This window comes from Cydia strobilella, chromosome 2, assembly GCF_947568885.1.
Source record: "Cydia strobilella chromosome 2, ilCydStro3.1, whole genome shotgun sequence".
NCBI lineage: Eukaryota > Metazoa > Arthropoda > Insecta > Lepidoptera > Tortricidae > Cydia > Cydia strobilella.
The window spans coordinates 19,042,831-19,178,873 of record NC_086042.1 but is presented as its reverse complement, the minus strand read 5'-3'; the positions used below and the strand labels follow the sequence as shown (position 1 = coordinate 19,178,873).

Sequence of the window (136,043 nt, the reverse complement as noted above, 5' to 3'; positions counted from 1 at the left end):
GAAATACTATCAGAAAAGTAGGTTAGGTTAGAACTGCGACCCTTACAAAAACGAAATGCTACTAGAAAAGAGGGTGGTTTTACCTCCTTTTCTACATAATTAGGCAAAAGATGCTGTCTTTTTCATTTCATTGTCTGGAATCTAAGAGTGCACCATCAACAATAAGTGAACTTTCAGCGGCCCCCATTGAAGTCGGTTTTTTTTTCTTAAAAATTATTTATTTATTTATTAAGAAACAAACAGTCTTATAAAATAGACCTAAAGGGGCCCACTGACTATCAGTCCGCCGGACGATATCGGCCTGTCAGTTGTTCGGGACTGTCAAATTTTTGATCTAACTGACAGGCCGATATCGTCCGGCGGCGGCGGACTGATAGTCAGTGGGCCCCTTAAAACTTATTACTATGTACAATGACATGCATATTGTACATATAGTCCGACAAGAAATTGTAGAAAATTATCAAGGACGCCCTTCCTACGTTATAAGTGTTATAACATAACTGTCACATTTTGACGTAAAATGCTTAAACATGGCAACAATTTAGCACGGTTTTTTTTTTTAGTTAAATTTTATTCAATTTCTACTATTTCATGCCGCACCACATGTGTGACGAGATATATGAAATGTTAAATTTAGAATCGGGTATTTTTATCTCAAAGAAGAATAAGCTAATTTCTTAAACAATCTCAATGAGCTGCTAAATATGTCCACGTTTTGGCACTTCATTGTACAACCTACATGTTCGTTTAATGTATGAGTGCTGCGCATGTTTAGTTCTGCTGCTTTTGATGCAAAATAACATTTTATTTCGACAACTACGTTCTGTTCTGCGGGGTACGCGTAAATCTATATTTTGCAAAAGTTCAGGGGCATCTACCAAATTATTGAAAATTTTGAATAAGAAAACTAAATCGGTACAGGAGCGTCTTAAGGAAAGAGATTGAAGTTTGTATCTGGCTAAGGCGGAAGCGTAACTTTTGTAATTTCTACCTGTTCGGAATTCAAAAATGTTCATAAAGATGAATATTTTTTGTAATCTCTATTCTGTTTCTGTGTACATCATGACAGGGGTTCCATACTACAGAAGCAAATTCTAAGCGACTTCTGACATAGCTATTATAAAGTAACTTATACGTCAGGGGTCTTCGAAAGGGTTTTGCAACGCGAAGAATAAAGCATAACTGTTTATATGCTTTATTTAGGATATTATCGATATAAAGATTAAAGGTTAATTTTGTATCCATTATTACACCCAGATCACGTATATTATCCCTCCGAGTTAAAGTACTTCCACATAACGTATAATTGTGTAATATGGGCTGTTTTTATCGTGTAAATGTGATTACGGAACATTTGTCATTATTTAAAAAGAGGTTATTTTGAGCGCAGTAATCCTCAAATCTTTTCAGATCGTCTTGCAAATCGAAACAGTCAGTGTGCGTTTTAATAACTCTGTATATTTTGGTATCATCTGCATAAAGAAGGGTTCTAGAGTTGGACAAACACTCCGTAATATAATTTATGTACAGGATGAATAACAACGGTCCCAAATGCGATCCCTGTGGGACGCCAGACGTGGTCTGTTTGAAGACAGATGAAAAACCTCCCAGTACTACAGCTTGTGATCTGTTCTCTACGTATGATTTAACCCACCGGAAAAGGTCACCACGCATACTAAGGTTCCATAGTTTTAATAAGAGCGTATTATAAGAAATTTTATCAAACGCCTATGCGAAATCTGTATACATTGCATCGACCTGATATTTATTGTCCATGGCATGACGTATAACCTCGCTAAAAGACAAAGATTACTTTTGACGCTTCGACCTTTGCTCATCATCATCATCATTTGCTCATCATTTGCTTTTATCATGCTGGTTTGGATTGATATGCCGACGAACGGCATAAGAAAGCTGATCGGTTACAATTTTTTCTAAGATTTTGCCAAATTGACACAATTTAGAAATAGGTCTATAATTTTCGATATTCTGACTGGTACGGTCCCTTGGGTACGGTGTTACTGTTATCTAAGCTGTTTTCCAGATTTGTGGAAAGTGTCCTTCATTAATAGATTGCCTGAAAATCCAAGTGATAGGAAGTACTAATGTGTCCGCCCATTTGCTTATTAATAGTGGGTGTATTCTATCAGGACCAGCGCCCTTGTTTACATTTACTAACTTTAAATATTTAAGAATTAACTCATTTGTTAAATTAATTGTATTAATGTTAAAAACCGGTTTTAATGGGGGTTCTAGACAATCGACATCCAGAGACGGTAAGGAAGATATTTCAAAGACAGATTGAAAATGATCGCTGAACTAAGTTACAAATACTTTCCCCGTCCGAAACTGAGACACCTTTGTAAAACATAGTCTGTGGTATATTTATTTGAAATTGTAGACTTCACAAAATTCCAGAAAAACTTGGAAGAAAATTCGATTCTATTTTCGCTAAATTCGATGTACTTTTTAGGGTTCCGTACCCAAAGGGTTAAGGTAAGTAGGGTCCCGCCCTATTACTACGACTCCGCTGTCCGTCTGTCTGTCACCAGGCTCTCGTGAACCGTGATAGCTAGACAGTTAACATTTTCACAGATGATGTATTTCTGATGCCGCTATAACAACAAATACTAAAAAGTACGGAACCCTCGGTGGGCGAGTCCGACTCGCACTTGGCCGGTTTTTTTATAACAATCTTTTTCAACTGCATCAGCTCTTTTTTTCTTAATATTTTAAACGTTTCTTAATCTAAAGGATTGCTTAACCATTTCCATAGTTTATGGAGTTTTCTTTTAATATTTTCTTCAAGGGTCTGCTATGCTATGCCATACCGGGGTTGCGCGCGAAGTGTTTGAAGCAAGACGGGGTACATGTTTATCCATTAAATTATATAATAAGGTGTAAAATTTTGTTACACAAGCATCCACCCTTAAAGTGCATTCCAATCTGTATTTGACAAATGATTATTCATATCATCAAAGTTAGCTAAGTGAAACTAGTAAACAAGGGTATTTCCTATCACTTGGATTTTCAGGCAATCTATTAATGAAGGACACTTTCCACAAATCTGGAAAACAGCTTGGATAACAGTAACACCGATACCCAAGGGTAATACCAGTCAGAATATCGAAAATTATAGACCTATTTCTAAATTGTGTCAATTTGGCAAAATCTTAGAAAAGATTGTAACCGATCAGCTTTCTTATGCCGTTCGTCGGCATATCAATCCAAACCAGCATGATAAAAGCAAATGATGATGATGATGAGCAAAGGTCGAAGCGTCAAAAGTAATCTTTGTCTTTTAGCGAGGTTATACGTCATGCCATGGACAATCAATATCAGGTCGATGCAGTGTATACAGATTTCGCATAGGCGTTTGATAATAGTTATTTGTTATACAAGGGTGCAAAGTTGTATTTTACCCGCGAGTGTGGAATTGAAACAAGAGCAAGCGAAAGGATTCTATAGTTGAACCACGAGCGAAGCGAGTGGTTCTAAAATAGAATCCTGAGCGTAGCGAGTGTTTTAACACACGAGAAGTAAAATACATTTGCACCCGTGTATAACACAAAACTTTTCCCCTTACTATAGCGAGGAAAGTGCAACATCCACAGGCGTTAGATCATCTTCATCACTGGAATCACTCATTTTTTTACGATAATACGATATTATAACAGAAAACTCGGGAAGTTGTGTCGGGAATTTTTTTTGTTGACAATGTTGATATTTCTGACGATGCGTTTTGAAATTGCATCGACTCAACTTGTGCATTTAGAATTACATTCAACATCATTTAAAAAAACAAATGTTTCTTATGGAATTTAAGGTTTATGACTTAAAATCATTAATAAAACTAAATTTGGTATTTTTTATTAAATTCTCGAACCATTTATTTAATGATAATTAATATCGAACGAACCATTATTATGACGTTTTACGTTTTGTTATCTGTCAAAAGCTACTTAAACACGCTCCATCCAAGGTCAAATTACTTTCCCCACTAGTGGATAAAATGCGTTTTTGCCCGCTTGTTTTAAAGGATAAAAGACGGCTTTCCGAGCTAGTGAGGGGAAAAATTACTTATAATACGCTCTTATTAAAACTATGGAACCTTAGTATGCATGGTGACCTTTTCCGGTGGGTTAAATCATACGTAGAGAACAGATCACAAGCTGTAGTACTGGGAGGTTTTTCATCTGTCTTCAAACAGACCACGTCTGGCGTCCCACAGGGATCGCATTTGGGACCGTTGTTATTCATCCTGTACATAAATTATATTACGGAGTGTTTGTCCAACTCTAGAACCCTTCTTTATGCAGATGATACCAAAATATACAGAGTTATTAAAACGCACACTGACTGTTTCGATTTGCAAGACGATCTGAAAAGATTTGAGGATTACTGCGCTCAAAATAACCTCTTTTTAAATAATGACAAATGTTCCGTAATCACATTTACACGATAAAAACAGCCCATATTACACAATTATACGTTATGTGGAAGTACTTTAACTCGGAGGGATAATATACGTGATCTGGGTGTAATAATGGATACAAAATTAACCTTTAATCTTTATATCGATAATATCCTAAATAAAGCATATAAACAGTTATGCTTTATTCTTCGCGTTGCAAAACCCTTTCGAAGACCCCTGACGTATAAGTTACTTTATAATAGCTATGTCAGAAGTCGCTTAGAATTTGCTTCTGTAGTATGGAACCCCTGTCATGATGTACACAGAAACAGAATAGAGATTACAAAAAATATTCACTTTTAACTTAACACCGCCGTTTAACTTAACACTTGCACAGGCTGGGCTATCAACATCGCTGCCAACTTAGCTTGGTCTGACATTAAAAGCTTGTAGAAAGTAAAAATGTTTATTCCTACAAACTGCAATAATTAGTTTTTTTTTGATAGGCACAGAAAAAGGGTGGTTAGTAAAAATGATGCATAATGTTGTTCAACTGGTCGGCTTCATAAGCGGCGATTTATTTACCGTTCGCGCCAGGCTCGAGACCCATAAGCTGAGCCATGCGTTTTAGCAAAAAACGGTTTGTATGGTGGCCCGGCGTATTGTGTACGCTCGGCGGTCCTTGGCCATGAATGGGTTAATTTACTGCTATCTATCGACACACGATTAAAACTAAAAATATAACACTTTAAACCCTCGCGTTTTGTACACATAATTAAATATAAAAATTTTTATATACAGGATGGCTAAAAAATAAGTGCATTCCCCGTGACAGAGCATTGTACTTAAATACACGACCAAGTCGCCAGAGAATAAATCGTGACTAAATAATATTTCCCATGTTACTCCAACATACATCTCTAATAGGGGGGATGGGGTGAATCACTTCTTGAACTCTAAGAGACCACATGAAAGATAATACCGCCGCTCGGATGCATTGTTTAGTTGTTCACTGTCCTAGTGTGTCCGATAAGCTTACACCTGGTCGGTCATTATTGTTGTTTTGGTAAACGCCATTATCTTAATATTAGTAACAATAGAGCACTTAAAATGTATTATAGTACTTCTTTCTAATCTGCCGTAGAAACCACGAAGATGTTTTGAAAATTTGTAAATATTTGTCACACACTGTTACGATAAAAACAATACCTATTAGTTAGTGGCGACGTTTTAACCGCCTTGTTTTATATTGAAACGAAAAACAAGAATCCTAACATGATTATTAGTGGTAAGATACAATACAACGATCACCAAATATTATGACATAAAAGTACAGTATTTCAGTATTTATACTATATTGGATTGATAGTAAACCAAACTTGAATATTTAAGACCCTGTTTTCTTTTAAAAAAACGTGTTTATAATTTTTTGTCCTAATATACCTTATAGAAATGGTTGTTAGCTTATATGATACTTACGTTATTACGTCAAATTACGTTTCGTTTATTTTTAAAACAGAATTTATTCATGACTCACATGTGAGTCACTGGCCCTGCGGAACTGTTTGAGAATGACCCATACGCTAGGTCGCTGGCCCTGAATGGGTTAAGTGTGACTACCAAATTTACTATGAAAGTACCCCTCTATCCTATATATTCTCTTTGACTACACAAACCAAAAGCTGATTAAATTTGTTACATGTTTAATAACGTCAAGTTTTTCGATATCTTGAATAGTTTTCGAGATATCCTCTCTTCAAAGTTTATTTAAGGCTCTCAATTTTATCTTGATTATCTACATCAGTGAAGCTGCTAGGCCGTGTTTGGTATCGTTTTTGTATAAATCGGGGGTGCTGAATTCATTTATGGTATCACATTGACACCATTTCAAAGTAAAAAAAAAATTTTTTAGGGTTTCGTACCCAATGACAGCCCCAAATAAACTTTGAAGAGAGGATATTTCGAAAACATGACTAAATTAAACTTGTAGCAAATTTAATCAGCTTTCGGTTAGTATAAGTAATCATGTCGCTAATACGAAAAGTTTCCAAGATATGTGAAAAACCAAAAAATGGGACCGTCAAACCCCCTTCCCCTGGCTCAAATGCTACGGCCGGGACTTTTGATATGTTCACCTCCTATAATTAGTCCAAAGTTACGAAGTCAAAAATTGTGTTCCAAGCATTTCCCTCTATACCTTCTCGTTGCTTGGCCTAATAGTACGTTTTACAGTACATATGGCCCTTTAAATCTTCGACGTAGTTACGTTATGTGCTTATTATAGCACAGGGGGTCGTAATGGAGCACCAGATGTACTGTAAAGGTATTTTATCTACATCTATATCATAACCTCCCTATATTATATTCAAAACGATAAGCTTACGGCCTATATTAACAAACCTGTATCTGTAGGTGCATTGTAATTTTAACTTTACGTTATCGAATAACGCCACAAAACTTCACATTAACCTTTTGCGCCAATAAAAATTGGCCCTGCATTAATTAACCCATGCTTCATATACCATACTAATGTGCCGTGTAATTTGCTATTTATAACTTCTAAACTTAATATTGGACTAGGAAAGTATAATGAATGCATGAAAATCTCTGTGGCACCATGGCACTATCATATATGCATTGTTATTAAGTCTATTTTATTTCTTCTTTTTAAGCTAATTACCTACAGGATGTAATGAAATAAAATGCCAACTGTGACAGTATACGTTTAATATGTAACGTGACTATGTACACCTGGCGGTTCGGGCGCACCGCCGTCGCGGCATAAACTATTCAGAAAATATAGCAGCCGATGGCGGAGACATCACAATCACAACACAACATGGCAGATCTCCGATCGCGATCACAACGCTGAGTATTCCCGGTTCATCAATTCCTTCCCTTCCTCCCCTCCCTTTCCTTCCCACATAAAACGAGATTCCTAACAACAGGTCAGTCTAAAATTAGAATTGGAATAAAATTCGACAAAATACAACATTCAATCTTATACATATTAATACGTCCATAAAGCTTACTTTTAAATACGTATATCTAAGTACATTAGCTACTTACACTAACACTGACATAAGTAAGCGCGCGGGCGCGGCGCGTCAAGGTGCGTCGACGCGCCGCGTCTGGCGCCGGCGCCCACACGCATCGGACACTTTGTAAAAAAGAAAAATAAAAAAATATAAATTAGTTCGACTTATTTGTTTACTTTCTTCACATTGGCAACTAGACGGGTGCTCGACTATCTGACGAAGTTGACTTCGGTTTAGTTCGATTCAGGGTCGGCGTGGGGGCTAGCTGGCGCACTTGGTCTTGCCGTCGAGCAGCTTGCGCCACAGGTCGAACTGCTCGTGGTAGCGCACCATGTGGATAGCGACGCCGCGCTGCACGGCGCACGGGTGCGGCGCCACCTTCTTGTTGTAGAACTCTGGAGCGTGCACGCGGCGCACGCCGAGCCGCGAGGCCAGCACGCCCGTCACGAACACGTCCTCCAGCCGCAGGTAGCGCGCCGCCGGCGCCGCGCGCAGCAGCCGCGGCACCGCGTCCGCCGTCACTAAGTACGCGGGACCCGTAGCGAAGTCCGGGAACACGCTGCCCGGGTACTGCGCCGGCGGTACGAAATACTTGGAGCGCGGCGCCCGGGCCGGTCGCGAGCGCCGTGCTACTTTGCCCCACACGGTATTGGTGGCGTTCCGTCGTCCGGGCGCTTCCGCGAACAGCAACAGCTTGTTCACGTTAATGAACATGTCGTCGTCCGTCTTGAGCAGCCGCGGCGCGCGCGGGCAATACGTGTCGACCCATTCGAGCATCGACAGCGTCTTAAGCGTCAGGTTCGAGTAGCTGTCGACGGAGCGGCCCTCGATGATGTCGCCGTAAAGCGCGTCCTCCCGGTCCAGGGCCGCGTGGTACTGCGGCGGCGATGCGCCCAGCACGAATCCCAGCGCCACGTCGGTGCGCTGCGAAGCGTGCCCCCACGTGAGCCGCACCGCCTCGCGCGCCGCCGCGTGCGACGGGGCGGACGACACCAAGATCACGAGCCTCAGCCGCGCGCCCAGCGCGGGGCACAGCTCGGGGTGCGGCCGCGTGTGCCCCGCTACGTACAGATCGCGGGTTAGCACCGCGCCCGGCGGGAGCGGGCCCTCGGTTTGGGGTTTCTTCTCCTTTTCGGCGGATGCCTTTTTGCCTTTCACGAGCTCAGTTTTATTGGGCGGAGGTTGAGGCGGTTGCGCTTCGGAAGCCGGCGATTGGTGCGCAGTAGAGTTGGGAGTCGAGTGTACGTGTACGGGCACGGCGGTGCGGTTGAAATGGGGCGGCGCGGCGGGCTGCGGTGCGGGCGGGGGGCGGCGTGCGGGCGCGCCCGGCGGCAGGCGCGCCAGCAGCAGGAGCAGCAGCGCGGCCAGCGCCAGCAGCGCGGCGGCGGGCGCGCGTCGCACGCCCAGCGCGCCCAGCACGCCCATGGTGCACTCCAGGGGCGCGAGTGGGGGCGCGGGGACACCGGCACACCTGAAATAAACACCATAAGTACATGTAACAACTCCGAAGTAAATAATGCACATGAACACAACACATGTAAGTAAGTAAGTTAGTCGCAATAACTCATGGGCGCATTTTCTAAGGTTGACTTGAACAGTTAATTGTCATAGAAATAAATGTAGAATATATATTCTGGGATATATTTTAATATATCCTCGTAAACTGCGGCCGGAGAACAGCGCGAGTACGGACGATGACGCACCTCACTTGTATGTGCCTGTCGAGCCACACTGCCGTATTTTTTGTTGAAAATATATTCTCATATCACGATACGTAGAATGCCGTTAGTTTTGTTGTAAACTAATTGTGACTCAATATATGGCCTCGAATCAGTAGATCTTAAATCTCTTTAGTATTGATCCATATAAAATCAAACTAATAAGCAAGAAAACTTCCAGGACTCTCACAAGATGCTTCTTGAACAAAGGTGAGGATGACTTTTAGGTGTGAGAAAATAGTGGTTATTTTAGGGATAACAATTTGCCGTAATCAGTACGGAGTCGGAGTGCACTGGACTGGATATTGATACGGCGGCACGGCCTCAGATCGGCCTCGGATCGTGTGTCGGCACACTCGACACCGGACCCGCCGGCGGCCTCCGCGCTGCTAATTGCCTAGAGCCCGTTGCTACTCGCGCCGCGCGATAACTAAGGACGCATATCAGGGCTTGACTGACAAATCAGATCTTGCAATCACCTTTATTTGCACCTTTTACACACACCTCGATCACGCAATAAATGCAAACAGTCGTGCTTATTAGATGCTCTTTAATCGAATTATGTAGTCATGTTACAGGGTGGCTAAAAATAAGTGCATTCCCGTTGCCAGGGAGGTTTTGGGATTATACTGAGCAACTTTTACTATGGGACCAACCACGAAATCGCGAAAAAAATATTTACCCTCCCATAGAAAATGGACCAGCCAAAATGTAATATGAAATAGCCAAATTTTAATTTCGCGATTTCTGGGTTGGTCCCATAGTAAAAGTTGCTCAGTATAATCTCAAAACCTCCCTGGCAACGGGAATGCACTTATTTTTTAGCCACCTTGTATATGGTTGATGTCTGAGCTTAGATTATTTGCGAGTGACTGTCTAATTGTCTAATGTAATTGCTAGTTACAAACGGTTAGCAACATTGATAAGCATCAGGGATCTGTTTGCGCGGTGCTTATTTTCGGTAAAATGAAAAGATTGCAGTAAGTACCTACCGGAAACAATGTTGACTCATTTATCTCCATAAATAAACTATAGTTATAATTCCTTACGTAGAATGCTACACGTGGTCGCTGCGCGCTGGCGAATTGCGCAAGAGATGGAGTGTTGCGCGACTACGACTGTACGAGATTCTATACTTATGGCCGATATTTATAAAAAGTCCGAATAGCGCCACGAGGGTTCCGTACCATCACACATATATTTTACAATGTTTGGTTTGTTTGGAATTAAATACGAATATAAGTACCGGCATGCGAATTACATCTACATACTCGTACCTACAACATGTCAATTATTCATATTAAATCTAATACATAGTATAAGAATAAAATTACTGTGACATAGAGACAGACAGACGGACGTGACAAAACTATACCTATAATAAGAGTTTTTGCCATTTCGGCTACGGAACACACGTATACAAAAATCAAATATAAATGTACGAGTTTACAGTACCTATAATACCTAGTACAGTCGAGTTCATAAATATGTATACACTTTTTCACCTTATTGCAATGGATTAAGGTGAAGAAATGTACACATATTTATGAACTCGACTGTACCTACCTAGTTGTACGACAGGACGCACAGTCTTAGTAGCGAAAGTTTCGCGAGATCGGGGGTTTTCCTATTATCTTATCAATGATATGTCCTTGAGTTAAACGCTGGTAGGTACATCGAACTGATCTCTACAGAAGCCTTAATAATACCTACCGTCAGTTAAATTGCCTTGCAAAAGATGATGGGGGAAGAGGTGTCAATATTTAATGGTTATTAAAAACCTAGATTTCTGAGCTCGAAGGAGGAGAGCGTCGCTCGGCGCTAAGTAGAAGTAAGACGCGTTACTCTGTGTAATGTACAAGTGGCCTTAGGTGTGCAGTGGTAATACTAATACCACCATTGCAATTGCGCAGCAGTTTCCCTGCCTCTCAGAGGCCGCAGAGTTAGCCAAATTAAGGCAATAGACCACGCATAGACAATTTGCACTATGATAAAAGTGTAAATTAATGTAGTATTTTAAAGGGACGTCGCAACTCGAGCTCAATGGCGAGGCGTTACAATGCTTGCGTAAGGGAGAATGCGCATATCGCGGCACCTCAGCATTGGGTTGGGTAACGCGTGCTGACGCCGCATGACGTGCCGCGGAAGAAGGCAGATGGTAAGTCACCGGTTTAGCAACCATAGTACTCATAAACGAATTTATATTCATCCGTCGGCGCAGCACAGAGCGCGTGATACAGGCTCATAAGCTCGTAACAACTACCAATATGTACCTAATCAGAATTTACAATTTATAACTGATCCAGCAGCTACTGCCAAGAGTTTTTCTTGTGAATCGCCTTGCTGAATATCCCGCCAAGCTAGAATAATCAAATCTCTTACCAACTCAATTGCGTGTCTGATGTCTATTATATAATACACTAAGCGCCACTAGTGGGCCTATGCGCCACTTGCACCATCCCACTAACCCAGGGTTAACCGGTTAAACCTGAGTTACCACGGTTAAGCCCTAAGGGCCTGTAAATAATGGAGTGGATCTGACCTCTGCCTAAATAACTTTAATATGCGGGTGATAATTATAACAGATATGCAACTGATAAATCAAATACCAAAGCTCCGTGAGCCCGCTGCTGCCGTCGCGCCCTACTTGCATATAATCATCCGATGCTTCGTCAAAATATTGCAAAAACTATTTTAAATTTTAAGTATTTCCTAATTATGTAAAATCGGTGCTATTTATGTTATCATATCAAAATTAATAAGGCGAAAAACAGTAATTTATTCATATTTTACATAGCCTTATCATATTTTCACTGTAAATTTGATAATGGGTCGGTGACGTGTCCCTGAGGGCTGTTATCGACAATCGACAAAGGACTCCATGCCCACGCACGTGACGAGGGTATATCCCTTTCGATGGTGCCCCGGAGTTTCGTAGTGTTATTTTTCCTGTATTTTCCATCTCGGCAGCTTGAACAAGGGGACTCTATTATACTCGTAGTGTCTTTCGCTTCCACGGGCAAATCAGCACTCGCAGCAAAAACTAACTTTGCTCTCTTAGTGCATAATTGTGACTATTTGATTAAGCGATGCTGTTTTACGTTTACTCGGGCCACTCATAATCGTCCGAAGATTCGTATTTCGTGTGAAGGTTTGCAAGAATGTTAAAGGCTTCCAGATATTCATTTACAAATGCGGAGCGCGAGAGTGTTGGATTCACCAATGCATTTGACAGTTGTAAGGGAACCACGAATGTGAGACTATGCGAAGCTACGAAGTTCGGGCTATTTAATGTGCGTCAACAAACCGACATCACTGGGAAACCCATGAATATCAAAAAACATTTACGCATATTTGTAAGTACGAATGTTAATAACGGGAATTTTAGATGAAAGAGATGTAGACGTGATAAGGTTATCGCTAGATTGCAGGGTATTTCCCATTCGTATATGGTAGACTGCCGTATACAACGTGTAGGTATGATTGTACTAGCCGAGAAAATGCGCATCAGAATACATGTACATATATGCGTGTGTCCTGACTGACTGATTCCTTAACGCAGAGCCGAAACTACAAAAGCTAGAAAGGTGGATTATGCACACTAGGTTGCATTTATAAAGTGTACAAGAGATAAGAAGCGATTTTGAAAAATTCAACCCCTTAGGGGATTAAAATAGGGGTTGAACGATTGTATTGTATGGCGTTAAGGTTTTATTTTAAGCTAGGACCTTGAAACTTCGTAAAAAGGTATTTTTTTATAAATGAAAAAAAAAAAAAAAGTTAGTTCAGCGTGTTTGGAAATTCAACCCCTAAGGTGGTTAAAAAGGGGATGAACGTTTGTACGGGGAACAAGTTTTATTTTGAACTAGGAACTTAAAACTTCGTAAAAAGGAATATTTACAAAAAAAAAGTAATTTCGGCGTTTTGGTAATCCATCCCCTAAAGGGAGATGAAAATGAAAAGAATGAATGAATAAGAGGATGAAAATTTGTATGGGTATCAAGTTGTATATTAAGTTAGGAACTTGAAACTTCGTAATAAGACATTTTCATAAAATACGAAAAAAGTAATTTCAGCGTTTTTGAAAAATAATTCCCTAATAGGGTTAATTTAAAAAGGGGTTGAAATTTTGTAACGGAAACGATTTGAGCAGGGACTTGAAATTAGTAGGAACATAAAATATTAGAAAATACGATTTTTTTTTGGTTTTTAGAAAATTCAGTCCCTACGAGTAATAGGGTTAAAAAGGGGCTGAAAGTGTGTTTCGGGAAATTAATTCACGTCGTGTTATTAAACAATTAAAGTCGTGGGCAACAGCTACTAACTCAATAATAAATTATGATTGATTGATTGATAGTTATGTTAAGTTTATGTGGATGAGTAATCGCGTGTTTATTGCCAATTGAAAATGAAAGGCGGGGTCCCGTTACCGCCGTCTACGTTGACCATCGTGGTTTATACTTTTTACAATAATAGCTGTACAAATATATAATAACAGTCAAACTAGTATTGGAGGTATTAGGTATTAATTACATACATAGTTGAGGTCGCGGTCGCGACGTATGTACCTACTATGACCAGTACTATTAGTTATTCTGTGCTGGCACTGAAACGCGCCGCACGGCGCACCAAAGATCTAGATCGGTGCATTTATACATATTCTTGGTAACCCAACATCGGACACGGCACAAACGGTGTATAGATTGGCTTAAGTTAGGCTTAATAAATAGATTATAGTTGTTCTGAAATTATAAGAAGCGGACTTAATAGGGCCGATATGTACAACAGTATAAAGGTCCTGTAAAATAATTTAAAAAAAAAGATCTAGAAGGCAGTGACTAATTGAAGTTTTATAGCCAAGTCTAGATTGTAGATTACACTTTAAGTAGAATCTAAAAAGAGAACATAATTTCGCGCGCGATAGGATATAGGGTGAGCGTTATATGGATCCGATGCGATCATTCGCGCCGTTTACTTGTTTGCCGCCGTCGTGGTTTATGAAAGAAAAAAACTTCATTCCAATCAATCATCAATTATAGTCTCCTGTACCTGTGCGAAGTTTCCGCTTTAAACTCGGCGCCTTCACCTTTATCTCAGTCGTGTATAACACATTTAAATGATTGGGTACCGTCACGCAGGTTTAATCATCACTTCATTAATTCACGGAATCATCCTATAAAGCGAGGTTTTTTAATGATTATTATCTGCCTTTAGAGGTCAGAGGAGTAGAAGGACGTTCATGATTCAAAAGCAGTAAAATTAACTAAGGCGAATTATGAAATAAGAGTAGGTTCCTAAACATAACATATCGCCGTCGAAAGTGCCGCCGTGACCGACTGATTTACACCGTTCGATGTGTTACGTGATCTTCATAACCAGCCTTGAGCCTAATGCGAATGAAACTAATTATTTCATTGAGATTCTTAGAAGACTTTCCTGTGTTAGGTTAGGATTAACTGCAGTTGGAGCTGTACCTAATGGTGACTAGGCAGCTTTAGACTTGTAATAAAATTATCATAAGACAAATAAATTGAAGAAACAACTATTGAAATCCCGTTTGTCATGTAGAAGCAAGAAGCTACTGATTAAGGTGTACATCTGGATCTTTATGGAAGTGAAACGTGGACAATGACCCTATATAAGAGATAGAAAGAGAAATGCATCGCACTTGGCCGGTTTTATTATTGATTACCCCCTATTCAAAATGCATAAACATTCTTTGTTTCTTCCGAATAGTTAAATGATAAAAGTATTATAGTATTTTTCTAAGAAATTATTCCACCCCCTTTCCCCCTTTTTACACCCTTACGGGATGATTTCTGGGACACGTGTAAATGGTCCCGTAATATTGATAAATTTATTTATTTATTAATTAGACTTATTATGAACTTAGTTGATGGAGATATTTTGTGTGAAGAGGTAATATTTTGTCAGGTGAAGTTCATAGCCATAGTGCAGGGACCGGTTCGGTATCCCTTTCGAGGGTTTTGGAAGGGGTATTTCGTAAGGCTTTGCTTACCAAAGCCGTTGCTAACTAAAACTCTCTCATTTGGCTTTTTGCATGCAAACATCCTCTGCCTTCAAAGAGCCCAAAATAATATTTTAAGGGTTTTGTTTCAAAGCAGGAAGAAAATCTTACAAAACAGTACCCCCTGTGACCTTGGGAGGGGAACTTCTCAAGGTCACTAAAACGTTCAAATACCTTGGTCACTGGGTTACCGAGGACCTCAAGGATGACCTCGACATAGAGAGGGAGCGTAGAGCATTGGCCGTGCGCGGAAATATGCTAGCGCGCAGGTTTGCTAGGTGTAATAAAGACGTGAAAAAGACACTGTTTAAGGCATTCTGCCAATCTTTTTATATCTGCAGCCTGTGGGCCAGCTATACGCAGCGAGCGTACAATGCTCTACGAATACAGTACAATAACGTTTTCAGGATGCTGATGGGACTGCCACGTCACTGTAGTGCGTCCGGAATGTTCGAGGAGGCGCACACGGACGACTTTTTTGCGATTATACGCAACAGATCGGCGTCACTTATGCGGAGACTGTGTGGCAGTAACAATAGTATCCTGAAAACGTTGGCAGGTAAGATAGATGCACCATTACTCAAACACTGGAACAGTCTACATGTGGCCGCAACAGATTATGAGAAATGGTGCATCTAGATTCCTAGATTTTATTCTATTTGTTATTGTATTTTATTTTATAATTTATGTGTGTGTTTTGTGAATTGTAATTGTATGTCACTAACCTTAATTCATTTTAAGTTTTGTTGTACTTACTAACACTATATGGATCAAAATGATTCGAATTAAATAATTGAATTGAATTTGTACGCTGCACCTTGGTTCACTCGCAATAGTGAAATCCACGAATACTTAGAAATGCAAACTGTCCTTGAAGAGGCAAAACGCTATATGGATATCTCCAAGGATCGCCTGACCATGCACCCAAATCCACTGACCATCCCATTACTTAAGCCGGACTATGTCGCCTGGCACAAAACTATTCAATAGAATAATAACTAGCCAATGGATACCCAAACAATGGGAAACATCACACATCATCCTATTGCATAAGAAAGGCTCAAAGGAAGACATAGGTAACTACAGGCCTATAAGTCTGATGTCCAACTTGTATAAAATCTTCTCGAAGGTCATACTGGATCGAATAACTAAAAGACTTGATGAAAACCAACCAATCGAACAAGCTGGCTTCAGGAAACATTTTTCAACATTAGACCACATCCACACAGTAAAACAGGTAGTGGAGAAATATAATGAATACAACAAAATTCTATACATGGCATTCATAGACTACAATAAGGCATTCAATAGCATAAGTAGCGAAGCTCGCCCTAGGCGTCATTCATAATAGGGTGGATTGTGTAGATCTGGTGCGTGAGGTGGTAAGACTGTATGCACCTGATGCGCGCGGGCGACTGCGCAGCGTGCGGCTGCTGGCAGCGCCGCCCGCGCGCAGCGGGCTGCTGCGCCAAGCGCCGCTACACACCGCACTCACGCTGCTCAACTCTGTGCTTAACACTCAGCGCCATAGAACAAACGATTTTGTTTTTATGGCAGGCCATGTGGGTTGCCGGCCGCCCCAAAAAAATCGAGTCCTGAAGGCCGCTGTGATATTTAGTAACTTTACCGGCAGGCCAAGTAGGCCGCCGGCGGCCCACATTGATTCTGTTGTAGCAGACCAGTATGATTTTTTAACAACTTTACCCGCAGGCCATGTGGGTCGCCGGCGTACCAAAAGCAGAAATTCATAATCCTAATACATTTTCCTTGACAAGTCAAAGTTTTAACACAGCAGGCCAAAATTTCTATTGGCCAATTTTTTTGAACCCGGCATTCAAAAAATTTTCACGCGACTGGACGGACACGTGCGTAAACCAACACTGTAAATCCGCGTGGATATACTCGTATGCACAGTTTATAGAAAAAAAAAATTGTATTCCCCACCCCAGCTCGTAGCATGTAAAGCCAGTGCACACACACACATAGGGGAAACTGGGGAGGGTTGATCACCCCTTTTGTTTTTAGACTAAATTTCCTTAATTACTTGTAGTACCTATTGAAATTTTTTATAGACCAGAATTAATCTATTCATTAATTGATGTTGTCATTAAATTGATTTTTTTGAAAAAATACAAATGTCTTCGCACGTTCTTAGTTTTATTTTTATGAACTCAAATTTGATTCTAGTAGGTATTTACCCACGTCTAACCTGGGCATTGTAAATTCGTAATATATTGGCACCTTGATAACACAAAACTTAGGGCAACGCCATTAAAGAGACCGTCGATTTTGTTAAATGAAAACAAATGAAATATCTGGTTGAGCTTTAAATGACGGATACACTACATGATTTCGAAAAATATTATTCCGAATTTCAGAATGTCGAATTTCAACATTCCGATTTTTAAATGTTCGACCCATCAAAATTCCGACTGCCGTAATTACGAATGATTAAAATCACGAAGATTTATATTTCCGAAAAGCCGAATTTTGCAAAGTCCGAACCACATAATTCCGATTATAAGAATTCGGATTTTATTAATCACGAATTCCGAATTGCCATTATTCCGAAATTTTATATTCCGAACTACATAATGCCGATTATAGCAATTCCGACAGTGACAAACGCCGAATTTAACATTTCCGATTTTAAAAATCACGTATTCTGAATTTTATTCCGAATTTTATAATTCCGAATTGACGTGATTCACGTGATTCCTATTTTAAATATCCCAATTTTTAAATTTCCGAATAACGATATTCCGAATATATTGTTTAAGTTCGTTTTCTTGAGGGTCGCAGTTCTAACCTAACCCACTTTCCTGGCACAGTTCGTTTTCTTGAGGGTCGCAGTTCTAACCTAACCCACTTTTCTGGCAACAATTCTTTTTCTTGGAGGTCATAGTTCTAACCTAACGTAACCCACTTTTCTAGCAACAGTTCGTTATCTTGAGGGTCGCAGTTCTGCCGAATTTATTTATGCCGAATTTTTATGCCAAAAATATTTTATGCCGAATTTAACCACCGAAAATCGATGCGGCACGACAGGCACGACCTGTAACCATTACTAAAATGTGAGTCTTCATTTGAATATCACGGATTAAATTTTTCCAACCTTACAAAAGTCCGAATTTCTGAATACCGAATTATTTTATTTCCGATCGGACAATGATTTTTCGAAATTTAAGAATTCGGAAAAAAATATTTTCGGAAAAGTGTAAAATCGGAACTTTAAGCTTTCGGTCAAATGACAATCGGATTTTAAGTTTTCGGAAGTAGCACATTCGTAATTTTATTCCATCGTGTTTTTTAAAATCGTAATTTTGTTATTTCGGACCTACAAAAAATCGGGATTATGAAAATCGTGGTTATAAAAATCGGAAAAACATTTTTCAGAATATTTGGGTGTTCCCTCAAATGACACAAATAGAATTGCATTATTTCAAAAAAGAAGGAAAGTTACCTATTATTGACGCCGTACCACGCGTGTGCCTATTCTGCATCTGCATTATACGAGAAGAGGAGTCGCAAGATGAAAGGATGGTAATTCAATTTTTGTGGGATCATTGCGTACCACGTGGCCTGCCGGTAAAGTTTACACTTTGGCCCGCTGGCCGCCCACATGGCCTGCTGATAAAGCAAATTAAAACTGATGAGAAATCATAGTGGCCTGCGGCACTGGAACTTTTGTGGGCCGCCGGCGTACCTCGTCGCCTGCCCGAAAAATCTTTAAAAAAATATAGTGGCCTGCTGCACTCGTATGCTTGTGGGCCGCCGGCGGACGACGTGGCCCGCTGATAAAGTTATTCAAAAATCATAGTGGCCTACTGTACTCGAAAATTTGTGGGCCGCCGGCGGCCCACGTGGCGCTGAGAGTGTTAATGTGGCACCGCACATTGACGTGTTCGCATCCAAGTGGTCACAGCTTATAGAACAATGTAAACGAATATTTGAATCGATGTATTAATTAATGTATTAGGTTAAGTAATATTGGTTAGTATTAAGATTGTAATGTATTGGCGAACGCTGTAATTACAATGTTTTTGAATAATAAACAACAATAAGCCATGAAGCCATGGAGGAAAGTTTGTCAAGTCAAGGTATTCCGGAGATATATACTAACGTCATCAAAACTATATATAAAAACAGCAAAGCAAGAGTTCAACTGGAAAAAATTGGCCCAGAGTTTAGAGTAAAAAGAGGCGTAAGACAAGGAGACCCAATGTCCCCCAAGTTATTTTCTGCAGTCCTTGAAAACATTTTCCGCAAACTAGATTGGAGTCACATGGGTCTGAACATAGATGGCAAGAAACTGAACCACCTTAGATTTGCAGATGACATTGTATTATTTGAAGAAGATCCAAAGAAACTGCAAGATATGATCGAGTCACTATGCAAGGAAAGCAAAAAAGTTGGCTTAACGATGAACACCACAAAAACTAAATTAATAACCAATTCAATAAAAAAAAGAAATTAAAATAATTACGACCTTACTAGATTATGTAGAAGAGTACACATACCTTGGCCAACTGATATCTCCGGTAGACCTCACTAGAAAGAAATAAATACAAGAATTACCAATGGATGGAAAAAATATTGGTCTATGAAGGAAGTCATGAAGTCCACTAATCTCAGCATTACCATAAAAAGAAAAGTATTTAACACATGTATCTTACCCTGCATTACATACGGATGTGAGACATGGGCACTCAACAAAGAGCACCGAGACAGGCTTAAGTACTGCCGGAGGTCAATGGAAAGAAGTATGACGGGAACACGCAGACTAGACAAAGTGAGAAATGAAGACCTGAGACAAAAAACAAAAGTGACCGACATACTCACTAAAATAGATCAGCAGAAGTGGAGATGGACTGGCCACATGTTGAGAGGTAGGCGGGAAAAATGGAGCAAAATAGTAACGGATTGGTATCCAAGAGGTTGTACACGGGGCCAGAGGAGACCTCGAACAAGATGGGAGGATGAACTCAAACTCACAGCGGGTCCGAACTGGAGAAGAGTGGCCCACGACAGACCTCAATGGAAAAAGCTAGAGGAGGCCTTTGCCAAGCGGCACACTGAGCTACGGGACATACTCTAGCTCAGAATAAAAGGGCTAGATAGATAGATAGGTGCTGGATATTTAAGGGAAAGTAGGGCAATGGCCCTTTATGGTATAATCTCCCATAAAGATATGACAACCAAGGAAATTAAAAGACGGATAGCCAGTAGTTGGAAGAAGTACTGGTCAGGTGATGAAATGCACTGACCTCAGTAATAGCACCAAAAAGAAAGTTTTTAACACCTGCATTTTGCCCTGCCTCACCTATGGCTGCGAAACTTGGTCACTCTCAAAACATCATAGAGAAAAGCTCGAGCATTGTCAAAGAGCAATGGAGAGGAATGGGAATCAAACGACAAGACAGACACAGAAATACAACCTTAAGAGCAAAAACGGGCATAACAGATGTACTCTCAAAGATAGATCAACTGAAATGGAGGTGGACTGGGCATATGCTAAGGAACAGACATGAAAAATGGAGTAAGATAGTAACACATGTAGCAGTTGGTATCCTAGAGATGGTAAAAGGAATAGAGGAAGACAGTACAAGAGGTGGGAAGACGACTCAAACTGACAGCTGGTCCAATTGGAGAAGAGTAGTGAATGATAGAAAGCAATGGAAGGAGTTAGAGGAGGCCTTTGCCAGGAGGACACTGAACTTAGAGACATATTATAACAAAAATAGAAAAAAAACTACCTAAGAAAGGAAGAAAAATCTGAGTTCAGGATAAAGGGCTTATATAGATATAGACCAGCGCGTTAAAATCGGTAGCCTAGTCAGTGAGCCAATGCCTGTATCATATGGGGTTCCCCAGGGTAGCATCTTCGGCCCAACGCTGTTCATCGCATATATAAATGATGTTTTGTCTCTCGATCTTCCAAATAGTGAAGTCTTTTGCTACGCAGATGACACTGCTATAGTCTTTCATGGCCACTCTTGGGATCAGGTGAAAGACGTATCAACGCTAGGTCTCCAAAAGCTGTCCCAGTGGCTGGATCAAAATATTTTGACTCTGAATCCAGACAAGACCAAATTCTTGTGCTTCCATAAATCTGCGTCTTCAAGCCCCCCTCCATCAATGGCCAACCTTAAGATCCATGCTATAAATTGTGACGTTTATGCCCCTTCACCCTGCTCATGCCTCTGTGACAGCATTAACAAAGCTAACTCCTTAAGATACTTAGGGATAGAAATAGACGAGAAACTTAATTTTAAAAAGCACATCGCGATAACAGCGGGTAGGGTTCGGAAACTCATTTATACAATGAAATTACTAAGAGCCGCTACAGACGGACAAACACTTAAAATGGTATATCTGGCACTGTGTCAATCTATTTTAGATTATTGCATTCTTGCGTGGGGTGGCTGTGCTAAGTCCACTTTAATAGACTTGGAAAGAGCTCAAAGGGCGGTTCTTAAGGTTTCCTTACGTAGACCCCGACGATATCCTACACATGCTCTTTATAGTGAAGCTCAAGTTTTGACAGTGAGAAAATTATTCATTTTACGTGTTACCATGCTCATGCACAGAGATACTAATCATTCATCTAACCTGACAAATATGTCACAGAAAAGAATATTCCAAGTCCCGAAACCGCGCGTTAAATCTGCCTTTGCTAAACGGTTTAAAGCATTTCTGTTTCCACACATATACAACAAATTACTCAAAACCTGTAATATTAAAGATTGTCGGTTAAGTCAAGCCAAAATGAAAATCCAGGCTCTTCTGGTATCCTGGAGTTATGACGAATGTGAAGAAATTTTAAAAGTTGTAAGGTAATAGTAGTAGATAGTGGCTTCGGTTGGTATCTGATCCCAAGAGAACAAATTCACTCGTAGGGCTATATTTGCTTGCTATGATTTAATGCGTGCGCACACACACACACACACATTATTCACTTACACACACATACATGCACACACACACACTAACCTTTGTATTTACATTTAGATGAAACTTTAAAATACCTACCTGCTATTAACTTGTGCACCTTTTTGCTCACGTAATGTAAATAAATAGATACATAGTGTAATTGGCAATATATGTAAAAAAAAAAAAAGTCAAAATTGATATATTTAAGTACATATCTTTAAACTGGTAACCACGATACAGGCTTTGCCTAGTGTGGAGACCACCGTTAATCTTAGGCTTTAACATCTAAATTTTAAACCTTTGCTGTAAAAAATTATCCTATTGTTGTAACATTAACTGGAAATAAATATTTTTATTATATTATTATTATATTAGATCTGAGCCTGAACCAATCTGATTATAGTCTTGCGACTGAATGCAGATATTAAATAAGAAGAAAATATTAAAAAAAATGGCTTTTTAAGCACTTCATAATACTGGTAGGCTGATATTCGTTCCTTAAGCGCTAACCTCTTTACCTATAAACATTTTATACAATTTCCCATATAATACCTACACTATCCAATACTCTTCCTGTCTATCAAGTACATTTTGCTTCAATACTTAAAAACAAATATAAGAGGATGGATTTTAGATTTAAAATGTGAATCTGTGCATTGGTCTATTGCCTCATAGCTCCCAAACAGAGATGAACTGATTATTTATTTTTTTAAACCGATTTAGTGTTTTTGATTATGTATGATTTAAGAAATTAAAATTTTGTCTTCAGTTACCACGATAGTTACTCATGAAATAAAACTATGAAAACGGATTATATCGTGTATATTGAATTCATATATGAATTAGATAGATATTGAATTTATATACAATTAGATGTATAATATTATAAACTGTAATAGATGTCATATATTAAAGAAACCGGGCAAGTGCGAGTCGGACTCGCGCACCGAGGGTTCCATACTTTTTAGTATTTATTGTTATACAGCATCAGAAATACATCATCTGTGAAAATTTTAACTGTTTAGCTATCACGGTTCATGAGCCTGCATCATTGGTGCCTGGTGACAAACGGACAGACAGACAGCGGAGTCTTAGTAATAGGGTCCCGTTTTTACCCTTTGGGTACGGAACCCTAAAAACGTCCGGATTGTCCGGTGAAAGGTGTTCATAGATGTATTATTTGTTTGTCATCAAGATTGTCTTTACCGCTTTAGTTAGGAGTAAACTGGAGGCAGAGTCCAGAGTGTGGAATCCCCATGAGGTATTTAAAAAAATCTATGGGTACTATCCCTTCCTTTACCCGACAAAATATTTGCTTGGAACTCTGGGTTTTAACTCCCTGGAAGTGAGGCGTAATTATGCACTCATGACCGGGGCGTGCAGAATATTGCGTGGGGACACAGACCGCCCTCAGCTGGTCTCGCAGCTGTTGCGCCTCCGCGTCCCTTCTCTGTCTCAGGCAAAGTTCAATTTTAGACATCGTCATCGCGACTTACTTGCTGCACCTAAAGCGCGCACTGCGGCGTACAGGCAATCACCACGGCTTCGCGCTTTGCACTACATCAACGCACTTCTCAAGTCGGCTCCGGACTGTGACGTTTTTGCCGGTAGTTGGAGGCTAATTTGTGAGGAATGCAAAAACCTTTGTGAGGCAATGGATGACCGTCCGTCCTCAGTTAGTTATTAATATTTCTTTGTATATTGTTTTATTTTGTTTATATACCTCGTTTCTTTGAATTTGTGTAAAAAAAAAATTGTCATACCTAGTCCCAGATTGTATACTGTACCTTGTTTGTATGTATTACTTTCTGTCCTAAATTTCGCAGTGCATTAGTACCTACTGTAATGCTGTGTAATTTTTTTAATCAATAAATAAATAAATAATAATAATAGCCTTTATTTCAGACAAGTGTTTTGTAAGTACAATTTGTTAACATATATGTATATATATATCTAATTTCCATCTGTATGCCTTTTGTAGGCAAAGGCCTCCCCTAACTCTTTCCATTTATCCCTTTCTTTTGTTATTGTAGTCCAGCAACCTCCTGCTGCGCTTTAATAAATTCCTCTATGTAGGGTTTCAGTTCTGGTTTTACTAAAAATCCTGTGCCATATTGGCCCGGTGTTACTCCTTTATACTACATAAGGAAGCTGCCATGATCCTCTATATTTTCTCCTAATCATCTAACTTCACTAAGGCCCATAATGTCCCATTTTATGTTTGATAATGCTAGTTCTAGCTCGTTTAGAATTTCAGGAGTTCGAAGTGTTCTGGTGTTTAATGTACACACGTGTAGAAAGTTGTCTTTACTGGTTTTTTGTTTTGCTTGATTTTCTTTTTTCAGGGTTAGGGGGTATTGGTCATTTTCCCCTCGGGGACCAGCCGGCTTGGGGAATGTTGTTGAATTATAAATTTAATATACACGATATAATCCGTTTTCATACTTTTATTTCTTAAGAAAATAAATTTAGCAATTTCAACAACATAAAAAAATGTTTTGTTTTTCTGAGATTTGATACTCTCTTACATCTAGTTTGATGTGTTGGGTACCGATCAAGGGGTCCAAACTATTATTATACGTGTAGAAACAGGGACACAAATTTAAGTGATACAATTCTACTGCCCGAGTTGTGGTCCCAAATCACACAATTTTCATAACATGGTTGGTCCAAAAGAGATATGTGTGCAAGCCAGTACAGCGATACCATATGAAAACAACTAAATAATTAAATACATCTAAACTACCATTGTTGAGTCATAAATAAAAATAAACCATGAGATTACCAATAAAGAAGGAAGTTTATAGATAACAATGTTGAAGTGTTAACAAATGTTGAATTGTTTGCATAATAATAAGTAGTAACAATGCACCCAGACAGTGGTCTGCAGACAGTCTTAAGAAACCAAATAGTGTTGGTGCTTGTATAATACACAGACAACTCAATAAATATAATAATATAACAAAACCACAATGGGACGTGCACAAGCAACAACTGTGCAAGTTGTGACACAATGACAGATGCAATTCCCACTTAGGCGAAGGATGGAGTGTTATTGAAAACAAAACTGCTTATTTGAATCCAATAAGTATAACACCACTTTAAGGCATCAGCGTTTCTCTGAGTTGTATGAATAAATATACAGCCAACAAGGTAGTTTATTACTTGTCAGACCAATTTTGCACGAACGTTAATATGACAATATTAATATTACTCGTAATTTTCTAAGAATACCTGTTAGGGCACTTTCGAGGGAACGTCAATAAAAGGTGTTTAATGCACTTACCATGCGAGTGCTGAGGTTTAGTTGGTAGCGGAAGAGGTAGTTAAGGCTTTTGGGGTTGACACATGGCAGGTCCGCTGCTCCTCTCACTCACTGCATGAAACTCGGGCTCCGCGGGCGCCCTGACCGCGCACTCTAATACGCCACTCACCCATCGAATCGAATGAATTGACGTGACGTGACAGTTGACTTGACAAACCACAGATAATATAAATATACCATAATTGCGTTTCGTATCTGCACTTAATGTTATTTAATAATATTTAATTTTGTACTATAGTTGGTCAAGCAAATCTTGTCAGTAGAAAAAGGCGGCAAATTAAAAAAATGTAGGCGCAGAGGGATATCGTCCCATAAAAAATTGAATTTCGCGCCTTTTTCTACTGTAAACGTTTGCTTGACCAACTATAGTTACCTAAAGTTTGTCAAAGGACTGCCTCATTTCAAACATAGACAGAGAGAATCATACTATCTTTGTCTTACACTAGTACTAGCGTCCAAAAGAAAGGGATGAGTATGATTTTCTTGGTTGTTACTGACTGACAAATTGGTTTGACCCACTATATATTCGTGATATTTAACTTTTTTCGGTTTTCAGTTTTGTCTTTTATGCTTTTCTTGAAGTAAGATGTGTGAAGAACGTGAAGATTAGGTTTTGCGATTTTCTGAGCGCTTACGAACTTACGAACCTACAGAAAACTGAAAAATCGAACGTCGTTATCTGCCTCTCTATCGCTCGCTATAGGCAAACAAATGGCAAACAAAAATCTTATATTATATACAAACTGGATATTGCGTGCCGAACATTCCTTTGAAGCCAGAAAAAATGACCTTGAATTACGTCACGCCGATCTTGCATCTCTTCTCTCTTTTCTCTCTCTCTTTAGGGTGTCGAGGGCTATCGTTTTTTTGGTCACCAGTTGGCGCCTCTGTTGATGGTGGTCCATAGACCTAGCATTACATAGACCAGCTATACGCGTGCGCCCGTAAGGGATAGACATAGATGACGTCATAAACGTGGGGATACCATATTGGTAAAAATTACCCCAATATTTGATATCACGTTGGGGCGATTACCCTGGAGGCAAAGTTAGCTTGTTTGACGGTATTAAAAAATTGTTAAATAAAATGTCAATGGGCCGTTCTTTTTAGGCGTATAAACAATGAAATACCTCCTATAATTCGCGCAGGTGGTTAAAAACTAAACATGTTTAGTAAATAAAACGTAAAATAAAATATATTATGGGTTTTAATTTAAAGAAATCACAAATCGCAATCACACCAATTAATGTACACCACATTTAATCTTCACAACATTTGTTTATTTATTTTTTGGAATTAGAAGTACGAAAAAACTTCGAGGTCAAAATTACCCATAAAATTATGATATTTTCATCTGGTATCCCTAACATTATTGTTATGCAGCTAAATTAAGAAGAAGTTTAAAAATGGCTGACCTCAGACTCTTACCTACCTACGTAATTTGGGCGGATAATTTTACAAATAATGTTTTGTTATTTTGCGTAAATAATTGTGATATTTTTATTGAAATCGTTTGATTCTACATTGCTTTGAGTGTAACGTAATTTTACGATGTTATTCTCACATATTGCATTAAGAGGAAGGTGTAAAATACCGTACTTACGTGTGAAAGGTTATGATCTCATATTTTTGCTCAGAGCGACTATTACAGCCGATTACAGAACAATTCACCAGTATTTTATCAAAGTTCAAGCATTCAAAACGCTAACCATTACTATATTTCATAAGAGAAAGCACAATTTCATACAAAACAACGATAATTAAACAAGCAACGAACAAACATGACATGTCACGTACTTATTTGTTTGCCACAACCTCGGTTGTGGCAGCGGTGGAAAAGTGAAACTATGACAAGGACAAACAATAACAGCGCTTTCTCTGCTACTCCTACTGAAAGATACATAAGACTATCCCGTTCGGTCATTTTCCCCCACTCCTCATGACCGATCCAGTTATACTAGATTCATGTGGTGGTCCAAAAGACTAAAGAACAGCTGTCAGTCATTGAAGTGACAATTGACATTTCGAACTATGGAAAAGACCACCATCTACACTAGCGCCCCTAGCGGCGAATTCATACGCGTTAGCCCTCATTACTCCTACAATGCTTTACATAGCGCATAACCCAAGTAAATCGACGAAAAACTATTATTTCACGAAAAAAATCCTCTAAATTGGTGAATGACTTCTGACAATTCTGACGTGATTCTGACATATCGGCCATATTTTTTTATTATTAGTGTTGCCATAGTACGCAGGAGGTGCATACCGGTGAAATGAGGATTTTGATTGGGTCCTTTCTTTGTATAATACAAAGAAAACTAAGTAAATTTGATTGCAGAAAGTTTTATAAGAAAAATATAAATTTCTGTGGAAATTAGCTTAAAGTAAATTAATTAGTTGATGCCGGATAATTCGTATTTCTATAAAAATAAGGTTTTTTTATAAATAACCTAGCAATACATCACAGTGTCGAAAAGAGATAGATCATAGGAGCAAAGGTGAATGAACCTGGCTTCAACTCATAGTTCGGCACGCAACATCCAGTTTGTATATAAGATCAAAGATAGATATAACTCCGTAATAGATGGATACAGTCTAAGGAAAAAACGTGCCTCGAAAATCAAGAAAATTTGATTTTCGTTCAGAGGGCGCTACTAGTTTTGGCGTACAGTCGTATAGATGGCGTTGACGGTTTCGTTTGTTATTTAACAATTTTAACGCATATCAGTGAAAGAACATGGGTCAAAATCATAAAAATAATTAATGCAAATAAAAAAAATCATTTATCTATATTTAAATACATTCTATCGTATTTTTATAAATCTTCATTTTTAGTTTTAAAGTGTGTCGACAGATGGCAGTGAATTTACTGGGGTTATAAAATTTACTATGACAGTACCGCTCTAGTATAAGTTACTCTATGATAAAAATCTAATATATCAGCCAAGATGCAACACGGCTATATACAAAAATAACGCGTATATTATGTGTATCCTACTATACAACAGTATGCCTGTCAATTTAAGAAGTCTAAACACAACTGAATTAAGGAAGAAAATGACAAGCTTTCTATTAGAACATTGTTTTTATAGTGTCAAGGAGTATATTGAGCACAATAATGCGAATAATTAATATTACATACTTATAATAATCAAATTCAATATAAATGTTATGGAACGTAGTTATAATCAACCAATGTGATGTATTATATGATATTAGTCCAAGTGAAATATATTAATCGTAATTGTAATTGTTATTGCATGCATTAAAATTAAATTCAATAATAGAATTATTTTCAGTCTAACATATGTGCTAGACTGATAATTAATTGTTATGTAGGGACTATAAAATTTGCGCATCGTTTAATCACGATAGAATACTGTTCAATATACTACAATAACATCCTGTAACTAAAATTAAGTATTCTTGCAAATAAATGATATTGATTGATTGATTGATTGATAAGATTCTTGTACGCAAATGACGCAAGAGCATTCTGCAAACGTCTTTGATTCTGCTGTCATTTCCAGTCTAGGAGGATATAACCAAACGGAGTAGCCATTAACAGGCGTTCCCCTCTGTCGAATAGTCGGCCAATGGTCATACACAATGTATGGACTGACGTTTATCTGACATAGCAGCACGTTGGGACCGACTCTGTTTCTACTGATTATCAACGATCTACCGAAGGTCGTCAGGAACTCTAGGTGCCTGTTATTTGCAGATGATCTCAAGCTCTTCATGCAGATTAGTGAACGGGATGACTGTGCCAGAGGGCTGTTGCAGATTGGAGTGATGCTAAAAACTTGCAATTTAACACATCTAAGTGTAAAACCACTTTTAGAAGGGCTCGTTCACCAGTGTACGCTGCATACCATCTTCGAGACGTTTCGCTTGGAAGAGTCAGTGAAATATCCGATTTGGGACTCAAACTGGATGTGGAGCTGGACTTTCGTACACATATAACACAGATGTATAAAGCCGCTACGAAAACGCTCGGGTTCATAATGAGGGTATCCGCGCAGTTTAAAAAATCAGAGAAAATGATATTGTTGTACAATGCTTACGTCTGCAGTAAGTTAGAGTTTGGCGCCATAGCGTGGGACTTCAGCGAGGAAAAATACCAGTTAATAGTGGAGAGAATCCAAAGATGATTCGCCTGATACCTGTATAAGAGGCAGTATGGATATTCCCTCTCCTGTATCCCTCGCTTTTCGTCTCGGGTATGGTGGGACTTGATACACTGGGGCTAAGGCGGAAACTGTTGTTGTTAGTGCACTACTATGGTGTAATAATAAACAACACTCGGACTCGGCCTGTTCGTTCCGGTGTGGCGTCCCAGTCCCCAGGGCCTGAGCGCGCTGCCCGCGCGGCGCCCGGCGCGCCAGTTCGCGGGGTGCCCCGCGCGCACCCGCCGCGCCACTAACTCGCCCACGGCTCGGGCACTAGAGCTTCTTACTCGTAATGTCTTGTCCATCCGTGCCCCGCAGATCGACATATTCGCGGATAGTGTTGGTAGTTTTGGTAAAGAGCTCTCAGTATTCCTGAGTCAATATCTGACTAAATAATGTTTGACTGCTATTTTGTTATAATGATGATATATATGTATATATGCACCTACATTTTTTAAATTTGCTCTGCACTAATGGGTACGATCTGGCAACAATGGCGAACGCAGCGCCACATTGAATGCAGCGCCACCAGTGGTAAAAAATGCAATTATTTTACGATGCGCCCTGTATGAAGCTAGGTATTTCGACGAATAAATTGCTCCAATTGATCTGCCGCATCTTTTGTAAAGCATATCGTGATATGCCTGGGTTAATCTTAGTCAGATCATTAAATGGCGGCGTTTCATGATATGCCTAGGAATATCACCCCTTCACGGCGATTTCGCAATTTGGTTTGCGGCAAAATGGCGGAAAAGCATCAGCTGATCGAGTTTAATTGTTAGTTTATCTACGGCATCATATGTGATTTAGCTGTTTTTCCATTTTTTTTTGTTGTAAAACCGTAAAATATAGTCGCTTAATACAATATAATTCTAATTTATAATTGATATTTATCTTTCCACTTGAAACCCTTGAAGATTGCACGATAGGTATGGCTAGTTGTCGCTAGTCAGATCACGAAATGCCGGCGTTTCATGTTATTTTACGATGCGCCCGGTATGAAGCTAGGAATATCAACGAATGCAATTGGTATGATCGATCTGCCGCCTCTTTTATTAGGCAGATCGTGATATGCCTGGGTTATTCTTAGTCAGATCGTGAAAGGGCGGCGTTTCATGATATGCCTAGGAATATCTCGATATGCCCGATTTTACTATCTGCCGCCGACATATATAAATAATTAATGATAATCATGATGATTTTAATGTAATTAATTTTATTTATTTAATTTTTCTGTAAATAATTAATTGTGTCTTAATGTGTGTATTTTGTTTTGTATAATAAATGCTACTGTAGTTTTTAATAGCTAGTTTGTAAGCGATTTGGTTTGTGCAACTGTTATGCTTATAAATGTAATAAATAAACAATAGCTATTTTGACGTTTCGTAGGTATACATTTGACGTTCCCCTCCCCTGCAAAAATTGGCAGACTGTTTTGTACAGCAACTTACAGACGTGGCGTCTCCGTTGGTTATATCCTTCTAGTTTCCAGTGGATGGATGATGGATGTCTACGGGTCGACAATGCGCATGTGACACTTCATTAGGCGGGCTATGCTTGTGTCCTACCCATCACATTATTCAAAGAAAATAAACAGTTTTTTATAAGTACGATTTATTTAGGTAGTTGGGCAATTGGATACTTAGTATAACAAGCTTAAAGATAATCCCCAAAATAAGAATAATTAAAATATGTGTTCAATTCTGCCAGATATATATATATGTACAGTTTCAAAATCCTTTAGAGGTTATAGATATAAATGTATGTATAAACACAATGGTTATACCTAGTATGATGAGTTAGGCCTCATTATCACGAGCGCTTTTTCAACGCGCGCAATGGTTAAACGTGTATTTATTCACACTCCCGTGAAACTCAAACATATTAAATTGTTTTAAAGCGGGTCACTCACGGAAGACGGTCCTCGTAAATTGGATCGAAACATGTCGAGCTATTCGAGTTAATAATACGTGAGTGACCCGCTTTAAAATAATTTAATATTTATTCACACGATGGCGGTAGCGCTTTTTATCAAGCGTTGTTGGATTTTCAACTTAATGATAATAATGGTCTTTAAATCGAATTTAGCGTGCGGGCAGATTCAAGCGCTTTTTTAACGCGTTGAAAAAGCACTTGTGTGTATAGGGTCACTTAGGTATTGATATTTCTCAGGCTGTGTTATGTAGAGTCGCAATGAGCCACTAATTCCACTATAGTACCTAGTAAAAGTGTTGTAAATGTGTCAAGCGGCAGTAGTGCTTCGTCTAGTGCAGCTGCGTATACTGCCGCGGACGAAGCGGCGTGCTCTCTACTCCAGACTCGCACGCCTCGGAGTCGTCGTCGTCAGGCGTACTGGCGCCCCACTGTTGATCACAACATAACATGAGTACGAGTATGGTCGCGTTACGATCGGTCAATCAACATAGTTATTATTAGCTTTATTAGCCCCTGCTATTATCAATTCGATTTAACAATCGTCAATAAAGCTAGCTATATATACCACTTGTGCCATTATGAATAGGCTCAAAAACGTAGGTACTTATTCAGAAAAAATGGAGGTGTTTCATAACGAGCAGAGCTATGTTCTATTGTATAGTCCGTCTAAGCTAACTCTACACCAACTCTACCATTATATAAGTCATACCTATGTTGACACTTAATCACTGGCACTGTGAAGTCTGTACAGAGTAAGCTCGTCCCGATTCTAGTAGCTGGCTAACCTGTGGCGATAGCGGGTGTTTTTTGAGCCGGGTGTAGAGAAACATGCCGTAGAGTAGGTTAGCGGCGCCGAGCACGCGCAGCGCCGTGGCGAACCCGCAGCGCCACGCCAGCAGTCCGCCTAGTGCAGGGCCTGTACACCAGCGCACCGTTACCACACGATTCTTATACGATTAAATAGTTGCGAATTGGCAGTCCTCCACGTTTAAACGTGGATGACTGCGAAGGAAATTAGAAAGGAACAAAAATGCGGCGCGCCGCGAGAAACTTGCGACGGAAAATTTGACAATCGCGCTAGTTTTCACGTTTTACTTCAAAAACTCTGAAAGTATAGTTTTGATTAAAATATCGCTGGTCAAATCCCATGGCTATATATAACTAGCTATTTTATACTAAAGTTATACTGCTATGGAATGCAGGGTAACGACATACAATTGAAAATATGGTCTCATCGGAAGATCACCGCTGGAAGTCGCCAGCAACACGCTAAGATGAGGCATGTTGCTGGCGTTCATGACCCTTTATTTTTACTATGTTTTTCTTATAATTTATAATAAGGTAAGATAAGATAAAATGTATTTCATTGAAAAATATATAACCCCTTTATTCATAAAACTTTACGGACCTGATTTAGTTAGTTAAATTATGTTTTATCCCTTTCTTACAAATATATAAGACCTAGGAGGATATAACCAAACGGAGCCGCCACGTCTGTAATTTGCTGTACAAAAAAGTCTGCCAGTTTTTGCGGGGGAGGGGAACGTCAAATGTATACGTAACGTCAAAATAGCCATGTCAGATAAACGTCGGTCCATAAATTGTGTATGACCATTGGCCGACTACTTTTGACAGAGGGGAATGCCTGTTAATGGCTACTCCGTTTGGTTATATCCTCCTAGTATAAGACAGATAAAAACAGATAAAGACAAACGATTCATAGCTAATTCAGGCTTGTAACGCGTTTATGAATAACGCCATAAGTATATATACATACATACATACATACACATATATATATACTAGCTTTTGCCCGCGACTTCGTCTGCGTGGAGTTAGTAATTTGGGTAGCTTATTTTTTATACAATCTGCTTTTTATCGGTTCCCCATACAAATTAAACCCCCCCTTTCACCCCCTTAAAGGATGACTACTGGGATAAAAACTACCCTATGTCCTTCCCCTGGACTCAAACTATCTCTATACCAAATTTCAACTAAATCGGTTCAGCGGTTTAAGCGTGAAGAGGCAACAGACAGACAGACAGACGGACAGACACACTTTCGCATTTATAATATTAATATACTAGCTTTTGCCCGCGACTTCGTCTGCGTGGACTTAGTAACCGCAGCTAGAGTAAGAATAGCGCCTGGAAAAAATTTCATAGCAATCTAAATTTGAGCATATTATGCACACAAATTAGCAGGCACTTCGTTAATTATCTCAATTCCACCCCGCTTTTTACTTTCTAAAGGGATGATTTTCGGGATAAAAACTATCCTATGTCCTTCTCAGGGACTCAACCTATATCTATGCCAAATTTCATCTAAATCGGTTCAGCGGTTTAAGCGTGAAGAGGCAACACACAGACAGACAGACTTTCGCATTTATAATATTAGTATGGAAGTATGGATATATATACCTTGAGACCAAGGTATTGTCTTAGACTTCACTCACACATTTAACACATCAACTGTGTATATCAATGAATATTACGTTTAGGCGTTAATAAAAGCTAATTTAAGCCATAAACTACCTAGAGCATAAGCGGCGCTGGACGCAGCCTGAAGCAGTGCGGCGAGGTGTGGTACCTGCCGCGGAGCGCGCGCCAATAGCGCAGGTACTAGTGCCGCGTCGGCCGCGCCCAGTCCGCCGCCCAGCGCCGCGTGCGGCAGCGCTAGCCACCACACCTGACACCACAAATGTAGGACCACTTCACAAAATAGTTTTAAATGACCTTAAAATTATTTACAATGCATGTGCTCGAAAAGTGCGTTTCCTACGGAGCCATATCATGCGGAAAGTACTACTTTTCCGCACTAGTGCTTTTTGTTTTCAATTTTTTTTTACAGAACATATGGTGCTACTTTCTCGCACTAGTGCGGAAAAGAGCACTTTTCCGCAATAGTGCTTTTTGTTTTAAATTTTTTAATAATTACTTAAACTTATTTGCCATTATATGTTTTTTTATTTACTTGCACAATGCATAGTAAAACATTGTATGATACACGTGCGTAAAGATGATTTTCGACTCGTATTCCTTTATACACTCGCTCGCTTCGCTCGCTCCTGAATAAAATTCCACTTGTCGAAAATCATACACTTTCCGCACTTGTTGCATAATAGTACATTTCGATGCTAGTGCGGAAAGTATGTCATTACTTCAGGAGTACCGAGATATCTTGCCACGAGCCGTAGGCGAGTGGCAAGACTCGGGACGAGTGAAGAATGACATATCCGCACGTGTATCGAACGACGTTTTTTAATACAGTTGCGAATAAATAAGAAAAGCAACAAGTATTAAGGAATGGGATTCGAAACTTTATATATTATTAATTCTGTGACATCATTGACATTGACATTATGAAGAGGTGTTTTTCTAGCTTTTTTTCGACTAAAATAGATTTTTTTATTATTATTGAACCCACTTCAATGAAAGTTTTTTTTTTCAAATGCATGTTCTATAAGACAGAAACAATTGTAAATATTAAAACGTACTATTATTATCTAAATATCGTTATTTACGATTATTTGTGTATCGTATATTTATAAAAACAATATCGAATGTTGCCTTTGGAAACAAAACATTCTTGCAGTAAGAAAATACGCCTCTTCTTTGACAGGCGGTCCGTTCCATTCAGACAACTTATTAAGAACGGTTTTCCAACATTAAAAAATAAACGTGTTATAATACTTATAATGATGAAGAGGTAAGTAATAAAATATGAAATATGCATATTTTTCGTATTCTTACATTAACAGTAGGTTTTTATGTTGATTACGACGTTTAAATAAAACTAATATAAACACTCATCATTAAGTAGTCATGAATTGGAACAATAATAATTAAAAAAAATTGGAAAAGTAAAAAGCACTAGTTCGCGAAAACCAACTTTCCGCACGCTAAACAGCCACGAAAAGTAGCACTTTTTGAGCAACTGTATTAAAAATAGCTATTTCATTTCTCATGCTCTGAAAGAGGGTCATTGTTGTTCTAAAACGTGTGCAGAAAATGATACGTGTCTGCACTAGAGCATTTTACGTTCGAAGTACGATTTTTGACATTTTTTTAACGATAAGTACTTGATATTTGAGTTTAAATGGATTTGTTATACAATTTCCATCTTGATATTTGACTCTCCATTCCATAAATAAGGATACTTTTGCCTAAATTGTTAATTGAAAGTACCCTAGAGAAATACTATAAAAATATATAATTAGTAATGTTTTTAAAAAAACACATGCATTTTACTTTCCTCGTATTCGAAATGAAAAGTAGAGTGTTTAACTCGGGTGAAAGGCATCATTTCTGCCTCGGACTATTGGCGCTCTCACTGCGTTCGAGCGCCAAAATACCTCGGCAGGAATGAGTGCCTTTCATACCTTGGTTAACAATCTACTATTACGATCATAGTGTGTTTCAAAACAATAAATATTACAGTTAGCCCCAATACGTAAAATAACATGTCCGGAAGAGTTCTATTCTGGTCTTCATCAGCAGTTCTATTTCGCCAAATACTTAAGTAGCACTGTTTAATTTTCACTGTTTTGCTTGGTTTTTAGATAAACACAAAAATAAAAATTTGGAGGAGTTCCCACAATTCTTCGTGAAACTATTATATTGGTCCTCCCTCGCTCCCTCGCTACGCATCCTCGCACACCTGTTAGAAAGCCATACCGTGGGCGCGTGCGGGAGCGCGAGCGCTGCGACGCCGACGGCGGCTTGGCCCGCCAGAGCCACGCGTTCGGCGCCAAGCGCGCGCGCTGCTAGCCCTGCGCATGACGTCGCCAGCAAGTAGCCCGCGCTGTCCGGCACGAACACGATGCCTGTCTGCCATCGCTGCACATAACATGCTCGATTTAGCGTATGAATATTAGGCCGCGGACCGGACGCACGCGACCAGTGGTGCGAACATCGCCGCCCGCTGTCGCCAGGATGCCGTCGTCCAGAACAGGTTCATTAAATTCTATACATTTTGATCAATTCAACAAGCTGAGCGAGCCGGTAGACCGAGCAGTCCGGGGCCTCCTTAGGCCCCGGACGTAAGGATACGGAGTTACGTATGAATTGTTCACCATTGGTACAAAAATAGGCTTGTGGAAATTAATGGAGTTCTATGGACGCTACTGATAGCAGCTGTGCTGTGTCCACGGCTCCGTAAGTAAAATTGACCGGCGGGTGGAAGTACGCGTTGGCTCGAGGGAGGCAATGCCACGCGTGGCGAGTAGAGCAGCACGTAGACCTTCCGCTCATTCGACTTATAGCACACGCACCTGTGCGGGTGGAAGCGCGTGCGGGTCCAGGGCGGCAGGGTTGGCTTGAGGGCCGCGACACATTCCGGCACACACCTGCGGGTGGAAGCGCGCGCGGATCCAGGGTGGCAGGGTTGGCTCGAGGGCGGCCATCACGCAGGTGGTGAGCAGCACGCAGCCTGCACACGCCGTCGCCGGCGCCGCGTAGCCCGCGCCTCGGGCGTTGGACCACGCGCCGCCACCGCCGGTCACCTGATGGTCAACATCAGGTTATTTAAACGAAGGCGTTGGCGTCGTCAGCGACCATCGACTTGTCCCATAAGAGGAAGCCCTATAGGTACCTAATAATTTTTAAGAAAAAAAAAACCGACTTCAATGGGGAATGCCGCTGAAAGTTCACTTATTGTTGATGGTGCACTCTTAGATTCCAGACAATGAAATGAAAAAGACAGCATCTTTTGCCTAATTATGCAGAAAAGGAGGTAAATCGACCCACTTTTCTAGTAGGGGTTTTGTAAGGGTCGCAGTTCTAACCTAACCTAACCTACTTTTCTGATAGCATTTCGTTTCCGTAAGGGTCACAGCTCTAACCTAACCTACTTTTCTGATAGCAGTTCTGTTCTGTGAGAATCGCAGTTCAAAAGCCACCCACCCACCTAATCCACTTTTCTAGTAGCATTTCTGGGTCCGGGTCTGGGTCCGGATCCAAGTCCGGGTCCGGGTCCGTGTCCGGCTGTCCGGGTCCAAGTTTGGGTCAGAGTTCGGTCCGGGTCCGGGTCCGAGTTGGGGTCCATGTTCAGACCCGTGTCCGGATCCGAGTCCGGGTCCGAATCCGGGTCCAACTTTGGGTCTGGGTCCATAAGGAAAAGAACAAATCGCCAAACGTGAACTATGTGTCATTGAAGAGGTCCATTCTGATCATCATCAGCAGTTCCACTTCATCAAATGTCACTTTTTTAAATATAAATGCTGGATTTATTGATGAAAATACAAAAATCGCTATATGTTTGCCTTTCACATTTGAGGAGTTCCCTCGATTTCTCATGGATCCCATCATCAGAACTCGAGCTTAACAAAAATGTTTCTTGAAAACCTAACTGGCTTAAGAAACATAACGAAAAGGACAAATCGCCAAACGTGAACTATGCGTCATTGAAGAGTTCCGTTCTGATCATCATCAGCAGTTCCAGTTCATCAAATGTCACTTTTTTAAATGTAAGTGCTTGATTTGTTGATGAAAATACTAAAATCACTATATACTCTTTAACATTTGAGGAGTTCCCTCGATTCCTCATGGATCCTATCATCAGAACTGCTTTTTGACAAAATCTGTATGTATATACTTACAATCAAAAAAAGAATTTACAGTACATATGGTGCTACTTTCTCGCACTAGTGCGTAAAGTGCACTTTTTGTGCATATGTCGAAAGTTTAAAGGGCCATATGTACTGTAAAACGTTGTACGATACACGTGCGAATAGGTAATTCGCAACTCGTGTCGATTTAAAACACTCCCTGCGGTTGTGTTTTAATTTATCGCCACTCGTTTCGATTTTCCTCTTTTCCGCACTTGTATCGTAAATAACTATTTCAAAATCAGTCCAGAAATGACGGAGTTATGGAGTAACAAACATAAAAAAAACACAACCGAATTGAGAACCTCCTCCTTTGAAATCTTGAAGTCGGTTAAAAATTATATCGCGCCATTTGTGCATGACGAAATGAAAAAAAAATACACGATAAAATTACATCAATGCACAGTATAATAGTAGATTGTCACAAGGGAGCAAAATAGGATAGGTATTTACGGCGAGGGCGTACATTAAATACAGAAAGAAAAATAGGATTCTATAATAGAAACCCGAGAGTAGCGAGGGATTCTAAAATAGAATCCTAAATGTAGTAAGGGTGACCAATGTGACCATGTGACACATACTGCTTTTCACATCACTTATGAGGAAATTATAATGTTTCAAAATATTATTTTAGGCAAAAAATGTATGTAAAAAAAAACAAGTCTAGAACAGAAAAGTGCAACTCAGATCCCTCCTAGCAGGGGAGAAAAGTGCCACTTTGATCCCTCCTAGCAGGGAAGTAAAAGCCTTTTTCTGAACAAGTGATGTGAAAAAAATTTGTTTCGCGGCGAAACAAAACAACCTTATTTTAAAGGTCCCTCCAGACTATGTGCGAGAATCGCGGCGCGACTTCGCGGAGAGAACATGTCGCAACGTTGACGTATGACTCCACACTCGCAAGTATCACGGCGATTTCGCAGTTTGGTTCTCGCCAAAATGGCGGAAAAGCAACAGCTAATCGAGCTTAACTGCTAGTTATCTATGGCATAGTACGTGATTTAGCTATTTTTCCATTTTGTTTTGTTGTAAAACCGTAAAATATAGCCGCTTTATATAATATAATTATTATTTATCTTGCCACATATGAGTCAAAATAGTGTGTAATGTGGAGTATTGCCAGTTCGCACTTCTAGCCTCCTTTGAAGCGGGCTAATAAACCGACAAAAAACGGGAAACTAGGCGCGAAGGCGTGAACAATCTGCGAAATCGACGCCACACTTACGTTCGCGGCTTCGCGCCGTGATACGCGCATGAGTGTGGAGGGCCCTTAAGGCAGCAGTGGTGACATTTCTGCAATAATAAGTGTCAGTTGATCAATGGTACCATTGGTACCTGTTAGTGTCAATCATAGTGTAAGTTTACCCTCCTGGTCATCGATCAGCGGGCAATTATCTAAATATTACCTACTGCTCACTTACCCGATTAAATTCCTCTTTTCGTAAATATACGCATTGTAGAGCTGAAACATACGATTTTTTATTTTATAGGTATACCTAACACGGCCTTAACCAGCTACTCCAAATTTGATAAATGGTAGAGTAAAAGTTAGATGACAGGTACCTACATGTTTCGAGTCCGTTTAAATAACAAATAGGATAAATTCATTCATAACTTATTTATAGGTATTAGGTATACAAAAAAAACAGGTTACCTAAGTTAGACAAAAGCAAAGCAGCCAGCAAGAGGAAACTCCAAGCGGCGTCGAGTAGCCCGCCTGTCGGGTAGCCCACCAAAACACCTGCGACAGGAAACATAATACTGCGGGGTCACCATGGTCGCTTTTATATCGCCTGTCGCTTCGTGCGTCACTTTTGCACTTACATACTCGTTAGAACGTGACAGGCATGGTGACAGACGATAAAAATGCGACCATGCTGCCGTCGCTGGAATGGTGTCGACATAATATATCTGGAGGCCTATTCTAATTTAACAATTTGTAACAGTTTTGATTTTGTTATGATACGGCTTGCAGTGCAGTATATCTCACGCGCATCTAATAACACGACTCTATGACGCGCGCGCAAGGGGACCTATGGCAAGGTTGTATAATCCAAACAAGATCAACACCTTAACAAATGATTAATCAGAATCGGCCTCCCGGTCACCGTCACCTTCAAGTTTGTATCAGCAATTTGATACAAATAAGTAGATAACTCGAATGTAACCAATCTATGTTAACAGGGAGCGGACTCAGGCACACCAGTTAGCCCTACCGTTACCCTGTTTGTTTAGACAGGGATAAGAGAGTCTCCATACTAGCGTCTCTCAAAGCCTCAGCGTTTGTGCTGTCGGTGCCGCACGTTGCGTCGAGCAGCAGCTATAGCACTGTCTAGACGTAGGTAATTCGATGCCGACGCTCGGGAGACGCTATTATAATGGGGCCATTCCATCTGATTTCGACAAATGGGGTGCGCCGTGTGATTTTTAATTTAAATAAAATATTTGAGAACTATCCTTGTGGTGCCAGGAAAGATAAGCCACCACCATTAATTTTATTTATCTTTTACTTTCAGAGCAGTGTCCATTCGAAGAAAGAAATCTGGTCAAATTCCTGCTTGGACATAATGTGCTCTATCTTTCTATTTAGAAAAGGTAACCAAATAAATCTTTCTTTATTTGATTAGGTATGAAATGAGTATTTTATATTGTATAACTAAAGTGAGCTAAAGCAACTACAAACAAAATGGTGGCCACCTAAAATGTTCATGCTAACGGTCCATTTTTACGATTTTCAAACATTTTCTGTGGCAACCCTATTGCACATCAAGAGTTACTTTTTTCTAAAATATAATGTCCTTGCCCTTCTTAAACTTAATAAATTTCATCATGGTAGAATAATATCTTCAATTAGAAAAGTAGTTGTGAAAATTGAGAATTTTGAAATATGGTCACCTTTGACCCCCTAAAAACCCATGTGGAGGAAAAAATAAAAATCAGAAATTTTCTGATAATATAGTTTATGTCTTTACAAGCACTAAGTATTTTCACTTATTTTGGAAATATGATTTTTTTAATTGCTAATCTCATGCAATAAGCGTATTTATAGGTATATTTTGACGAATATACTTTAGAAACTCTTCTATTTATGGCAACTGATGAAAAAAACATTGAGCATCAGCCAAAAATTTCAAATTCACTATATTTATTTTAAAAAAATGTAAAATTTACATTATTTGGCAACTTGCTATTTCGAAGTCTTCTGAGGTTGAAAAACGTCGCACTTTCAATTCATTTTTGGAGATGGGGACGAAACTATGATAGGAACGTGTGTTTTTATGGTTCTTATGTCTTTAAATCGATCTAATAGGTACAACTGAGCAGCATCGACATCTGATTATGAGACGAAAAAGAACTTGATTCCGAGAATTTTGTTTGAACAAAAATTGTACTTACATAACTTCAAGAGTTAAAATGTCACTACCTGTGATCCGTTGCAGACTAGCTTTCCTTACCAATCGTGTAATCGTGCCGCACCATCACAGGATGATTTTCCATGTAAGGTGGCAAAAAATTCAATTCTGGTTGTCGAAAACCCCTAAAATACCTATCCAACGATACCTCACACTTTAGGGTTGAAGCGAAAAAAAATTACACTCCCACTTTACGTGTAGTGGAGGTACCCTATTTTTTTTCTTTTTTAGATTTTATTGTAACGACTTTCACGGATTTATTGATTAATATATCCATGCCAAATTGCAGCTTTCTAGCATTAACGATCACGGAGCAAAGCCTCGGACAGACAGACAGATAGACGGACATGGCGAAACTATAAGGATTCCTAGTTGACTACGGAACCCTAAAAAGTCACAATCATTTTCTTCAAAGAGTTTTCACCGGTCCGCTATTAATTAATTATAACGTGGCTCAACATTCCCTGTAGGTAGTGTAAAATCTAGTTTCTACCCACATGAAATGTACAAATTGAAGTGTTTTCAACGTCAGAACGTTTCTTTTTACGCATAACATTTATATAACAACCGTATTCAACAAACAACCCATTTTCATTCATGTATATTACATAAAATACTTTGTATAGGTTTCTGTAAAAGTAGCACCTAAAAAAAATCGTATTTCCTAAATAGGTAAAATAACAGAATAATACTTAGTGTTTGTAATTAACGAAGACATAGACTATATTTTCAGAAAATTTCAGATTTTTATTTTTTCCTCCACATAGGTTTTTTGGGGGTCAAAGTTGACCATTTTTCAAAATTCTCAGTATTCACAACTACTTTACTAATTGAAGATATAATGGTAGAAGAGCCGGCAGTAAAGTTTCGAACCAACGTGATACCGCGATGAGATGCACAATGGTTTCCCATAAAACTGATGCTAAGTCCGAATTTGATAGTCTGCCACGGCGGAACTAGCCGAAAGTACAAAAAAAATAGCCACTTCCGGTGCGAAAAAGGGGGGGTCATTTAACCCATCTGATACTGCAATAAAAGCTGTGGCATCAGTTAGAAATTTACTGGTAGATACAGAAAAGCGAAATCTGCCAGTATGATTCCTGCCGGAAGTGCTTGGCATACGCTCTCAAAGGTGACCATCGGGACCCCTAAATTAACCCATCTGATACCAGCATGAAACCAATTCCAGTCGGTAGATATGAACCTTTTCTTCATGAATATATAAGTCTGCCAGGGCGCTTTCAGCCGAAACACCTTGACATACGAGATTATGTGAGCAACATCCGTGGAACCCGTATTTTGGAATTGTACAGATTACAGACATTTTATTTATTGCAGGCTTATGATTTATTACCTAATGCTTATATTTGTATATTTGTATGCCATTAATAACATATATTTCAAATTTATTAATATACACAATATAATTTGGGCATTAATTTAATACCTGCTTACGGCTTTGTACTTCTTTGTTTGCCTTATAAAGGTGCTAACAAATTAGCTACCGATATCTTTACAGTTGATAGTACTCGGCTCCTGAAGTATATGTAAGTATGAAACATTATAGGTTTTATGATGTTATTTTGAGAAAATTGGAAAACAAATTTGCTTTGTAAAAAAAACTCTGTTAATGAGATAATGAGACCTCATTGAACAGATTCTAAAACCTCTTTTAAATATAAAACTTAACTGGCCACTTCACGCTGATAAATCAAATGACACGTTGACAATGACATTTAAGACAAACAAGCAGTTAAATACATGATGATTATTTTTTAGATAGAATTATAGTTTATTTATTTTGTTCGGTAAATAAAATAAAAATTATGAGAAACTTTCTTAATTTCTATTAAAAGTTAATTGTTCTAGTGTAAAGAACCAACCATCTCGTAAAATTTCTGTAGCTAATTTGTTACCACCTTATATATAAATAATACAATAATTTCAAATTACAATATCCTTTATTTACCAAAATGAACAAAATTATTATTTTTACATACTTATTGTAAACGGGTGTAAAAAGACAGGATTTTCAACGTCAAGGACGATCTTTACCAATAATCCAAATATGAACATTTTAAATCATTTTTAGGGTTCCGTACCCAAAGGGTAAAAACGGGACCCTATTACTAAGACTCCAATAGATTATATTCTGTTTTTTATTCCGTAATCCGTAGACTAAAATGACATTTCATGTGGTACTAAGAAATGTCATGTCTTACATATGAAACGTCATTTTAGTCTACGGAATAAAAAAACAGACCTTAGTTATCTCAATTTGTAGTGTTATAAAACAACACCCTGAATGTTAAACTACGTCAGTTTTGCGTCAACGTCAAGAAATGTAGGGGAGAGGTGGGCATGACGGGATACTTAATGTTTCAAGTCCAATAAAACTGAAAATGCTATTTTTTTAAGTTTTTGTTATTTTTATTTTTATCTTTGGTAATCAGTCTTTCATAATCAACACTTACTAGGAACTGTATGGTAAGATGTATGGGACCAAGTATGGTAAGATGGGGAACCCCTATGGGACAAGATAAGAATGATTCATATAAATATTATATTTAGGGCCTAAACAAAACTTAAATTTTTGGCTTTTGGGTCCATCGTCTGATAACTTCTCACGAACTGTTTTACTTTTATTTCTTAAGTCGTCTGAGAGACAGAAAATGTGTTTACAGCTAACATGTACCCCATCTTCCCTTGTTAATTTTATTGTTTGTTGGGTTAATTTTATTGTTTGTAAAAATTGACATGTAAAAGTGCCCCTGTGGCCTATTTGTTGAATAAATGTTTGATGTTGATGTTGATGTTGAAGAATAAATAAATTCAAATCCGCAATTCTTCATCAGTTTATCACTTTAAAACTATGGCCGTCAAGATGTACTCCATCTTGCCCCATGTGCCTAATGAAATTCGAAAGTTTTTTGTAAAATAAACCGTACTTGAAACCAAACAAGTCCTTAGCTGTTGGCGTGATTGCTGGGCCATAGGAATAAATTAACAGTATATATGTGCTGGTGATAATAAGGAAACAAACGCAAACCAAATAAAACACAAAAACCGGCCAAGTGGGAGTCGGACTCGCGCACGTAAGGTTCCGTACCATAATACCATTACGCAAAAAATGGCAAAAAAGTCACGTTTGTTGTATGGGAACCCCACTTAAATATTTATTTTATTTTGTTTTTAGAATCATTTATTCATCAATTGTGCATTACAGGTAATGAATACAGGTGTTATAAACAATTAGTTATAGTTTGTTATAACGGCAACAGAAATACATCATCTGTGAAAATTTCATCTGTCTAGCTATCACGGTTCATGAGATACAGCCTGGTGACAGACGGACAGACAGACAGACAGACAGAAAGCGGAGTCTTAGTTATAGGGTCCCGTTTTTACCCTTTGGGTACGGAACCCTAAAAATAACAAGGAATATGGCAAAAACAGTTTTTTTGCAAATAAATAATTAACGACACCATTTGTCTAGCCGGTCACTGTGCGAACTGATTGCTATGATGGTGACGCATCGTCATGCGTTAACGGGATTCTGATGGTTGGTCAGTCGTGTCGCCATATAAAGCCGCTACCCCGTCTTACTCGTCTTGCCCCTCTCTCCCCTACATAAGATAGTGATTAGATACACCAAATAGGTGAAAAAACGCCTCAAGCGTAAAAGAAACCACCAAAAATCATTTTATGTCGCATTACAAGCCTGATTTAGCTATGAATACTAATACCCCCTTATTCGTAAAACTTTATGAGCCTGAATTAGTTAAATTATGTTTTATCCTTTTCTTACAAATACATAAGTCAAAATGACAGACAAAGACAAACGATTCATATAGCTAATTCAATGACTATTAATCATATTAATCACATTATTTAATTTATTTTAACTAAATTTATTATAAATATGTGTTATTAATAACGTAATAATATACAAATATAAGCATAGAGTAATAAATTAATAAGCCTGCAGTATTTGAAATGTCCGTAATATGTACAATTCCAAAATACGGGTTATACGTACCACGGATGTTGCGCCACATAATCTCGTATGTCAAGGTGTTTCGGCTGAAAGCGCCCTGGCAGACTTATATATTCCTGAAGAGAAGGTTCATATCTACCGACTGGAATTGGTTTCATGCTGGTATCAGATGGGTTAATTTAGGGGTCCTGATGGTCACCTTTGAGAGCGTATGCCAAGCACTTCCGGCAGGAATCATACTGGCAGATTTCGTTTTTCTGTATCTACCAGTAAATTTCTAACTGATGCCATAGCTTTTATTGCAGTATCAGATGGGTTAAATGACCCCCCCTTTTTCGCACCGGAAGTGGCTATTTTTTTTGTACTTTCGGCTAGTTCCGCCGTGGCAGACTATCAAATTCGGACTTAGCATCAGTTTTATGGGAAACCATTGTGCATCTCATCGCGGTATCACGTTGGTTCGAAACTTTACTGCCGGCTCTCCAACCATAATTCTACGATGATGAAATTTATTTACCAGTATAAACAGGGCAAGAACATTATATTTTAGAAGAAAGTAACTCTTGATGAGCAATAGGGTTGCCACAGAAAATAATTGAAAATCGTAAAAATCTCAGAATAATGACTAAAGCAAAGAAGCCGGGCAAAAATAAAAGCTTGGTAAAAGATATCGTATTCACAACACGTTATTACTTTTTGTCTATGAGTGAGTGAGACAACAATCCGCAAGTTCTTTCGTTTTTTTCAGTATTGTCATAAGATGAACTGAAGGAAATGTCAAATGGTCCTATGTGGTTCTATAATATAATCCAGCCAAATAAAATATAAGTTCGTTATTTCACAGGTAGGTGTCAACTGTAACAACTTGACATAGTCGTATTATTTTAGTTGAAATATTTCGGGATGTTTCAGCGGTCATCTTGGTTTATTTTAATTATATTCTTGCTATTCCTGAAAGATTGTTGGAAAACGTGTTGAGTTTTTATTTGTAATGGTTTGAAGTTCCCTTTGTGATAATGTCTTGTGTGATCGAGGGCTGTAAATCGCATACAGGAAGAAAATAAAATACGCACGAACCGATAACCTTTAATCGGTGAGTTTTGTTCAATTTTGAAAAAATTAATTTATAGGACCTGACCCTAAACATAGAAATCGATATATTGTTTATGTAATTATTACTTGCATTCAAGTCTATATAGATTTTTGCATAAATTTTCGAACTTTTCTGCTAAGTATGAAAGGTTATATTTTTGGCATAGTGATGTATCGACCTCAGATCAATAACCTATCGACATTTACAGCTTTCTTATAGTTTGGCCCAGGACTGTCTCATTTTAATTGATGAGTACAGTCAAGGGCATAAATATATATACATTCCCAAAGTCTCAAAAATATGTGTACGCTCAGACAATAAAATCGTGTTCACATATTTTTAAGCCATTTGTCTGGATCGATATTTTTGCCTTCGACTGTACCTATAGTTTTCTTTGTTCTTACTTACTGACAAATTGTGTTTGCCAGACTATAGTTTAATACTAAAAACCGGTCAAGTGCGGGTCGGACGCGCGCACCAAGGGGACCGTACTTTTTAGTATTTGTTGTTATAGCGGCAACAGAAATACATCATCTGTGAAAATTTCAACTGTCTAGCTATCACGGTTAATGAGATACAGCCTGGTGACAAACAGACGGACAGCGAAGTATTAGTAATAGGGTCCCGTCTTTACCCTTTGGGTACGGAACCCTAATAAAAAAGACATTAATGATCATTGATGAATGTTCCTTTTATTAATATTGTTGGTCACAAAACTCAACTTTTTATTTCAGATTTCCAAAGGACGAGGAATAGGGACGAGGAACTGCAATGTTCTGCCACCAGAGTGCAGCACTAGCTTTTTTAGTGCACCGTATCGTAACTTATTCATACTGTACCTTTAACAGGTTTTTGACAAGTTTTCAGGGGACCTACCGGAAAACTCGAATCCGAAATTTCGTTATCTAGCTGCCTCTTTATTGCTCGAATACGCAAGAGTGACAGAGATGTTAGATAACGAAAGTTCGATTTTCTTGTTTCGCGATAGACCCTCAGATTGTGATAGTGGCGCCATCTACGCCGAGTTTCCCTATTATTAAATAAATAAAAAAAATTACACGAACGTTTTTTTTTTCATTTCCTATTTGGTACAGTCAGCTGCAGAGAAAAGGAACCCCACGTCCATACTAATTTACAGAACTTTGTATGCAGGGGGGGGTGCCTTTTCTCTGCAGCTGACTGTACATGACTAGAAACTATACTTAGTCTTTTAGCATTAGAAAAAACGGTAAACCATTTCCACGTGTCTTTTTATTGACAAGTTTTTTTATAAATATAGCAATATATTACTTATGAAAGCAAAAGTATGTAAATGATCGTATATTATATTTGTTGTGACTTATTTTCAAAGTGTTTTTCGATAAAACGACACGTTAAGATCGCTCGCCTTCTTTCTAATGATAAAAAAACGAGAGGTATAGTTAGACGGTTCTGAGTGTACCACTGCATGAGATAAAAGCTATATTAGGTACATGCATTAATCCTCATATCAGGCGGCTCTTTGATTCCAAGGATTGCATAATTTTTATACTTTTTAATGATTTTTAGAATATGAAAATTATAAAAAGTATAAAAGTTATGCAATCCTTGTATTCCACGCATTTCATTTCATTTCAACGAGCCGCCTGCTACAGATTTCTTGAAATTGCCGCGTTTTTTCAGGTTCAAATTTCATTAGCCAGACTATTATCAATTTACCAATTTCGTGATTATTCTTTTACACGGCACATAAACTTATGCATAATTTATCGATATAAAAAGTCGACACAGTCACATCCCTAGCAAATTATCAAACTTATGACACAGTACGTAAATGAGAAATAACAAGCATATATGCATCTCTTTTCGGCACATTATCTAATTCGTAAGGAAGTAAAGTACGGGTATACATATTTGCGAAGCATTTTTGCCCGACTTCTATGCTTTAGTCATTATTCTGAGGTAAAAATGGTCCGAAAGCGTGAACATTTTAGATAGCCATCATTTTGTTTATAGTTCGTTTATCTAACTTTTGTCATATAAGATAAACTCCTCATTGTATACCTAATCAAATAAAAAAGGATTTATTTGATTAACTATTCTAAATCAAAAGTTAGATCACATTATGTACAAGCAGGAATTTGACCGGATTTTTTCCTTTGAATGGGCACTGCTCGGAAATTAAAAGTTAAAAAAAATAAACGGTGGTGGTCTAACACTTCTGGTATCATTAAGGTTATCCTCAAATTTTTTCAATTAAATTAAAATTCATGCGGCGCACTTTTTATTTCAAATTTGACGAAATCAGATGGAATGGCCCAATGGTATTCAACAAACCTAGTGCCACAGCGCCTAGTAGTGCCGGGAGCCGCTGCGGTGCACAGGCGGCAGCCAGTGCCAGCCCCGCCACGCCCGCCAGCGCCGATCCAGCGCCGTGCAGCACGCGCCCCGCACCTGCACACCTAATAAAAAATATATTGTTTTTTTTTTACTGCGAGGAACAAGTATCTCATTGAATGGACACTATTAAATATATATTTCGCTAATTTATCAAAAATATTGACCTTTATGTATACGCATTTCAATTAATAACAGGGGCCCGTTTCTCAAAAGCTTGTAACTTGTAATACAAGTGGAAGTCCCTTTCTAACAAAAGCTGTCAAAAAGTGACATCCGCTTGTATTACAAGTTACAAGCTTTTTAGAAACGGGCCCCAGATATTGCGGATATTTCACTATATTAGATCAAATTAAGATACTGCCACTCCAACACCGAGCGCTCGCATCGTTCGGTCGTACGATGCACGCAACCCACTTCGCTTCGCAGTAAAAGCACCACGCCCATACCGCCACACTCACCACGCGCCGCTCGCCGCGAACACGCGAGCCGCGCCCGCCACCAGCGCCGTGCCCGTTACCAGCGCCGTGCCCGCCCCGTGCGCACGTGCCGCTCTTCTATACGCAGCTCGAGTAGTCCACGGTGCCGCTGCCAGCTGCGCGGCAGCCTTTGCTCCCAGCACGACGCACACACTACCATACTCACCACACGCCGCCTCCCGCGCCGCACGCCGCGAACACGCCAGCCGCGCCCGCCACCAGCGCCGAGCCCGTCACCAGCGCCGCCGCCGTGCCCGTCCCGTGCGCACGTGCCGCTCTTCTATACGCAGCTCTAGCAGTCCACGGTGCCGCCGCCAGCTGCGCGGCAGCCTTCGCTCCCAGCATGACGCACACACTACCATACTCACCACACGCCGCCTCCCGCGCGCACGCCGCTCCACCGCACGCCGCACGGGCAGCCCACGGTGCCGCCGCCAGCTGTGCGGCAGCCTTCGCTCCCAGCACCACGTACACACTACTATACTCACCACACGCCGCCTCCCGCACCGCACGCCGCGAACACGCCAGCCGCGCCCGCCAGCAGCGCCGTGCCCGCCCCGAGCGCGCGCGCCGCTCCACCGCACGCCGCACGGGCAGCCCACGGTGCCGCCGCCAGCTGTGCGGCAGCCTTCGCTCCCAGCACCACGCCCACCACTGCCGTGCTTCCTCCACGTCGGACGCTCTCAACTACGTTATAAATTCTAAATGTCTCGAGTTCTGTAGGCTTAAGCTAAGATAGACTAGGTATACCCGTGTTTTTCTAATAGTATTAATTAGAGAGGAACGGGTAGTACCTATATCTCACGGGCGAGATACTGCCGCGGCGCTCCTGTGCTAAGCCTACTGAAATAATTTAGTCTGAAAGTCTGAACCATCATATTTGGCTAGAAATATCGCTAGGGGGCGAACGCTGCAAGCGCTACGGGCTACGACGTAGCATTGTAGTCTCTCGTAGTATTATTTCCAGCTGTATTATAGTGTGCTTTGTCATTTAACATTCCACCCATTCAGTTATTTTGTTATCATTCGCCCGTGCGTTTCGCTCGCGGTAATAGGAATACGAAACAAGTACGAGCGAGATGCACGGGTGAATCATAACAAATTGACATCATTTAGATTTCAAATTGTACGTTTGAATTGTCGTCTAGGCCTCATAACCGCGAACAGTTGTCGTGCCTGCCTCTGCAATGTCACTAGGTACATAGGTACTGGGAAACCCTTGTTATTGGCTACAGGTACTTCGTTCTTTTTAGCATTAGAAAGAACTCCACAGAAGTAAGCGTGCAGTTTTTATCAGGCTCTTGTTGTTAATAATAATTGAATTATCTAATGTAGCATGGTGAATACTTATAACAACTCAAAATTTAGAAGCCCAAGCTTACATCTGCGAATTTCTTTCTAATGCTAAAAAAACGAAGTATAAGACATAGCGTCGATATTAAGTAAGATCGTAGCGGTGAATGTGTTACATACAGGCCAATTCTAATGTACTAACACTAATATCAAGATTAAGTACATCTAAAACGTATATATATATATATATATATATATATATAAATATATATCATTCAGATAGGTATCGCGCATTTCCGTAATTGTTCTTGCATGTATTGGAGCGAGTTAGACGCACGATAACTAACTGACATCATTCAGAAATCATTCTGATGTCAGCTTTGATGATGATAGCTTGCCTAAGGTATGGTCGTGAGTGTCGTTGTCGTGTGCAATGGCATGGCTCACGGTGTGGTTGAGCAGCGCGGCCAGCGGCGGCGGCGCGTCCTGCGCCGTCCAGCGCGCCAGCTCGCCGCCGTGCACCCAGTCCGGGATGATGGGCACTGTACACCAATAGATGACGTGGTTTAAGTTACGGTACGCTACGGAGTGTAGTGTTTTTAACCGACTTCAATTTCATAGAAGGAGGAGGTTCTGTATTCGGTTGTGGCTATTTTTTTTTGTTTTTTTTTTTATTTTTTTTATGTATGTTCACCGATTATTCCGAGACCCGTGGTCCGATTTGAGTTATTATTTTTTTGTTCGAAAGGAGCTACTTCCAAGTTGGTCCCATATTAATCTGGTTCTGATCTGATGATGGGATCCCTGAGGAATTGAGGGAACTCCTCAATTTTTAAAGGCACATGTATGGTGATTTGGGTGTTTTCATAAGCAACTTGAGCATTTTCTCTCGAAAACGACCAATTTGATGAAGTGGACCTGATGATGATGATTGTTTTGAAGGTAGTGATGATGATTTTTTTAATGTAGGATGTTCAGCGATTACTCCGAGACCCGTTGTCCGACTTGAACAATTATTTTTTTGTTTGAAAGGAACTACCTCCAAGGTGGTTCCACATTAATCTGGTGCTGTTCTGATGATCGGATCCATGAGGAATTGAGGGAACTCCTCAATTTTTAAAGGCACATGTATGGTGATTTGGTCGTTTTCTTAAGCAACTTGATCATTTTTTCTCGAAAATCACCAATTTGATGAAGTGGAGCTGATGATGATGATTGTTTTGATGATAATGATTTCAGCGATTACTCCGGCACCCATGATCCGATTTGAGTTATTCTTTTTCTGTTTGAAAGAAGTTACCTCTCCAAGGTGTTTTCGTAATATTTTTGGTTTTGATCTGATGATGGAATCCGTGAGGAATTGAGGGAACTCCTCAATTTTTAAAGGCACGTGTATGGTAATTTCGGTGTTTTCTAAAGTAACTCAAGCATTTCCTCACCAAAACCACCAATTTGATGTAGTGCAACCACAGTGCAACTGTAGCCTAACCACGAGTTTGGCACTAAATATTCTTCGTAACTTACTTTGTACTAATACGCCAGTACGAGCGAGATGCATAAACAGTAAGTTACGCACACGATAGCGAATATATCAATGTCAAACTCGTGGTAAGGCTACTGATAACTTCCCTCGTATGTGTATTATGATTTTTGATGTAGGTTGTGTTGGAAACAACCAAAGAGACTGAGAGGTGAAGGTAGAGGGTATTAGTGTTTAGGGGGTTTGAGGTTGAGGGTTGAGGGGAGGTGAGTTGATGGGTCGGAGACTGAGGGGTTGGGAGTGGGATGAGGGGTTAGGGTTAGGAGTTAAGGGGTCTGGGGTTAGGGGTCGGGGAATGGCGGTTGAAGTGTTGGTGGTTTAGGGTCGAGGGGTTCAGTGATCAGGGGTTGATGTGCTGTGAGGTTGAGTGATCGGGGGGTTTGAGGGATTGGGTCAGTGGCGGGGCGGAGAATGGATTTACTGACAGGAATGATTTCCCAGACGGACTCGAGGAAAATTCTGATTATTTAATAAAGTTTACGAATTTACAGATAAACATGATTATGTTTTTCATTCATGCGTTACGCTCTTAACAATGTCTTAAAACTAAAAATGGAAAAATAAAAACTTTTATAAAAAAAAAGATAAACCGACTTCAAAAAGGATGAAATAAAATATTATCCTTTTTAGGGTTCCGTGTTTAAGTATATGCGTTACCAACTGATATGTTTGAAGTCGGTGCCAAGCCAAGTACTCCAAGTAGTAACAATACCAGTCAAAAATAATCAGCTTTATGTCAATAAATCCCATTACAACTGTACAAATGTTATAAACGTGAAAGCAATTATGTCTGCCTCTTTGCTACCTTTTCATGGCTAAACAACTGAACCGCTTTAGCTGAAATTTTGCATGAAGGTTCCTTGAACTGTTTTATATTTTGAAATGTAGTCCACTGGATAAGCGACAGAAAATAACTCAGTCCCAATCCCACACTTGCGTGCTATGACTGTTTAAGAATTAGTAAGAAATGCTCTTTAAAAAAATACGACGACAAAACGTATTAGATTTACACTAACGTGCCGACAAGCATGGTACGAACTGCGCCAAGAAGGTTCAACCGTGTGTTCTGTTCTGAGGTGTACACTTGTACAGGAAGTTCGTTTATTGTCGTCGTGTAACGCTGCGTCTTACATAGGCGAACACTCGCGAACGCGAAGCGAAGCGACGCGGCACGGCGCGGCCGGCCCAATGCGTTCGCGTTCGCAACGAGATCGCCCACGTAGGACACTTCTATATAGGTATCAAAGGATTAATTAAGGCACCGTGCCGCGCCGCTTCGCATTCGCGTGTTGTTCGCCTACGTAGTACGATGCATTAGGTAATCCAACGTACATACTTATATAGCCGCATCTTTATCGAATTGCACCAAAATCCCTGGTTTAAAATTTGGCTTGGCACCGACTTCAAACATATCAGTTGGTAACGCATATACTTAAACACGGAACCCTAAAAAGGATAATATTTTATTTCATCCTTTTTGAAGTCGGTTTATCTTTTTTTTTATAAAAGTTTTTATTCGTTGATATTGTAACTTTTGACTTAGGTATTGTAATTGTGTCAGAAATTAATGTCATTCCGTACACAAAATATTTTAGACAATGGGTTTAAAGATAACTATCAGATAAGGTTATATCAATATCTATTGTCAGGTTTATTGAACCATTTTTGACACTTATTTTTTTTGGGCTCCTTTAAATAATATTGCAATTTTTTTTCCAGGTTAGCCGGGCCAGAGGCAGACCAAAAAGACGAAGTGGCGGAAGAAAAGACGAGAGGCCTTTGCGCATCAGTGGGACACATCATAGGCTCCTAAAAAAGGAAAGCAGCTGCAAACATATAACAGGCCCGGCAGGCAGGCTATTTACAATCTCCATAAATAACACTAATTACCACCTACTTACACTAATATTAGGAATAAGTAGTACTCACCTAACACGGTCAGCAGTACATTATCTAAGAAGAATGTTAGGTAGACGAGCACGAAGGCAACGAGACCTCGTTCCTCTGCACTCATGCCGCGTCCGTAGCCTCCCACTCAATGCCGCAACCACGATCCATCCCCGACAGCAACTCATCCGGCTACAAAGACCACAGTATACCAAATCATACTGTCTCTATCGTTCTTAAAACGTTTGTAAAGGATAAGCGATACTCTGTTGGGGTTTAACACACGATACGATAACATACTCTGTTGGAGGCTGCAGAAGCGTGATAACAGAAGCAATCAGTATCCAATCAGTGTTCGGCGGCGCGTGTGCCCGCCCGCTGCGTAACGAGATCAAACGCTTGCTGCACATCCACTTAACCGCTTCCATTCTTTAAACGGAACAATTTCTCGGCTAGATTTTTAAAGTTCTTTGCTAAAAAAATGTGAAGCTTGTTATCAAATTATTATTAGGTATAATCCATAATCTAAATCCGTGGTATAATCTCACGACCTCAGAATAATGACTAAAGCTCACGACCATGGAGACTGTATAAAGGAGCCAAATCTCTATGTATGAAAAGTGTCCATCAAAAAACAGTAATTAGGCGGCGCCACCATACACCGAAATACTACCAAAAACAACCTACGTAATTTGGTCGGGTTATTTGTTGCCTTATATGGTTCATATTATACTCATAGTCCCAGAGCCTAACTAGCGCCACCGGAGAGATTAGGAACTATTATTTAAAGCTGAAAGCGGTCACTTTTGTAGCAATTCTGCCATAAGAGATTGGCATCCTCTCTATACCATCCATACTCACGACAAACGGATGTGGATTGACGTCTGTCAATGTAGGCCTAAAGATAATGTATATCAAAGAATATAATACTCACTAGGAGATGTATATCCACAATAGTATAGAGTTAGACCAAGTAAAGTCTGCAGCGATTTTGATAGCAAACGCAGTGCAAGTGTTATTTTAAACGTCAAACGTCTATGAAATTATGACGTATAAATAACACTTGTACTGCGTGTTCTATCAAAATCGTTGCAGACTTTTATTGGTCTCACTATAGTAACGTATAGTTTATTGAATTAAACCTAAGTTAGACCAAGATAAGTCTGCGACAATGATAGCACACGCAGTGCAAGTGTTATTTTAAACGTCAAACTTCTATGAAATTATGACGTTTAAATAACACTTGCACTGCGTGGGCTATTAAAATCGTTGCAGATTTATCTTTGTCTAACCTATTTATCTTTTTTACTGATCTGTCAGTGCCAAAAGTGATATTTCTTCAACCAATAACGTTACTTTTGACACTGACAGATCGGTATCGTATCGGAGGGACATTTTATAAACATTGTTCGAATTAGGCCGTTAGTTTATAACCCAACTTTTCATTAGTAAATTGGGTTTCCAACGTTAATGGGTGTCTAAAATACCTCCGAGTAAGCTATAAGCCAAAGAGGAAAGTAAGTATATAGGTACTATATGCTACAAGAACACACCGCTATTACAATGTTTACGAACATTTGAATCCCTGTCCATTCAAATATAATAAGATCCAGTACGTATAACTATAATATCACTATGATATAATATAACATAGTGACCTCTGATTACTCATAATTTTAATGAATAACACACACTTCTTAGTAAGATTGATTGATGATTGAGAATGATTGGACTACCTATATGAGGCAATCCACTTAGTAAGCGATATCGTCAGGTGACAACCGAAACTCACAATAATTACTACAAAATAATTAAACAAAAATCAACCTTACTCAGCTTAGGGAACAAAAAATAAAATATTTTATTAAATATTTTGATTTGTGTTTTATAAGTAGTCACACTACTATATATAAATTATAAACTGTAATAGATGGCATATATTAAAGAAAAAGTAACGAAGCCCTCCAGTGGTGAAGGCCGGATTCAAACCGGCGTCTTTAGCTATCGCGGCTAACGCCATGAACCCCTAGGCCACCTCGCCACGGCGGTTACCCGTTCCAATTTCTCGACTATATGCCATCTTAATAACACTAGGCGTCTTTGACCAACTCTAAGGGCAAGCAGTAACGCTTGCACCTCCTATACGAATTCCTTACGGAATTACGATATAGCGACAGAGACTGCTTCGTCACTTTTTCTTTAATATATGACACCTATTACAGTTTATAAAAATCAACCTTATTTAGATAATAATACGGTTCACTATGGCTATGAACTCGTGGCGGTAATTAGTGAGTTTTGGTTGTCACGACCTGACGATATGAATAAAAGTCAGGCTCACAGCTGCGTCGCTAAAACTCGATCCCGCATGACAATGGAACACAACCCTTAACTAACATATTTTATTATGTAAGGTATGTAATTAAAGTTGTATTTAGACAACTGTCTAGAGTTAGACCAAGAAAAGTCTGCAGCGATTTTGATAGCATACGCAGTGCAAGTGTTATTTTAATTAAACGTCAAACTTCTATGAAATAATGACGTATAAATAACACTTGCGCTGCGTGAGCTATCAAAATCGTTGCAGACTTTTCTTGGTCTAACTCTAACGATTTGGTAATAGCGTGAATGATGATGTAGGTAGATCTTAGAGTATCCTTGTAAATATTGGCTGAAGTTTGGAGCGTAGATACACAGGATACACTTACACTGCATCATTGCTGAACAGCGATAATTTTACACAAACTACGTTACTTATTATGCACTCGACTGTACAATGTAAAACTTAACCTGCATGCAGGTAATTGTCAAATTTGTCGTCATCGGCTGACGCGCGGCTCACTTGTTTCGTGGCCTTCCGAAATATGTCAACCCTAGCAAAATTGTAGTGAAAAATATCAGAAAAACTTATTTATGTTACAAAATTTTAGTTCAGTGTTCCAATAGTTGTGGGTTTTAATCATCACAATGTCTAAAAGACCGTTAGGTAAGTATCGTCCGTTGAATTTCGTAAATAGTTCTTCCGCTAAGTTGGTAGCCGGTGCAGTCGTCATCAGATACATCTGAGCGGCCAAGGCGTTCAAAAATACCTGAGCATGCAGTAGAACAACACCTTGACAACATAGAGGCATGTCAGATATTTGCGAGCACTTTGGGTGCTCCCATATATCTGGTGGTGACTGTACTTACATAGCTTTAGGCATGACCGATTACCATTCTACGGCGCTACGTTTACTACGGCGTAGCACTCCCGTCAGGGGCGTATTTAACACATTCACCGCTGAGCTACGGTCGTAGCCAATAACATGGGTTTCCCGCTATGTAGCGAAAATGCTTTTAAGAGGCAAAACGACAACGTGTCAGGGCGACAATAGATTATCAATTTAAATACGCCCTAACTTTTTATAGAATATTGTAGAGAAGCAGAAGCACGCGCATTCTTAAGGCGTATTCAGATCTTAAATTACGATAGTTACTAAATCCTCCAAGTACGATAGGTATCACTTAAAATGTGAATATCGTTCCTTGTTTATATAGTTTGTCTTGCTACGCTTTGTGCTATGTTGTGGTTCTACAGCGATTAGCTCGTAGCAAAATATTCTCTCAATACAGCAAAAGTTCGAACATCTGAGTCTGAGACGCACAATAACATCACACAGGCCAATTCGAAGTGCACTGACATCCAGGGACCGGACAACCCTTTCCGCGATAAAACCCTTTCAATGGGCGACACTTAAACACGGCTAACACATTGAAAGACTTTCCCTTTTGAACTGCAAGCCCGTTCATACCCTTACCTTTGACTAACCCTTACCGAAAAGCTAACCAAAAATAAGGCTAGCTCTTAATAAGGGTTACCCTTATCTTTAAGCGCTTTTTATAAAGGTTTCCCTTTGCGTGAAAGAGACAGGATTAGTATATATCTACGGTAGTGTATGAAAAGGAAAGAAAATACGTGCCTAGTCAAAGAACGCCGCCGTCGCCGCCGAAATCGCTCGCTTTCGAAGTAATGTGTGCTTTATGAACGAGGTAGACGACTTAAATTAGCACGCTTGTATGCTAAAAGGGAAGCCCTTTATAAGGCTAACCCTTATAAGCAATATTCAAGGTGTTGGTGAGCTGATGATAAGGGTTTTGTAAGGGTATTTGGGCTACCGATTACTCAAATGTGGTAGCTTTATATAAGGGTTTTTAAAAGCAAAACAAAGGGTTTCGTCTGGCAAAGGGTATGGTGAGTTAAGCCTTATGCAATACCCTTATAAAACCCCGATAAGGGATAGCGGGCCGGTCCCTGTGACATCATACCGATATTAGGTGGTTATCAATTTATCACAGTGGATGCGATTCGCACATCGCTCCGATGTGCGAGCGGGATGTCGCTATAAATAGGTAATACGTACGCGTATAGCGTTGTCCCGCCCAAACATCAGAGCCAAGCGCGAACCGAAGTGTGATAATCGCCTTAGAATGATATTGGAATCATATTAGTCAGCTGTCATTCACGCGTTCATTTCGCTCTGACTTGTCCGCACAAGTATTAGTGCGAGCGAGATGCCCGCACAAATGGCAGTTAATTGATATGATTCCAATATCATTCTAATATCGGATTAATGTTATTCAATGTTTAGTAGCCAATAACATAGTATTCTGTTATGTAACTAGTGAAAATCCCTCGTAAAGTCATAACGACGATGTGTGATTAGTCGTGATTAGTTGTAAATAAATTGTTTATGTTACTTAAACGCCGCAGGGCCGGGGCCCGGCGCCTATATGCTGCCGACGAATGTCGGGTTCCCGGCGCACGACCCGTCGCGCGACCGCGCGCCCATGTACTCGTTCGGCACGCGCGCGGACTGCCGCGTCAAGGCCATCGGGCCCGGCCCGAGCTACCGCATCGACCGGGTGACGCGCGACGGCGTCGTCACGTCGCCTAATTGGAGCTTCGGGGCCAGGTTATTATCGCTTTCATGTCATTGGCACGTTAGTGTCGTTTTACGACAGCTACGGATAGGAGACTTCTTAGTCGTCTCTCGACCTAAACCCTCCTACGTGGACACGTTCAACCGGTTCAACGCTGCTATAACGGAGTTGACAGCAGTCGCCGTGGCCGAATCGGCCGTGGGAGTTATTATTATTATTAATCACTATAGAATAGACAACTGTAATGTAAATTTTAGTGTCGCTGTCATCGAAAGTGATCTGGGCTTAACTTATATATTTTCCCTGTTATGAATGTACTACCATTAATTTTACTCAGACAACCAATGCTAGTGATAGCATCGGTAAAGTTATAAACCTATACATACAGATTTGTCTTTCAGTATATATTCGACTGAATGAAAGGACTCTATTTCACCTGGCCACTGATATATATATGTGTGTTTGCAGATTTCCAGCACGGTCTACGCTCCGCACGCCAGGGCCGGGCGCTCACGCGCCGGAGCGCTGCCCGCCACCGACAGCCAGAGCCCCGCAGTACTCGATGGGCGCGCGACTCGGCTACGCTCTGAAGCGAATGGTGCCCGCGCCCAACGCCTATGCGCTTCGCATGGGCCCGGGCACACCCGCCTGGTCCATGGCGCCGCGCTCCGGCTACAACCTCAAGTCCAAGTCGCCAGGGCCCGCGGTTTACTTCCAGCAGAACACCGACGTTTACAAGACTAAGTTAGTAACTGATGGTGTGATAATAAAAAAACAATAATAGTGGACCTTAATTTGACGTTCATGTTTGTGTATATTCCGACGTATATATACACCGAAAATGAATGGTGTAGGAGAAATGTTGTGTTTGTGTTACAGGCAACCGATTTACTCGCTGGGTGCGCGTTTGGGCTTCCAGGGCCGCACCAAGACCCCCGGACCTGCGGCTTATCCACCCAACCTCTACAACATTAAGAAGGTACACACACACTACTTGCAAACCTATTACCCTACCTACCTCTTATTTTGAAGTAATAGACACAGAATAACATAATATATATATATATATATATATATTACCTACCTATGGGATGGGGCCGCATCAGTGTCGCCCTGTGAAGCTGTTATTAACTTGGCACGTTCTATTGTACTTTCTCTGTCGCCAATTCTATAAAAATAATAAATACGTTGCAGAATCCGTACTCGTACTCGTTCGGCATCCACCACGGCGCTTATGCGCCGCCAATGATCGTCAAAGAAGATACCATGGACTGCCTGTGAAAAGTTAGTCGTCGTAGGGAGTCAACTGTAACGAAAAAGTAAGACTCACGTGACATTGGTATTTTTCATAGGACTGGAAGGCTAATTCAGATTTTGTTAAATATAATACACTAACTTTTGCCCGCGACTTCGTCTGCGTGGAAGTAGTAATTTGGGTAGCTTATTTTTTAGCCAAACTGCTTTTTATTGATTACCCATACAAACTTACCCCCCCCCCACCCCCACCTTTTTACCCCCCAAAGGGATGGTTATTCAAAATGTATAAACATTTGTTTCTTCCGAATAGTTAAATGATAAAAGTCCTATAGTCCTTATTTTAGAAATTATTGATTCCTTATACAAATTTCCACCCCTTTCCCCCTCTTGACACCCTTACGAGATGATTTCGGGGATAAAAAATATTCTATATCCTTCCTAACTACTCGAACTATCTCCATGCCCCATTTCATCTAAGAAATCTGTTCAGCGGTTAATGATTCCCCATACAAACTTACACCCGCTTAAGGGATGAGTTCTGGGATGAAAAGTATCCTATGTCCATCCCCGGGACTCAAACTATCTGTATACCAAATTTCATCTAAATATGTTTAGCGATTTAAGCGTGAAGAGGTAACAGACAGACAGACACACTTTCGCATTTATAATACTAGCTTTTGCCCGCGACTTCGTCTGCGTGGAGTTAGTAATTTGGGTAGCTTATTTCTTATACAATCTGCTTTTTATCGGTTCTCCATACAAATTCCACCCCCCCTTTCACCCCCTTAAAGGATGACTACTGGGATAAAAACTACCCTATGTCCTTCCCCGGACTCAAACTATCTCTATACCAAATTTCAACTAAATCGGTTCAGCGGTTTAAGCGTGAAGAGGTAACAGACAGACAGACAGACGGACAGACACACTTTCGCATTTATAATATTAATATATAAGTATGGCTTAGTATGGACTATGGATATCGGATTTCAATGAAGGCGTTCGTACAAGAGCGCAAGGGCGACGTACTAAGATTGAAATCGAACTGATACCATATTTCATAAATCTGAATTTGCCTATCACTTATTTATGGCATTTTAAAATAAAAGCAAAGATAGTAGGCCAGGAAATAAATGCCCAATAAAAGGTATAGAGGGAAATGCTAGGAACACAATTTTTAACTTCGTAGCTTTGTTTGGACTAGTTAGGAGATGAACATATCAAAAGTCCCCGGCCGTAACCCTGGTGCTGGGGGGGAGAGGGGAGTTTGAAGGTTCCATTTTTCGGTTTTTAAATTATATCTCGGAAACTATGCGTCTGAGCGACTTGGCTACTTATACAACAAAATGAATAGAGATTTAATTTGTTACAAGTTTTATTCAGTCAAGTTTTTCGATACAACAACATCATCATTAACATCAAACATTTATTCAGCAAATAGGCCACAGGGGCACTTTTACATGTCAATTTTTACAAACAATGAAATTAACCCAAAATTACAAGAAACAATTACATAAATATAAATGTTAAATTACACAAGAAAAAAAAACTAATAAAAACTATACAAATAACAGAATTACTAAAATTGTTTATGGTTGGAGAGCCGGCAGTAAAGTTTCGAACCAACGTGATACCGCGATGAGATGCACAATGGTTTCCCATAAAACTGATGCTAAGTCCGAATTTGATAGTCTGCCACGGCGGAACTAGCCGAAAGTACAAAAAAAATAGCCACTTCCGGTGCGAAAAAGGGGGGGGTCATTTAACCCATCTGATACTGCAATAAAAGCTATGGCATCAGTTAGAAATTTACTGGTAGATACAGAAAAGCGAAATCTGCCAGTATGATTCCTGCCGGAAGTGCTTGGCATACGCTCTCAAAGGTGACCATCAGGACCCCTAAATTAACCCATCTGATACCAGCATGAAACCAATTCCAGTCGGTAGATATGAACCTTCTCTTCAGGAATATATAAGTCTGCCAGGGCGCTTTCAGCCGAAACACCTTGACATACGAGATTATGTGGCGCAACATCCGTGGTACCCGTATAACCCGTATTTTGGAATTGTACATATTACGGACATTTCAAATACTGCAGGCTTATTAATTTATTACTCTATGCTTATATTTGTATATTATTACGTTATTAATAACACATATTTATAATAAATTTAGTTAAAATAAATTAAATAATGTGATTAATATGATTAATAGTCATTGAATTAGCTATATGAATCGTTTGTCTTTGTCTGTCATTTTGACTTATGTATTTGTAAGAAAAGGATAAAACATAATTTAACTAATTCAGGCTCATAAAGTTTTACGAATAAGGGGGTATTAGTATTCATAGCTAAATCAGGCTTGTAATGCGACATAAAATGATTTTTGGTGGTTTATTTTACGCTTGAGGCGTTTTTTCACCTATTTGGTGCATCTAATCACTATCTTATGTAGGGGAGAGAGGGGCAAGACGAGTAAGACGGGGTAGCGGCTTTATATGGCGACACGACTGACCAACCATAAGAATCCCGTTAACGCATGACGATGCGTCGCCATCATAGCAATTAGTTCGCACAGTGACCGGCTAGACAAATGGTGTCGTTAATTATTTATTTGCAAAAAAACTGTTTTTGCCATATTCCTTGTTATTTTTAGGGTTCCGTACCCAAAGGGTAAAAACGGGACCCTATAACTAAGACTCCGCTTTCTGTCTGTCTGTCTGTCTGTCCGTCTGTCACCAGGCTGTATCTCATCAACCGTGATAGCTAGACAGATGAAATTTTCACAGATGATGTATTTCTGTTCCCGTTATAACAAACTAAAACTAATTGTTTATAACACCTGTATTCATTACCTGTAATGCACAATTGATGAATAAATGATTCTAAAAACATAATAAAATAAATATTTAAGTGGGGTTCTCATACAACAAACGTGACTTTTTTGCCATTTTTTGCGTAATGGTATTATGGTACGGAACCTTACGTGCGCGAGTCCGACTCGCACTTGGCCGGTTTTTGTGTTTTATTTGGTTTGCGTTTGTTTCCTTATTATCACCAGCACATATATACTGTTAATTTATTCCTATGGCCCAGCAATCACGCCAACAGCTAAGGACTTGTTTGGTTTCAAGTACGGTTTATTTTACAAAAAACTTTAGAATTTCATTAGGCACATGGGGCAAGATGGGGTACATCTTGACGGCCGTAGTTTTAAAGTGATAAACTGATGAAGAATTGCGGATTTGAATTTATTTATTCTTCAACATCAACATCAACATCAAACATTTATTCAGCAAATAGGCCACAGGGGCACTTTTACATGTCAATTTTTACAAACAATAAAATTAACCCAACAAACAAACAAGGGAAGATGGGGTACATGTTAGCTGTAAATTTTCTGTCTCTCAGACGACTTAAGAAATAAAAGTAAAACAGTTCGTGAGAAGTTATCAGACGATGGACCCAAAAGCCAAAAAATTAAGTTTTGTTTAGGCCCTAAATATAATATTTATATGAATCATTCTTATCTTGTCCCGTAGGGGTTCCCCATCTTACCATACTTGGGGGGCAAGATGGAGAGAAGGCACTTTTGGCCATTTTAATTTATTTTTAATTTAATTATCTAACTAGAGAGTTCCTAGTAAGTGTTGATTATGAAAGACTGATTACCAAAGATAAAAATAAAAATAACAAAAACTTAAAAAAAATAGCATTTTCAGTTTTATTGGACTTGAAACATTAAGTATCCCGTCATGCCCACCTCTCCCCTACATTTCTTGACGTTGACGCAAAACTGACGTAGTTTAACATTCAGGGTGTTGTTTTATAACACTACAAATTGAGATAACTAAGGTCTGTTTTTTTATTCCGTAGACTAAAATGACGTTTCATATGTAAGACATGACATTTCTTAGTACCACATGAAATGTCATTTTAGTCTACGGATTACGGAATAAAAAACAGAATATAATCTGAAATAAAACTATGAAAATGGATTATATCGCGTATATTGAATTTATAATACATCCCGACGTTTCGAACCCTTTACAGCGTTCGTGGTCAACGGGTGACTGAGGAAAAATTACAAAGTGCAAAAATACCCACATACTAAAATAATGAACAATCATAGACTACAAACTTTAAGGCTGGTTGTACATGCAAAATCGGTTCATAAGGCTAGTTATACACTACAATTATTTCCAAGTAAAGATATATATATTATTATTATTATTAAAAGTTCTTTATTTAGATAACCAGGATCCACATATTGTTAGTTACATATTTTGTTTTACTTATAACTAAGGTTAGTAGGTTTATAATACAATAAAATAACAATTAAAATTAAATTGAAAATTAAATTACATTACATTATATTATTATTGTCCGTTATATTATTATTATATATACGCGATAAAAAAAAAAGGGAATAATAGAAATTAAGAAGGTTTCTCATAATTTTTATTTTATTTACCGAACAAAATAAATAAACTATAATTCTATCTAAAAAATAATCATCATGTATTTAACTGCTTGTTTATCTTAAATGTCATTGTCAACGTGTCATTTGATTTATCAGCGTGAAGTGGCCAGTTAAGTTTTATATTTAAAATAGGTTTTAGAATCTGTTCAATGAGGTCTCATTTAATTATTTCATTAACAGAGTTTTTTTTACAAAGCAAATTTGTTTTCCAATTTTCTCAAAATAACATCATAAAACCTATAATGTTTCATACTTACATATACTTCAGGAGCCGAGTACTATCAACTGTAAAGATATCGGTAGCTAATTTGTTAGCACCTTTATAAGGCAAACAAAGAAGTACAAAGCCGTAAGCAGGTATTAAATGAATGCCCAAATTATATTGTGTATATTAATAAATTTGAAATATATGTTATTAATGGCATAAAAATATACAAATATAAGCATTAGGTAATAAATCATAAGCCTGCAATAATTAAAATGTCTGTAATCTGTACAATTCCAAAATACGGGTTCCACGGATGTTGCTCACATAATCTCGTATGTCAAGGTGTTTCGGCTGAAAGCGCCCTGGCAGACTTATATATTCCTAAAGAGAAGGTTCATATCTACCGACTGGAATTGGTTTCGTGCTGGTATCAGATGGGTTAATTTAGGGGTCCCGATGGTCACCATTGAGAGCGTATGCCAAGCACTTCCGGCAGGGATCATACTGGCAGATTTCGCTTTTCTGTATCTACCAGTAAATTTCTAACTGATGCCATAGCTTTTATTGCAGTATCAGATGGATTAAATGACCCCCCCTTTTTCGCACCGGAAGTGGCTATTTTTTTTGTACTTTCGGCTAGTTCCGCCGTGGCAGACTATCAAATTCGGACTTAGCATCAGTTTTATGGGAAACCATTGTGCATCTCATCGCGGTATCACGTTGGTTCGAAACTTTACTGCCGGCTCTTCTACCATTAGACATGTAAAAGTCTCTAGGTGTCAGAGATAAAATGTATATAATAATAAAAAAGATCATCAAATTATCCAGAGATGTAAAGGGTCTCCGAGACTTGAATTGTTTTATAATTAATAAAAAGACAAAATATTAAATCAGACAAACAGACAAGAACCGAATGAAGTGCCTCACGTTAATGTCACTCAAAAGTAAAGTTACATAGGTAAAATGAAGGCCGTGTAAACTTAAACAGACCGGTCTCCACAAACAGCACCCGTTCACGAGTATGACGCGTATCTCAGCCATCGTCTCCCTCAACCTTCATTCGGGAAAGTGGCGACCCGATCAACGACGCCACCGTAAGCAAAGACTTTTAAGCGAGCATGACAGGTTCAAGTTGCCGGGCTGTATTAATATATATAAAGTAAATTAATTCAGTGAGATACAACATTTGTGCTTGTATGTTACATTAAAGACGGCATAGCGCCACATAATCACAACATAATTCGTAAGAAGTATGCCTACCTATAAACAACTAAATTACAAATTTAAATTGACATAGAGATGTAAAGGTAAATCTACCTGTCAGAATCATTAAAAATATAGGTATTATTACATATAAAATAAATTTAAAGATATATCTTGTATAGTTTTTGAGATATCCGCTCTTGAAGGTTTATTTAGGGCTCTCATTTTTATCTTAATTATCTACATCAGTAAAGCTGCTAGGCCGGGTTTGGGATCGTTTTCGTATAAATCGAGGGTGCTGAATTCATTTATGGTATCAACATTGACACCATTCCTAAGTAAAAACAAAATTAAAAAAAATGTTGTTTTATAAAACTCCTCTTTACGCTTAAACCGCCGAACCGATTTCGTTGAAATTCGGTATAGAAATTGTTTGAGTCCCGGGACAGTACATAGGATAGTTTTTATAACCAAAATCATCTTTTAAGGGTGTGAAAAGTGGGGTAGAAATTTGTATGGGGAATCAATAACCGGTGAATCTATTCAAATAATATTTGGGATGGTCGACATGTTTGATTTAGTTGATAATGATACCAAACATGACTTCAAACCTAAATTTAAACAGTATTAACCTCAGGAATTCAACTTTGGCGAAGAAGTTGAGTTCCCATCACACCAAATTGCACACCTTCAAAGTATGATTTTTGAGATAAAAACTATATTATGTCCTGTCTCGGAACTTAAAACACCTATTTACCAAATTTCAACTAAATCGTCAGTGGTTTAAGCGTGAAGAGGAGTTTAAAAAAAAGTTATTTGTTTAATGTTTATATGTTTTTACTTCGGAAAGGTGTCAATGTTGATACCATAAATAAATTCAGCACCCCCGATTTAAACGAAAACGCTACCAAACCCGGCCTAGCAGCTTTACTGATGTAGATAATTAAGATAAAAATGAGAGCCCTAAATAAACCTTCAAGAGCGGATATCTCAAAAACTATACAAGATATTGAAAAACTTGACTGAATAAAACTTGTAACAAATTAAATCTCTTTTCATTTTGTATAAGTGGCCAAGTCGCTCAGACGCATAGTTTCCGAGATATAATCGAAAAACCGAACCTTCAAACCCCCCTCTCCCCTCCAGCACCAGGGTTACGGCAGGGGACTTTTGATATATTCATCTCCTAACTAGTCCAAACAAAGTTACGAAGTTAAAAATTGTGTTCCTAGCATTTCCCTCTATACCTTCTTATTGCTTGGCCTATAGATATCTCCGTAATAGATGGATACAGTCTAAGGAAAAAACGTGCCTCGAAAATCACGAAAATTTGATTCTCGATCAGATGTCGCTACTACCTTTGGCCTACTCTCGTATAGAGGGCGTTGACGGTTTCGTTTGTTATTTAACAATTTTAACGCATATCAGTGAAAAAACATGGGTCAAAATAATAAAAATAATTAATTACTCCTAGCTCGCTTGTAATTAATTACCTATGGACATCAGTGCGGAACTAAGAATTTGAATGCCACTAGACCAGTGGTTCCGAACCTTTTTAGTACTGTGACCCCTTTGACTAACTAGGGAACTCGATTTTACCCCTCCTCCATAATCATTAATATTTTTTCTTATAGATAGGTACCCCCGTAAAATGCCAGTTTTACCCCCACGGGGTTACCCCCGGGTAATTATTTACCCCCAGGTTAGGAACCGCTGCACTAGACGTATACAGATTTAAAATAAAAAGAAATGATATTTCGTAATGCACCAAGGAATGAATGTGCAATGAATGCAAGCAGGAAGGCAAGGGAGGCGAAGTACGCCTGCCGTGTAAGTGCCCCTACCTTTATATATCTATATGTACCTATGTAATATATCTATATATATATAAATGCACGTGTCCTGACTGACTCATCAACGCAGAGGCGAAACCACAAAAGCTAGAAAGTTGAAATTTGCACACCAGGTTACATTTATAATGTGTATGGAATGTGTATGTATAAGGAATTTGAAACTTCTACAAATAGTTATTTACGATACAAGTGCGGAAAAGAGGAAATTCGTAACGAGTGGCGATAAATTAAAACACGACCGCAGGGAGTGTTTTAAATCGACACGAGTTGCGAATTACCTATTCGCACGTGTATCGTACAACGTTTTACAGTACATATGGCCCTTTAAACTTTCGACATATGCACGAAAAGTGCTCATTTACGCACTAGTGCGAGAAAGTAGCACCATATGTACTGTAAAGATATATTATTAACTACTTACTTACTGCTGTGGCGCGACGACCCGAAGTGGATCTTGGCCTCTGACACCAAAGACCGCCATGCTACTCTGTCCAAAGCCGTTTCTGTCCAGTCGACGGCGCCGATTTTGCTGAGGTCTTTCTGCACTTCGTCTCTCCAGCGGTACCTATTGCGTCCAGAGAGTGACCAGACGGTCTTCGGCCACTTGGTACTCCAGAGTACGCCCCCCAGACTGCGCGATCTTCCCCCATCCGGACTACGTGCCCGAGCCATCGGAGCCTGGCGGCTTTCGTTTCTCCAATGATGTTCGGCTCGGACACCATATCTTCAATCTCCTGATATATTATTAAAATACAAGAAAACCAATTTCAGCGTTTTTGAAAAATCATCCCCTTGGTGAAAAACGGGTTGAAAGTTTGTATGGAGATCAAATTTTTTTTCAAGTGCGGACCTTGAATCTTTATATATGGACATATTATTAGAATTTAGGAAAAGTATAGATATAATTTTTTGAACTGACCCGATGAACTTACCTGTACTAACAATGGCATTGTATTATTACAATACTATTATCTGCTTTTGTTCTCGTAGCCGCCAACCAGTTACTTACAAAAATAAGTAAGAAGTGCATTGCATGTATAATTGTATATTGAATTTTTAACCTTATTCCTTGTTGAATGGAGTTAAAATGGTCTAAAAAGATAATATCATATTCAATATTTTGTGAAAGCATATCAACCTTAGCCACGACAGGGACGTATTCTGGTGTTAAATAAAAGATGTAGAAAGATAAAAAAGTATAATTACTATACATATTCGGTAAAACTTAGTCAAGTTGCGTAAAAGATCAGCAGGAATTGAAAAAGAACACATGTACTGAACGAGCGAAAGCCAGTTAGACACTAAGACTTGACTACAATCATACCATAATGTGTCCTACAATTTGATAACAGGCCAGGTATTTTTTTTTAATTCGTGTCTCGCTCGCTCTTTTACAATTGCAGTAAAGTTAGGTATAGGTCAGGAAAAAATACCACTAAATAACATTCCGACATAAACAGATAAACCAAGTGCTTATCAATTGTAACAATGCGAGTGCGACCCTGGCGGCACATGTGTTATCTCCATATGCAAAACGTTTCAAGTGTTATTTTTCCTTCAAAGCATTTTTATTCTTAAGATAAGACTATGGAGCCGATAATATAATGAAATTTTATGATATCCCGTAGCCGTTTTTCTACAGAGTGCATTCATTATGAGTGTCGACGGTTGTAAAATGCAAAAAATGTTATGTTAGCCATTATTTAGTTAGTGTATTTTGTAGTCTATTGTTAAAAAAATAGAGTCGTTAATCTATACTAACATTTCAAGGCGGTTATAATCTGCTTTTAATACGAGGTAGTTATCCTAATTTGTGGTTTACCACTCAATGGTATTGTATTCTTGAGACTCTTTGAGTAAACAAGCTCAATTGGTTCAACTTCGACTATAATTTCAGCGTTTTTTTTTATTCATCGCCTAACAGGGTTAAAAAGGGGTTGAAAGTTTGAATCCATTACAAATGCTTTGAAATTTCTTGGAAAGGCATAACAGCCGATTACAAAAAAAGGGATTTCGGCGTTATTGGAATTTCAACCCCTAAGGGGGTTAAAAAGGGGATGAGAGTTTGTCTTGGGGTTAAAATTTTATTTTAAGCTAGGAACTTAAAACTGCAAAAAGGTATTATATTAAAAAAGTGTTAAAAAACAAGAAAAATAATTTCAGCGTTTTTAAAAAATCATCCCCCAAGGTAGTGAAAAAGGGGTAGAACGTTTGTATGGAGATCAAATATTGTTGTGAGTGCGGGACTTGAATCTTTGTATAAAGGCATATTAGTAGAATACAAGAAAAGTAATTTCAGTGATTTTGAAAATTCATCCCCTAAGGTGGTGAAAAAGGGGTTGAAAATTTGTATTGAGATCAAATATTTTTTGGAGTGCGGGACTTGAATCTTTGTATAATGGCGTATTATTAGAATACAGGGAAAGTAATTTCAGCATTTTTTAAAATTCATCCCCTAACAGTGTTAAAAAGGGGTTGAAAGTTTGTATAGGGTTCCAATTTTATTTAAGCTAGGAATTTATAACTTCGTAAAAAAGTATTTCATTAAAAGAGAAGAAAACTAATTTCAGCGTTTTTAAAAATGCATCCCCCAAGGTGGTGAAAAAGGGGTTGAAAGTTTGTATGGAGGTCAAATATTTTTTGGAGTGTGGGACTTGAATCTTTGTATAATGGCATATTATTAGAATAAAAGAAAAGTAATTTCAGAGATTTTTAAAATTCGTCCCTTAAAAGGGTTAAAAAGGGGTTGATAGTTTGTATAGGGTTCCAATTTTATTTTAAGCTAGGAATCTGGAACTTCGTAAAAAAGTATTTCATTAAAAGAGAAGAAAACTGATTTCAGCGTTTATGAAAATTCATCCCTTAAGGTGGTTAAAAGGTGGTTGAAAGTTTGTAGGGGTCCTAATTTTATTTTAAGCTAGGTACTTTAAACTTCGTAAAAATATATTTAATGAAAAGAGAAGATAACTAATTTCAGCATTTTTGAAAATTCATCCCCCAATGTGGTAAAAAATGGGTTGAAAGTTTATATGGATATCAAACCCTTTTTTTAAGTGCGGCACTTCAATCTTTGTATAAAGGCCTGGAAGGGAAGGCTGATCTGGCATCCAAAAAACTCTGTGTGCTCAATAAAGCACGGCGATAGTTTACTCCGGGGCAAAGACTGCTGCTATATAAATCGCAAGTCAAACCCCATATGGAGTACTGCTGTCACCTTTGGGCAGGAGCACCTGGATGCTAGCTTGGACCCTTCGACTCAGTCCAAAGTCGCGCTGTACGAATCGTCGACGATCCCAAACTCACAAGCAGTATTGAACCTTTAAGTCTAAGGAGAGACTTCGCCTCCTTATGCGTGTTCTACCGCTTGTACAATGGGCTGTGCTCTGAAGAATTGTTTGACATGATGCCAACGGCCGCTTTCTATCACCGCACCGCTCGCCATCGGCAGGGTGTTCATCCTCACACCCTAGCACCTAAATGGTCGCGTACTGTGCGGTTTAAGAGGAATTTCCTCCCGCGTACGCTTCGGCTGTGGAATGAGCTCCCTGCCGAGGTTTTCCCGAGGGGCTACAGTATGGGGTTCTTCAAAAAAGGAGTGTACAGGTTTTTAAAGGGTCGGCAACGCGCGTGTAATATCTCCGGTGTTGCAGGCGTCCATAGGCTACGGTAACTGCTTACCATCAGGCGGGCCGTATGCTTGATTGCCACCGACGTGGTATAAAAAAAAGGCATATTAGTAGAATACAAGAAAAGTAATTTTAGCGATTTTGAAAATTCATCCCCTAAGGTGGTGAAAAAGGGGTTGAAAGTTTGTATGGAGATCAAATGTGTCTTGATCCTCGCTGAATGAGTCAAGTAAACTGTCTACTTATTTTCAGAAATAGTCGACCGGCTGAATTCGCATGGTCACGCTGGGACTGTGGGACTTCTTTCCATGTTCGGTACCACGACTTAGGGACGCCTGGAATGAGTACTTAGGCAACCAAGTGCAAAGAAGAAGACCATATCTATCTGCCTAGAACAGAAAAATACCTATTACAATGGAATTGAAATCATGTTGTTAGGGATTAATGCTGTATTACTACAAATTTCTCTTGTTTAAAAATCGGATGTAACAAAACAAATGCGACTATTCATGCTGACTGTAATTTCATTGTCGTCATGCATATTCTCTGTAATATAAAAATGGAATATACTTTGGAATTAAATGTATATTAGTAAAGGATCTATAAAATTAGATTATAGCCGTAAGTCGCCCATGAAAAACAAAATTTTATCCGTAACCTTTAAATAGTAAATCCGGAAACACAATCTTCATTTTAAAATTTATCCTTTTTTAGGGGTACCTCTAATTACTCTCGAATGCACAATTTTTCTACAGAGCAAGACGTGGGAAATCGATTTGTTAGTGGAATTGTAAAACTTCGGTTTGTAAAGTGAAAGTGAACTTGATTTGCAAAATTACCTTATTGTGTGTTTTATAAAATATTGTTGTGACGAAAATGTTCAAAAGTTTAAATACAATGTTTACGATTTAATATCCAATTTTTTATTGCATTGAAGCAGCAACATGAACTCTGTGTCCCTCCAAAACACCTAAGCGTACCTACTAGGGTTTCTGGTTTCTCGACCTTTTTAGGGTTCCGTACCTCATAAGGAAAAAACGGAACCCTTATAGGATCACTCGTGCGTCTGTCTGTCTGTCCGTCTGTCACAGCCTATTTTCTCCGAAACTATTGGACCAATTAAGTTGAAATTTGGTATACATATGTAAGTTTGTGACCCAAAGACGGACATGGAACGTAAACAAATGAATTATAAACACGGGAGCCACTTTCGGGGGGTAAATGAGAAAATAAAAATATAAAGTTTTTCAAACTATATCGTGTCGTGTTACATATCAAATGAAAGAGCTCATTGTGAGAATCTCAAATATATATTTTTTATAATTTTAGGATAAACAGTTTAGAAGTTATTCAAGAAAATAGGCAAAAAATGACCATTCCCCCCCCTTTATCTCCGGAACTACTGGGTCTAAAATTTTGAAAAAAATACACAAAATAGATCTTTATCTATAGATTACAGGAAAACCTATTAGAAATGTGCAGTCAAGCGTGAGTCGGACTTAATTACATAGTTTTTGATCCGACCCCTACGGGTTTTTTAGTCATTTCACTCACGTTTCAAGCACGTTTCACATAAAAAATACATTGTTTAAATTGTGTAATGTACGGAACCCTTGGAACGCGAATCCGACTCGCACTTGGCCGGTTTTTATTTCTAGGGGCACGGGAATTATCGACCAGGATTTCTCGAGTATCTCGAGAAATTTTGAAAGTTTCAAAAAACACTATTCAAATTTTTTTTATTTATTACAAATCAGAGTCATTACAGGAGTCGTAGGTGAAATCAATAATAAAACATGGTAATTTTTTTGTTACCATAAATTGCACTTATGTTCACTAAACAAAAATTCTCAACAACAAACGAAAAATCTATAGGTGCAGGCGTGCGCGCCGGCGATGTGATATGCTATACCTAGTCAATAGTGTATTTCTTTAGGTATGTAGCAGAATGCAAACAAATTACAATATGGTATTTTATTATGCAAGAATATTCAAGTCAATTAATTTAACTCGATGTGACAAACTACTTTGCTAAGAAATAGGAGTATATCGGGATGATTTGATTATTATTAATAGTAATTTAGTTTTGTAATATTTGCTATTACATGGTCCTATAATTAGTTTTTTTACACACTTTTATTTAGCTTCACTGCGTATATACCTACCTACCTTTGTATACATATATATACAGTGCTTCAAATCTTGTAACTAAAATTTAAACCACTTCCCGGTATCTGATTCAGTTGAAATTTCGAGTACTATCGTAATTCCGGGGACAATGCAATAATATGCTAACATGGAGGTGTTCTTATGATGCAGCCGGTAGATAGCCAAAGGAACTCCTCGATGGAAAAACACAAACACATCAAGTTTAGGCTCATTAGAAAGGTCTTACTCATTGGCTCATTAGAAGTACTCGATAGACATGCAAATGAGAAGGAGTACAGTCAGCAATAAAAGTGTGTCACAAATAAAATTGACAGTTACTTGTTATCAATCGTCATCATCGTCATTCCACGCAGACGAGGAGGTTTCGGGCAAAAGTTAGTAAGTAAAATGTAGGTACCTATGCTTCTTCTAGCATAAACTTCTAAGATTAGAGCTTTAGAGCTATACGTATTCTCGGAAAAGAGTCTGGAAGAAAAAGACTACATGTAAAAACTAACATTTTATTTACACTTCCTACTTAAAAACTAGCCATCCTCATTTATTCTGAATTTTCTCAATGAACCACACAGGAAACCACTTCTAATATCTCTTTTAATTTAACTATGAAATACATTTCCTCGAACACTGTCCAAGAGGTAAAAAATTTCAACACAAAGGCACTGCTCTCTAAACCTTGACTACTTTCGTTAAAATTTCTGTGCACCTTCACTTTGTTGAAATGTGATATTAACTATGAAAATAACACCATAAAAATTTGGCCTCCTGTTGCCGTACACTGCATACAACATCATTTCATAAAAAAAGCAACATTTAAATTAAACGAGACATTCCAGAGACAAAGGCAATTATAAAATCTAAAACTTGCGCAGCGACCGTAGCTTGTTATTGCGGCGCATGCCTGCGGCGCGCACGCGCAGCCAGTAGGCCTTCGTGTCGGGATCCAGCGACTCCAGCGGCGGCGCGGGGTCCGTGTGCAGCTCCCAGAGCCAGTCGGGGTACTCGCTGTCTGGGCCCAGCTGCAAACCAAAGGATTACAATGAAAATGTTTTCTATCTATGATATCCAAATGTATTACAAATCCATTAGGCTACTAAGTCGACCAGGGGGCCTAGCCAAGATGACAACCGTTGTCATGAATGGAAATTGTCATGAATGGAAATTGTCATGCGACTTTTTGTAGCATGCTGTTATCCCGTTTCCGCTACATGTTTACTTTTTGTAGCATGCTGTCATCCCGTTCCTGATACATGTTTACTTTTTTTAGCATGCTGTCATCCCGTTCCCGCTACATGTTTACTTTTTGTAGCATGCTGTCATCCCGTTCCCGCTACATGTTTACTTTTTGTAGCATGCTGTCTTCCCGTTCCCGCTACATGTTTACTTATTGTAGCATGCTGTCATCCCGTTCCCGCTACATGTTTTCTTTTTTGTAGCATGCTATCATCCCGTTCCCGCTACATGTTTACTTTTTGTAGCATGCTGTTATCCCGTTCCCGCTATATGTTTACTTTTTGTAGCATGCTGTCATCCCGTTCCCGCTACAGGTTTACTTTTCGTTTGGCCTTAGTCGATGTACGATTGTCATCTTGGCTAGGTCTCCAGGTTAGTTTTTAGGTTCTATTCACTTTCACTTCCACAAGCATAGCGAGTGGTTCGAAAAGTAGAATCTTGAGTGTTGTGAGGGTTTAAGGCACGAGGGTTAAACAAACTTTGCTCCCGAGTGAAACACTAGTACATTACGATACAAGTGCGAAAAGTAGAAAATTACCTATTCGGATGTGTATCTTACAAAGTTTTACAGTACATATGGCCCTTATACATTTTCGACAAGCGCTAATTACCGCAATCGTGTGGTAAAGTAGCACCATACCCATGTACTGTAATAAAATTTACAGTACATCTGGGGCTCCAATACGACTCCCTGTAAGTACTATAATAAGCACATTACGTAACTACGTCGAAAATTTAAAGGGCCATATGTACTGTAAAACGTTGTACGATACACGTGCGAATAGGTAATTGTAAAACATTATACTTACACAAAATACTAACTGTAAAACATTACAAATCAAATTCAAATGAACATTATTCGCAAAATTTCCAGTGTGGCTTCCCCAGCCTATTTGGCGTCCACTCATAGCACGTCGGGTCTTATAGGAAATATTTGAAGGGCTTTGCCCACAAACTGTGAGATTGCGGGCTTTGAGGACGCGGCTTTAAAAATTGCTTGCCCGGGAAAACAATTTCCAGACAACCAAAATTCACAAAGGAGTTGGGATAATGTTTACTGTGATTTAACTTACAATATTTTCCTAAACAACTGTACAGGTCCAGACCGTGCGAGGCTTTTGGCGGTCGGAGCCCGGGAAGCTGGTTACTGGCTACATGCCCATCCTTCGCCTAATACTGGTACTTTTTTGGATTCGACCTCCCTTAGACTGGCGACTGGTTTGCGACTCGGGGTTTCGGTGTGTACGCCACACATATGCTCTTGTGGCACGGACGTGGACCGACTGGGACACCATGGATTATTTTGTCAAAAAAGTGCCGGCCGTTTTTCAAGACATGCGTCGCTTAATGACATAATCCGTCGGTCTCTTGCCACCATCAATGTACCCGCTCTTCTTGAGCCGACTGGCATTATCAGGGATGATGGCAAGAGGCCCGATGGGGTGTCCTTGGTTCCTTGGAGCTTGTGGGACGGATGTTGGTGTGGGATGCTACCTGCGTAGACACACTGGCACCGTCCCACCTCCAGCGGACTAATGTAAAAGCGGGCGGAGCGGCGGAAAGCGCCGAAATTTTAAACGTAATAAATATAAGAGCCTCGGTAGAGAGTATCATTTCGTTCCATTTGGAGTTGAAATTCTAGGTCCATGGGGTCCCAGCGCGCACAAGTTGTTTGCAGAAATCGCGAAGCGTCTGGTTGACGTAACTGGTGACCGAAGAGATGGCGGCTTCCTCGCACAACGTATCAGCATTGCGATACAGCGGGGAAATGCCGCCAGCATCCTTGGTACAATGCCTCAAGGGCCTATTTTAGATTTAATAATAATATTGTGGCGAGCTGTTGGGGAGTAACGACCCCACGGACCCGAGTGCTCCCGAGAGTCGGTCAGGGTCTCCGTCTCCGGCGTGTCTTCGTCGGGCGGAGTGGACCCCAAGGGGACCCGCAGGACTCTCAGCTCTGGCTTGCCTTCATTGGCTGTCCAGAGAGGAGTCGCTAGAGGTATATGCTCCAGGGGTGGTAGTGAAAGATGCATAAGACGCGAGTTGGCACATGGGTAGAAAGCGGCGCACACCTCTCGACACCCCTGAGCCGCTCACACCGGTGTTGCTCCTGGTCGTCTTTACGACGGCAGTTTCAGGGGCCCATCTAGTCAGCGGCAAGTCACCACCTGCCTCGATAACTTGTGAAAACATTGTTATGGCAGGTGTCCGGACGTCTTTACAATAGCCCAGTCTCATTGTCCACCCAAACTTCAATCCATAGACCGGAATAGAATACTGTTCACTTTTTCTACAATAGTCCCAATGCCTGCTGCGACCGGTTCATGGGTTGCGCCTGTGAACGTGTTCCAACAGGCGTTCTACATGACATTAAAGCTCTCCAAGGGCATCTACGTGTTAGTGTGTGTGTGTGTCTACGAGGCTTGCGTGGGGATATCCCCACGCAAGCCTATCAAAAGACCGGGATTTATAGGCCCGTGAAATCCACAAGGAGATACAAATAATAATAATAATAAATTCTTTATTTCAGGCCAGATTGCTCATAGATGGTTAGTTATATACAGACTTATAATATTAGAGTTAGTACATCTTAACCTAGGTATTACAGTTTTTTTTTTACTTATTTGGGGTCCCGGTAAACAGGACGATGAGCCGACGCGCAGGGGCTAAAAAACTATTTAAGCTAGTTATTAATTTCGTTTACGTAGTACCACTGTATATATCTTGTATGTAAATAAAGCATTATGAGAAGGTAAAAAAAAACATTATTCAATGTTTATGAAAAAATGAAAATGAAAATATTTTGAAAATGAAAATATTTTATTTCATTAATAAAATGTTACATTACAAGGTAGTAGGTTGGGACTTCCTTTTAAGTATATTATACCTGTATCAGGAAGCCCCGCTCCTCCGTAGCAACAAGTAATTTTTAGTTTAACAAAAGCAGAAAGAAAACTTAAGCTAATACAATTTTATCTACATTAAATGTGTGTGTGTGTGTGTGTGTGTGTGTGTGTGTGTGTGTGTGTGTGTGTGTGTGTGTGTGTGTGTGTATGAGAGTGAGTGTGTGTGTATGTGTGTGTGTGTAGGTGTATGAGATCGTGTGAGTGCAGGTGGTGAGGTGATGTACTAATCGGCACTTCTTATACCTATATATAGGTACTGTAAAGCATAGAACTATGTATCGTACTTTTCTTACACAATAGGTATTTTCTTATACAATAGGTACTGTAAAATGTAAAATGTCATATTGTCTTACTTATTATATTAAAACTGATAAGTAGGTACTTTAGAGTTTAAGTTAATATCAACTTAATTTAATATATCAGAGCCTCTGTCTCCTCGTAGTTAAGTATTTTAAGCCACTCGGTTAATATTTTTTTACATTTATATAGTTGTAAATTGTATATATTTAGTATTTTGTTTATTTTATTGTACACATATGCAGATTGCGCTCCAAATTGTCTCTTAGCAAATACAGATTTTGTAGTTGATATGGGGGCAACATTATGTTTTCTTCTACGATTTAGCAGCTGCGGGTTAAATGGTAATGTTTTATGTAGTCTCGTTGTTAGACTCAGTACATACAGCTTCCTCATTGTTAGTAAGTCACTTAGGTGGTAGAGGTCTTTCGTTGGGAATCTGTATGGCTTAGAGTACATAACCTTTAGTAAACAACGTTGCCCCCTTTCAACTTTCAGAAACTTGGTTTTTGCTGAGCCACCCCACACTGATATGCAGTAAGACATTACTGATTGAGCTAAAGTTATATATAACTGATTTAATAGATTTTTTGTTGTAATGTGTCTTAACTTTTTGAATAGCCATATCAGTTTTCGTATTCTCATATTTACATATTCAGTATGAGTATACCACGACATGCGCTGGTCCAGCATTACACCTAGATATTTCGTGGAGTTTACTTTATCGATTCCCATACAGTTACATGAAGGTAGATTAGAATTATTACAAGTATGAATTTTTAAGTTAAGATTATTATTAGGTTGTGAGCTGATATATTTAGTAAAAGTCTCAAGGCCGCAGCGAGGCCTGAATCGGGGGCGTGGCTGCAGGCTTTGCCTTCCCCTCAGTTGGGTACCCTGCTCGATAATGACTCCCTGAGAATAGCGGTTGCCTTGCGGTTGGGTAGTAAAGTCTGCGAGCCGCACCGGTGCGTTTGTGGAGCCATGGTCGAGGAGGATGGTCACCATGGACTTAGTTGCCTGAGATGTGCAGGGCGTTTTTCGAGGCATCATTCAATCAATGATGCGGTCCGCCGGGCTCTGATATCAGCCAATATTCCTTGTGTTTTAGAGCCTCCAGGGTTGTCTCGTACGGATGGCAAAAGGCCAGACGGTCTCACATTGGTTCCATGGCAGAAGGGTCGGTGCCTCTTGTGGGACGCCACGTGTGTCAGTACATTTGCACCGTCCCACCTTAGCCTCACGCTTAGGTCTGCTGGGTCAGCCGCTGAATACGCGGCAAAACTCAAGCACACTAAGTATAATGCCCTGGAACCAATGTACGAGTTTGTGCCGATTGCAGTGGAGACTGCGGGACCCTGGGGAATGGAGGCTAAAGCGTTCATTAAGGAACTTGGTCGTCGGCTTAGAGAGAGGGGCTGCGATCCACGCTCCGGGTCGTATCTGGTACAGGGGATTTCGTTGGCTATACAACGTGGAAACGCTGCTAGCGTGATGGGAACTTTTGGGCCCGATGCGATTCGGGGCGGTCCTTTAAAATGACTTTGTAATAATTATTATCATAAGGGATATTGACGAAGCCTGTTGCGGATAGCTTTAGTGTTTGTGTGTAATGACGACGCCTGTTGCCGATTTATGGTTGTACCCATGACGAAGCCTACGTTGCGGATGTGAATTTGTCAACCCTGTATTACTTAATTCTTTAGTAAAACATACGTAATTTGTTTTATTAACATTGAGTTAGAAGGTTCGTTTTTAGCCAAGAAGCCACTTTACTGAGTCCTATCTCAGCCCTTTCAAACACAGGATGGACCTTCAAATACTATGGCAGTGTCATCGGCGTAAGACAAGATGTGCCCACATTGTATTCCGAGGTTTGTCAGGTCATTAATATAGAGTAGAAATAATGTAGGCCCAAGGACAGAACCCTGGGGGACGCCGAATGTTATTATTTATCATTCAAAATAAAAGTCAATTCTATCAGCCAAAGCCAACATGAACAAACAACTTAAGATTTGCATTAGATAACTTTACCACACATGATTGATTGATTGATTAATAGACCGGGCTCTTAGCGAAGTTCTGTTTGCAAAAATAGCGGACCGCAGTTTGACTTCTGATCCTTGTAGTGGGGTTCCTACGCTCCTAGAAACCCTATGTTGCCGGGCTAAAAAGTGGTGCCGTTACCCCCATCAGCCCTTTGAATTTCCCCCTTACAATTCTTATACATTTGCTAATGAAAAATCTCACCTTTTGCACAAATTGTACTAATTTGAGTCTAGCTCTTAGCATAATTAACCTTACCTAATTAATATTGGTATAGTACTATGCCTTATGGGAAACAGTCGAAGAGATAGTTCAGATCCGGAAACCGCTACCAAATTTTAGTATGCTGTTGGGCATGGTACTGGGTCTCCAAAACTGCCGGGAGACAGCGGGGCAGGTCATCTACTTCAGCGGAATGACGTCATCAAAATGACTCCCGCCTCGTTGCGAATATTGCATTTTGCACCCAAACTATGCATTGCACATACACGTGTGGGGTATAAAGCGAAAGCCAATAAAATATTATATATTTCACTAATACACTATGTACCAAAATATACAATAGTTTAAGAGAAATTTATAAATAAATCAAAACGATAAAAAAAAATCGATTATTTGGGTTTTTCAACCAAACCAAAAGTCGGACGTTAAAACAATGTACTACAAAATTAAAGCTGATGTCTCAAGCCATACACTGATATTAAAAATAATCAAAATCAGACCAAAAATGTGAAAATTATGCATCCAAATGTAGGTATTTGCTAGAACAAATGCATGAAAGTTAAAAAAATCGAAATTGGTCATTTTCAGGATAATCCGCATAAGCTTCTAGTATGTTATTAGCAATATAAAAAGGATCATAAAACTGCCGGGAGACAATCTCTATAATGCCTGAGTGACAAATAATGGCGTCATACATGTGACCGCTGCCGAAATTTGCATAATCTAAATTATAACTATAACATGAGTCATACATACACGTGTGCTATATCAAACGAAAGGTTATAAAATATATTATGATTCTTTAATACATTATTTATAAAAACAATGTATATTTTAGGAGCTACAAACAAAGAAAAAGCACTTTTTTTGAGAAAAGTTCGTGTATATATATTTTATAGCTCAATTAAAAACGTTATAACAATGTTGCGTCTAATATATCTGTAATAATGATATAATAATAATAATTGATTTCATCCATTTATATTTCCGAAATGTACATATGTAAATCTTGACATGTAATTGATATTACCAATAAAGTATGAGTATGAGTATATAAAAGAAACCAGTTATTCAACTATACGTCACAGCTTAAAAAAAAAATTTCCGATAAAAACTGTGGAAGTTACGTCATGTATAGGTATTTTATGTAATGTTCTTTCATTGAATACCCGATAATTAGGACTATTCTTTGCATAATATGAGCGCATTAAGGTAGAATTAATGGCGCGCTTTAGTTTTTTTTGTACAACTTCCACAGTTTTTATCGGAAATTAAAAATTTAAGCTCTGACGTATAGTTGAATAACTGGTTTCTATTATATTAGACGCAACATTGTTACGAGTATAACGTTTTTAGTTGAGCTATAAAATATATATACACGAACTTTTCTCAAAAAAAGTGGTTTTTCTTTGTTTGTAGCTCCTAAAATATACGTTGTTTTTATAAATAATGTATTAAAGAATCATCATATATTTAATAACCTTTCGTTTGATAGCACACGTGTATGTATGACTCATGGTATAGTTATAATTTAGATTATGCAAATTTCGGCAGCGGTCACATGTATGACGCCATTATTTGTCACTCAGGCACTATAGAGATTGTCTCCCAGCAGTTTTATGATCCTTTTTATATTGCTAATAACATAGTAGAAGCTTTTGCGGATTATCCTGAAAATGACCAATTTCGATTTTTTTAACTTTCATGCATTTGTTCTAGCAAATACCTACATTTGGATGCATAATTTTCACATTTTTGGTCTGATTTTGATTATTTTGATATCAGTGTATGGCTTGAGACATCAGCTTTAATTTTGTAGTACATTGCTTTAACGTCCGACTTTTGGTTTGGTTGAAAAACCCAAATAATCGATTTTTTTTCATCATTTTGATTTATTAAAAAAAATTCTTAAACTATTGTATATTTTGGTACATAGTGTATTAGTGAAATATATAATATTTTATTGGCTTTCGTTTAATACCCCACACGTGTATGTGCAATGCATAGTTTAGGTGCAAAAGGCAATATTCGCAACGAGGCGAGAGTCATTTTGATGACGTCATTCCGCTGAAGTAAATCGCCGGCGCCGCTGTCTCCCGGCAGTTTTGGAGACCCCGTACCATGCCCAACAGCATACTAAAATTTGGTAGCGGTTTCCGGATCTGAACTATATTCTCATAAGGCAGTGCACTAGTATCAGTTTAAAGAACGTTTAATTACATCTACATTGACATATGTTTTGTTTCCAGAAAGTATTATTTATATGTAGGCCAGGAAATTTTATTTTTTTATTTTATTTTTTATCAAACAAGTTAAACAGCATGACAGTAAATTACCAAACCACTGCTAACTTACACAGAAAATACAAAAAGAAAAAGAAACAGAAATGAATGCTCAAAAAAAGTTATAGAGGGAAATGCTTGTAATACAATTTTTGACTTCGTAGCTTTGTTTGGACTAGTTAGCAGGTGAACATATCAAAAGTCCCCACCCGTAACCCTGGTGCCGGGGGGGAGAGGGGGGTTTGAAGGTTCCATTTTTCGGTTTTTCGATTATATCTCGGAATCTATGCGTCTGAGCGACATGGCCACTTATACAAAATGAAAAGTGATTTAATTTGTTACAAGTTTTATTCAGTCAAGTTTTTCGATATTTTTGAGATATCCGCTCTTGAAGGTCAATTTAGGGCTCTCATTTTTATCTTGATTATCTACATCAGTAAAGCTGCTAGGCCGGGTTTGGTAACGTTTTCGTATAAATCGGGGTTGCTAAATTCATTTATGGTCTCAACATTGACACCATTCGAACTTAAACTATCGTAAGACATATTTTAAAACATCCGAAACATGTCGCCAAAAGCGACTAAAAATAATAGTGAGTAAAAACCGTACTTATCTAAATATATTGACACCATTCCTAAGTAAAACCAAGATTTAAAAAAAATCTTTTTTCTAACTCCTCTTCACGCTTAAACCGCTGAACGGATTTTGTTGAAATTTGGTATAGAGATAGTTTTGAGTCCTGGGACAGTACATAGGATAGCTTTTATAACCAAAATCAACTTTTGAGGGTGTGAAAAGTCGGGTGGAAGTTTGTATTGGGAATCAACAACCACTGAACCAATTTAAATAATATTTGGGATGGTCTACATATTTTATTTAGTTGAAAATGATACCAAACATGACTTCAAACCTAGACTTAAACAGTATTAACCTCAGGAATTCAACGTAACCAAACCCGGCCTAGCAGCTTCACTGATGTAGATAATCAAGATAAAAATGAGAGCCCTAAATAAACCTTCAAGAGCGGATAATTTAAAAATTATACAATATATCAAAAAACTTGACCTAATAAAACTTGTAACAAATTAAATCACTTTTCATTTTGTATAAGTGGCCATGTCGCTCAGTTGCATAGTTTCCGAGACATAATCAAAAAACCAAAAAAAACTGAACCTTCAAACCCCCCTCTCCCCCCCAGCACCAGGGTTACGGTCGGGGACTTTTGATATGTTCATCTCCTAACTAGTCCAAATGAAACTACGAAGTCCAAAATTGTGTTCCTAGCATTTCCCTCTATACCTTCTTATTGCTTTGCCTAATTGTAATTTTTAATGTAGGTAATTTTATTGTTATTTTAATATGATGTAACTTAATTGATTAATTTTACTGTATAGTAATTTGATGTTATTTAGCAACTGACTTGTAAATTGGCTTTATAAAATAAATGACTATGACTACATCTATAGATTCTTGGCAAAACCCCATGATGACTAATAGCTTCCATTGTAATTTATTTAAAAGTTAGCTAGCATTTACCTTGGGGTCTTCTCCTGTGGTATAGATATTGGCGCCACACACTTGAGTGACTAGCTTCTGTGGGTCGGTCTCTACTGGCAGTTCACGCTTCTCCATGGTACCCAGCTTGCCTAGCTTCTTTTTGCCTTTGCCTAACCCCATTACTCCTGAAAAAAGACTGTTGTTAAAGTACTAACCTTGGTGTTGTAAGTTTTATACCACATTATTATTTATTTATATATGTAACTTTTTTTTCACTATGCATATGCGACTATCTAGATGGTGAAAAATGTGTGATCATTCATAATTCTGTTATCAAACTCATATTGGACTTGTAAGCGTTCTAGTAAAGATGGTACCTCCAGCGGCGGATGTTGTTTTCTTGACAGCGGCAAACAACGGTGCTGAGCTGTGGATAGCGCGCACGTCCACCGTAAGTGGCACTGTCAGCAGTCGCCTATATAGGACGCGGTACATCACTAATGTCCAATTAATTTTATTTATAAATACGAATAATAAATAGGTTTCGCAGGGTTAGTAAGGTTGAGGTTAGAAAATTTTGACATTGACATTACATTGAGCGTTTAGAAATCATTTGAAAACACAACAACACAAATATACTTTTTTACCGTATTTACCCAAACAATCTAAACATTTATTAATAGAGGAAACGATACTGAAATAACGTTACAGCTTGATAAGAAGAGCCCTTGAAGAGAATTAGAAACATAAATATATGTCAGAAAATTGTGTTTGAAAAAAAATTAGAAGTGAAAAATTCTGAACGTAGTCTGAACAGTTCGAATACGAAACCCAGAATGAAGAACACAAAGCATGAAGTGATGAATAATCTAAATTATGTTGATAAAATGATGATTATGTTAGTATAAAGTAAAGTAAATAATTTAACTTGCATATGAATGTCATCGTTAATGATTTATAGCCAGTGTTCATATTTTTCGTCTAGACTACATCCCACAAATATGGTTTTCGAACGTCTTCTTGAGTTGTTATTTCTGACATATGTCACAAATATTTTAATTGTCAAAATATTAACTAAATGTCAAATAGGGATTTCGCGAACAACAATCCGTTTTAGTGGCCAGAGAATATTATTTGTCGGAAGCAGGGAGTTGCGTTGCGATAAACGAACAATTTGTTTGTTCGCTGACACATTGCTCGCAAACATCTAAATTATTTGTGCAGGTAAGCCCCTATACAACACGTAAAGGAAGCGGAGGATACAATCTTGTTTAGATTTGAGTATTTTGTGTGTTTTCCCTATGACGCGCTAAGTCCTGCGGTGACTAATCTCGATTAGTTTATCTCGTTGTGTGTCGCTGCGATATCATGTTGAGTTCAGATTCTTCAGAAGACTCGTAATAGTCGAGATCTCAAGCGAGATGTCACACGACTACGACCACTTTTTCGAACATTTCAAGGTGAGCAGACAACAAACTGTAAGGTCGCACTGTCTGGATTACAGTGCGACCTTTTTCGATGTCAATTGACAATTGTTCTGTTTTATAAAACTTGGAGTATTGTTCAACTAACACTATTGTTTCTATGGACAACTAGTTTGCTTACTTAGTATCATATATTGTATATTCGTTTTTCTGACAAAATGACTAAACCAACCAAATTTATTTTGTAACAGTTATCAACCTGTAGCTCTTATCTCTTATTATATCCCTCATAAAAGGTAACATAGAAAAGTAATATAAACTCTTGTTATAAAAACAGGACATGGAAAACATGATAAAAGATAATAATATAAAGGACTTGATGGAACATAGGCAATTTTTGGATGATATAAGGATAAGGACTTCACCAGAACATCAATCTTATGTACCATTGGATACTGATCCCTCCATCAGTGTTGCCTGGGTATTCCATATTGTATCTGTGGTGCTAGTGCAGATCTCACCATTTAGACTATTTAGAGAGTGGTGGCAGAATTACATAAACAGGTAAAAAAGTGTGGAGATCAGAATCTAAAATGCTTAACAGTGGCAACTGACATGTCTATACACAACATAAATTGTTGTTTACATGGCCACTCTAAATGGTGAATTATTGTACCAAATAGTAGTGTTGAAGTGAGCAGTGGTGGACTAAGATACTGTAAGTTACTGCAGATTTCTGAAGGAATTAGTCCTCCACTGTTAATTGTGGTATTCAAATACATCTTTAGTAACTAAAATGGCAAGACTGTAGTTAGTTGTACTACTTTTTTACTTGTACACATTGTAAGCAACCTTTTGTGAGATGGTTTTACAAACTATATAATGTTTATATATATGAACTATATGAATAGTATAAATTAGAGTAATATTAACACTTCTATAAATAAAAGTCTACGGCATAAAACTAGCTATGAATGTTAAACATCATAGAATTTCCATTTCATATTATTTAATTATTTTATGATTTTTGGACTGGCAGTTCCATTAAAACCATAAGTTTGCTTTATTTTGTAATAATTTCAATTATTTAAACTTTTAAAGCAAAAAAGGCAGCAAAATAAAATCTTGTGTAAAACAAAAAAAAAATGTTGTCATAGTTGTAGACTAAAAAGTAGTGATGTACCGACTAGTGATTTGGCCGACTAGCCGACTAGTCGGCGCTCAGATGGCTGACTAGTCGGCCGACTAGTCGGCTTGGCCGATCATTGGTTTCGGCAGAGTTTGGATGCAATCGGAACCGTTTCGGTCGCCTCGTTCCTGAGGGCCTACCGCGAACCACGTTCGACGTGTTGCCTCTTTGTCGCACTTGTAAATTAGTACGTAAGTGTGACAGGGATGCAACACGTCGAACGTGGTTCGCGGTAGGCCCTCTGGCAGCACAAGTCTTGCGTTCATGTTTACGTATGACTAGTTTTGTCTACCTAAGTTTTCGTGATTTATTAGTCGCCCTTTCGTGTTTCATAGCGAAAACAAGAAATTGTAATAACTGCTTAAATAAATAATACATATAGTGCTCTTAATAAATACGAAAAATGTCGAAAAGGAAATCGCGAGTGTAGACTTTTTTTGAAGATGCTGAAGGCGATGCAAATAAAGTGAGGTGCACCCAGTGCTCGTTACTAAATCATATCAAATATAAACACAAACACCAAATGCCTCAGCTGGCCGCTGCAATTAAATCTAGCGATTCATCACCTCGTTCCATTTCTCTGCCGCAACTACCGCCGACACCATCACCGACACCGGCGGCTATATCGGCTCCAGCGGCCAGCCAATCTCAAGTTGTTATTCTCAACGTTGTATTCTCAAAGTATTCTCAATGTTGAGATTCTCAACGTCAACAGAATATCAAAGACTGTTTTTGTTAGAGTAGAATTGAAAGAGTTGAAATAAAAATCTTATCTTTCCTGAAGATTAAATAGTGCCGACTATTCGGCTAATTTTGCCGACTAGTCGCCGACTAGTCGCCGACTACAAATGTGGCCGGATAGTCGGCTTTCCCGACATCCCTACTAAAAAGCAATTAAAATTAGGTCACTTTGTTGGAAAATGTGCATACAATATGATCATTTTTTATTGATATTTAATATATTTGAGATTAGGCATGTAAGTGCAATGGTGATTATAGCTACGTCAAATTAAGCCGAAAATGGGCGATCTGCGGAAATAATTCGTGTAGTTGTTCATCATAACTCAAATGTTTAGTTTAGAATAAGCAAGCTTAGTCACCTGCTGATCAATTATAAAAATAAACGGCCAACATCATGTCGGGCCATGCTCAGTGTAGAGTTCCGTAGTTACCCATCCGTCAAAATATACTTTTTGCAAAAACTCAAAAACGGCTTAACCGATCAAATTCGCTATAGTTTTCCATGAATTTCTTTACTAAGCTCTACTTTCACGATTTTTTCCATATTTTTTGGACTCGTGGTTTAAAACTTAGAGGGGGACTCACAAACATTATTTTTTCTTTTAAAGTGAATATTTCCGGAAATATCACGTTTATCAAAAAAATGTTCTTTAAGACTCATATTCATTTTAGAAGACCTATCCAATGATTCATCCCCACTTCTCGGACATGGTCTAACTTTTGAACCATGGGTCCAAAAAATATAAAAAAAATCGTGAAAGTAAAGCTTATTAAAGACTTCCAAGGAAAACTATAGCAAACCTGATCGGTTAAGCCGTTTGAGTTTTTGCAAAAAGTATATTTTGCCGGGCGGGTAACTACGGAAGTACGAAACCATACACTGAGCATGACCCGACATGCTCTTGGCCGGTTTATTTTTATTTTTGATCAGCAGGTGACTCAACTTGCTTATTCTATACTAAAAATTTCAGTTATGATGAACAACTACGAATAAACGACGTTTTCTTATGTCGTCTATTTTTCATCTCTTTGTTAACTTAAACACCCTGTAGCTCCTAAAGTATTGATCGTAGAGTAAAAATAAATATAACCTAATTTGTAGAAAATTTTATGTAGAAACTTTTGTTCGAAGTAATTATAATGCAATTCGTACATATTCGAGATACGAGCAAAAATCTGAAAAAATATACCTTCAAACCGCCCCCCCCCCCCCCTACGCCCTCAGCTCACCCCCCACCCCCCTAACCCCCGAGGACGTTTAGTATGTTCATCTGGACACCACAAGGTACAACTATACCAAATTTCAAAACTACACGAATTATTTCCGCAGATTTCTTTAATTTTCTTTGGTTATTAGTCATGTAATACTTCAGAACTTTTTAAAGCCAGAGTTGTTCCATTTCAGGGCTATACAGTCAACTGCAAAAACATTTGCATCTTTACAATAATATTACATTGTTGTAGGTACCTCCACCATTGCAAAAGTGATTAGACATGCCCTGTGGGTTCATGTTCTTCTCTCACTCTCACTGAGCGTAAGCGTGAGTGAGATTGCTGTGCTTGCCCGAGATCGCGGATATCATGTTTTTTTAATGTAAAAAAAAATTAAGACGCGTTATAGACATCATCATCGTGATTCTATGAATCATGGTTTATGATTTTTTTCTAGAGAGAGAAAGTATTCGAAATCAGGTTTCGAATCAATTACTACTACTACTGAACTACTACTAGAGAAGGCCTCAAGATTAGTGTTGTGGATTTAAGCTTTGAGGCGTAAACTACAAGACTTGAGTCGCGACTGCTGAGCCTTGAAGCCTCGAACCTTAAAGCCTCGGAACCTTAACGACTCGAACTAAGAGTTCGTGTTGCTGCTTACGAGCAAAGAAACCTCGAGTCTTTTGGCCTCAAGCTTTAAAGCCTCCTAAGCTTTGAAGGTTTAAATCTGTAAGGTTTTTAGCAGTAAAGGTTTGGAGCAAAAAGTAAAAACTTTTAACAGATAAGATCAACTGCTATAGGGTAGGGTGAAGTTTAATACGTTTTTGTGAAATAGGGAAAAACAGACAAAGATAATTATGACTTATCGCGTTTTTAGAGTTCCGTATAGCCAACTAGGAACCCTTATAGTTCTTATAGTTTCACCATGTCTGTCCTGTCCGTTCGTCTGTCTGTCAGTCCGCGGGTTGGCTCAGTGACTAGTACTAGAAAGTTGAAACTTGGTATGAATAGGTATGTGTTGTGAAATGTGAACACGCTGACAAAGAGTGCTCGAGCAAAAACAAAAAAAAAACTTCGGTACCTCTATCACATGAATGGGGGTGAATTATTTTGTTCCAACCCTATTGTGTGGGGTGTTAACGTTCAAGCGGTTAAAGTAATCACCCAGTCTTAATTAAGTAATAAATATTTTTTTAAATACTTTTATTTTTATTTATTATGACTTACTCATATAGGACGGAACGGAACGGGAAAATTTTAAAATATAGTTTCATAGAAAATGTATCTGGATGTACATACGCAACGGAATCACGGTTCTAAATGGTCCACCCTGTATACGTTGCAGGCAGTAAATGCGTTAACTGATGTTAAGTTACTCTTCCGATATAGATAGGTATATTATAATATTCGTAAATTCTCTACACAAAAATAATTCCTGCAAAGAGAGCTCAACGTATGAGCTCTAAACTTGACACAAGCTTTTAAGGTTCGGGGGGCTTGAGCTTAAGTTAAAAAGCTAGAGTTCCCTATGAGGCCCGAGTCTTAAAGACTTCATTTTGACAAGTCATAAAAAGTTTGAGTCGTTAAGGTTCTAAACCGCTTTGTGAGCAAACCTTTAACGCTCTAGCTTTCAAAGCTTGAGCCTTAAAGGTTCGCGAGTCGTTAAGGTTCAAAAGTCTTAAAGACTAGTCTTTTAACAACACTGCTCAAGATTACTATTCATATTTTTTGGCAACCGTATTATGATCTAAAAAGTGGTATGATTAATCAAAAACTCTGCTGGCTGAAATGTTAATATAGGCACCAAATATAATGACCACTAAAAAATACTTTGGTACCCTAAATAAAGAAATCTCTTTCACCAAAAAAAAATACTAAACACCAAAAAATAAGGTCTAAAATTACAAAACTACCACCTGCTTAAATCACGACTGCACTTCAAATTGTATTCAAACACCAAAAATCATGAATCACTGCGACCCTGACACAAACGAAATGCTACTATAAAAGTGGGTTAGGTTAGGTTAGAACTGCGACCCTTACAGAAACGAAATGCTACTAAAAAGTGGGTTAGGTTAGATTAGAACTGCTACCCTTAGAGAAACGACGTGCTACAAGAAAAGTGGGTTAGGTTAGGTTAGAACTGCGACCCTTACAGAAACGAAATGCTACTAAAAAGTGGGTTAGGTTAGATTAGAACTGCTACCCTTAGAGAAACGACGTGCTACAAGAAAAGTGGGTTAGGTTAGGTTAGAACTGCGACCCTTACAGAAACGAAACTTAACTTATAGACCTTATGTCATACGAGAACGGTTTATCAATGGCGTGTATTTGTATTGTCTGACGTTTACGACATGACTTGCTGACACTGTACCCATAGTTAATAAGGCTCGATGATCGGTTGCGGTTGGAAAGTGATGTGACCTGGCTTGACTACTGCAAACATACTTGTTGTGGACGTAGTGGACTATGCTCGGATGTGCGAGCGGGATATCACTATATAGCACTGTCTCGCTTACATACCGAAGCGACGTGTGGATCCGCATGAGTGTGATAACCGCTCGCTCGATCGCCCTGCGGTGGCATCATGGTTGCATTTTTATCGTCTGTCACTATGCCTGGCACTTTCGCACTTACATACTTGTTAGAACGTAACAGGCATGGTGACAGGCGATAAAAATGCGACCGTGCTTAGGCAAACATACAAATATTGCTTGTCTGAATATTAATTAATTGTATATTATATTATATTAATTTACACAGGTCACAGATACAATTCCGCGAAATCCTGATCATTACAAAATGCAGCTATATTATTAATCAAGTTAGTATTTATGGTTGGCTTGGATGGCTTATTGAGCGCCCCTTCTACAATTGTGACGAGACGAATGAAAAATTACCAAAGAAAAATTATTGTAAAAAATACTTTGATTACTTTCTATCGAAAGTGTTGGCATTTATAATATTAGATTTATATAATTGAATTTTTAATTTGTATCTTTTTGGTTTTAAACTGATATTTAATAGGAATATGCTTACTATGTAAGAATTATTTATTTTCAGTCAATTTTAAAATATGTAGATTAGCTTTATGAATGCAATGATTATGATTATTTTACATAAATATGTCGTTATAGTTTAGTTACATATACCTACGTATTTAGATAATGGTGCGTCAATAGCTCTCATGAATCTCATGATAACGAAAATACTGCCTTGCTTATTGTAGTTTGCAGTAGATAGAATGGTGGATAAATAGGTAGAAAAGAGACAATTATTGTAGTTGCTGATTAAGAGGCAATTATTGTAATTATTGTGTTGCCTTTTGTGCAGTCTTTACCGAATAAGTACGTATACTTGTACCAAATAACTGAACTAATTGATGAGCGCATGCGAAGTAGAACATGAATTCTTGGTGCAAACCGGTCATAATCCGTTTCGCGCGTACTTACCAAATTTGTTTAAGGGGTTTGACAATCGATTAGATTCTATTAGTTAAGATGTCACCATATTGAGTATAATTGCAGTAAATTGTTTGTTTGTAGAGCCGAGCGATGAGCACGGGCACGCTCCTGCTGGCGCTAGCGCTTCTGGCGCTACTGGTGGCGCTGGTGGCCTGCTGCTGCCGCCGGCGTAAGGCGGAGGGGCAGGTGCTGTCGCGTGAGTACTATCATAAGATGAAGTTATTCTATACTAGCAATTTAATACTCAGTTATAACGGCGGTTTTTTTCTTTCGGGGCAACTTTAATGTAGTAAGGTTTTGGTCAGAGTCTGCCCTTGAAAAATATAATCTAGTTTCCGTGTAAATTTTTTTTTCTTGATTAAGACGTGTAACAAACACTACAGAAAACTACAATTTTGCGTTAGCCCCCTCTTAAACCCGTTGTTGGTGCACTGTGCTTGTAAGTAATGCTGATGTATGGTGTTGATTCGCAGCCCCGCCGCCCGCGCCGCCGGGGCCCCTGCAAGCCGTGCAGGTGCCCTACCCACAGCAGCAATACGCGCCTGCACCTTACCCTGGTGAGTAAACCGCACGCTTACGTTCTACGAAATATGTATACTTGTACAGTATCTTTATATTTTCCAGGAAATTTACATCCATTACTTAGGTATTTTAAAACAAGTGCGAGTCGAACTCGCCCACCGAGGGTTCCGTACAAATTTAACTTTTTTTTGTTTTATAAATTTACAGTTTTCAGATTTTTCCCTGTAGGTACTTGTAGTGTAAGACGATATTACTTGCCAAATTTCATAGTTCTAAGGTCAATGGGAAGTACCCTATAAATTTTGATTCCCTTTAGAGTGTCGAAATATACGTTTTTAATACAGTTGCTCAAAAAGTGCTACTTTACGTAGCTGTTTAGCGTGCGGAAAGTTGGTTTTCGCGAACTAGTGCTTTTTACTTTTCCAATTTTTTTTAATTTATTCTTGTTTCAATTCACGACTTAGTTAGAGTTATTGATGAGTGTTAATATTAATTTATAATTTCCTTTAAACGTCGTAATCAACATAAAAACCTATTGTTAATGTAAGAATACGAAAAATATACATATTTCATATTTTATTACTTACCTCTTCACCATTATAACACTTCTATTTTTTATATATTGAATATTGAAAAACCGTTCTTAATAAGTTGTCTGAATGGAACGGAACGCCTGTCAAAGAAGAGGCGTTTTTTCTTTCTGCTTTAAGTTTTCAAAGGCAACATTCGATATTGTTTTTATAAATGTACGATACACAAATAATCGTAATTAACGATATTTGGGTAATAATAGTACAATGTTTTATATTTACAATTGTTTCTGTCTTATAGAACATGCATTAAAAAAAAAACTTTGGTTGAAGTGGGTTCAATAATAATAACACCCAGCTAAAACAACACCTCTTCATAATGTCAATGTCAATGATGTCACAGAATTAATAATATAAAAGTTTCGAATTCCTTACTTGCTGTTATTCTTATTTTTTCGCAACTGTATTAAAAAACGTCGTTCGATACATGTGCGGAAATGTCATTCTTTCCGCACTAGAATCGAAATGTACTATTTTAATACAGTTGCTAAAAAAGTGCTACTTTACGTAGCTGTTTAGCTTGCGAAAAGTTAGTTTTCGCGAACTAATGCTTTTTACTTTTCCAATTTTTTTAAATGTATACTTGTTCCAATTCATGACTACTTATTGATGAGTGTTAATATTAGTTACCTTTAAACGTCGTAATCAACATAAAAACCTACTGTTAATGTAAGATACGAAAAATATACTTATTTCATATTTTATTACTTACCTCTTCATCATTATAACATTTATAACACGTTTATTTTAAATATTGAATGTTGAAAAACCGTTCTGAATAAGTTGTCTGAATGGGACGGAATAGCTATGGAAGGTAGAGGTAGGAATAGCTGCCGAAACGCCTGTCAAAGAAGAGGCGTTTTTTCTTGCTGCAATCATGTTTTAAGTTTCCAAAGGCAACATTCAATATTGTTTTTATTCCTTACTTGTTGTTTTTCTTATTATTTCGCAACTGTATTAAAAAAAACGTCGTTCGATACACGTGCGGAAATGTCATTCTTCACTCCTCCCGAGTCTTGATATCTCGGTACTCGTGAAGTAATGACATACTTTCCACACTAACATCGAAATGTACTATTTTTTGGCATAAACGGCCGTATCTTTTTTTTACGTTAACTTGGAAGTTTGATTTTTTCACAGCTTCAAGGGACTGTAGACCTTATATGATTTCAATTTCAACTCGATACCTCCTCCACACGTTTCCGAGATAAAGGGTCTTGACATACAGACGGACGGACGGACGGACAACAAAGTGATCCTATAAGGGTTTTTGTCTTTTGTGGTTTGAAAAATGGTTTCTGTAAACCTGTGAGAAATTTATTTAATTCTTAGACGTTATTTGACCTTGCACTTTTGTTTAGTTCAATTGTCTAAGCACCAATATTGTTAAATTAAAGCCACCGTGCACGAGTGAGCGTGAACTATTCTTGACTATGACAAATCTAAGCATTAACTATTATGGCCGTTACGCATTAATACTTGATCCGTAATCTGTGACGTTTTAAGTGGATTACAATAAGTATCTTAACTTGTAATTTGTTGTCATTAAGGAATCTTAGGCATGTATTTGATACACGGTGGATCGGTTTTCTTCAAAAGTAATATCATAGCTGTAGGTAGGTATTTATTTATATGATACCTGTGGTTTGTGAGCAAATGCAAAGCAGTGGTAGTTTTCAGGTTCAAGCGTAACTATTGTATAGTCATTTTTTTAACTGGTCCCCACCACCAGTTTAAAAAAGTCGTGGGTTTGAGTCTTTGCTCGTACTAATGCATATGTTTATAAGAATTAATCTAGGTACGGAATAACATTTTTTTTTCGTCTAACAGGTAAATTCTTAGAATGTTCATGAAAGAAAGAAAAAAAAGCATGAAGAAGAGAAATAATGAAATTATGGGTAGTATGTTCATGTATCGTTGCAGTTGCTACATCGTATCCGACACAATCGGCCGCCCCGTATCCAGCGGCGGCGCCGTATCCGGCGGCCGCGTGCCCCATGCCCGTGCCGGGCGGCGGTTACCCGGCGCCGTTCCCGGGCGCGTACCCCCGCGCGACTCCGTACCCGGCCGCCCCGTTCCCGCAGCCGCTCCCCGACGCGCACTATCCGACCGCGCCTAGCGCGCCAGAGGCTCATGGTAACTAGTTTTCTCAATAAAACGACTCGCGACGGATCTGCCGGCGGACTAGGCCGTATATCTTAGTACTGTCAACCGGGGTGAATAGGGAATTTTGTATGATTGTGTAAGTATTTTTTAGGAAACTGTCAGGTAAGTAAATCACATTTTAAGTTTTGTCCCTATTCACCCCAGCAATCTCTATTTACCCCGGTTGACGGTACTCGTAATCTCGGGGTTCAGGTTCACACTCTAATTCATAATAACTTAGACCTCGGTTTACCTACCGTTCATGCCGCAGGTACCGTTGCAGTCATATTGTAAAAAAAATTTATTCACACATATGATGGAAAGTGAACACTTGAAAGAGACAGTTAATTAAGTCGTAAGTGACCATCATTTTATTAGTCCCTTATTGGTGTTGGAATTATTGGGACTTGGGAATACTTTTTTGGCGTTGAATGGTACCTACTAAAATTCCGGTGATGGTTAAATAACACCTGCTGAAACGCTTATTCTGTTTGACCTTTTGCTGCGATAATTATTCCAAAATTACCGGCAAATCGTGCGTCGAATAGTTTCAGCCTGGAAATATTCTAAACTTAATTCACATTTATGGCTATACTTTAAAAAAGGACGATGGTTATTTGCGCAGCGTTCTTTGGCGTGCCGCCGCCGGGCTGGATGCCGCCAGGTGAAATCATGCTTTTCACTTGCTCCTAAATAAAAGACAACCAATGACAATGGCCATAAATGATGGTGGATCATATTTAAGGTCTGCTTTTTATTCCCAGAAATATAAATAATAACATAATAACACACATTAAATAAATAACACGTAATTAATGTTTTAAACAAATTTAATAAATCACATTCTTGTACAGACATGGTTAGTGTCATCTTAAATTTAGAATTTGTATCTCCATACTAAAAATGTCAATTTTACCTTTGCTTGTTTCTGTTCATTCATCCATCGTTGCGTTTGCCTCTCTGAATTACGAGAGCTTCTCAGGTGGTTCAACTGTCACAGGTCAGGATCCTAGACAAACCGTAGAAGCTCTTGATATACCTATATAGGCACACCTTATAACAAACACATGACATCATCTAAATGTGAATATAAACTCTGGGAATAAAAATCATATACACGCGGCATTTGGCATATAATTAATGGTTGTGCAAGTGAATTGCACGTTTACTTCCCTAGTGCATGTCATTATAGACTCTCCTGCACGCAACAAAACAATTTCGTTTCACGAATTATAATTTAAATAAATAAATTAGAATAGAATAACCCTTTCGTTTCGTCTAATTGATGCATAATTTGCAGTTTTAGCTAGGCCAGGGTGCTATATCCGGCTACATTTTTTATTAACACGCTTTTGATTAGTGTTAGGTACTTACGGATTTCATTTCGCCGGTAAAAAACATGAATATTTCTTAGATGTGTTTGACCTGGAGATACCGTCCAAGTTTGTGGCGAGCCTGGGGCCGGCGCCGGCGCGGCCGCCGCGCCGTCCGCGCCCCGCGCCCGCGCCCGCGCCCGCTGAACCCCCTTAACACTGCGTAATCGGTGCTCGTGACGTTATCAGTCAATTGTTTTATTTTATTTTTTATTGTATACTCATTAAATAAAAAAAACATTGTAATTGGAAGTTTGATTAAGTACGGACTATAGGTAGAGACAGTTGACTTTTAATAAGGACTGAAATTTGATATTATGTCGTGTAACTCATGACTTTCGTCGACGTGACGTCTTTCCGATTGTAAGGTTACCACCGGGTTGATGATGAATACTAATACTTTTACCAATATTTTAACTTTATTCGTTCGCTACCAACATAATAACAACCAATTTATAATAAATATTCCAAAACGTCTACACTGTAACTCGTCTGTCCACGAACTGCCCCTTGTCACAGTGTACCCGCCTTTTAATAACAATTCAAGATGGCGGGAACCAGTGACAAGTAAGGGTCAACTGATACTCTTTTTTAAGCTAATCGTAAAAGTAAAAATGATCAAAATATAAGCTTTTAATAAATAATGATCCTTACAAACAGTGTTGCTAACAGACGGCCATTCTGATGTAGGAATGTCCCTATTCCGAATTCCGATTAATGCTCGGCCATTCTACAAAAGGCGTATGGCCTCATACAATTATTTTGAATCTCTACAAAATTAAGGATTTAATTACAATAAACACGTCTAAAGACTAGTCTTCTAAAATGTAACTTTAATCTTATACATCATTAATTAGCAATAAGCATATAAAAATGAAACTAAAATAAAATAGGACTTTCTAGGACAATGTATCACTTTTATCATCCAATCCATTAAACATCAAACAAACATCAAACATTTATTCAGCAAATAGGCCACAGGGGCACTTTTACATGTCAAATTTTACAAGCAATACAAAACCAAAATTTACAAAAAACAATTACAAATATGGAATCAATAAAATATTAGATACTTTGTCAGAGATGTATCCAGTCTAAATGTCGAATTACACAAAAAAAAGAAAACTAATAAAAAACAAAACATTATTTAAAAACTGCACACTCATCGTCATCGATTTCTTTATACAATTTTTCAGCGTAGACGTCGATTCCTTGCAAGTGTGCACGTCACCTTAAACGTAATCACACGCTCCTTCTTTGGTGGACGTCACCGTAGACGAGGTCGCACACTCCTTCTCATGTGTCTAATTCACCGTAGACGAGATCATCTATACTTTCTTATGTGTACTCGTCACCGTAGATGTGATCACTCATACCTTCTTATGTGTACTCGTCATCGTAGACGAGATCACACGTTCCTTCTTATTTGTACACGTCACTGTAGACGAGAGCACTTATGCATTCTTATGTGTACTCGTCACCGTAGACGAGATCTCACATTCCTTCTTATATATACGCGTCACGTCACCTCTCACAATCTCATACTTAAAACGCAACTTGAATTATCTGATCATGACCTGGCACAATCAATTGCTTTAAACCTTTAATGAAATCAAGACTATTGTAGAGATAATATTAGAAAGTTTCATGATAGTATAAAGGCTCTCTCCTTTTGTGAGTTTATTAGCTCGAACAACGCTCAGGAAGCGTTTAATATCCTCTGTGACTTATTGAGACTTCTTTTTGATCTGTGTTTTCCCATCATTAAATTATCATCATCATCGACAAAAGGGAATTAAGTGATTACCTAAAGGTATCCGCCAGTCTTGTCACGTTAAACGACAGGTGCATTTCCAAAACAGAAATAATGATGATATTTCAGTACAAACATTCATTCTCATTTTGTCACAGATCACCGCATTACACGGCATATTTCAGAACAAACATTTTATTTCATTTATTCACTGATCACCGCATTGCACGGCATATTTCAGCACAAACATTCATTATCGTATCATCACTGATCACCGAATTCACGGCATATTTCAGCATAGACATTCATTTTCGTATCATCACTGATCACCGAATTCACGGCATATTTCAGTTCAGATATATTTTCTTGTTTAATCACTGATCACCGCAGTATACGGCATATTTCAGCATAAACATTCATTTTCGTATCATCACTGATCACCGAATTCACGGAATATTTCAGCATAAACATTCATTTTCGTATCATCACTGATCACCGAATTCACGGCATATTTCAGTTCAGATAAATTTTCTTGCTTAATCACTGATCACCGCAGTATACGGCATATTTCAGTACCTGAATTGAATATAAATGTATTAAATATCACACCAACATAAATACTACATATAACGCAGACTATGTTGCGCTTATTCTAATCATGTAAATATTATTAGTATTATTTTTTAGTTACACTTTATTTAATGACATAAGTCAGCCAGTTTGAGTTTGTCATGAGTTTTTTTAACTATGTATTCTCAAATCGCCAGAAGTTTGCGATAGCAAATATATATCTTCTAATAATAATAAAGCAACCTGGAATAACATGTCCTCGCAGGTACCAAATAGAGATCAGACAACAAATATACCTTATTATTAAAAAAATGAATAGTAAGATCTATAATAATTATCAAGACATATGTACCATCCTAAATAACCATTTCATTTATCAAATATTTTTAATAAGTTAACAACCAACCGTAACCAACAGTAAGGCAGTACTTAATGGTGACTATTGTCCATATTACGATGTTCCTATTGTCAACAGCAGTTAAGCAATAGTAAACCCTTTGGTATTGACGATATTTCAAGACTTTCTTTCAAATTATTATTAAATACTTAACTCGTGGTTTTATTAAATTGATTTATTTCATTTCTTGGTTTAGTAGTCATATCGATTTAAGCTTGTTATGGATTAATATTGCTACACGTTTCATATATTTTGACATAAACGACATGGCTACCAAGTATTTTACCAAATTATTAAAGTCACATAGTCCACAATTTATTTGTCATTTAGTCATGTATTATATCATTGTATTGTGCAATAACGTTTAATAATGAATGATTAACATAATAAGTTACACCTATATAAACAATGCATGGTTTTGATTTCATATCTTCGGGTCCAGCCCGTAGTCAACATGAATGCAAGCATATGCTGAGATAAAAACCTCTTGATAATAATAATAATTATGAGTAACCAATTATGTTGTTTGGTTTAGGCTACCGATTATTTGACAATATTTCATTCATATACTTAATAAACGGAAGTGTAAACGAGTAAGTCCCGTTTCAATATTAAAATTATTCGATAATTTCTTTATTATTATAGTACTTTGACGGTTACCCGCTTTAGGTTATTATTATAGCCATTAAAGACTTATGAATACTCAATCAAATTTAAGAACATCAAATAAACTAACGAGTGATTCATTACAAGAGCAAATTCCTTGTCACAAAATAAGATGGATTTAATTAATTACTTTATTAAAAGTATTTAATTTCCAAATATAATCGTATTTTTTTCTAAGAAACAAATTGTAATAGGTATTACGGTGCATTTGTTATCCTAATTCGTTATTCAGACTAAATTCCAGATTCCACAATCAATGCATGTAATTATTTCAATATGTATGCTTGGAATGTGTTTTTTTTTTCAATTGTTTTGGCTTTACGAAAACAAGACTTTATTAATAATACTGTCATAATTCACGTATAAAACCCTGGACAAAATAGTGTGTGTATATATGTCGAATACCATTTTGTCTTGCAGATTATTTTTAATACTATTTTACTATATCGAGATAGGTATTCGTAAATAAGAATTCAAATTAAGAACCGTTTTCTGAAACCTCATTAAATTGAGAATTTTTTTGTCAATTTATTAGTTGTATTGAAATTGACATTTGAATAAATGGTACTTTCTTCTGAATTATCAGTTATCAAACACACTACATATTAGAATATAAAATATGAGACTAGAATTTACATCATGTTTACTTGTCAAGATAATATTGAACAGAAACAGCATATTGAAAGCTAAGCACCTTATCAATTACTATTTTATATGTACATAATTGCATGTCACTATGGTGATTTAAATAATGGAAGAAATGAGATTCTCTTATGACCGAAACTTATAAGATCATGTTATTTCTTTTGTAAAGATTTTATCATATCTCCTCAGTAATAAGCAGTTTCATATATATATGGAATGTCTCAACTCTATGGCTAACGCGCTCAAATTCAAATTGAACATTAAGAAAACAGGTATCACTAATGTACGCGTATATCGATTTCCTTTATATTTACGAACGAGCGATAATAACGCTGCGTTCCTTGTATTAGTCAAGTGTCTAATTCCTTCGTCTTATTTTTTTTAGGTGTACACAAAAATACAAGTACGAGTAATGTATAACACATGTAATATGATATTTCATTCACATAATCTGTAATTTATTCAGTTTTAATCTAAATTGCACTTAAATGAGAACTCCACATATTAGCGTGTAGTGACATTATTAAGTTTTTCTTTTTATTATTATTGTTTATTTGTATGTTATACATATTTACATGGTTAACTCATTATTTTAGTGTTGTAAGAGTGTTCTGAGAGTTGTAACAAAAGTCTAGCGCCTTCATCCACGCACTTAAAGGTCTCACACGTTCATCCACGTGCGGTAACTATACACATCGATTTCACAAGATGTATGTTCGTATTTACTGACACTAGCGTCTACATGTACGCCATAATTTCTATTTATGAGAATTACTCAATATAGCTCCATATGACTCTACATGTGACTACATGTGACTCTACATCTGACTCTACATGACTCTACAAGTGACTCTACATGTGACTACATGTCTCTACAAGTGACTCTACAAGTGACTCTACATGTGACTACATGTGACTCTACATGTGACTACATGTGACTCTACATGTGACTACAAGTTACTCTACAAGTGACTCTACATGTGACTACAAGTGACTCTACAAGTGACTCTACAAGTGACTCTACATGTGACTCTACATGTGACTACATGTGACTACATATGAGTACATGTGACTTGACTACATAACCGACTACATATTACGCATCATATTCTCTATATTTGTCTTTCATCTTAAGTTAGTGTTTTTATAATATGGATATTAAAGTAAAATATAAAAGCACTTACAAAACAATACAAAAAATATAAATATATGAACACATTATAAAAAAACCTAACCTGGCCGCCGGCAGCGGGGCAAAGCCCATTTTTTTTACGCATTATATATATTATATGATTCCAATTAAGGTCCCTTATTATTATTTTTTATTCACGTATAATTAGTATTATTACAAAACAGAAATAATAAAATGTAGTTACTGCCATATAATACACTATACGACATTCAAAATATTCTCAATAAATAATAGAAAACGGGTAAATGAGTTTTTAATTTTTTTAAAATATGCGAGTTAATCCAATAATAATATCGACTTCCCAACAACCTCGTATGAATGATGAATGATTTATTTGCATATGAATATTGGGTTACATAAGTAGGTGTTGGGTACAATATTTTGAGTTTGTTTCACCAAGATTCTACCTATACAGGTGTACATGCACTGTATATTGGCTTGATATTATTATTTCTCTATGATCAACATGGTTAATACACGTAGAATAGAATAGTTTATTTAGAATAGAAAAGCAACGTAAAGGAAAGAAACATAAAATATGGCGAAAAATAAATTACACAGTTTACACAAACTAATACAAAAAATAACGTAGATTTATATACATTGATTAAGTACTTGTGCCGAAATTACTGGCCATTATAAAGTTGTTATGAGGAAACTGATTATATTAGGTAGCCAAAATAAGTGTTGTAGTGAATTGTTACATGTAGTAACTTACATTCGATAAACAAAAGGTGACCGATTATTAAATTGAATCCATTGAGATTTAAGTTCACGATGTCTAGTAGGTGTATAGGTACATTGACACAAAAATAATTGAATGCTCAGCGCATAAAGTTACGAGATATATATATCATGAGGAGTGTACAATATGGAAAATACGACATATGCTCTGCTCCATAACTTGGAGATTTAACATACCAGAGTTGGCAAAACTTCGACACAAATATTTGAGGCTTATTTTAGTTTAAGAACAGATTACATTCGGGACTGACGCAAATCGCGTTTAACAACTTGGAACTCAAGGCATTTCTTATTCAAACGCAGCATTAATTAAGAGATATTCAATTGACAAGTTATAATTTTAGTTCACTCATCGGTTTCACGGCTACTAAGTCAGTGTATTTATACAATAGGGATGATGACACTGTTAAATTTTATAACAAAATCTAATTTTATAACAAAAATAGATAGCAATTGAGCAATTAATTGCAATAATATGGATATTAAAATAATATATGGAAATGATAAGAAAATACAGGATCTAAGTTTCCAAATCTAAAGTTTTTTAAGACATTAATTAAACTGACATATGTTTACTTGTTAATATTTATGACATGTAAAATTTGTAATTTTATCAATAAAGGAATATGAATATAATCCAAAAAATAAACCTGATCGATTGATACCATTAAAGAAAATTTGTCATCTAGCCTATTTCAGTACCACAAACTGACCTCAAAGATGCAGCAGATCGTAAATTTTTAATGTCTATAAAACAATATCCTACTGTAGTCTGCTACTACACTACTGCTATGCTATGCTATTTTGCTACGCAGAAAACTAAACAATGAATCCTTAGCCTGAACTTGAAATAATCGATGTGTTACAGCATCGTACAATCGATTTTCATAAAATAAAAATAAGAAACATTCTTATGACACGATCGACTTTTCACTAACTCATATGCTGTATTCAAAAACGCTTAATAGACAACTGTAGATTTTAAAATTTCATATTTTTAACTTTTTATTATTACTGAGAATACCTGTTATTTGTTCGTACGTTCTTTCTTCACATACATATGCCAAAATTACTACATTAAATGATATTGTCTTAGACGACGATAGATTATCTAACCAGTTTTATTTAAAATGAAAGAAGGTAAAAGAAATACATAAAAATTATGACTGACTTACCATAATTTAACATACTTTCCAGTAAATAATGTTTTACTCACTGATACAAACGGAAAGAAAACCTACCGTCGTGGGGCGTGGCAAAACAAAATCTTATCGATTTTTGTTGGATCCCACTTCTGATTGTAAGGTTACCACCGGGTTGATGATGAATACTAATACTTTTACCAATATTTTAACTTTATTCGTTCGCTACCAACATAATAACAACCAATTTATAATAAATATTCCAAAACGTCTACACTGTAACTCGTCTGTCCACGAACTGCCCCTTGTCACAGTGTACCCGCCTTTTAATAACAATTCAAGATGGCGGGAACCAGTGACAAGTAAGGGTCAACTGATACTCTTTTTTAAGCTAATCGTAAAAGTAAAAATGATCAAAATATAAGCTTTTAATAAATAATGATCCTTACAAACAGTGTTGCTAACACGATTGACATCTTTTATTGTCAGACATATGACATCACATAATAAAACAAAGTGGCGTTTTTGTCAGTGATTGGGTGTTAAGAACCGAATGATTACCAGAACATAAACATTTTTTAGTGAGCCGTTTTGTAGGCGTACGCCACCAGTAATAGAAGCGGAGCGGATTGTTTCAAATTGTAAAACTATAACAGTTTTTCTTACATTTTAACGCAAATTTATTACTTACCTTGTTTACTGCATGTACTGATGCTTCCGTGTGTAACTTAACTAAACTACCAAGACACTTTGTTTGGTGAGTCCAGTCTCTTCTTTAACTCACCCTCTCTTTTGCACGAGTAGTTCGATGTAGACAGTAGACAGTTGTTTTAAGGCGCCTTTGAGTAACTAGTATCTATCTATTGTATTGACAGAAATAGTATTAGCCAGATGAGCTGTGAAGTTTACTAAAAGTTTAAAAACTTGGTACAAGATATGTAACAAGCAAGTTAATTAGTAGGTAGATTAAGAATACCAGTACAATATTTTATTCCTACAACTACGGCTGCGTACATATTAGGCCAACGGAAAGCTTTCTACAAATTTTGTCAGATTTGAGATCTGACTTTCGTGGGCTCGATGTGTACGTACGCACTATAATATGTATAGGTACGTGGTGCGGTTGGACTCAAAAGTGATTGTTTTGACAGCGTTGCCTCCGTCGTACGAGCAGGCGACGGGAACCAAGAACCCTCCGTACCCCATGCACTAAGCGGCGCCGCCCCGGCGACGCCACGCTGACTCACTCACCGGCCTGTGTCGTCGCACCAGCGCCGCCCGAAATAATTCCTCCCGTTTCAAGACTCTCCTTACAGGGATTTTCTCTAGAAATTACTTAGTTTTCTATCGTTTATTTAGTCCAGCTGATCGAGTTGAAATGTACCTGAATAGGACCGTAGCTAGAAAAAGTTTGATTTTAGAGTTACAACACGCGCATGCAGCGGGTTTCGATAAAGCGTTAGGTATTTATTGAAGATTGCTATCCCGATTCAGTATTGGTTTGTTGCTAACTCACGTATAGTGGTGTGTTTATAGTGCTGCAGTGTGCAACTATATTGATGATCTGAAATGCTCCAAAAAGTTAATACGGGATGAATTTTAAGAATGGGAGTGGCTTAACGGATACCTACATTTAAAAGGCTGCTAAGCTACGATCCTGTAATATACCTATTGTGTTTTCTTCACAGGTTAAGGTTATGGGGGTAGAGATTATATCTTATGATGTAATTATTATATTTGAGTGTATCGAACCTAAGAGTGGATCTCCTAATGCTCAACATAAGTCTTGAAACCGGAGCTGCCGCTGAGGGCACAACTGAACAAATGTGATTTTATAAGAATTAATTAATGTTTAATTAAGAATTTATATTATATTATTTTAGTTTTTTTACTTATTTACATGATTGTTGCTATCGTCACTTATTTCGAACACAAAAACAGTTTGTCTAAGGTATAGTGGATGTTTAAGATATTTATGTTTACTCTTCTAATACCTTATAGCCGACCGTACATTTGGAGTAGGTACTTATGAAAAGCGACTCAGAAAGTCAAGAGTCAACTCTCAAGACTGATTAGAGACGTAGAGTTGGACGCTAAAAAGTCCGCGTGTCTGTAGGTAAAGGACGGCATGTAGCAACGAACAGCGAGTTACAAACTCACTGACTGCACACAGGGCCGCTTATTTTCATGTTTTTGTATTTCTTTTAGAGGCGCGTATAAACGAGCACCATTTTCAAAGCTACTGTTGGTATCTGTTAACAACTGTGCAAACGTTGCTGGTAAGGCAGCTTAGGCGCTGTTTAACGTAGGATTGTGGCGCCTCTTATGTTTGAATGTATTTGTATGGTCTTAAGTAGTTTATGGAATTTAGGTTGAAGCGGCTCTGTGGAAACCTCTTCCTAAACTGCCTCTATTTAATATTGTTACAAGAGATTATTTCTTCTGACGTCACTGGTCAGATTACCATGTTTTTTTTGTGAAATGGTATGTAATTGTAAATATGATATGTTATATGAATAGTCAAAAACAATATTTCTGTATTAGCCAGTTACAAGTTTGACACATACCTCCAATAATTCAAATAAGTCTACCAATTTAAATTACTCGATGTAAACTGGACTCTATGTATTGCAGATAAGATCGAAAATTAAGTGTTTTAAGCACCTAAGTATAAACTTCTAATATTCATGTACAATATTTATGTGCCAGTTAAACAAGTAGGTAGGTAGGTCCTCATACCCAACTCACGAAAATTTCCAAGTGCTCTTATGCACACACTGCCATACAGAGTGGGAAGTTTAAATGAGTCAGTAGGTATGTGCAGCTATTAATCTCTTGGCGCCATCTAAGCGAGAGAATGGCAAGCTAGTACTTTCTCTGTTCAATTAATGTTCCACCGTGTATACCGAAACTAGCGACCCGCCCCGGCTTCGCACGGGTGCAATGCTAATGTATTATACATATAAACCTTCCTCATTAATCACTATCTATTAAAAAAAACCGCATCAAAATCCGTTGCGTAGTTTTAAAGATCTAAGCATAAATAGGGACAGACAGACAGCAGTAAGCGACTTTGTTTTATACTATGTAGTGATGATCGACTGCATAAGTGTCGCTTAACTTCAAACTGGTAAATCTATTCGACCCTCTCAGCAAATATCTACCCTATTACCTTTTCTTAATACACAAATGGCATAATCTGACAGATGGATTTACCCGAGTTTGAAGTTAAGCGACTCATAAGGACTAGCTATAATATACTAGTGTGCAATACTATTCGCAACAAACCTCTTTATGAGGTACGGCAGAGTTAGGTAACATTTTCAGCTAAATGAAATATTCATATTCTTTTTTAGGGTTCCGTTCCTATCTCATTAACCGTGATAGCTAGACAGTTGAAATTTTCACAGATGATATATTTCTGTTGCTGCTATAACAACAAATACTAAAAAGTATGGAACCCTCGGTGGGCGAGTCTGACTCGCACTTGTCCGGTTTATTTTGAACACAATGGACGTTTTTGAGAATGTTGAATGAGAGAATGAAAAAACCGGCCAAGTGCGAGTCGGACTCGCGCACCGAGGGTTCCGTACTTTTTAGTATTTGTTGTTATAGCGGCAACAGAAATACATCATCTGTGAAAATTTCAACTGTCTAGCTATAACGGTTCATGAGATACAGCCTGGTGACAGACAGACAGACGGCCAGACGGACAGCGGAGTCTTAGTAATAGGGTCCCGTTTTTACCCTTTGGATACGGAACCCTAAAAAGTAGACAAGAAAATATAATGAAAATGGGTACATATGCTCTTTTTAAATTTAATGCAATAAGTGCAATAATAATGTACCCGTTAGGGCGTTAGATTAACCTATATATAATATACGCATAAATGTTTTTATTATTCATAAAATAAATGTTAGAAGTTACAACATACATTTTTTTTCTCCGGTATTATGATTATTTGACTTGGCTTTAAGAAATTAAGATGGAACATTAAGGTGCATTTTTTAAATAGAATATTTGTCATAACGTATGAATGTTTTGTACCTACCAAATATAATAAATTGTTAATTATTTCTTTCTGTTTTATTATTTTTTAGATTTATTCTACCTATATGGGTTTGAAATACTCAACATTCAATGTCGCTTCACTTGAAGGCTTGGCTGAGCGCTCTATACTTACTTAGGGTAATTTTTTCGAGAAATAAACAGTACTATAAATCAAATAAGTTTATTTGCATCACAAACAATAATTAGGTGTTATCATATCAATATTGTGGGTAAAATATGTTTAGTGTATTTTGCTTGATTGAATTATAATAAAAACAATTGAATTAAGTAAGAAAAGTTAACATAAATAAAAAACCGGCCAAGTGCGAGTCGGACTCGTGCACGAAGGGTCCCTTACCATTACGAAAAAAACAGCAAAAAAATCACGTTTGTTGTATGGGAGCCTCATTTAAATATTTATATTATTCTGTTTTTAGTATTTGTTGTTATAGCGGCAACAGAAATACATCATCTGTGAAAATTTCAACTGTCTAGCTATCACGGTTCATGAGATACAGCCTGGTGACAGACGGACAGACAGACGGACAGCGGAGTCTTAGTAATAGGGTCCCGTATTTACCCTTTAGGTACGGAACCCTAAAAAATAAATGTTTTGGGGACAATCTTATTGATCTTATACAGATCGAACTTTCCCAAACCAGGGGGGTGTCACTTCGCAGTTTAGGTACATTTGGCCGGCGCGCCTCCCGGGCAGGCGTATGGCAATGGGCTGCCGCTCGACTCGCGCAAAATTGAAAATACAATGCATTCGAAACCTAAATCTATAGATATTGTACTGTTTACGGATGTCTGAATAAACGGAGGAACAAGGAAGCAGAAATAACATTTTTTTTTTAATTCCGGACTATATTGACCGACATATTTTGAAAGGAATAAGTACTTCTGTGGCATACCTACTTCCGTGAGAATCAGACATACTATCTCCGGATAAAAAAAATATGTTTACAGAATAAACGTTTGTAATTCCTACATATTTATCTTAAAAATAATAAATCAGTATGTACCTATAGGTACAAAAACTTGTCAAGTGACAACTCCGTGCCGACACTCGCAGCTCGGTCATAAAACTGCGGCGCGCAAAAAGATTCACGGTTCGTGCGCGGTTATAAGTTTTAATTTTGCTTGTAGGCGGCGAGTACAGGTATAATTTTATACCCAAATCTGACTTTTGTCAATGAGGATATAATAAGATAGAGCGGTACTGTCATAGATATCTATCTTTGGTCATAGTAAATTTTGTAACCACTGTAAATTCACTGCCATCTATCGACATACTTTAAAACTAAAAATGAAGATTTATAAAAATACGTTAAAATGTATTTAAATATAGATAAATGATTTTTTTATTTGCATTAATTATTTTAATATTATTTTGACCCATGTTCTTTCACTGGTATGCGTTAAAATTATAAATAACAAACGAAACAGTCAACGCCCTCTATACGAGAGTAGGCCAAAACTAGTGGCGCCATCTGATCGAGAATCAAATTTTTGTGATTTTCGAGGCACGTTTTTTCCTTAGACTGTATCCATCTATTACGGAGTTATATCTATCTTTGCTTTTGTGAAGGAGTGAATTTTCTGCCAAGCAATATACGTACTATAACGTACACTACCAACGGAGTGGCTGCGGCGCGCCTATTTTTAAAACAGATGGTTAAATTAGACTTTTTAAAATTAGATTAAAATTACATTTCATGTGTTGCTAGTTTTTTACGTTATCAAAATCAAGGTAATATCAATCTTCAACTAGGTAAAATATCAACCAACCAACATCAACCGTCTGAAGCCCTACTTAGATTTTTATTTAATAACTCAGAGCTCCTCCACTCACGTGTCATGATCCTCATAGCCAAAGCTATGAACACAAGGCGACAATATAGATAAATACATAGATACAGCTCCCAAGTATGAGTGTGAGAACATGTTGAGAATCGTTAGTAAATGGTGAAATTATAATTTTCAATTCACGAGTAACTATCCTAATTGTTCTTTTTTATCATTTATCCATATTTAAATACATTTTATCGTATTTTTATAAATCTTCATTTTTAGTTTTAAAGTGTGTCGATAGATGGCAGTGAATTTACTGTGGTTACAAAATCTACTATGACAGTACCGTTCTATCTCACTATTGGACGAGGACTACAAAATACAAAAACAAATGACATAATTGAACGCCGACTATTTAATCATGAATCGATTTATTCATTGTATTAGGACATTTCTAAATATAATTTTGACTTCATATATAATAATACTATTGACATCGATTGCAAATTTAATAAATTATTTAATATTTTGACATTCTATGCAAATTTACGTTTTCCGATTAAACAGATGCGTCTAAAAAAGAAAACATCCGTTCCATGGGTATCTGACAAGTTGTTTGAATATATCCAAAAGCACAGGGATCTTCATGAGATACGACGACAATATCTGACTGTATTGATCATTACTCCCAATTAATAAAATCCGAAACACTAAGAGCTCGGCAGTCATTTATCGAAAACAGACTGGTAGAAAGTAAAAATCCATGTAAAGAAATTTGGAAAGTCATAAACGAAGAGATAGGAGTAAAAACAAAGCCCCAAGTGATTTTGTTAAAAAAACATGATACAAATGCCGTAATATCTCATGAAGAAATCCCAAATGAATTTAATTCTCATTTTCTTAATATTGCTACAAAATACTTAATAAATAGCGATGAGTCACTGTCCAAACTATATGTCGATAAACACTTAAGCAAATCTATTTTACGAAAATTCGAACCCCCTATAGTAACACGCGACCTCTTGGATAATACAATAAAATCAATGTTAAAGACCCGTACAACAACTGATGTTTATGACATGTCATTAAATATAATTTTAATTATTTGGCCGATTATTGCGGACATTTTGGTCATTTTAGTAAACTCTATGTTTCGAAGTGGTACGTATCCAAATGTGCTTAAAAATACTAGAGTCTGCCCGGTATTTAAGGGTAAGGGGGAGAGGGATGACGTGAACAACTACCGACCAATAACTATAGTACCCACGATCTCAAAGATAGTGGAGTCCATTTTATCCTCTAGCCTGATGGCATAATGTAGATTAGTCTAAGATAATTTATATTGTAATTTTATATTATGAGATTAAATATCTAAATCTAAATCATACTTAGAAAAACATGACCTGCTCACTGATAACCAGTATGCGTATAGGCAAAAACGGTCAACTACAATGGCAGCACACAAAATTATTGACTCTATTATTACGGGCCTTGATGAGAAGCACGCTTACTGTGTGACTTATCAAAGGCGTTTGATGTTATAAACCACAAATTGCTATTAGCCAAGCTAAGTCTTTACGGTATTAAGGGTTCTGCACATAAATTGTTCACGTCATTCTTGTCTGACCGCAGGCAGGTGGTGAAGATGTCCACGAATGGAAAAACATAAATCTCGGATACAGGTCACGTAAGTTTGGGCATCCCTCAAGGGTCAGCGATCGGCAATACCTTATTTCTGTTATTTATCAATGATCTTCCGTCAGCAATAACGAGCGGCATACCTGTACTCTTCGCGGATGACACAACGGTAGTCGTGAAGGCCCAAACCCATGAACTACTTGCTGAGAAAATCCGTGAGGCATGCGATCAGCTACAGTTGTGGTTTTAATCGAATGGGTTGCTCCTGAATGTCGCGAAGTCAAACGTAATGTTTTTTTCAGCTCGTGACACTGCAGTACCTCCGTGTATTGCAAACGGCCCAATGCCATTGTGTTCTGAGAGCAAATTCCTGGGCTTTACGGTTGACTCGAACCTTGGCTGGAAGTGTCATGTTGACCAATTGTGCAATAGGTTGAGTAGGGCTGTCTTCGCTATAAAGAAACTACAGCCGCTTATATCACGGAAAGCATTGAAGGCTGTGTATTTTTCCCATTTTCATTCATTAATATCTTACGGGACGTTAATATGGGGAAACTCCACAGATTCAAAGCGAGTCTTGATACTTCAAAAACGAGCGATTCGATTGCTGGCCGGAGTACAAGCCAGACATTCATGTAAGGAGCTATTCAAGAAAATTGGCATAATGACACATTACTTAATTTACATATTTCAAGTGTTAATGTTTGTACGAGATAACTTGCCAATGTTCAAACGTGTCGAGGTTGCGGGCAAACAACTCCGATCTACAGGGAGACTACGCACAGTGCCGCGTCGCATGGCACTTTCAGTCAAAAACCCGAGGGTGATTGGACCAACGTACTATGAACGTCTACCTGCAACATTGCGAACCGAACCATCTGACGAAACATTTGAACGCCAATTGAGACTCTTTTTATTGGATTATCCATTGTATTCGGTTAATGAATATATGGAAATAACATGTAATATAATAAATTAAATGTAATATTTATTATTCATTAATTAATAAATTTTTCTATTGACGTGTATTTCATTTTATTTTGACGATCATTATGAGATATCTATGCTTAGCCGTATTGACATTGTTTTTCTCATTTTATTTTATTTGACATTGTTAAAAATTTAATTAATTAATTAATCGATTGCTTATTCAAATGGTTTTAAAATTGTGTATTGTTTTTATATAATTATAATCAATTGTTATTTTCCACTTGACGATCATAATATAAATTCGTATAGATTAGTGTAAAAATAATTTATATTGTAATTTAATATTATGAAATAAATAAATCTAAATCTAAATCTATCCGTTATGGGGGTAGGTAATTATTTTATCCATGATTTCTTGATGTAGGTATTTACCCGCCTATAAACTATGTACATGCGATACGTCACACATAGACCATGCCAATCAGGGCGCACAAAAACAGTTTATTCACCCCAATCATTGAACATGTCTAATTATGATATTGGTGAATCCTATATTTTATTATGGTGGGAACTTTGAGCATTTTTCAGAAAAAGGCAGCGCCAGCCGCGCCACCCCCCATGGCTGGCGCCGGAGTGGCGGCGCACTTGTTGCGCCGTCTGCCATCCCCTGCTCTCCGCACCTCGCGTCCTGTCTGCCTATTAACAGAACATTTTGCTTGTGTTTGACTTCATCTCTGATATAATCTGATCTCTACATACGCAACTACTATGCGTCACATGAGGTCTGTAATATTACTGGTTCTTCTGCGAAATGTTGTGAAAGCTCTACAGGACTATCTCAGCTTTTCAGCTGAGCGCCTGTCGAAACCGCGATTCATTCCCTTTTACTGCATTGACGGTTTGATGTCAATCTCTTTGCACATTAAATTCTCTAGCATTGCATAGATCGTTTTTAGAAAGTCAATCTCTCATTTTTCAAATGTTTTTGCTAGATATGTATGTTACTATAGTGCTATAGTGTATTAGACGTGACGTCTTTTTTAGTTATCTATTAGTCGTCTGGGCGTAGGTCACACGCGTTTAAAAATATGACCTTAAGTCGTACCTATTGAATCTACAACGTAACTGTGGCCAGATACTCCAGAAGAGTTGTGTTAGGCAAGAGTTGACCAGTACCTAGAGCTGGAATAGAACACTTCTCAAGAAGGTAAGTACATAGACATTGTTAATATATTCTGATGTCTAGTTAATTGTGGTCATCATAAACATTGTCATTGGTCTTAGGTTAACATGGTTTTGCAAATAAGTATTAGGAGTCCACTTATATATAAACTATATTAGGAATAGTAGATATTTCTAACTCTACATTAAGTACCTAGCTGATACTTACTGTGAAAGTCCCCCGAGCGCAATATTTAGTTTTGTTGCGCCCAAAACCCCAACACACCTTGTAAATAAAAGTGTTTTCCGTTTCCCATACAATAACAATGACGTGGACGAATAGTTTTAGAAATACAAAAGCAAGTATGGATATCGTGATAATTAGGTTTTGACATCCTTTTTCAGAGCTGTTCTGTCTGTGTGCTGTCAGTCATTAACATCGCTCAGTAAATAAAAATCTCGGTCTAGTAAATCTATTGTCAAGATGGGGCGCGGCGGTGGCGTGCCTCCCTCCCGGCCTCCCTCGCAGACGGCGTACTTCGTGGCCCTTGCCGGAGTAGCGCTGCTGTTGCTTATGCTGTGCTGCTATTTCCTCTACTTCTGCATCAAGAAGATCAATGGTCAGTTACGGTTCAACTGCAACCTAACCTATTCATGTTTATGGGATGTGATCTGTGTGACATTTCGACTGCTTAAATAAAATTGTTAGGACAGTATCTTTAGCTTTAACCTACCATCATATTTATAAGGGCTGGCAAATCGTCAATTATATAAGAGAATCCATACTATATAATATTATAAAAGGAAGTCTGTCTGTCTGTTACCTCTTTACGCTTAAACCGATTTAGTTGATAGATAAAATTTAATTTGAAGATAGTTTGAGTCCTGGGGAATGACGTAGTATAGGTGTTACCCAAAAAAATCTAAAGATCAACCCTAAAGGGGGTGGAAATTTGTATGGGTGGGACCGAATAAAACTGAATTAGATAAAATTTGATATGAAGATAGTCTTAGTTGTTGGGAAGGGTGTAGACTAGTTTTTATTCCCGAAGTTATCATCCTCTCCTCTCTAATTACTTATTCCACGCAGACGGAGTCGCGGGCAAATGCTAGTACCTTATAAATCGGTAGCTGTAACTTACTCGAGGATTATGAGGCAAGGGTGACGTGAAAGTCTTCATGGTTTACTGTCATGATATCTTTCAAAACACATACCTCATTGCATAGGAATACTTTATTCTTTTGATAGTTACAATACAATGGAGATCTCTTGTTCGCGCTAACTGCTATACCAATCATTAATTGCCTTTATACGTTAATTATAGAACTGTCGGAGCACGAATCATTATGTGGTGCACCTGCTTCACGCGCTCAAACCACGCCCGCGCGCACCGACGCCTACCCCGTGCAGCCAGGTACGTACATAAAACATTTACACCTTGTCATCCAATTACATCACAATATCAACGACTTTATAAGTACTAGTCAAGAGGGTAACGTCTCGATAGCTCTTGATGCAAGGGTAATTGTGAGAGTAGTTAAAAATGTTACGAGAAGTAACTGACCACCTTGCATGGATACTCCAGCTTATTTGTGTATGGTTGCAGTGGTGAGGGACAGTGCAACAGCGATGGCGAAGTTATGCAAGGAGCTGCCGAGTGGCGGCGGGCGGGGCACCGTATTCCCCGCGGCGACGTCGCCCGCGGCCCTGCTGGCGGACACCGGCGCGCGCGGCGGGTCGCTGGCGTCAGGCAGCGACGGCGCCACCCTCAGCGACGATACCGCCACTACCGGCACTAGCATGGAGTCCCCCTACCACCCTACCACCCAGGATCATTTAGATTAAAGTAATTTTTAGCCGTGACAATATGTCGGTCACTTTGTGCTTATTCTCCTATTACAAGTTTTCGTTTAGGTCCACCTGTGCCACTGGTATATCTGCATTTAAAGACTCATTCAATTATATACTTTGTTCTCGTACAAACAGGCACACAATTTTACGAGATTTCAAATTCGATAGAACCTCCACTTACTGCTGCTAAGTGTAGCAGGAGTTTTGCATCCATAATTCAAGCGTTATCTGGTCGGAGTAAAGCGACATATTCGTACTTCATAATGGATAAATAATGGATAGTTGGTGTCTGTGAAAAGAAAAGACGAAAAAAATTATTTTGTTTTAATAACATTTCTTTTTATAAAAACTTCGACTAATTTGCGTAATTGACAATACTTGTGCCTGTCAAATTACTCAAGGGTTATACACAGACGGACAAGGGTTCGATCAGAAAATTAGGCTTTGTAGCTCTAAACTTTGAAGATACAAGAACCTACTTATAATTGCTGTGTGGGTCAAACACAAAACTGTGTTCACGCCTTTCCTGTAGACATGCCCAAAAGTTAGGGGCTATAAGGGCTCCTTTTATTTGAATAAGTATGATAAATTCATTACCTACATGCCCACAAGCTGTTAACAATAGTTACACACCACAGGAGACACAACTCCACAGGAGAGAAAACTCTACAGTTTGACCAGGACGTGAACACAGTTTTGTGTTTGAACCGTGTATGACTCACACACCTACTTGTACTATTCATATTTTGGTGCTCTGACTGATAATGCTTTTTTTTTTGGAAGAAAACGTCTTTGAAGGCGTTGTGTGTTGGAATAGGCTATTTGACTAATTTTTGAAAATGGTTTTAATTGATTGTTTATGACTTAATAATTATACTACATTGATATTTCCGTGAAATTTCCTGTATTAAATATAAAAAAATAATGTTAGTTTATTTATTTTGAACGCGCCTTAAACGCTGTTTTGACAAAGGGGCTAATCACGTGACACGTGTGACGTCACACGCGAGTAAACTCAGTCAATGACCTTAGCAAATCCTATGGTTTATGTGCATTGAATTGATTATTTCACTGTAAAATGGTATATAAATGGTGTAAACTCAAGCATTTCCTCCCAAAAACCACCAATTTGATGTAGTGCAACTGTAGCCTAACCACAAGTTTGACACTAAATATTCGCTAGCGTCTTCGTAACTTTGTACACTAATATGCCAGTACGAGCGAGATGCATAAACAGTAAGTTACGCACACGATAGCGAATCTGGAAATGTCAAACTCGTGGTAAGGCTACTGATGATGAAGAGCACGGACGAAATGTGGAACTTCCCTCGTATGTTGTCACCCACCCCAACTATTACTATTAACTAATCTTCTCTTATGCTAAACACCTCTTAAGAATCTACCCCTAAAATTTGGCCATGTGATCGTCTAGATAGTAGTTAGAACCCCTCGAAGTGTACCGTGAAACCCTAGATTCTTTAATGAGTATCGACTAAATTTTGGACTCCGGTATTATTCTATTATTACCTATATTTTAAAAAATAAATATTTATGGTACTGAAGATATATTATTATGAAACTAAAGAATAATTCAAAGAATATTTTAATAGTTACAGTAGTAGAAATAGTAGTTTGTGTAGCTTGGGAGGAAATTGACATATTTACGATGAGGCCGCACATCGAATCCTGAACGAAGCAAATGATTCCATAATTGAAAACTGAGCGTAGCGAAGCATTCTAAAATAGTATTCCGAGCTTAGTGATGAAATTAATATTACAATTTTGTTAAATCTATTTGTGTAATGTAAATGCTGTTAAAGGCTTACTACATATGACATTATTTAGGTAATTGCAGCATATATGGTTAATATGAGGTTAAAAATGTTATTGGAAAAATGAGTTTAAAAATGTTTTTGGTGAAGTCCCGCTACGCCTATTAAGCCTTCGGGATAACATACGAAGCAGCACTCCCAGGATAAGCCCATTTACACCCTAGCTTTTTAGGAAAAGTTATAATTATACTATCACCTTCTAAACGATGTGTGAGTTCACACGTACTGCTTCGCATGCTCGATGCGGGTCAGAAGGCCTTATCCCGTTTTAAAACATCATTCGGGTTACCTATCCTAACATTGTAGCCAGACGGGCTATGACCAACGCTTCGCAACCTAAGCATTCCTAGATGATCTGATGAAAGAAGCGCCAAGTATCATCAGTCAATCAAAATTACTTCTTTTTTATGTTCAAAAGCTAGGGATACTAATCCCTTTTCCCAATTCCCAGAACTAAAAGTATAGACTAAATTTCTAGTCTTTTAGATGTATAAACGAAGCACTAATGTTATTTGCTATATTTTATGAGACTGAAATATCAAGTTGAGCATTATTCCACTCAAATTCCCATCGGACTGCTCTTGCCTGCCAAGGGGTCCCTAAAACAAACCATTCTTCTATCCCAGAACGATCTGTATGCCTAAACCCATCTTGATATTTTAAGAATTTATTTTGCAAATACCTTAGAAACCTGATTGCAAAACTCAGTACCTCGTCTTTACTCCAAAAACCAGAAATTTAATAGATAAAAAAATAAAGATTTCATAGGAATTTAATTTATTTTCCCCAGATAAATTAAAAGTTTGAAAGATTTAGGCAAAAGAATCCTTTACCTTTTAAATACTCATATTTTAGGTTAATGAAGCCATATTTTTAAGTCTTTAAAAGAAGAATTTATATCAACCATATCAGAGTCTTAGACCAAGCATAAAAGAGACCCTACACACAAATACCTACAGACAAATAGTGTATGACTCTACCCTATTTATAGTCCTACCCTCTGGCCCTACTCTAGGTACACCCAAAGCACAGATCGCACTTACCATTGACCTAGTGCCTTGGAATATACACAAGTGTATCCCTACTAGAAGCTGGAAAGTTCGGTAGACCAAACCGAGATTAGCAAAACTAATGGTCCGTGTATTTGACTCCCCCTCCTACGCCCGCGGGCTAAAAGAAGTAGGAAGTAAGTCGCCCTATTCCGTGTCTATCAGTGGATCGGCACCCTTTGCACACACCAGCACCAACCACATGAGAAGTCCTGCCGCAACTAAGACTAAGTATATAATAACAGTCACGACAGAATCCTTCCCCGCAATCAGCACTAGCATGCGCCAGAGCACCGAAATATATAAATATATTTAATAGGGGACCAGATCCCAATTACTGCCGACTTTAGTGAGCTCAGATTACTCCGAATGGCACGCACGTGATGCCCTCACTTCCATCTAACAGCTGGGCTTTGAGACCTGGGAGATAGTTCATCTCTTATGTTGGTAAAGAAGAGATGCCAGGCCCTCTCAAGCCTGGAACTAAAAGACTCCTACCACCCATCACCTTTAACACCGCCAGGCGTGATGAATGTTTAGTTGGACAAACTGTCAGTCCAAGCAATGATCTGGCTTCAAAAATAGCAAAAGACCCCATAGAAAAAACACTAAAATAACTAAGAGTAATTTTACTAGTATAAATTTCTCACAAAACAAACAAACTAAATAAAGAAGTGAAATTCCCTTAGGCACCATTATCCAAGCTTAACATTACGAAAATTACTTCTCGCAAAATTAAACCTAGACACAATTTCAAGTACCTGCTATGCAACGATATTGTCCCTGCATAACGTGGCGGCACTTAGAACAATACAGTGTAGAAAATTTCACTTCACGGCACTCAACACTACACACAACACATCAGTAAAGAATCTCCACCATAGTCCAAGTTTAGCGTTACGACGATATTGTCCCCGTAAAACCAAACACAGACCAATTCCAAGTCCTTGCTATGCAACGATATTGTCCCTGCATAACGTGGCGGCACTCGGAACAACTCAGTATCGAAAACTTTACAATAAAATAAAACCCATACATAGCAGCAAAGAATCTCCACAATAGTCTAGGTTCAGCGTTACGACGATATTGTCCCCGTAAAACCAAACGCAGACACAAATTCTAAGTTTAAATTTACCAAGATAATTCCAAGTAAAACAAACACAGAAAAAGTAGCAGAGAAACTTCGCTTACCAGTACGAAAATTACGCCCAAAAGCCAGAGTCACGACTAGTCCGATGGTTGAAGAATGAATGAATCCCCCCGTGCCCGCTCCGGCCTTTTATACCTTTTAGTAGCGACAGGCGACTTGCGACAGGCGACAGGCGACAAGCGACAGGCGACCGGCGACCGACGACAAGCGACCGACGACTGGCGACATAACAATAGGATATTGACGACAAGCGACCAGCGACAGGCGACCGGCGACCAGCGACAGGCGACCGGCGACAAGCGACCAGGGACAAGCGACCGGCGACAAGCGACCGGCGACATAACAATAGAATACTGACGACAAGCGACCAGCGACAAGCGACCGGCGACCGGCGACAAGCGACCGGCGACATAACAATAGGATACTGACGACAAGCGACAGGCGACCGGCGACAGGCGACCGGCGACCAGCGACCAGCGACAGGCGACAAGCTACAAGCGACAAGCGACAGGCGACAAGAGACAGGCGACAGGCGACAGGCGACAAGAGACAGGCGACAGGCGACAAGAGACAGGCGACCAGCGACAGGCGACAGGCGACCGGCGACCAGCGACAGGCGACAGGCGACAGGCGACAAGCTACAAGCGACAGGCGACAAGAGACAGGCGACCAGCGACAGGCGACCAGCGACAGGCGACCGGCGACAAGCGACAGGCGACCAGCGACAGGCGACAGGCGATCAGCGACAGGCGACAAGAGACAGGCGACCAGCGACAGGCGACCGGCGACAAGAGACAAGCGACAGGCGACAAGAGACAGGCGACAAGAGACAGGCGACAGGCGACAAGAGACAGGCGACCAGCGACAGGCGACAAGCTACAAGCGACAGGCGACAAGAGACAGGCGACCAGCGACAGGCGACAAGAGACAGGCGACAGGCGACAAGAGACAGGCGACAAGAGACAGGCGACCAGCGACAGGCGACCGGCGACAAGCGACCAGCGACAGGCGATCAGCGACAGGCGACAGGCGATCAGCGACAAGCGACAGGCGACCGGCGACAGGCGACCGGCGACAAGCGACAGGCGACTTATTAAGACAAACATTATCCAAAAAGTACCAGGATACCAGAATTGAGAACGAGGTCGTTCGCCCCATGGCACGTAACGGTGCTCGACTCAAGGAGAAGGTCATATGTCCAATAGTGTTTACTAATCCTTACGGCCTATATCTTAACGTTTACAATCACTAAATGTCGATTCCCCCGATATCTATCCCTTTCACGCATGCGATGTTTTAGAAGGACAGAGACATTTACAACGACATCCACATCTCACGCACACATAGATAGCAGTTCAGTTTGAGGAGCCCAAACAAATAATAAAAGAAGGAACGTTCTGAAATCCATTACGTATGAACCTGATATATTATTTTACTTTATGATAAATTTAGTTTATTTCCGAATTCTTCGCTCACTTCAACGTGTTTTATGTTTATTAATAACAAATATGTTTAAAACAACTTCCGGAAATTAAGATTTAACTATATTTTACACGTAAGTTTTACGATCAGAATGTAGTATCAAAAACGTTATTGCATGTCATATTGTACCAGGAGCACCTAAACGTCAGTTCGACATCCTGTCAAGCTGTCAGTCTCCGTGTCATTGTCAGTGCGCTGCAATTTGTTATTGAACCTTTCTGTTTATTTCTAAGTTAAAATACGGATCAATTTAACGAGAACACTAGTGTTAAATAATAAAACATGGAATTAAGTGTTTCAAGTTTCATCTGTCAGAATATTTAGTGGAATTATGAACGAAATATGCGACTGAAGAGGATTTCAGTTTTACAAAGGTATATTTTCCCATCTTCTATGTTTTTGTAATGAAAAATGAGCTTAATACTAGGCTATAGGGATACGACCAGTCACAGCCGCCCCCGATTTAAGTTTATTAGAAATTATTACAGTAATTTATAAAAAACTTCAATCTACTCTAGATTAGTCGGAAATTACCCCCCTTTTTCTAAACGTGTAGTGTGTATTCCAATACTAAGTGACCGCTAGTGACTCAGCTCTGAAATCAGTTCGTTAGAACTCTGTCAATGAATAATGATGACTCTTTCCCCAGAAACTTCGCTCCGCCAGAAATACCAGGTTGTGAGTCCGGTAGGTTCTAATAACCCGTCCTTGCCAGTTCATCCCGGCAGCGGCGAGTATTCCTTCCCTCTATGCGCCGTACCCCTCCGTAGAAGAGCATCTAATGAAACAGCAAAGACTTTCCATGCAAAACGAAGAGACCTTTAATTTTTATAAGTACGAAGCCTTCAAGCCTCATCGCCAGAAATTCAAACCAAATTTCATTACCCTATCACCTCCAGTCACGTTTTTTGGCGCATGTCTTGTACTTGAATAAAATATACCGACTTAAGTTTGTTTGGGTGTTTTTTTTTTTTTATAAAACAAACTTGAATTTGACACAAATAAATACCCCATTATGGTATGATAAAATATTTTCGTCTAAACTAAAGCATCGCTTAATCAAAATAAATAACAATAAAATTATTTGCTCAATAATATACCTCACTTCCATGAAAACATATAATTGTACTTCATTAACCTCTTGAAAAGAGCCTCGCCCTTTCTAGACGCTCACGTCCCATCAAAATATGTCGAATGTCGGATATATCCCATCCAAGCCAAGGTGTGTAGAGTTTCGTATTGGGCTTATTACCTTGTGTAGTTCTGGCTACAAAAATCTACCCTTTAAATGGGTCTAGTCCAATGGACTTTAACCTACTGATAAGATTTTTCCAGCCAGATGTCCCATTTTCCCCCCCGTTTTGTTCCCTTGCAAATGCCGACAAATCTAGTTTACTTTGATTACCCTTAAGCTTTTGTCTATCCGTATCAATCCATTATTTCCAATAAAGAACATTCGTCATCTGTCATCTCATATTCATACACCTCTGGCATAAATCATCACAGACTCATAACTATAAGTACTCAACACACACACACACAATCATTCCTCCTCAGTTACGCTTACGCACGATTTCTACAGACAGCCAAAGCTTTTCTATGTAATCAAAAAAAAAATATTTCATTAAAACTTGAATTATAATAAATAATATTTAAAAAAAATACACCTATCCTTGCCTGATCCAATACTAATTCATTATTTCTAGTTCTAGATATTAAAAAAAAAAAACTTGTGGCATTCATCCCGAGCCTACCCTTAAAAAAAATTATTTATTATTATTATTTTTATTTATTAATTACTATTTACAAAATAATTTGAGCAGTTTGCAAAAAAAAATGCACTTAAAACTTATTTTCACGATTCACTAGATTTTGCATTGACTTTCAATTGAAAGCTTCATCGGAGATGACACCTCATGACCTCATTTGCCCCTGTCCTTTGCCTAACAATGTCGTTCAAACTCAATATTGCCACACCATTATGCAGTAAATCAGCGTTGGAGAAATACAGTTAGTTGCAGAAAAAACGACCCACCTTGCATACAATCTATGCAAATGCTAACCGAAAATGTATAAGGATAGTGGATATAGGATCTGCACAAACGCCTAGGCATAGCGCAAAGTGAAAGGTTTTTGGATGAACTAAATGACAACCTCAGATGGTTGCGGCCCTCAATCATGAAGAATCGAGGAAAAGAACAAACGAAAAATACTGCCAACTGTACATGAAAATATAATCCCGAGTACCTCAATTTATTTCACTTACAACAAGGGTGCTCTACAAAGAACCAAAAAAATTTCACGCAGTAATCATATATTAGCTAATTGTCATACAACTCCGGTCTCATCACCTTAATACTGGGCAATTTTGGTTTCATGAACCTACCTAAGTCACTTATTTAAAACAAAACTGGACTAAAAACCTGGTATGAGTACCATTTTGCCTTCATATGATTAATCCACTGGCCAATCAAAATAATTCAACCATACTCTGAAATAAAAAACCATATGATATCTATAATGCTAATGATGATGATAGTGATGAATCATAAATTTTAAGAGCCTACCATATATGCTGCAAAACATGTTCATTTTAATTTCCACCAATGATCATTAACAACCCCCACAGCATTTACACCACAAACATACAACAACAATATCCCTTCATGTCAGATCGGGTTTCAAAATTTATAACATAAAACATTTCCTATTTTTTTTTTATTTGATTTTAGCTACCTCATATTAAAATAGTAGAATAAAAAATGTAAGTTACAAATATAAATTTTCTATTGAACGTTCAAAACTGTTCATTCTTCCTTGGTCGATGTCTTTATCCCGTAGATTGTTTTGAAAATTCTCTGCAGTCCTTATGACGGTGGCAACAGGAAAACAGTGGTTGTCTTTGCTTGGTTACACGAGCGTCTTGAAGACCGGCCACGTTGTCTCTTGTTTTACAAATTGACAGCACAAATATTCACCTTTCCCACTACACTAGAGTTTTGTATTGCACTCTTGAAAACATGTAACCACTATTTTTTTACACTATAATTCACACTCACAATAAACCACACTAGACTTGAATCATAACACTTTTAGACCTTTAGGTATCCTAGGAACCAAGTACTTATCCTACTAACACTGCACAAGTGCATAACCATAATAACTGGTACAAGTAAGATTTAAAGAATTTTGAAAGAAAACAGACTATGGAACTAAAACAACTTGATTAGAAATGAAGCCCTAAAATGATCCAAAGCAAAGTAAAAAATTGCAACATTTGTCTAATATAAATTAACCCAGTTCACAAAAAATACATAAAAGTTGAAACTTATTCACTACGCGAGATACGAACTTGGATCTTATAAGATTATATATCCCATACATTTATCTGCCCTAGAGATCACTAGACTATCAGAGCGTTAGGAAATTTGACAAATTTAGCAATGGCTTTCAAAAGAACACTTTTTAGATTTCTTTTATTTTTTCCACATGTTTTACGCACACAATAAGATAATAACCAACTAAAAGATTTTTATTTTTCTTAAGAAAACCCCTAAACCGAACGCAAGTATACACATACACTGCAAACAAACTATTACGGTTTTTTTTTTGAAAAGCACTACTAATTAATTTTTACGTAGATAGAAAACCCAACAAGTCTGTATATTAAAATTCCGAAATGTTTCCCCGAGTTCGTCAAAATATTCGTACTCACCTATGTACATTCCTCACTCTGTTACACATGTTACACTTAACTGATGCACATATTTTCGTGCTTTCTGACTTACAAAATACACAACACGTACACTACGTATTTCACTTTAGCAAATGAAAAATAAAACAATGATACTCGCGCACATAAATAACTATTTTCACTCAAATACGCATTTCCGCTAATTTATAAACCTTGTCCGAGATAGGTCCTGCATTCGTATTTGTCTAAAAACACTATTTATTTCACCCTGACACCTAATACCATATTTCTTGTTCAAAACAAAGTTGTCTTGTTTACAAGACCGACATAACTGATCATAACTGATTTACCCTGATTTCATGGCCTACTTTGTTTATATGCGGCTAAACTAAACTTGTCAGTGTTCTTCATTTGTTTCACAAAAGCTTTTAATAATTAAAACCCACTTTAAGTTAAATCTTTACGATTAAATTGACTTAAAAAAAACTAGAACCAGTAACGCGATGTTCACGGGCATACGGGTCTCATTCAACTGTCAACAAACGTTTCAGTCGTAATTTCTCTTTTAAATTCGAAACTATAACTTGATAGTCACGTTCGTCAGTAAAAACGGCGGTAATCTCGAAAATGTATGCGTAAAAAGCTGTCTTCCATAACCGCGCTCCAAACTATGCGTCGCGAATGAGTGTGGAGGGACCTTAAAAAAAAACTTGAACCCCGCGCTTGCCGTTGAATTGTATTTTACTTTATCGATTTTTAGAATTGATTTTCTTTATTTTTCTTATATTTAGCAAAATATACGAATAACGTCAACTATAACCCGTCAATGACAAGTAGCAACACCATTAACGAATGTCATTTACTTACGTTACTTACACACTATAATACTAGATTTACATTCGCGTCTCGTGGTTCGACTTATGGTTCGCACAGGAATTTTAGGGCTTAATAATATCACTATTCTCCGTCAGATGACGTATTAATGGCTGTCGTTTCCCGATCCGAAAATCTACATTGTCTATACTCATCCTTTTCTTTTAGGTGCCAGCACTAGTGCAAGACAAAGACAGTATGACTCTCTCTGTCTACACTTGAAATGAGACAGTCCTTTGACAAATTTTATTAAAACAATTACACATTATTAAAATGAATGATATTTTATAGCAATCGATGAATAATAATAATCAACCTTAAAATATGGAATAACAATAATAAAAGAAACCGTCATCTACAAATTAATTCGATCATTGCAATTCAAAAACCGTCTAAAGTACGATATAACTGGCTCTAACCTTACATGTATTTCAAAATTTTATAATTTGGTAAAATTTATCAACAAAGGAAATCTATTTTTCACTGCGTAAATGAAAATGGCAATTTATTTATTTATTTATTATCGATACTAAATGAAATTGATCGTGCGAACTCGTCTTTTTGCATAAACGTCATTCTCTATGACCACACGCACACATACATTTCCTACAACCAGCAACACGCACGCATACACTATGCGACGAAATTAAAAACACGTTCCGACACTCCTGACAATACACCAAACAGGACCCACACAAATTGGTCGGATTCAAAGAATGATTTCGAAAATAACTTGTCTATAGCTCGTGAAGCTGACTTAGATATAGGACCCCTATAGATGGCGCTAGTAAATTAAGATTAAAATTAACAAAAACGCTAATATTATATCATCTAAGGTTTTTAATTTTTATGTAAAATCATTTGAATGGTAAAAACGCTTTTATACAATGTGAAAAAGTCAATAATTGATCATTTAATCTTAAACCATAAACTATTTCTAGAGTAAGATGGAACGTTCCTCTTTCCTTTTCTAGCTCTAAATTATTATTTTTTTGTCTATGGTATACTTTCGCTGCCACCAATCCGCCATATTTCGGATTCTGTTATTTAATCTAATTTTTCCTTCATAAGATGACTTTTATCAGATTACTACGGCAAAAATACATTGCTGAACTAAATTTAATGACAGAATTTCAAAACAAAGAATATTCTCCTAGGGTTTCATAACGTTTTCGCGAAATCGGACAAATATATTTCAAACGTCTAACAAAATGGAAGTACTTAACATGTTATGGAATGAACAGTGAATTTTCCCGTCAAACAAACGATGCTCCCAGTGTCCTCAAACAAATACAAATTTTAGACTGCACAACAGATTTCTAAATGAGCCCACACAGTGCGGATGAAATAGATTAATAGTTGAAAACCGTCGCTTCAAACAAGGTAAGTTTACGTTCTTGTTTCTTCTTTTAGACAAGTTACTGCTGTTTGAAAACTGTTAAAACCTACTATATCACTAATCAGAAAATATTTGTTGGAAATTTGTCCTATTTTTCACTTAATCTACTTTTCGGACTGATCTTAACTGTTACAACCTAGCTTTTGAATCTCCCATTCCACCACTATCTCTTCTTGAAATGCTTATGTGTGTCATGTTATGTTGCCTTATTGTTATGCTTTGTGCAACAACATGACTTTTCTTTTATTGAAAACCGACAAGGATCAAAGTAAAAATCAGTGTTATTTTTTTTTTTTCAGCAAACTGAAACCTATTGAAATGTTTCCCGGTGCTTAACATACATGACTGTTGTTGAAGACAGACAGAAGTTATAATTATGCTGTGAGAACTCCCTTGCTGGTTTTGAAATCTTTACAACACTTTTAAAAGTAAGTATAAAACCTCTGTAACCTCATAAATACTCTTAGCTGGTCCTACTGTGTATGGGATTTGAAAAGTGCCATCACTCTAGAAAGATGAATTGGCTCAATTTTATTTCTGAAATAAGGCTTTGAACTAGGAAGTGCAATATATTATAAAAATCATAATTATATGATAACGTCGGCTAAAAATAAACAGGCTTTATTTTATTTTTTTCATGTTAATGACAATTGATTTCTACACTTTACAAAAGAAAGTCTCCGCCGTGTCTGTCTGTGTGTATGTATGTTCGCAACAAACTCTAAAATTAATGTACGTATTTTAATGTGGTTTTCGCCTACGAGTAGAGTAATTTTTGAAAAAGGTTTAGGTAATATAACTAGTTGAGGTCTTGCATAACCCTCGCGAAGTCGAGGCAGGTTGCTAGTAATGAATATGTATTTCCTCTTAACAAGGAACCCGCTGTTGTTTAACAACTTAAAGTATGTGGACCTAAGACCCTTCTGTCGGCACAAACCATCTATCATTCAAAGAAGGTTCTTAATCAATATTACATACTTGCTCACTTACTGACATGTATTCTTTTTCCCTGCTGAATTAATTAAATATTGAAAGCAATTTTCAGAAACACATTCTTTAACTATACTATCTGTTGCCACAATTTATTCCTACTTGCTTATGCATTGATCATTTTAATCTGAGTGACTTAAGTTTTGGAATGAGCACCTTAATTTTTTTCGGAGTGGTCACTAAATATAATTTTAATGTTAACTATCTACTCACCTGTTTTACTGGTAATAACTATTCATCTTTTGCAATAAATTTATCATTATATGCCGAATTTTTCAGCAAGCAACCTAGTTGCCAGCCGACCGTGGTATTTCAAGTCGAGCGAAGAAAATTTCCATTGCTGCTTTCATGGGTCCTTCCAAATGTTTCGACAATTCCCTAGTAAGTACGACTATAACTAACTACTATGCCACCTAGAACGCAATTTTTAGACCAAAACCTACTTAGAAATAAAAGAACTTAAGTTTTTCCCATTGTTCAAAAAAAATCTGAACTATTTATTCCCACTTTCCTTACTTAACCGCAAAGACCCTACCTCTAATGAATCATAAACACTTAGTTAGACTAATCAATATAGCCTACTTTAACTAACTTTTAACATTTTTAATTTCAGTGTTCCTGGGGACTGTCCGTATCACAGCATCATTTATCCGGTTGACTTCAATGTACATCTACAGACTGCTTCTTATGAAAGGTATCTTATCTCATTATATAAATACAAAACCTATTATAAGCTACAAAAACTCATGACAAGCCTGGCATTAATATTTCAAAACTGAACGGTGACTTCCCGGTGAAAAAGCAGAGAGATGTAAACTGTTATTTAGCCTAACATACCTTATGCTAACTCTGTCGACTTAGTATACACTTAATCTAGCTTATCTATGACCTAACCCTGGAAATGAGTCCTGTAAGGCAAAGATTCTCAAACTTTTTTGGATTTTGAAAACTTTAAGTACTGCCTATGAAATCTAAAATTTCCCATGGATGTATTTGTATATATTTTTATTAAATTATCATAACATTGACGAAATTCGGGAGAGTACATGCGACTGTGTACCCGACTAAATGCAGACTGGTTTTGTTGAAGTAGCCTCATATTTCAATACACTTCACAAGACTTAAAAGTAATGACGCGCCCCCGCGAATGGATGTCTGAAGAAAAATATTGTTGTTTTGCCCTTTACTTTTACTCTTTATTTTTACTCTTTATTAACTGAGATTTCTAACACTTGTCTATTTTTTTCAGGCTACCAAGCCACTGATACTTCAATACTCCAGTTCGAAGGGCGTATTTCAAGAATTTTGCTGCAACGATAGCTGCCGTCTACACTGCATACTATAGAAAAAATGAGCTTAACGTTCTTTCTCCATGTTAGGTACTTAGAATGCTAGCTTAAACAACTATTTATTATTATTTTACTGTAATCAAAACACGATTGAAAAATACCGTCAGCAGAACAGTACTGTAATCCTAAATCAACCTATGATAATATATACACTACAACTTATGCTTATGTATGCACACCGTTCGTCCAGATGCTTTAGGGCGTTACATATATTAATCGATTTTCATGAAATTATTTGAGCGAGAACAAGGCAGCTCACAGATGCCCAGTAGATAATTGTAATGACTATAACAGTAAACTATACACATTTCAACGCTATTCCTGGTAAATATTGAGACTTTTAGGGTTCCGTACTAAAGAGTATTTAGATAAATGTCCATACATAAGTGTATGTCCCACTAAATTTCTAATAATAATTGTATGATGTACTATTACTTGATATTTTAGACTAAATTTCCTAACATGTGCGTTAGATAACTGCTAAAATCCTTGTTCATACATCCATAGATACACGTATATTCTATAGTAGCAAATGTATGACGTCTACATACACCAATCAACGTGACCTCAGTTCTAACAACATATGTGATTGTTCCTTAGAGCCACGCTCAAGTGATAAATTGTGAATAGCTACTTTTTTTTTTAATATGGAAGGCAAAGAACAGCCGAGCCACTTGAATGTAAGTGATAACCGTCGCACCGCAAAACCAAAAGGGTTGCAAACGCGTTGTCGACATTCATAATAGGAGAATAAGAAAGTTACTGAATACGCCCCCTCTTCCTTAGTATTTTTGCGTGTAAGTGGACAATTACACGCCCCCATAATTTTTCAACTAAAGCATACCTACTTCTTACTTACATAACTAGATATCTTATCTAACCATATCCTAGGTTAACTTAGATAAGCTTATTTCTAGACTATTTGCAACGGCCTCCTAGCTCAATCGGTAGCGATCCTGTCTATAAATGTAGCCTGACAAAGGCATGCACCTACGTGTATTTTACCACAAATATGTGCTCCCAAGTCTTAAATATTATTTATTTATTTATGTATGTACTTTATCGATATAGGTATGCACTACGCCGCCTAGTATATGGAGCGTGCATGAACTAGAGGGCAATGCAATTATATAGGGGCAGCACATAAACAGTCAGATTCTTGGCACGAAATGTAAATGTGAAGCTTATGCTTCCGATGTAACCCACTATACTAAAGAAAACGTACGAGAACGGTAGATGGTAGCACTTTCTTTGTCAATGTGCATATTTATGTTTCCGATTCAGGCCACTAGATGGCAGACCCTCCAACGCTATAGACCGTCCACGTTTGCTTACACTGAGGTTAAATTGATATGTGAAACTGTTCCGAAATATTTATTTATTTATTTCATTGTTATTATTGATACCTGCGAAGGAGCTAAATTCTTAACGAATCTATGACGCGCGGGAAATAAATGAAAGCTTTTGCTTAAAATAGCCATTTTAAGTGAAAGTTATACTATGTGAGCTTTAATTATGCTATTTTGTTTTTCAGACATCAAGAACGCAAGAAAATTAATCTACAATTGATTCCATGACGACACACATCCTAGCTCATGAATATGAAAAGGAATCCCCACCCTACGGCTGGAAAAGAAATGAAAATAGTAGAACTAGTTTACTTTTATGAATCAGCAATTCAAGGATTTTTATTTAATTTCTATGTGTACATGGAAACTTTGAATAATAAAATATTTGTTTCATGACTTTTATTCAAAACCACGACAAAAATAGCAACTATTTAATAATAAACAATGTTTCAAGACTTATTTAAATCTACAATAATAACAGAGTCCAAAATCAAGTGTACCCATTCCATTTCACGTCAACAAAATGTAGCCAAAGGCTACTTTTGCATAACCATGTTTTGAAAACCCATAGTAACCCAGGTAAATTAAATCCTGCGTCACGGCTTCCACCAAAATGTCACCCACCCCAACTATTACTATTAACTAATCTTCTCTTATGCTAAACACCTCTTAAGAATCTACCCCTAAAATTTGGCCATGTGATCGTCTAGATAGTAGTTAGAACCCCTCGAAGTGTACCGTGAAACCCTAGATTCTTTAATGAGTATCGACTAAATTTTGGACTCCGGTATTATTCTATTATTACCTATATTTTAAAAAATAAATATTTATGGTACTGAAGATATATTATTATGAAACTAAAGAATAATTCAAAGAATATTTTAATAGTTACAGTAGTAGAAATAGTAGTTTGTGTAGCTTGGGAGGAAATTGACATATTTACGATGAGGCCGCACATCGAATCCTGAACGAAGCAAATGATTCCATAATTGAAAACTGAGCGTAGCGAAGCATTCTAAAATAGTATTCCGAGCTTAGTGATGAAATTAATATTACAATTTTGTTAAATCTATTTGTGTAATGTAAATGCTGTTAAAGGCTTACTACATATGACATTATTTAGGTAATTGCAGCATATATGGTTAATATGAGGTTAAAAATGTTATTGGAAAAATGAGTTTAAAAATGTTTTTGGTGAAGTCCCGCTACGCCTATTAAGCCTTCGGGATAACATACGAAGCAGCACTCCCAGGATAAGCCCATTTACACCCTAGCTTTTTAGGAAAAGTTATAATTATACTATCACCTTCTAAACGATGTGTGAGTTCACACGTACTGCTTCGCATGCTCGATGCGGGTCAGAAGGCCTTATCCCGTTTTAAAACATCATTCGGGTTACCTATCCTAACATTGTAGCCAGACGGGCTATGACCAACGCTTCGCAACCTAAGCATTCCTAGATGATCTGATGAAAGAAGCGCCAAGTATCATCAGTCAATCAAAATTACTTCTTTTTTATGTTCAAAAGCTAGGGATACTAATCCCTTTTCCCAATTCCCAGAACTAAAAGTATAGACTAAATTTCTAGTCTTTTAGATGTATAAACGAAGCACTAATGTTATTTGCTATATTTTATGAGACTGAAATATCAAGTTGAGCATTATTCCACTCAAATTCCCATCGGACTGCTCTTGCCTGCCAAGGGGTCCCTAAAACAAACCATTCTTCTATCCCAGAACGATCTGTATGCCTAAACCCATCTTGATATTTTAAGAATTTATTTTGCAAATACCTTAGAAACCTGATTGCAAAACTCAGTACCTCGTCTTTACTCCAAAAACCAGAAATTTAATAGATAAAAAAATAAAGATTTCATAGGAATTTAATTTATTTTCCCCAGATAAATTAAAAGTTTGAAAGATTTAGGCAAAAGAATCCTTTACCTTTTAAATACTCATATTTAAGGTTAATGAAGCCATATTTATAAGTCTTTAAAAGAAGAATTTATATCAACCATATCAGAGTCTTAGACCAAGCATAAAAGAGACCCTACACACAAATACCTACAGACAAATAGTGTATGACTCTACCCTATTTATAGTCCTACCCTCTGGCCCTACTCTAGGTACACCCAAAGCACAGATCGCACTTACTATTGACCTAGTGCCTTGGAATATACACAAGTGTATCCCTACTAGAAGCTGGAAAGTTCGGTAGACCAAACCGAGATTAGCAAAACTAATGGTCCGTGTATTTGACTCCCCCTCCTACGCCCGCGGGCTAAAAGAAGTAGGAAGTAAGTCGCCCTATTCCGTGTCTATCAGTGGATCGGCACCCTTTGCACACACCAGCACCAACCACATGAGAAGTCCTGCCGCAACTAAGACTAAGTATATAATAACAGTCACGACAGAATCCTTCCCCGCAATCAGCACTAGCATGCGCCAGAGCACCGAAATATATAAATATATTTAATAGGGGACCAGATCCCAATTACTGCCGACTTTAGTGAGCTCAGATTACTCCGAATGGCACGCACGTGATGCCCTCACTTCCATCTAACAGCTGGGCTTTGAGACCTGGGAGATAGTTCATCTCTTATGTTGGTAAAGAAGAGATGCCAGGCCCTCTCAAGCCTGGAACTAAAAGACTCCTAACCACCCATCACCTTTAACACCGCCAGGCGTGATGAATGTTTAGTTGGACAAACTGTCAGTCCAAGCAATGATCTGGCTTCAAAAATAGCAAAAGACCCCATAGAAAAAACACTAAAATAACTAAGAGTAATTTTACTAGTATAAATTTCTCACAAAACAAACAAACTAAATAAAGAAGTGAAATTCCCTTAGGCACCATTATCCAAGCTTAACATTACGAAAATTACTTCTCGCAAAATTAAACCTAGACACAATTTCAAGTACCTGCTATGCAACGATATTGTCCCTGCATAACGTGGCGGCACTTAGAACAATACAGTGTAGAAAATTTCACTTCACGGCACTCAACACTACACACAACACATCAGTAAAGAATCTCCACCATAGTCCAAGTTTAGCGTTACGACGATATTGTCCCCGTAAAACCAAACACAGACCAATTCCAAGTCCTTGCTATGCAACGATATTGTCCCTGCATAACGTGGCGGCACTCGGAACAACTCAGTATCGAAAACTTTACAATAAAATAAAACCCATACATAGCAGCAAAGAATCTCCACAATAGTCTAGGTTCAGCGTTACGACGATATTGTCCCCGTAAAACCAAACGCAGACACAAATTCTAAGTTTAAATTTACCAAGATAATTCCAAGTAAAACAAACACAGAAAAAGTAGCAGAGAAACTTCGCTTACCAGTACGAAAATTACGCCCAAAAGCCAGAGTCACGACTAGTCCGATGGTTGAAGAATGAATGAATCCCCCCGTGCCCGCTCCGGCCTTTTATACCTTTTAGTAGCGACAGGCGACTTGCGACAGGCGACAAGCGACAGGCGACCGGCGACCGACGACAAGCGACCGACGACTGGCGACATAACAATAGGATATTGACGACAAGCGACCAGCGACAGGCGACCGGCGACCAGCGACAGGCGACCGGCGACAAGCGACCAGGGACAAGCGACCGGCGACAAGCGACCGGCGACATAACAATAGAATACTGACGACAAGCGACCAGCGACCGGCGACAAGCGACAAGCGACCGGCGACCGGCGACAAGCGACCGGCGACATAACAATAGGATACTGACGACAAGCGACAGGCGACCGGCGACAGGCGACAGGCGACCGGCGATCAGCGACCAGCGACAGGCGACAAGCTACAAGCGACAAGCGACAGGCGACAAGAGACAGGCGACCAGCGACAGGCGACAGGCGACAAGAGACAGGCGACCAGCGACAGGCGACAGGCGACCGGCGACCAGCGACAGGCGACAGGCGACAAGCGACAAGCGACCAGCGACAGGCGACAAGCGACAGGCGACCAGCGACAGGCGACAGGCGATCAGCGACAGGCGACAAGAGACAGGCGACCAGCGACAGGCGACCGGCGACAAGAGACAAGCGACAGGCGACAAGAGACAGGCGACAGGCGACAAGAGACAGGCGACAAGAGACAGGCGACAAGAGACAGGCGACCAGCGACAGGCGACAAGCTACAAGCGACAGGCGACAAGAGACAGGCGACCAGCGACAGGCGACAGGCGACAAGAGACAGGCGACAAGAGACAGGCGACAAGAGACAGGCGACCAGCGACAGGCGACCGGCGACAAGCGACCAGCGACAGGCGATCAGCGACAGGCGACAGGCGATCAGCGACAAGCGACAGGCGATCAGCGACAAGCGACAGGCGACCGGCGACAGGCGACCGGCGACAAGCGACAGGCGACTTATTAAGACAAACATTATCCAAAAAGTACCAGGATACCAGAATTGAGAACGAGGTCGTTCGCCCCATGGCACGTAACGGTGCTCGACTCAAGGAGAAGGTCATATGTCCAATAGTGTTTACTAATCCTTACGGCCTATATCTTAACGTTTACAATCACTAAATGTCGATTCCCCCGATATCTATCCCTTTCACGCATGCGATGTTTTAGAAGGACAGAGACATTTACAACGACATCCACATCTCACGCACACATAGATAGCAGTTCAGTTTGAGGAGCCCAAACAAATAATAAAAGAAGGAACGTTCTGAAATCCATTACGTATGAACCTGATATATTATTTTACTTTATGATAAATTTAGTTTATTTCCGAATTCTTCGCTCACTTCAACGTGTTTTATGTTTATTAATAACAAATATGTTTAAAACAACTTCCGGAAATTAAGATTTAACTATATTTTACACGTAAGTTTTACGATCAGAATGTAGTATCAAAAACGTTATTGCATGTCATATTGTACCAGGAGCACCTAAACGTCAGTTCGACATCCTGTCAAGCTGTCAGTCTCCGTGTCATTGTCAGTGCGCTGCAATTTGTTATTGAACCTTTCTGTTTATTTCTAAGTTAAAATACGGATCAATTTAACGAGAACACTAGTGTTAAATAATAAAACATGGAATTAAGTGTTTCAAGTTTCATCTGTCAGAATATTTAGTGGAATTATGAACGAAATATGCGACTGAAGAGGATTTCAGTTTTACAAAGGTATATTTTCCCATCTTCTATGTTTTTGTAATGAAAAATGAGCTTAATACTAGGCTATAGGGATACGACCAGTCACAATGTG

The 136,043-nt window shown here is 38.2% G+C and overlaps 6 protein-coding genes across 8 annotated transcripts; 3 read left to right on the top strand and 3 right to left on the bottom strand.

The window, feature by feature from the left end:
- Positions 1-7,124: 7,124 nt before the first annotated feature.
- Positions 7,125-25,601, bottom strand: LOC134753100 (beta-1,3-galactosyltransferase 5-like). The gene is made up of 2 exons (XM_063688867.1): positions 25,418-25,601; positions 7,125-8,923 (listed from the first exon to the last, which is right to left on the bottom strand). The coding sequence occupies exon 2, from the start codon at positions 8,875-8,877 to the stop codon at positions 7,714-7,716; it is 1,164 nt and encodes a 387-aa protein (XP_063544937.1). The 5' UTR covers positions 8,878-8,923; positions 25,418-25,601; the 3' UTR covers positions 7,125-7,713.
- Positions 25,602-31,726: 6,125 nt separating this feature from the next.
- Positions 31,727-54,744, bottom strand: LOC134748847 (synaptic vesicular amine transporter-like). The gene is made up of 11 exons (XM_063683672.1): positions 54,291-54,744; positions 51,216-51,363; positions 50,017-50,229; positions 48,990-49,114; positions 39,825-39,911; positions 39,592-39,632; positions 36,914-37,069; positions 36,243-36,404; positions 34,101-34,254; positions 32,352-32,482; positions 31,727-31,994 (listed from the first exon to the last, which is right to left on the bottom strand). The coding sequence occupies exons 1-11, from the start codon at positions 54,373-54,375 to the stop codon at positions 31,896-31,898; spliced, it is 1,401 nt and encodes a 466-aa protein (XP_063539742.1). The 5' UTR covers positions 54,376-54,744; the 3' UTR covers positions 31,727-31,895.
- A 2,329-nt stretch (positions 54,745-57,073) lies between these two features.
- On the top strand, positions 57,074-72,707 carry LOC134753107 (ciliary microtubule associated protein 1A-like). Its single transcript, XM_063688877.1, has 6 exons — positions 57,074-57,234; positions 58,999-59,200; positions 59,637-59,912; positions 60,048-60,147; positions 60,363-60,487; positions 72,048-72,707. The coding sequence occupies exons 1-5, from the start codon at positions 57,216-57,218 to the stop codon at positions 60,447-60,449; spliced, it is 684 nt and encodes a 227-aa protein (XP_063544947.1). The 5' UTR covers positions 57,074-57,215; the 3' UTR covers positions 60,450-60,487; positions 72,048-72,707.
- On the bottom strand, positions 72,640-85,017 carry LOC134753134 (large ribosomal subunit protein mL54). The gene is made up of 3 exons (XM_063688912.1): positions 84,822-85,017; positions 84,484-84,629; positions 72,640-74,980 (listed from the first exon to the last, which is right to left on the bottom strand). The coding sequence occupies exons 1-3, from the start codon at positions 84,937-84,939 to the stop codon at positions 74,819-74,821; spliced, it is 426 nt and encodes a 141-aa protein (XP_063544982.1). The 5' UTR covers positions 84,940-85,017; the 3' UTR covers positions 72,640-74,818.
- Positions 85,018-85,504: 487 nt separating this feature from the next.
- Positions 85,505-108,293, top strand: LOC134752861 (nematocyst expressed protein 4-like). 3 transcript variants are annotated; one of them, XM_063688649.1, is made up of 5 exons: positions 85,505-85,668; positions 92,559-92,673; positions 92,951-93,034; positions 95,513-95,725; positions 96,360-96,442. In XM_063688649.1, exons 2-5 carry the CDS (start codon positions 92,568-92,570, stop codon positions 96,425-96,427), a joined length of 471 nt encoding a protein of 156 aa, XP_063544719.1. In that variant the 5' UTR covers positions 85,505-85,668; positions 92,559-92,567; the 3' UTR covers positions 96,428-96,442. The 3 variants fall into 3 exon arrangements, with proteins under 3 accessions (XP_063544719.1, XP_063544702.1, XP_063544710.1); XM_063688632.1 differs by lacking the exon at positions 85,505-85,668 and adding an exon at positions 85,694-85,904; XM_063688640.1 differs by lacking the exons at positions 85,505-85,668; positions 96,360-96,442 and adding exons at positions 85,714-85,904; positions 105,368-108,293.
- Positions 108,294-114,254: 5,961 nt separating this feature from the next.
- On the top strand, positions 114,255-115,636 carry LOC134748844 (uncharacterized). The gene is made up of 3 exons (XM_063683658.1): positions 114,255-114,410; positions 115,116-115,205; positions 115,353-115,636. Exons 1-3 carry the CDS (start codon positions 114,275-114,277, stop codon positions 115,634-115,636), a joined length of 510 nt encoding a protein of 169 aa, XP_063539728.1. The 5' UTR covers positions 114,255-114,274.
- Positions 115,637-136,043: the final 20,407 nt, after the last annotated feature.

Coding starts and splice junctions, on each gene's coding strand:
- LOC134753100 (XM_063688867.1), bottom strand. CDS start 8,877: ATGGGCGTGCTGGGCGCGCTGGGCGTGCGACGCGCGCCCGCCGCCGCG.
- LOC134748847 (XM_063683672.1), bottom strand. CDS start 54,375: ATGAGTGCAGAGGAACGAGGTCTCGTTGCCTTCGTGCTCGTCTACCTA. Junction 49,115..50,016: donor GGTGCGGGAGGCGGCGTGTG/GTGAGTATAGTA, acceptor ATTTTTTATTAG/GTGTGCAGGTGCGGGGCGCG. Junction 39,633..39,824: donor TTTGCTTTTGTCTAACTTAG/GTAACCTGTTTT, acceptor CGTATGTTTCAG/CTCTACAATGCGTATATTTA.
- LOC134753107 (XM_063688877.1), top strand. Junction 59,201..59,636: donor AATTGGAGCTTCGGGGCCAG/GTTATTATCGCT, acceptor GTGTGTTTGCAG/ATTTCCAGCACGGTCTACGC. Junction 60,148..60,362: donor ACCTCTACAACATTAAGAAG/GTACACACACAC, acceptor AATACGTTGCAG/AATCCGTACTCGTACTCGTT.
- LOC134753134 (XM_063688912.1), bottom strand. CDS start 84,939: ATGTACCGCGTCCTATATAGGCGACTGCTGACAGTGCCACTTACGGTG. Junction 84,630..84,821: donor AACAACATCCGCCGCTGGAG/GTACCATCTTTA, acceptor GTCTTTTTTCAG/GAGTAATGGGGTTAGGCAAA. Junction 74,981..84,483: donor CCACAGGAGAAGACCCCAAG/GTAAATGCTAGC, acceptor TTTGGTTTGCAG/CTGGGCCCAGACAGCGAGTA.
- LOC134752861 (XM_063688632.1), top strand. CDS start 85,866: ATGTCACACGACTACGACCACTTTTTCGAACATTTCAAG. Junction 85,905..92,558: donor ACTTTTTCGAACATTTCAAG/GTGAGCAGACAA, acceptor GTTTGTTTGTAG/AGCCGAGCGATGAGCACGGG. Junction 92,674..92,950: donor GGAGGGGCAGGTGCTGTCGC/GTGAGTACTATC, acceptor GTTGATTCGCAG/CCCCGCCGCCCGCGCCGCCG.
- LOC134748844 (XM_063683658.1), top strand. CDS start 114,275: ATGGGGCGCGGCGGTGGCGTGCCTCCCTCCCGGCCTCCCTCGCAGACG. Junction 114,411..115,115: donor CTGCATCAAGAAGATCAATG/GTCAGTTACGGT, acceptor CGTTAATTATAG/AACTGTCGGAGCACGAATCA. Junction 115,206..115,352: donor CGCCTACCCCGTGCAGCCAG/GTACGTACATAA, acceptor CGAGAAGTAACT/GACCACCTTGCATGGATACT.